Genomic DNA, 144,179 nt, shown 5'->3' on the forward strand with positions numbered 1-144,179 from the left:
AAAGCTCTTTGAATCACTAAGGAATGTTTTTTTATTGATTGATTTTTGATTTTTTTCAAATTTTCAAGTACACTTCAGGTGTTGTACTTGTACTATTTTGGATACACTGTCCTCAGGCTCCAGCCTTGTTTTATATTGATTGTATTAAAACAAAGAAAACAATCTGAAGTTGTTTTTAATTTACTGGTCCGGCCCACTCGGGACTAGATTTCTCACAATGTGGCCCCTGAGCTAAAATGAGTCTGACACCCCTGCTTTAAAGCATTTAAAGTAGCATCTCATTCAGGGTTTTAGGATTGATGTTTGTCTGTTCAGCAGGATTCTCATCAGGACACAAGTATTATTGTTTTTGGTGCCTCAAAAAAATGAAAGAAAAACAGCGTGCATTACTGCCTGATTGTGACAGGACTACATGAATAAACATAAATCCAGCTACACATGCTAGCCAATAGCTAACTGCAGCAATCTGGTTGCATTTTCAGGTATTGTGCAAGTATCATTACACTGCACAACCTCAGCCTGTCTTGTTTTGGCTTTGAGCTGCAACATTTATGTAAAAAAATATTGTTCATGTTTTTCTTGTGTCTCATCTACAGACCATTTCATTGTAGAGCTCCTTGTTGCATCTGTTTGAGCAAAAATAAACAAATAAATAATAATAATTACAGACAACTCGGGATGATGTTTAATGGTTGATTTTAAAAAGAGAGCTCACATTTCATCTTCATTTTACACAAGAAAATAAACTTTTCTTTGTTTTATTAAAACAGTGTTTGTTAGTAACCCTCGAGCCAACCAACTCTAACTGGCTACAGAATCCCATTTAGATGTTGCCGGACTCCTAATCTTTCATTCTACCCTCTGTAACAAGTTCTCTGTAGTTGGACTTGGGCGCATAACACATTTTCTGAACATGAATTCAGCTCACAAGTCTCACTTCGAGCATAACGTCACACACTGGAGACCCTAAGATCTTTTCTTCTCTGTCTGAGTGAGGCGGAAGGGGAAAAAGAGCGTCAACGCTGATGGCTCACACATGTGTCTGGGAAAAGGATGTTTTTCAACAGCAAGTAGGAGGTCTTCATTTAGACACACAAGAGGACAACTGAGAGTTTTAAATATGTACAAGATGTACCAAAGCTGGTGTGTGGGCACAAAGTCACTCGTTCATCTTGTAAACGATGAGGCACGCGCGTAAAAATAGTGAAAGAAAGAAATAAAGAAACAAACTTTTCTGTAGCGCCTCTCAAGATAAAAATCACGAGGCGTTTCACAAAAACAAAACATTTTAAATATGAAAAATTATTTGAAAAAATTATTAAAAATATGTTTAAAATAAGCAAAAATAGACAACTGGGATTAAAAAATGCAAAGAGAGAGAGAGAGAGAGAAAGAGAGAGAGAGAGAGAGAGAGAGAGAGAGAGAGCGAGTAAGAGAGAGAGAGAGTGAGAGGAAGAGAGACAGAGAGAGCGACAGAGAGTAAGAGAGAGAGAGAGAGAGAGTGAGAGTGAGAGACAGAGAGAGAGACAGACAGAGAGAGAGTAAGAGAGAGAGAGAGAGAGAGAGAGAGAGAGAGAGAGAGAGAGAGAGAGAGAGAGAGAGAGAGAGAGAGAGTATAGGAAAGAGGGAAACCAGTGAATCCTGGAGGAGGCAGAATAGGTGGGGAGAGCAGAATAAGGAGAGGCTGGCGGTCACTCAAAAGCATGATCAGGTGAGTCTTCAGCTGCTTTTTAAAGGAGACCACTGAGTCCACTGATCTCAGGCTCAGGGGGAGAGAGTTCCAGAGTCTGGGGGCCACAGCAGCAGATGATCTGTCACCTCTGGTCTTTAGCCTGGTGCTGCACAACCAGTAGGCTTTGATCACTGGACCTCAGGGACCTGCTGGGGGTGTGGGGACTGAGAAGATCATCAATGTAAGATGGTGCTTGTCCATGTAAGGCCCTATAGACCAGGGGGTCTGTTTTATCAAACATTGCGTAGAATCCTTACTAAAATTGTACTTAAGCTCAGCAAGAAAAAAAGTACTTACGCCAAGTAGGTTTGTGGTCATCAAACATGGAGTACACACAGCTGCACGCAATCTCCGCTTCATAAATCAGAGACTAACGAGAAAGGTTCTCAGCTGCACTTCAGTCACATCCCGCCCTCACCACGCCCACTTACTGCCATAAATAGTCAATGCAAAGGGCCTTGTGGATCTCATGCATGTACATAAGCTGGCTGTTGCAGCGCTCCGCCAATGACATGGCGACCGTAGATCAAGGCAGATCAAGGAAGCGCAATTTCACAGAAGCAGAAATTGAGGTACCTGTGGGTGAGGTGGAGAAATGAAAGGAAGTGCTTTTGCAAAACAAATAAGAGAAAATCCACGGAGTGGCACAGCGTTGCTGAAGCCGTCAATGTTGTGAATTCTTCAGAGAGATCTGTGGCAGATATAAAAAAAAAGGTCCAATCAGGATTCAATCCCCAGACTCCCGGGTGAAAGTCACGCACGCTAACCAGTCAGCCAAATGGAGATCTCCTCCTACAAGTAGCCAGGGTGCATCATCAATCGGGTTACAGTGACAGGACACACACTGTCACAGATGCATGACCTTCTGTCTCAATCTGCCCCCTGCTGATATTCTGTATTCCGTATTCTGCGCTTCAGGCTGTGTGTGTGTGCACGCATGTTTGTGTACGCGCGTGTGTGTGTGCGTGTGAGGGGTCTTGTTCTGTGTGAAAATGTAGCGGTACAAGTGATGATGCTGCAGGATTTCATAACTTTATCCTTCTCAGCAGCAGCACTGCAGGTGCTCTTCCATGCCCAAAATGTGCGTAAGCCAGGTCCTTAGCCAACTTAAAGTTGCGCACATTTTTCCGCTAAGTTTTCTTTCATAAATCCTAGTTTACGTGGAAAGTTGCTTACGCAGTTGTCCGACCCCGTTTTGTGCGTAAGCAAGCTTGATAAATGAGGCCCCAGAACCAGGATCTTGAAATGAACCCTGAAGTTGACTGGCAGCCAGTGAAGCTGGAGGAGAAGCGGGGTGATGTGGGTGTGTTTGGAGGACTTGGTCAGAAGCCGAGCACAGGCATTCTGAACCACCTGTAGACGGTTCAGGGAGGTTCTGCTCAGACACGTGAAAAGAGAGTTACAGTAGTCTAAGCGTGAGGAGATGAAGGTGTGGAGAACTGTCTCAAGTTCAGAGCGAGACAGAATGGAACTCAGCTTATGTTCCTGAGATGGAAGAAGGAAGAGTGAACAAGAGAACCGACATGAGAACCCAGGGTGAGAGCTGGGTCAAAGGTCACGCCAAGATTCCTGACAGAAGGTTTGGTGAGAGAAGAAAGCTGACCAAGAGAGTCTCTGACTTGGGGAATCAGCTTGTCTGGGGCACAGATGAGGATCTCAGTCTTATCTTCATTCAGTTGAAGAAAGCTCCCACCATCCAGGTTTTAATGGAGTTCATCAGGGTCCATTTCTGGGCTCTATAGGTTTGCTCCATAAACCTTTTTGAGGACTTTAAAAGGATCCTTTTAGGTAGTTGGGTTGATGATAGAGTGCTACAAAACCGCAAGAATTTGGTAATATTTTCAGATAAGATTAACCTTATTGAATAAGGTTAAATGTTAAAAAGGTTAAATGTACTGAACATAATGTCATTTCTACATAAAAATGATCAAAAGTTGCATTTTTCAGGAAAAGATGTGCTGCTAATGAGTCTACTTTAGGTAACTTCTAAAAGGTTATTTTTGGAAGACAAAATATATAATTTTAACATTTTTAAGGCGCTGAGAGAGAAGCAGAGGGGACTATGACAAAAAAAATTAATTAAACAATCTAAAAAAAATTCTAACATATAAAAACATGGTACGCATACAAATAGTGATTTCTGGAAATTGGCCATGGACCATTGAAACATTTATCAAGACCATAGAAGGACACGGTAGAAGAGAAATATTTGGGATGGGCCCAATCCCCACCTTTAAAAAAGAGGGCACACAAAGGCTGACTTCCAGGCGTGAGGATCTTGAACTGATAAGTGAAAATTGTCTTTAATGCGAGCGGCTATGACAGTAGCTGTGGTTGAATCCAGCTCATCAGACCCTCCTGGATTGTTTTATTTCTTCATCTAAGACCTTACACTCTGAGGATGCCTGCTGGGTGAAGCTGAGTGGTAGGAGGAGGTGGAGGGTGCAGTGGAGCCAAAGGTGGGATTTGTGGGTGGTGAGACACACGACTGATTAATGTGTAAAAACAGAATTTATCAAATGTTTATTGAAAAAAAGCTCCAGGATGTTGTCAATACTGAGAAAGGGTTGCTTAGGGTCAACCCTAACCCTAACCCGCTGCATGAGTTTTCTTGTTTTGCCGTTTCGAGGACCTTTCTGGATCGGAGCTACTCAGAGTGGGTCACACCCTGTCCTGTCTCCCCACTCTGTTCAGTCCTGTGTCCATGTTAGTTGCTCCCACCTGCCTCTCGTCTCCCAATCACCCAAGGTCCCAGCCCTCCTGTATTTAAACCCCTTCTGTGTTGTGTCTCGTGTTGGTTCACTGTTTCTATGTCCTGCGTGCTCCATAGTAAAGTTCTAGTAAAACGTCCTACCTGTCTGTCTGTCTTCCTCACCCCGTTTGGATCCTCGCCTCATCTCCGCTTCGCTCACCGGCACGGTAGTGACAGAGTGAATCGTTTTCCTTCAAAAGTCAAAGTATGTTCTGGGGATCAAGGGGGGCCACCAGGACAAAAATCTCGTCATGCTTATCAGCTACAACTTGACACTCTTGACAGAAGCCTTTTTGGATGCATGCCACAAAAACGGTCACCAATATCTGCACAAAACACCCCCGAACAACACTTTTGAGGAGAGTTTGTTAGGATGATGTCAATCAGTGTGGCCTTGTTTGGAGCTTTAGCATCAGGTAGAACAACAACCCTGATGTAAATTTAATGGCACCAATTACTAGATGACTGTCAGATGGCTTATTTGTATGGGAAGAAACAAGTTTCAAAAGATCTGTGTGTGTGTATCTAGATGTGTGTGTGTGTAACTCTTGATTTGTACCTTGTGTTTACATTTCCGTGTGTAACTTCAGTTCTTACACATACAAATCATTGAGTACGCATACAATCTTTAGTTACACACACACAAATCTAGATACACACGCACAGCTCGAATGGGAGTTTATTCGTCTTTTTAATATTTTAAAGAACACACCTGTGTCCGTTTTTATTTCTGGCCCCACTCCTCCCGTTGGCAGAGGAATTGGACGTTTTAGCAGGCTCTTATCCTTGAACACCTGGCTCTCCTCCATTACAGCACTGAACAGCATTGGTTTTATAGACAATTTTAACATTTTCTGGGACAGGAGGGATCTGTTCGGCGCAGATGGACTCCACCTCAAGAGACATGGCACACGTACCCTGGGGATGAGCCTGGCTTGTCCACGTCTCCCCCCCCCCCCCCATCCCACACTGACCTCTGCCACTCCCACTCACTCGTCTCCCCCTCATGCCCCATCAGCCTGATGGCCCCCTGGTCCAAGCACCTACAGCATTGATTTTAACAGTAACTCACTTATCGGACTTGGACCCTGCCAAGTCAAACACATACCTGTCATTATCAGCAGAGAGCAACCAATCAAACATAAATCTAGCAAACCCAACTTCAATGACCTCAAACAGCTACCAAAAACCTCAAGTTCAGTAAATCACACAGCCACCCTACCTCCAGCATCTGTTAATATGGCTCTTTTTCATGTTCGCTCTCTGCTGAACAAAACTTTTATTATAGATGACCGGATTTTAGTTTTCGATTTTAGTGTTTCTTTTTAACTGAAACATGGCTGAGTTCAGATGCCTCTGTTGTTCTCACAGAGGCCTCCCCACCTGATTTTAATTTCAATTTTTCAACGAGGAATGGTCAAAGGGGAGGCGGAACAGCTTTTATAAGTTCATCAACACTTTTAGCAAAACCTGTTTTATTAGATAATTTTAACACTTGAATTCACTGCAGCCGCTTTTGGCATTCCTCGGATTTTATGTGTTACAGTTTCCAGGCCTCCTAGACAGAGTGCACCTTTTATTCAAGAGTTTTGAGAGTTTTTATCAATTTTACACAACTCCTTTGATAAGATTATTTTAGCTGGAGATTTTAATCTGCACGTGGATAACCTTTTAGACCCTTTAGTCACAGATTTTTTAAACATCTCGAATTATATGGATTTTACCCAACATGTCACTCAGCCAACTCTCAACAGAGGACACACCCTGGACTTGGTCATCACTTATGGCCTGTCCACTGGTGTGTCCTCTGTTGTCGACTTGGCAGTGTCCGATCACAATTGCGTATTTTTTAACATCGCCAGCGTTATCCTGTGCGGGCCCTCTGTGAGAACTGTAAGGAAGCGTTATCGAACCCCTGAAGTGGCTGCTGGTTTTCTTGAAGCTTTTAACAACATCCCTCCAACTAACGTCTCCGCCCCTTGTGATGCCATTATCAATGATTTTAACAGAAGACTAGAGTCAGCTCTTAACTTGCTTGCTCCACTCAAAACCAAAAAAATTACAGTCAAATCATACATCACCTTGGAGAAATGAAAACGTAAGAAAACTAAAGAGAAACTGCAGAGTGGCGGAGAGGAGACGGAGGAAAACAAATTAACAATAAATCATCAGATATATTTGGAACTGCTTAAAACCATCGACATATAAATATTGGACAATGGGGATCCGTAGCCTCCAATAACACGTTTTTGAAGAAAAATGGGAGGTGGCCACCACCGCCATTTTGACCGTGTCACAGGTTCCGTCAAGCCCAGACAATTCCATAAAAGGGAAGAGAGGTGGAGCTGAAGGTGGGGCTGTAAGGCTGAAATCAACTGACGACACCCGGTCGAACTAGCTACAAGCTAACCTGAAGCTAACCCAAAGCTAATGCGGAGGTGGGAGCTAAGCTAACCAAGGTAGCAACCTAGCTACAACCGGAGTTAACTGTGCACAACACCAGAGCTTCTGAGTCAGAGATAGGCCGGGCTGACCGCTGGGTAAAACCGGGTGCAACACATTGGTCTCGGAGAGCTCCACAAGCCGGTGTCGGTACAAGATCTGCTCAGGTGCAAAATCGGCTCAGGGTCCGTCGACTGCCGATGACGTCAAAGTAGTTGATTGGCTGAACATGAAGCTTACGGAATTACGTAATCACGTTACGTTGTTATCACGTTACGTTGGTCCAGGCAAATCTTTCTGTTGGAAAGATGACAACTTTTACAAAGAAATCCATCATTACCTCTTTGAAAATACACTTTTAGCATAGAGCTGCATGTATATTAGGGCTGAACGATTAACTGCATCTGCAATTAAATTGCAATGTGACAAAAGGAGATTTTCTAATCGCAAAGGCTGCAATTTGGCAGCGAGTGGTTAGCGCAATGCTAATATACGTGGAAAAACCCATAGGAATGCTAATGCTAATATCACCGATTACATTATTACAAATTATGAATTAGAAACGTGCCAAATGATTACATTTGGAGTCTAATAGAAAATAAAACTACCATCAATCAAATAAGTACAGACAGGTATTTTAGTAAAGCCAGAAAACTTTTAACTCCAGAGTTTTAGCTAGCAGCTATGAGCGTAACTGAACTACGCATGGACAAGACGTCAAAAACTAAACACTTCTTCAATAAACGGGACACACTTCTTTCCTGCAAATACAATTTCACAGGTGTTGCTAATACCAATGATCCTTCAAGGGATGTGCTCAAAGAGGAGTTCAACATTATGAATAAAATATAGTGTTTTATTTTACAAATACCATTATAAACACAAACTTATGTCTTAAGAAACATTATTTTAATAACGAAACTGCTAAATTCTTTCCAGCAGTATAGATGTGTAGTGTATTTTGTCCGAGTGGGTTTGCCGTACTTTGACGTCATCGGCAGTCGAAGGACCCCGAGCCGATTTTGCACCCGAGCAGATCCTGTACCGACACCGGCAGCCGCACAGCAGACAAGCGCCCCTGCGATCTGAGATGCGCAGAGCTGCCGCTGGGGAGAACCGGGTGGAAAGGTTTCCATCCCAGAGCTCCACAAGCCGGCAGCCCGCGCAGCAGTCAGGAGCCGCGATCAGACAGAGATGCGCCGAGCTGCGGGGAGGGGAGAACCGGGTGGAAAACATCGGTCTCCCGAGAGCTCCACAAGCCGATAGTCGGAACCCAGCTCCACCAACATGTTATTTTTCAACCCATTTTCTAAAGTGCAGCATTATGTTAAATGCACTGGGTTTTACCCTATTACATTTAAATTTCATGGTTAAACAGTACATGTTAAAATCTAAGCTCAGCTCGGCAGTGACCTAAAATACATAAATATAATTTTACTTACCGAAAAAAATGAAGTGGAGACTCCTTGGATGCTCTGTTAGTGCAATTAATGCCACAGCAAGTCATTTTGTCCAACAATTGCACAAATAATATCCAAAAAAGAATACACAAACGCTACAACAAATGGTCTAAGTTGAGAGACTGAAAATGACCGAACAGTTTTCAGGCAAGACCGAGGCTCTACTGAGGCCTTTCCACAGAGCTAGCTATGTGGTCACATGTGTCTGATGCTCATTAATTATACAGAATTTTAGACTTTGAATACACTTAAACAGAAGAGTCAGAAAAAAAATTCACCCACCCCCCACCCCCCCCTCAGAGTTGTCACGAGTGTAAACTAGATCATTTAAACCAAAAACATGTTTTGGAACCAGGCTGTAAACATGTTTATTTCTGCTGTGAAATTGGTATTTTTAACATGGGAGTCAATGAGGATTTGCTCGCTTATGACACCAGCCCCTAGTGGATGAGGGTGGAACTGCAATTTATTTCACTTTTTGTTTGCTTCAATTTTTCACCCGCATTGTGGGGGCTTGCTTAAAACATTTAATGCCATGAGAAATTCAAGAAATGCATATTTTTGCTAAATCCTCTCAGATAATAAAAATAACCCTAAAATTATTTGCTCCACAATCAATAATATTCTCAACTCCAACCAAAACTCAACTCAGAAAACCCCCTCAAACACTCTTTGTGAGGAGTTTGCAGCCCACTTCAGAGGGAAGGTAGACACCATCAGATGTAACATTTTATCCTCTCAACGTAACGTGGTTTTAGACACATCTGAGAGTCTACCTGAGGAAACACTGGACAGTTTTACTCTGTTGAAGCTGAGACTCTTGATAAAGTTTTCTCCTCAGTGAGACCCACCACATGTGTCTTGGACCCTATTCCCACTAGATGTTTTAAACAATTTTATGATTCTTTTAGAGATGAGGTTTTAACTATGATGAATTGCTCCCTTCAGACGGGGGTCTTTCCTGCAACTTTTAAACGGGCGGTGGTGAGGCCCCTGTTGAAGAAGAGAAATTTAAAATTTAATGACTTAAACAATTATCGACCGGTATCCAACTTACCATTTTTAAGCAAAATTTTAGAAAAGCTTGTTTTTATCCAACTTAATGATTTTATCAACACCCATAATGTCTTTGAAATTTTTCAGTCTGGTTTTAGGGTGAACCACAGCACCGAGACAGCCCCTCTGAAGATTCTGAAATGATTTTAAGAGTAAATTATGATAAACGGAAGGTGAATGTGTTGGTTCTACTGGATCTAAGTGCTGCCTTTGATACAGTATGATACAGTAGACCACACTAGTCTTTTAACTCGTTTGAAACGGATCGGCCTCTCTGGTGCTGTACATAGATGGTTCACATCCTACATCACAGACAAGACTTTTACGGTGAGTTTGGATACCTGTTCCTTGAGGGTTCATGGGATTACATGTGGTGTGCCCCAGGGTTCAATTTTAGGCCCAGTGCTTTTTAACCTTTATATGCTCCCTCGCAGTGTCATCAGGAGACATGGGGTGAATTTCCACAGTTATGCTGATGATACACAGCTGTACATCTCTGTGTCTCCTGATGACACACGGTCAGTGGACACACTTTTTAATTGCATTTTTGACATCAAATCCTGAATGGCAGAAAACTTTCTCCAGCTCAACCAAGACAAAAGTTTTAGTTATTGGTCCTGAGGCCCAGAGAGTGAAGCTTTTACCAAAATTACAATCACTGTCTCTTAATCGTTCTTCACAAGCGAAGAACCTGGGTGTCATCTTTGACTCTGAGCTGACTTTTATCCATCATATTAAAAATATCACCAAAACAGGTTTTTATCATCTAAAGAACATCGCCAGAGTCCGCCCCATTCTCTCTCGGGCCAATACGGAGACGCTGATGCATGCTTTTATTACCAGTAGAGACTACTGCAATGCCCTGCTTTCTGGTCTTCCTAAAAAGAGGATTTCAGGTTTACAACTATTACAAAACTCAGCAGCACGTGTCCTGACGAAGACCAGGAGGCAGGAGCACATTACTCCAGTTTTAGAATCATTGCATTGGCTCCCCGTATGTTTCAGGATCAATTTCAAAATACTTTTAACGGTTTTTAAGTGTCTTAATGGTCTTGGGCCTTCTTATCTTTCAGAACTGCTTTTACCGGATGAACCCACGCGGTCTCTGCGCTCCTCCGGCAGCCGTCTCCTTGTCATCCCTAAAGTCAGGACACATATTCACGGCGAGGCGTCCTTCCAGTACTACGGTCCTCGCCTCTGGAACGAGCTGCCAGGGGACCTCAGGGCTGCCGAGAACGTTCTTGTTTTTAGAAACAGGCTCAAGACCCATCTTTTTAGCTTAGCTTTTAACTGAATACTCTCACTTTTAAAATTAATTACTTAGTTTATTTATTTATTTTATCTATTTATTTAATGTATTCTTTATTTATACATGCTTTTTAAACAGTTTTTTACCATGATTTATGATCAACGCTATTTTAATATCTATATAACTTTTTGTATTACAATTCTCATTTTAGCTCTTATATTTTAACCTTAATTTAACCTTTTTCCAGTGCTTCCTCTGTGGGTGCCCTCTGCCCCAGCGGCGGTGGTCAGCTGTGGCGGCCTGGGTGGAGGTGGGGGGTCTCTGGCCTCCCTGCCCTGGGCGCCCTGTGTCGGTGCCTCGGCTGCTGCTGTGGATCTGCTGCTGCCGGGGCGGATGGTTCCCCTGATGGCATTTCCTTATCCTTCTCTCAGCTGGTCTGGCTCATCTGATCTCAGCCCATCGTGTTTTTGTTTTTTTTTTTTACCATGGGGAAGGGGGCATGTATGTATGTGTGTGTGTGTGTGTGTGTGTGTGTGTGTCGGGGAGGGAATGTGGGTATGTGGGGCCTTTTTAATTTGTTAATACTTTGAGTTGCATGTATTGCAGGATTAAGTGCTATATAAATAAAGATGATTGAAACTTTTTTCTCCCCATGTATGATGAGTTCAGCTTTAGCAAAGTGCACCAGGTACTGCTCAGTGTCAGCTGGAGCGGAAAGCGGATAACAGCCAGCCACTAACAGGTGACTATTAGGCAAGTCAATATTTACAATAAGTAGGTCAGATTGCTTAGGAGCCTCCTGATCCATTAAACTGCCCTCTGACCATCCCTACCAGAGTTAGGCTAGCTATATTAGCTAGCGTACTAGTTAGATGGTTATGTAGCCTGATCAGAAGTAGCTGAGGGGGTTTCCAGTGTAATGAACCCAGTTCTTCCCCCTGGATCTCTGATGTAGGTCCCAGTGGTTTCTCTTTCTTGATCTTTCAGCGGGGACAGAGTCCAGAGAACTCCTCCTGGCTATGAGGAGTCCGTCAGAAGCCTGGAGGCTCCATAGCTGTTATATACGTTTAATATTATGGCAAATATGGTTCTAACAACAAGTAAAAAAGGTAAGACATAATTTAGTTTTGACTGTTTGATGGTATCTGTTGTATCCTGCGTTCTCCTGTATTCTGGAGGCTCAAGGGGGAGCCTGTAGAAAAGGGGTCAGACCGTGGAGTTGTTTTTTCAAAACGAAACTTGCCTTGAACGGCTTTTTCAGGATAATCTATACATCTGTTATCTGTATAATCTATATATATACTACCCTACCTTCAAATCAGCTCACGTATCAAAAGACTGTATAAAAGTGTTTTTATACCAAGTACTGTGAATCTAAAAATGCATTTTTCATTTTATTTTTCAGCCCCACAAAGTAACAGATCCAGATTAGACGCCCAGTCATCACTTACCCCAGCTCCTCCTGGAGGAACCCAAAGCACTCCCAGGCCTGAGAGGATATGTGTCTGATGAGTTCTAGGTCTCTCAGGTATCTCCTCCCAGTAGGATATGCCTGGAAACTCTCCAGAAGAAGACCAGGAGTCATCCTAGTCAGATGCTAGAACTACATCAGCTGAACCCTTTTCCTTGAGATGGAACAGTGGTTCTACTTCAAGCTCCCCCTGGAAGAGGCCTGTCCTCATCCTCCTGAGCCCAGGTATCCTTCAGAGGAAGCTCAAGTCAGCCACTTCTACCAGGGTCTCGGAAAACTCACCCCTCACCTGGAGGGAGAACCTGAGTGACCTCTCTCATCTTGGGTGTATTCAGCAGCAAGGCAAACACTAAACTTCACACAAAATCTCCCCATCTTCACAATATAACTTAAAGAAATGTCAGGGATCACACTTTAAGTTGTTGTTCATATATTTGTATATATTCATATATTACATATTTAATACAGACACAATTAGAAATCATAAAATAGACAGAAATGGCAGAAATATTGGTAAAAATGTGAGAATCATTTACAGAATGTTACACTGTTTAAACCCGGGATAGAAAAGGTAGAAAGGGGAGGATGGCTGCAGGAACCCTTTTAAAAAATGGTTTCGAAAGTTGTTTTTTTTTAGGCACAGCAAGAACCAGCTTGCTACAATGGAATACAGTCACAGGACCTGTGTCCTCATTTCTACACATCTGATGCTTTGTTTGATGGAAAAAAACAAACAAATAATTTACAGAAAATAAAAAGCTACAGGTTAGCTGATGTTTTAATGCACACAAACTACAAATTCTGAATTTCTTGAAAAAACTTTATCAACTATCTTAAAAATTTCAGAAAAACAGAAATACAATTAATAAAATCAAAGACTGTTTCCTTTTAGGACTTTAGGTGTTTGCAGATAAAATAATATAAAGGTTTTTTTATAAAAGGGAATCACATCAAATATTAAAAACATATTTCTTCTAGCTTAAAATTTAGACAGCTGGCAAATTTTAAATTACACATAAATCAGTTAGAACTAAAATGTCCTGATATTTTGTTATTTAGCTACGAGGACATAAAATTGGCCTAATGAACACAAACCTTTTTAATCTGGGACATTATTAGGCCAGAACGTACAAAAACTTTACTAATCAACCAAATTCAAGACGATCACATGAATTTAATCAATGGAATAAAAATTTCCCACAATAGTAAAAAAAAAACAGCCTCTGAATCAGGAGCCCTTGATTAGAAACGAGAATATCAAAGCACCAAGAGTCAAACATGGCTACTTTAGCTGCTTTTTTGTTGCTGAAAGTGTGAAGGCTGTCCCAGAATGCACTGGGTGAGAGGCAGGACAGGTGAGTAAAAGCCCTCCAAAGTCAACACTGGATTACTCAGTGCTGAGGAGCCACAATAAGGCATTTGAATCAGTAATTTGGCCTTACGGTGAAACTGTAACACCGCCTGAAACATGGTGACAGCAGGAAAATGACAGACATCAAACAAAATAAAAAAACAAGGAACTCGGTCAAAAAATAAAAATAAATGCAAAGAAGACTCATTTGTTTCTGGAAGACAGACATTTTCCCTTTAACGTCTAAATGGGAGTAAAATCGGACAACGGTAGGTGCTCGTCCTGTTAACTGTGCAGCTGGATACAAGTTTTAAAAAACAGAGAAAAGATTAAATTTAGGCACGTTTCTCATCAACATCGCACGGAAATACAAGTGATCTTGTCGTGATGCCTCCATTTCTTCTTCTTGCAGTATTTTTGACAAAATGTTTTACATTCAAAGTTTTGGTTAAAAAGTCAGAACGGTAGAAGTAACCTATGAAAGCACTGTGAGCCCCACTAGAGGTGATGGGTGAGAGGACTCCAGTCTGAAAGCACGGTTTCTGCATTTCTAAACTTTCCTTTTGGAGTTTGTTCCACAGTTACAAGAGGAGGCACTCAGGTCAGCTTTTTTGTATTTTTACGAGCGCTTTAACAAGATGGAGCTTGTGCCGTGAGTGTGAGAGCAGCGTTAAAGACGGATTCTACTTTCATTGCTTCCCAGATCACAAAAAGACAAACAACCATAAAGGAGGCTGATTCACGAGTTGAGTCGGAGCCGATTAAACAGAAGATTCTGACATCCTTTTACAGTTTAGAGGAAAGAAAGTAGATAGATTTTCTTTTTGTCCACCCAGAGACGGCTTTGTATTCTGCTTAGGCTGTTAGACATAAACACGAGAGAAAAAGAGCTTCTGAAAGGTGTTAGTGCATTTTTTTCTTCTTTTTTATGATTTCAAATACAATATAAATTTATGGCTAATCAATAATCTCTGACTGTACAACGATGAATTGATCAGAAAGCATCATAAGACTTCATATCTACACTTATTTTTTTCTCTGAAAGCTCATCTTAGTTTTATTTTTTAACAGTGTTCAGAACTCAGTGCTGTGTTACTGTAGTGAGAGCCGTGCTACTCCCCGGGTCAAACCGAGGCAGACGGTGGCTCCGATGGATCCCGGAGGCTTCGCGGCGTTTCCAAAGCTTTGTGCCGAGCGGGATTTTTTCTTTGATGGGAAATAATGGGGGTGGATCACCTCAGCAGTCTGCCATGTAGCGTCCTGGAGACACCAGAGAGTTTAGCAATTAGAGCTGCGGATGACGAAAACACATCTGCAGAGACGACGTACGGACTGTTAAGATACCTGTGGCAAATCGCTTCTTGTTGAGAGAAAGTCTGTATCCGGATCCCTGCAGCTCCATGTCCACTCCCGACAAGGTGCTGCCATCATTCATGAACTGCACCGCCAGCGTGGACGGGCTCGACGGGCCGTCTGAGACGTCGAACTTGGCCCTCAGCGAGCCAGCACCTGGAGTCAAAACACAGTTAGGCTGGATTCTTCGCTTCACGAAAACCTCCAATGAAAAGAGACTTTTATAAACATTTTAAAATAAATAAATCCTCACCTTCATTTTCAGATTTTTCCGAGATGTCGCTCAGTTTCCAGAGACACTTATTCTGCTCCAAATTCCTAAAACGAGATGATAAAATAACACTGTGAGCTAAAAGTGGGTGACTAATTCTGCTGTTGCTGCAACGTCTCTTACCATATGGAGTTAGGCAGAGAGTGCATGTTGGTGACTCCTCCGTCGACGTGCACTAGCACCTGCACGTTGGAGAGTGGGCCGGGTGAGGCCATGGACTCGGGGTTGTAGCTGTAGTCCACCCGCAGCTCTGTGGTGCTTGATAAACACTTCCAGTAAACAGCCAGGTTGAGGGGAGTTGAGTGGATCCCATCAGACTGCACCTGAACACGGCAGCGGCGTTAAAGACCAAGTTCACTCGTTTTTTCAACACATGAATGAATGACAAATGATAAATGACCCGCACTTGTATAGCGCCTCTCAGAGTAAGGACTCCAAAGCGCTTTACACTACAGTGTATCATTCATCCATTCACGCACACATTCACACACTGATGGTGATGAGCTACGATGTAGCCACAGCTGCCCTAGGGCGCACTGACAGAGGCGAGGCTGCCAAGCACAGGCGCCACCGGTCCCTCCGACCACCACCAGCAGGCAAGGGGGGTTAAGTGTCTTGCCCAAGGACACAACAGCAGAATTCTCTGTCCGGAGCCGGGATCGAACCTGCAACCTTCCGATTACTGGACAACCCGCTCAACCTGTTGAGCTACTGCTGCCCAGTTGGCACGCGACTTTACAGTTGGCATTTGTCTCGAGTATAAATGAACGCCTCGTTAGTCAGTCTCTGCAGGACCAAGCTCTGGCACTCCTGTTTCAGGAACTACAAGTAAGCTAGAGGTGAGGGGTGCAGAACCCGGTAGGATTTACTTCCTGATATTTGGACATCTCGCCTCTGATTGGATAACAGCAACGCGACTCAAGCACTGACTCCGTTTGCTCTGCAACGTTGATCTTTTTTTAATATCCACTAATAACACAAGCCTGAAGGAGCTCAGCCATGTTGTAGAGTTGCTAATGCTAACGGTTACCTTCTACTAGCTGTGACATTGTCTGCCGTTTCCTGGACTCTAAACAACAACAGCCTTCCCCGCTGCGAGCCAAGATGGGTGACTCCATGAATGTTAATGTTTCAGTGTAATCAGAGCATTTCCCTGTCTATTTTCTGTCAGAAGCTAATAAAGGAATTAAGGGTAGACGACTATTGTCTCGTTCAGCCTGCATGACCGATCATATTTAAAAACTAACAAGTAAAAACTGTTGCTCAGTGAACTTGCTCTTTAAGGGACTCACGTCTGAACAAAGGTCACACTTTAAAAATCCCTTCCTGTCATATGAGACTCTACAAGGCTCCAGGTAGGATGGGCAGGTCCGAGTCACTAGTCAAAATGTAACATAGACTTTGCAGATCTACAGACTCTTTCAGCTTTGAGACGTATCCTAACGTCCCACTTGTGAAATGTGGTGATAAGGTGGTTTGTAGTTGTCTGTAAAGTCGCGTGCCAACTGGAGTCTTTCTGTGGTCGAACCGGATGACGAATCATAAACCAAGATTTAAATCCCTGCCCTGTGAAGAGGCAGCGTTTTCAGGCTGATGGGAAAAACACACGTTACCCTGCTCTGTAGAAGTCTGCATATCAAATACATTTAAAACATTTGGTGGGTTTCAATCGAGATCTCTAATTATAAGTTTGATATTTATATTTTCGTACTGTAGCAGCTAGAATAACTGAACGTTACCTACCAGCTCAGTGGCCTAGTGGTAGAGTGTCCGCCCTGAGACTGGGAGATCAAGGTTCAATTCCTGGTCGGGTCGTACCAAAGACTTAGAAAAAAATGGGACCCAATGCCTCCCTGCTTGACACTCAGCATTACGGGGTTGGACTGGGGGTTTAAACCACCAAATGGTTCCCAAGCGTGGCTGTCTGAAGCTCACCGCTCCCCCAGGGCATGGGTCAAATGCGGAGACCAAATTTTGCACACACATCAGTGTGTGTGTGACAACTAATGGGACTTTAACTTTTAACTTTAACTTAACAGGAGTGGTATGAAACTTCTTTTTCCTTTCTTGTTTCACTGTCAACTGCTTCTATCTACTGTTTAAACACTTTAAAGTGCTTACTTTGAATTACTCTGAGCTCTCACTGGACTCCAGATAAATTATACAACACTCACAAAAACTAGACTTTTCTGGAATCTCAGAGATTTTTAAGCTGTGTGAACGTTTGTGACCCTAAACCATCAGATATTTACTGTTAGCTGCAAAACTCCCCTGCTTGTGATGGAAGGATTTTCGTTTGAGAAAAAGCTAGAACCAAAATAAAAATAGAATTTCTGCCCTCCATTAAGCTTCACTACAGAAGAAGAAGCACCTTGGTGTGGGCTTCAGTGGTAGAAATTGTCCCTATGAACCAAATAAACATAAAAAGTATCATTCAGCAAGAAAACGGTGCTTAGAACGGAAAACTAAAGGAAAAATACTGTTGCAAACGCAAAAGAAAACAACCTCCAATCTGTAAAGTGAACCCTCCTTTATCTTGCGTGAATGTAGTTGTTTTACTTGTAGTTGTGTAGAATCTAAATACTTTGGTCAAAATACAAACTTCTGCATTGTTGTCATTTTCAATTATTGAGAGAAAATTACAAACCAAGACAGTCGACGCAGGAAGCAGGAGGTTCAAACAGACTCCAATACAAATGTTACTGATGTGTGTGAAAATATAACAACACACTAATACTTTCACTCCTCTGTCCTTGTGTTAAAGGCACACTTGGAAATTTCGGCTTGCTTTTAGCACCCCCTTGTTTCCATTTAGTAGAACCAAAAGAAACCTTATCCAGGGTATCTGCAGATTTAAGGGACCCAAATTTAAGACTTTTAAGACCTTTTCTAAGGCCACTTTGACCAAATTTAAGCTATTTTAAAAATTAAATTTAAGCGATAATTTCTAGCTTTTGCCTGGAACCGGTGCTAACCACGTCGCGAACGTGGGATTAGCCATCCAGTTACCATTAAACTTGCCCTTCCCCATGGCGCAAGCTCCCACTAGCTTAACCAGCTAATGTGCTCATCTAAAAAAATAGCCCCCTTTCACAACCAACTGACTGCGTACAGTTCCGCTTACGTCAACATCATACACAAAAAATGCTGAACACTGACCAGAAATTCACGAAATTTTTATAGAAATAAAAGAATCTTGTTTATTGGGTCTTTGGTCATTTAAGACCTTTGGAAACTGGATTTAAGGATTATTTGTCATTTTTAAGGACTTTTAAGGCCTTAAATTAGGAAAAGCTAATTTAAGACTTTTTAAGACTTTTTAAGGACCCGCGGATACCCTGTTATCTCCTCGCTGAGCGTTAACCTAACAGCTGAAACATCTCCCCAGCCTTCATTAGTGTCTACAGGAGTGATTCATCACTAAATTAAGCAAATCAGCTGTGCTCATGATCTAAAGGATGCAGGAAACGTGCTGGAAGCAGACTGCAGCACCAGGGATGTCAGCAAACATTGTTTTCCACAGTTGGCAGGCCACCACTCTGAATTTGCAAGCGTAATATTCTGGCAACAGAGGGCAGAGGGGTCTGAGTGACCTTTTATTAACCCTGTAAAGAGTTTTTAAAAAGTTGCATAGTGTGCCTTTAACACAGTTTCTCACCCAGCCTCACACTGAGGGGTCAGGAGATGTGCCTTAGCTAAATATTCCTCTAAATAAGGTAGGATAGCTTCATTTGCTACTGAACCAGCGTCCTGATACAATGAAATGTGGTTTCAGTACATCATTCCAAAGAAACGGTTTTACTGTGGGCATGCAGCCATTACAGCGCTCCCATTAAACAGCTTCATTTGGATGCATACCTGGTATTTGAGGATGTCTACGTTATAGTAGGAAGCTGAAGGATTCTGTTCAGAGGCTTTTCTGAGGTAGGACGTCAGAGCTTGCATGTTGAACCAGAAGTCCTTGGAGTTTGAGTCGCTTTGGGATGAATCACTAGACACAATACACACACACAGAATAATCACGGACTCATTATTCATCGCTCTTCTTGGCTTTGTGTGTAAAGCTCCAATAGCTTGGAAAAAATGACCCTGTTAAATTTAACCAGCTACTAAATCATTGGGCTGATTCGATTAGCTCAGCTATGCGGTGTCGGGATAACAGAAAGGAACCGGAGTGAAAATCATAAAATAAAATAAAAATTAAAAAGTTTTTTTTTCTTTTGGAGAAAAATCTCATTTAAAACAAATCCAACACTCTCATTTCCGTACTGAAAGAACAGGAGATGGTGGTCTGCAGTACCACTGCTTGAACTAATGAGGTGAGAAACAGAGAAAATTGTTTAAAGGACAAAGTGCTGAATGAAGCAGATGTTAAATGAAGTGTTTCAGGGGGTCTTTTGGAAGAGAACCTGTCTGTGGACGTCTGGAGGAAAATACTTCTCCGACAGCTTAATGATAGCTTAATGTCGGATTGCTAATTGAATTTCCTGTTGCTGGTGCAGACTACATTTTCTGGATTTTTGCTCTCACGTCTGAGTCCAAATCATTCTTCCACTGAACCACAGCTCCTGTCTCCTCACCTGAATAAAAGCTGCTGGTTGGGTAAGATCTGCTCCAGCCTGCTGGTGTTCTTCAGTTTGAAGGTCAGGGTGGCTGGAGATGGGTTGGTGGTGAACACCTTGATGATGCCCATAGGGAACGACAACGTCATGTCTCCTGTGATCTTCACAATGCACCTGTGGAGTGCGTCGGATCAGAGTTCATTTATTTTTATTATCTGCCATAAAGCTGCAGGTTAATAACAAAAAACGTGATGAAAAAACTGAAGAAGCAAAAGACAACATGTGATGTAAAATTTCTTACAATCACTGCTTTAGGTGTGATGTAAAGAACGGTTCACAAGATCTGTCATGGAGGTAAAGTCAAAGAGTCAGAGTACCCGGCCCGGATGGTTACAGGGGTCCCACCCTGGAGCCAGGCCTGGGGTTGGGGCCCGTGAGCGAGCGCCTGGTGGCCGGGCTTTGACCCATGGGGCCCGGCTGGGCCCAGCCCGAACCGGATACATGGGCTCATCCAACTGTGGACCCACCACCCGCAGGAGGAACATGAAGGGTCCGGTGCAATGTGGATCGGGTGGCAGACCGAAGCGGGAGCCTTGGCGGCCCGATCCCCGGACAAGAAAACTGGCTTTTGGGACATGGAACGTCGCTGGCGGGGAAGGAGCAGGAGCTTGTGGCAGAGGTTGAGCAGTACCGGCTAGATATAGTCGGACTCACCTCGACACATAGCATTGGCTCTGGAACCCGAGTCCTTGAGAGGGGTTGGACACTCTACTTTGCTGGAGTTGCTCCGGGTGAGAGGCGGAGGGCTGGGGTTGGCTTTTTGTTAGGCCCAAGACTCTCTGCCTGTGTGTTGGCTTAAAACCAATATCACAATATATTGAGGACTTCACCTCGATATCGATAACTGGACGATAACTACACGTATGTGCAGAAACAAAAGATGGAGCTGTCACGTGTATTATGTTGAGTGATGTTTTTCCGTGACTAGAGGTGGTACAGCTTCATAAAGGGACATGAATGTCGCCAACCTGCACACATATTTTCATTTTTTTTATTACTGAATTTACTGACATGGGAAAAACGATATCGGTAAGAGCCAGAAATTTCAATAAACATTCATTTTTTTTATTTATTGCCCAGCCCCACTTTTTACTGCTTCTATAGATCCCAACACAACAATTCTCTATAACAAACACACTATATCTAGTTTAACACAGAAAACTCCCAACTTCAGCTGTATCCTAGTCTTTAAGTTAACCTTAGAGTCTAGCTTGTAATATTCTGCTTTAGTTGTGCAACGTAGATCCAGTTTCTAAGTAATTTGGTGGCTGAAAGTAGTCCGTCATCAGTAGTGGGCCTGCTCTCGTCTGTGGTGGTGGTGGAGGACCACAGTGGGTCTCAACTTTGCGCCGTGTCTCTGCTGCATTGCTTATGAAATGTTCCATTTGCTAATCCCTTGGAAAAATAAGCCTTTGCGCAGCAGCAATTTAACAGCAGTTAACCAATAAAAGACTGTGTTTTTCTCTGCCTCGGACTATAATCTGCCTCGTGTGGGTTATCTATCCTGAAAGAATGGTGTCATACTCCAGCAAAACATTCCACATTTGAGCAGAGAGAGGAAGATGACAGCTGTAGGGCGCAACGGGCTAGAAAACGAGCGGTATTCAACTTTGAACTGCAGAACTCAGATAATGTGGTTCAGCTATAAAGACAACGTGCAAGTCCGTGTTGAGGTATTTGAGCAGCAGGAGGTCATGTGAGACTCACTTTGTGGGATCGGCTCCTTTGAAGTATGCATTAACCGACTCTGTGAAGGCAACGGCAATGGGCAAAGCATCCTGGGATGCCAAGGTCACAGGACTGGGACCGCGAGACGTTCCTGAGAAAGAAAAAGGCACAACGTGAAGGGTCTGTGGACTCGGCTGCAGTTCAAAATGAGCAAAACCAGAGAGAGTTTAAACTATTCAGAGACTGGGTTTAATCATTATTGCATTTCATCAGGTCAGCATTTTTAACACTGCAAACAAGCACATTGTTATTTAAAACAGAAGTTTTAATCAAATTAAACCAAATTTTGACATTTAGAGCAACCTTTATACCAACACTAAAAGCATAAATAAACAAATCATTCATGTTAGGAGTAGAAGCAGAGAAACAGGCAGCATATGCAGAAGAGCAGACACAACAGGAAGCTGCAAAGTAACGTCTCCGTTACTGCTGTTGGTTTTCTTCATTTGGCTCCTTTAGGGTGAACTTCATACCTGCTGGTGTTTCACACAGCTTCTCAAAGGTGGGCAGCTTCGCTATGAACACGTCATCCTCTTTACACCACATTAAAGGCACAACCAGGAAAGAGGAAGACACAAACCCAGAGAGCACAGTGAGAGGAGAGATGATGCTGGGCAGCACTGGAAACCGGTTTTAAGCGTGTGACGACAAGTGAGCCCCAAAGAGACTACGGCCTAGTCCACACGTAGCCGGGTTTTTTTAAAAACGAATATCCGCCCCTCCAAAAACTTGCATCCACACCACTGCGTTTAAAAAAAAAAACTCTGTCCACACGTACCCGGATAAATATGTTGTTAAGGACATGCCAGACCTGTAGGCGGCAGTACTTCCCCCGTTCTTAACCTCGTCCTTCGTCTGTGGTCTTCCGCAAGGAGCAGTAATTCCACTTGCAAAAACAAACAAGCAGAAAGCGCTTGGACAATTGATAAAGCGAGCGCAGCTCTGATGGCATCCATGCTGTCGGCTAGTGTAAACACAGGTCGCACACGTGATGTCAGCATTTTTTTTGTCGCGGAAAATGACGTTGTGGACCTTAAAACTCCGGTTCTGTCTGTCCACACGCAGACACCCAAAACGGAGAAAACGCAGATCTTCACTTTGGCCGGAGTTTTTAAAAAGATCTGTTTTCGTGTGAAAAAACTCTGCTTTCATGTGGATGACAGGCCAAAACGTAGAAAAATATCTACGTTTTGGCAGATCCCCGGCTACGTGTGGACAGGGCCTACAATCACAGACAGATGAACAACGGATTTATAAAAATATATTATAGAGTGGCTTATTGTTGGTTGTTTTTTTTATTAAAGAAGGCAGACATTCTTGTTTTGAGCTGAAATGTTTTGAAGCATCACGTCTTCTTTCTTTATTGGACTTTACGTGCTTTAAAAATCATCAGTTTTCAAAATTTAAATCACTCTACTTCTGGAGATAAGTGGGTCCCACCTTTGGGCACCCCTGATCTAGAACAGGGATGCTCAAACTTTTCATTCAAGAAACGCAAAAATTATTATATAGTGATTTATTTATCTTTTGTTTTGCAATGCTCAAATTTGATCCAAAGTAGTCATATTAGTATAAATCTTAAGATAAAAAGTATTTATCGACACCAATAACCCATTGAAGAAAGACATTTCATGATTCTAGAAATGCTTGTGTAGGCCGCACAAAATCACTTCATGGCCCACAATCGGCCCCCTGACCCCACTTTGGACATGCTTGATCTACAAGTCTTGGTTGGATTGTTTTCTATTTCTTTAATAGTTTGTTTTTCACAGACAGTTTTGTATTAATAGTGTACTGAGAACAAGTGACAAAAACTCGATAAACCTTAAAACGCATTCATAAAGATTAAGGAATCACTGTGGAAGTGGAAGGAGTCTCTCAAAGAAACATGTTCAAAGTGTGAGACTCACTCGGGCCTAGAAGGAAAGGAGGTTGGAAGGTGAAGAGCTCTGGCTCTAGGAAGCAAAAGTGGGAAGCAAAAGTGTGTTCAGGTCCTGCGTAGAGAGGAGTGAAGGAAAGAAGGAAGTAGGTGCAGAAACAGAGGTATGTGGGGATTGAGGGAAAAATAGGATACACTTATTTATGAAAAAGGGGTTTTACAACCAGGAAGAGCTCCTACCAACGGTGGGAGTGTTGCCGGCGCTGAGTGACGCATTTGAAGACAAAGAGGAGGAACTCTCAGCCCGGGCGAGTGGTGCAGTTGGAGGAGGGCTGGCGTTAGTTGCTTTCTGTGGGCTGAATGGTCGTACCTGAGTCCGGGAATAAAAATATTAGTGTGTATTCAAATAGACATCAGTTCAATGTTAAGATCAGGCATGACTGTGTTTTGTGTTATTTCAGTGTGAAATTCTTATTTATTGTACTTTTAAAGTAGCCTAGAAATCTAGACCGACCTGCAGAGCAGAATGATTTTGCTCTGCAGGTCGGTCTAGCCACGCTCCATTAGAGCCTCAGCAGGCCCAGCCAGTTTTGTGGCTGGCCAATCATAGCCCTCTATCACTTTGGTGGGCGGGATTTTACTGTGTCAGAGCAAAATAAAGATGACGACGGCTCATTTTAAACAGCTTTGGCATCAACTTCTGACTTGGGCTCTTTAAGAGCAGATAGAAGTACTTAAGTCCTTTAAGGATGTATTAGCGTCTTCTTCCAGACACAAGCCTGGAGGAGCTTCTGCCGTGTGGTAGAGTTGCTAATGCTAATATTTAGCTTCTACTATCTGAGACGTCTGCTGCTGATTCCCAGAAGTTGAAACAACAGCCATTTTCACTTCACTCACAATTTCATTGATCCCTGTGAGTTTTCCGGTGGGAACTTTGGGCCTGGAGGAGGGTCGTGGTGGAGGAACAAGGGCTCCAGCTGCCAGGGGGGTCGTGGGTCTGTTCGATAATGGCACTAGACAGAGAAACACAGTTGGGCCCTGCTGGTTACCAATAGTGAAATACCATGGAAATTAGTTATAAAAAAGCGTATTTTATGAATTGTTCAGTTGGACGCAGAATTGTCATGCATCATTTCAACACATCAACAGAAAAACAGAGGCAAAAGTAAAGCACGTTCCAAATGATACTCTTAAAGCCACGCAAAGAAATATAAACAAAAAGACAAATAAAATAGACAAGCATTAGTAAAATAAAACTATATGAAAGCAATAATCATACAATTAAAAACCTCAAGCATTAAAGCATACAAACGCAAGTAAACAGAACTCACACCCTCGAGCATAACACGCGTCTTGAGAGCCAGGATCATTGTTACCAGTGAACATTTTGTTGGATGGAGCTGCAGCCTTATCAGCGAAGACATCGGTGAAACTGAGGCTGCTGTCCTCGCTGCACCTCGTCGCTCTGCTGTAGACGTCTGCAGAGTCTTCTGACAGGAAGCGGCTTGACCTGCTGATGCCTGCCTGAACCCTCTGGAGCTCCAACACGGATGAACCCGAGCCACGACGGCAAGGCGGGGCAAAGTTATCACCAAAAGCAATCCACTGGCTCTGTGACCAGGAGACGCCCTCCTCGCTCTTCGGAGGGCCGGCAGCAGCCATGCTTTGGACGGGGTCAACTGGCTCGGTAGGCTGGGTGATGGGGGCGCTCTGGGCTCTCGCCATGGCAGGCTTGAGAGGTTGGAGTGGGTTTTCAGGTGAATCCCACGGAGAGGATGTGGACGAGGAGAAAGAGATATCTCTCGATTGCTGGCGTTCTGCCAAAGGAGCACAGCAGCTGCTCTGTGGCGCTGAGTCGACTGAAGGAGGCATTGTGATTAACAGAGACGGTAAGAATAAAGACATACACAACAGGATAGAGGTTTAGCAAGAAACCTGCAATTCCAGAAAATAATTATGTTTTTATATCTCAAAATCAAAACTGCTTCAAACATTTATGATTTTGGAGAAAACATTATTTTTAATTCATATTTTTTGACCAATGTAATATTATTATTAGGATATCATAAAAGAAGCTTATGATTTCTTTAAAGTGACGATGTGTATTTTATCTGGTGACGGGGCAGTACATACATAAATCACTGCAAGCAAGCAGTATTTTTGTGTTGGAGCAAGACCTTACCAACGGATGGCAATTAGGGTCAAAAATCCCTGGGAGCTCAACCTCTAGCCAAATGTCAAGCATATCAGACTCCCTTTCATCACTGGCAACGAGTGAAGATGTAAATGTGTCAAACAACATTTATGAATGGTCAAAGTTATGTAACCGTTATCTAATCAGTAAATGCATTTTGTCCTCACAGGCTCCTGTAGAAGGAAACATGGCGTCTAACATGGCATCACCCAGAGACTAACCCGCTCCCATGTGTTTTAGACCTGATTTTTACGGTTATATGTTACGAAACCGCCAATATTTTTCAACAAATGGGAATAATTGAATTCATTTTCAACAAAATTCGTATGTTTCCAGAGATTAATGGTAAAAACTAAACATTGTCACTTTAATGATGGATTAGAACAACAGGATGAGGCAGAAATCAATAGCACTCATGAGGCTAATAGTTAAAAATAAAGAAAACAATTAAATTACAAAAAAATGAAGACTTAATAAAAATGTTAGTGTTTTGGAATGACTGCATGAATCTCCAATCTAACAATGTTTCTGTAAACCTGGTCGAGGCTTTTAATATAACCTCAACCTTTGGTTTACTGAAGTTATTTGAGTGTTTTGGTTGGTGTTGTTATTTTAGTGTTTAGAGATATCATCTGATGGTGTCACCTTGGCCATAAAATAAATTTAACACATTAATTATTATTAACATTATACAAGTGCTGGCTGTCTTTTTAGATATGCATGGTTTTGATCATTAGAGGGAGACTAGGAAATTGTAGCACCCCCTAGTGTCCATTTAGTAGAACCAAAAAAAATAAAAGTATCTCCTCGCTGTGTGTTTATCGTTTTACCACCTTAATCTAACAGCTGAAATGTCTCAGCCTTCGTTAGTGTCTAAAAGAGTGATTCATCACTAAACTGAAAATATCAGCTGTGTTCATGATCTAAAACATGCAGGAAATGTGCTGGAAGCAGACTGCAGCGCCAGCTATGTCAGCTCCACTTTTTTTCTAGTCCAACAGACCGGATCATTTATTAGGAGAGCTGAGCTAGATTGTTGATTGTTTTTAATTGGGTTTAAAAGCTGTTTGTTTCAGTCTGTGTGTTTATGTTTAAATGGTTGCCTTTAAGATGGCGTACAGCACTTAGTTTGGCCCTTGGCCATGTGAAGGCGCTATATAAATAAAGTTGAACCTGAACGAGATTGGCACTCTTAAGTTGCAAATGCTGTATTCTGGCCAAAGAGGGTGGTGGGAGGGAGGGAGGGAGGGAGGGAGGGAGGGAAGGAAGGAAGGAAGGAAGGAAGGAAGGAAGGAAGAAAGAAAGAAAGAAAGAAAACAATCTTTTATATAGCGCCTCTCAAGATAAAAATCACAAGGTGCTTTACAAACAAAACAAAAAAAAGCAATTAAAGTATAGAAACGATTAAAAAAACATGGCTAAAACATGTTTAAAATGAGAAAAATAAAAAATTAAAATTTGTGATTAAAAAGTAATGCAAGGAAAGGGAGCGAGAAAATGAATAGGAAAGAGGGAAATCAGTGGATTGCGGGGGAAAAAAGTTGCAAAGTATCCTTAAAGTATGAATTATAAAGGAAACATTGGCCAAGAATAACCCGGAAGAAACCCTGGTTGTTAATGATCTCATGATCATTTTTAAAGTCCTCTCTGGAAATGGGGGCACACATTTTTACCTGGTGCCTCAGGCAGAAAGACGTCAGAGTCACTCATCACAAAAGGTGGAGATGGAGGGATTGAAAGGAGGACAGAAGCCAAGTCTGATGAGAAGTTGAAAAAAATAAGAAAACCCCAAAAAAAAATCAAGTGATTAAAACTCAAAAGTGGTGCAGGAATAAATGAATGAACAAAACAGAAATTGGAGTTAATGTACAATGAAAATAAATTAAATCAACATCAACAATGTCATTTAAATGAAAGGATGCAGAAACATATTTGTTTACCTCCCAAAATGAGTAAATGTAGGATTTCATTTGTGAACATAAAGATAATAACACAAATGTGATGACCACGGTTCTTTAACAGGCTGAAAACGTCTCACAGCCGTATCCGAACCGGGGCACTTGATGCTCTTTTGACTTTTAAGCTGAGACCTTTGACAGTAACAAGACATTGTTTGACAACATGGGCTTTATAGACGACCCCTTGACCTCAGCAAGGTGCCAATTAACGGTGGATTATGTTTAACCTGAGTAATGGGTCAGTGCTAATGTCACTCTGTTTAAACTCCAGGGTTGTGCATGGAAAACACATTTAATGCCATAAGTATCAAAAACACATGCTTAAAGAAATAAACGCTGATGCTGCAAGAACATTTACATAAAACTGAAAGTAAACGAGCACAGATGAATGATCTAATACATGTCATGTGTTTAAAAACCTATATCAGCTATTTAAACCCAGGAAAAATGCATAATAACTGAGAATTAAACAAGAAAATGGATAAAATGCAAACAGGAAACAAAAAAAGTCTCCAGATTAAAACATTTAGTTAATTTCAGAGCTAAAATGCTGGACTGAAGGAGAATCAGAACTTTCTTCTAATAAGAATCTGATTAAATGTTTTTAGCAAAAAAACAGAAATGCTGTTTAAATTTAAAAAATCACTTCCTTCAGCGTTCTGTACGTATACTTTTTTATTTAAACTGGTTAAAACAACACCACAGCTCAACCTAAATAACTAACTGGTGGACATTTGGGCGAGGGTCCTGTTTAAAAAGGTAGAGATGATTGAGACGTTCGAGGGGAAACATCTCCACCGATCGTTTTAGGCTCTGAGTTTACCTGCTGCTGACGACACAGAGGAGGAGGATCCGACTGGCAAAGCGGGGCTCAACGGATCCAGAGACAGGAGGTCGTTGTTCGTCAGTCTGCCAGAATTGTGATAGAAACAAACTTTAATGACTCAAATGAACCAAAGGGACAATCCAAAGCTCACAAATCCTGAAGTGAAGGAAGTATCTATTTATAAAGAAGGAAAAACAGATTTTTGACTCACTCGTACGGCGCTCTAGATTTTGCTAGTTCATCATCTGCAGTGAGAAAAACAATCAGGATTATATTCATGACAGGACAGAAAACATAAATACATGGGAGAAAATTACATGAAGCCCAACCAAAAACAAAATTATCCAAACATCTATTGATTATATATACGGTGTGCGATTTGATTGATCGATCATTGATGAAAATTACGTGTTTTTTTATGATGATTGCAGGGTATTTTCTACATAGGTTTTCTCTTTTGAGACCGACAGAAACAAACATAAAAAAAGGGTTATGTTGGGTGGCATAAACAAACACAAAACAACCTGCAATCAATATGCGACGTACACTTTTAAGAAAGTTTACGTACAAAATCCCAGATATCTAAATACTCTACCATCCAATGACCGGAGGAGGCTTAGAGAGAAGCTTATGGAAGACAAAATTAAAGTTATTAAAAGCCCATATGACCTCTGGGATGACGGAAAACATTGGCCCGATTCGCTGGTGTTTTTTCACAAATCTGCTGGGGAGATATTTATTCTTACTGAACAGAAAGCCCCGGACCCTGCACTCATAAAAATGAAAGAATCAAATCAAAGATACTTTATTAATCCCAGAGGGAAATTAAGAGTTTCAGTACACACACTTCAGAGATCAGACATGCATGGGCAAGACACATGACAAGAATTGGTGACTGTGGTCATTCGCAACCCTGAGTCGCGCTACCTTAATAGAGATCAGAGGGTTACATGAGGGTTGGTTCAGGTGGAAGGAAAAAAAGGCACTTCAGAGCTACCCTCCACCAGGAGGGCAGCTTTGCTCTGCAAAAAAACACCTCAGATATGCAACAGACTTCAGACAGCACAACATAAGTGTCCACTAGGTGGGGTGGTGGGTTGGGACTATCCCCACTTCAGTTCCTGCAGCCACGATAAGCAGCGCATGTCACCTCAGTGTGGATAGTGGAGGAGCATTGAGGGTTGGAGGGTTGCAGTGACCCTGAAACGTTTCAGCGGCCTTCTCGCAGTCCCGCCCAGGCTGGGAAAGGAGACAGAGTTGAGTTGCCATAGCGACGACACATTACACATATCTTCTGAGGGGGGAGTTTTCGTTGGAGCCTTGCAGGCTCAAGGACGCCAGATTCCGATTAGAAACTGTTTTGGGGCCAGACAGAGATAATTTCCTCTCTGTCTTACAGTTTGTTGGTCCTCAACCTCTCAAAATCCCAATAATGGACGTTAATCTATCCCAATCTGTGCTGATTCGTCCACTCTCTCCTTGATGGCATCCATCTTTTGTGCCAAAGAATGAATCTCGGCCAAAGTTCCAAGCTTACGACTCATCTCGACAATTATGTGAGTCTGTGAATTCACAGCGCGGTGCAATCCAACTCTGAGCTCCGGGATCAAGCCAATATTCCTCAACAGCTCGTTAATTTTCCGGTAAGCCAGGTAGCCTCCAAGGCCAATGAGCAGGAAACCTGACACCAACGCCACAAATATCCACACGTCTTGAGAGTCCTCCACAGACAGCTGAGATAGACAAATCAAGTTCCACTGTTTCCAGGAGTCCATGATGTGTCCAACTGGGTCTGTCGCAGAGGGGCATCCGAGAGCCCCTTCTCCCGTTCTCATCGTTGAAAATGTTTTATCAATCTCGTTGAGAGACCAACTGACGAGATCTATTTTAGTAAATTTCAGTTTCCAGTTTCCCAAAAAAATGCAGAAGCGGCCGTGCACCCAGCACACACAGACAAAGGGCCTTGAGGATAAGATATGGAGAAGAGGAAAGAAGCGTCTGCACCCTCCAAGAGCCGGAAGAAGAAAATGTCTGGAGGCCTACGATTATTTTGTCTCAAGGGGGGATTTGAGGCCTTCTCCATTGCAAAATGACTGAATTATTGGAGTTATTTAGATTTACAACTTAGCAGGCGTAGATTACATGAGCCTCTTTCAACAATGAAAGAAGCCTTTTGCAAACACATATCCTTTATCGTAATGCAAAGTCATCTATGAGGTGACCTCATCTGATGCTGTCTTACTTCTGAGCTGAGCTGATGATAGCCAGGCTGCTCAGGTGTTCTTGTGCTATAAATGAGCCTCAGGTTGAGAATCTTCACCCAGCAAAAGCAGCTGGAACCAGAAATCCATCATACTGGCAGATTAAGATTTATGTTGGTCTAAATGGGAAATTACACCATGAAACTAATGTAGATACGACAACAACTACCGGTAATTGCAATACAATATGAACACCGCTCTCTCTCTTTCACGTTCACTAAATAGACAGACTTAGGCCAATATGGATGGACGTTTTCCTAAATATTATTTATACAACACCAATAATATTAATACTGTAGATAGCATGGATTAAAGGCTATGAACCAGAGACAACATAAGACGGAGGTGAAGGTGTACACATTTAGCAAGACATTTAAATGAGTCGTGGAGGATGGCTGCTTATACTGAGCCAGGATCCTCTGGAGGTTTCTTCCTGTTAAAAGGGAGTTTTCCTCTCCACTGTCGCTACATGCTTGCTTAGTATAAGGATTGCTGTAAAGACACCGACACTAGTCAGTGACTCGATGCAACCTGCTAGGTTCCTTATATATGAAACTTTTTACTGATTGGCTTAATGAACTGAACTGTATTGGAGTGTGTACTGTGTGAAGTGCCTTGAGATGACTCTTGTTGTGAATTGGCGCTATATAAATAAACAGAATTAAATTAAATGAATTATAATCAGGGCTGCTGTAAAATTCCATCTTCAGTCCACATCCACAGGTGCTGCGTGCCATGAAAACGTGCATGGTGTCAAACTCGCCTCTTCATTTTGTCTCTCCTCTTGTCTGAGCTGACGGTGCTGTGTGCTCAGCATGCTTTAAGGCAGCGATGTGCCTCTTGCGCAAAGATTCTGAGTCTGTGGCAGCGCGTCGGGCACGGGTCTGCCGGAGAGCAGACGTGACAGCGGGAGCGTGTGCAACAGCAGGTGAAGCGCATCAATAATCAGACGTCCTCCTCCTCTAACATAAACAGGTAGCAGACACAGAGGAGGCGTCTTTTTCCACATGAATTAGGTTGGGCCTGTGGATCGAGGAGCGTCCGAAAGACTGAATAAAGAGTTTGGAGACAATCTGCGGGTGTGGAGTGCTTGTGCGTAACTCTGCCGTAGCTGCACGACTACAGCTTCCTAATGCACAAAATGAGCCTGTATGGGAGGGGGCGGGACAGCAGCGCTGGGGGGACTGTGGATGGATGGTATTTACTTGGAGATGGGCAGATGATTGTTTTAGAAATCTTGGAGATTTTGACTAATAAATGACAAGAAAACCTATCGGTAGTCATCATACCCTGGAGGGGGCTGGTGCCTATCTCCAGCGGTCAACGGGCAATCAGGCGAGGTACACCCTGGACAGAGAGCCAGTCCATCGCAGGGCAACACAGAGACACACAGGACAAACAACCATGCACACACACACTCACACCTAAGGACAATTTGGACAGACCACTTAACCCAACAGTCATGTTTTTGGTATGTGGGAGGAAGCCGGAGTACCCGGAGAGAACCCCCGCATGCACAGGGAGAACATGCAAACTCCATGCAGAAAGATCCCAGGCCGGGAAGCGAACCCAGGAACTTCTTGCTGCAAGGCAACAGCTCTAACCACTGCACCACTGTGCAGCCTTATATCTATATATAAACACACACACACACACACACACACACACACACACACACACACACACACATATATATATATATATATATATATATATATATATATATATATATATATATATATACACACACCGTAAATCCTCTAATATTGGCCTGTATTCAATTAACGGCCGGGTCTCCAATTTCGGCCGGTGTCGGAGTCAGCGGAGGTGAATAATGGCCGTTATTTTTTTGCGGCCGGGTGGAATGTGGTAACAAGCAAGTACGGGGTCGGTCGTGTCATCCATCTCACTTTTGATTTGCCAGTGATAGACCGCGAGGGTAACTTTTACCATGCGGAGACGAAGAGGAGGCGAAAATTTGATATCAAGTTCAAAGAGAAGTGCTGATTATGCTGCAGAACACTCTGGGGAGCAGTAGCAGGGGTTGTATGAACTAGTCGACTTCACCGCCCTATAGTGACTTTTTATTCCTGTCATCGACTAGTCGCTGTCACGTGATAATGATCGGCAAGATGCAGCCCTCGGAAAAGACAGCAGCCTGCTGTCAGCAGGTGACAAGCTCCTGCTGTGCTTCGTGCTGTGCCAGAGCGTCGGTACTGACACGCAATCGTTCATGTCATGTCGGTTCATTTCCTTTCATGTTTTCTGTCTTTTATTTGCACCTGACGCGTTTCGCTGCTGTGGAGCGGGGCGCATCACCTTGTCCTCCGGTGACGCACCGATCACTGATGCAGCCGGCGAGCAGCGCGCACTCCGCTGTTTTTGCGGTCAGTAGATCTTTTAGAACTGCAGTTCAAAGGTAACTCATAAGGTGAATATATATGAACCCAGGTAGCCGTTTCTCTTTAGGATTGAGAGGAGATGCAGGAAGATAATAAACAGACAGGACAGAAAAATAGTCAAATAAAAACAAGTTAGTTTTTGTACCTGGTGGTTGCAACAAACAGACACCATTGAAGGTAATCAGAAGTGAGGAACAGAAAATGAAATAATTATTTTAAGGTTTAGAGCAGCAGGAACTCTGAGAGGCTGCAGGCACATCAGTGAGTTTGCGGCTGCTGCGCAGGGGGAGGGGGGAGAGGGCTGAAGCAGAAACTACCGTTGTTAAAAGAAATGTGTTTAACTTTGAAAATGTGGGCGCAATTTTAATTGTCAAAAACTCCAGCGAACCATTAGTTCATTTTGCTCAAATAGAAATAGAGGCCTGCCTCTAATACTGGTCCTCCTTCCAATAAAGGCCTGGAGCTTGATGAGCTTTAGTCAAATACAGGCCCGGGCCTGTATTAGAGGATTTACGGTATATATATATATATATATATATATATATATATATATATATATATATATATATATATGTAATTCAAAACAGATGTAAAGCACACCTTAATGCAGAGAAAATTTAAGATTATGAGTGAAATAATCAACCTCTGTCACTGACAAAGATACAGAACAAGTCAAATTTTTGGACACATTGAAGCTGAAATGACTTTAATAATATTAAGATGATTAATAATTCTAAATTTTAACATAAATATCAATAATAACATCAAAATGACTTAAATAAATGTCTGGAGCTGCGACTAACCTCTCAGATGTCTGATTTATGCTACGGGGGATGTTTAAGCTTCAGATACTTTGAGAGTGTATGTCTAATAACACGTCGAAGAATCTTGTAGAATTTCAGTTACTACCAAGTTAAACCATCATTGTAGATTTGAAACAAAACATTAATCTAAAATATACTTTTACAGGTTTTCAACAACCAAATAATAAAAAAAAATTGTATTTATGTTGTGATGAATTACATTTACACACATAGAGGTGTTCAGTTGTAGTTAACCAGTGTAGGATTAAAGCACATTCAGAGCCGTTTGGCTTTAACTGAAACTGCGACGTCTCTGAAGTGTTTTGGAGCGAGCGTTCGGTAACATTTAGCTCTGGCTGACTCATCCTAGCGTTCATTAAAAAATATGATTACCAGATTCACATTTAAGTCAGAAGTCCAACTCGTCATGGCAGTTTTTATTTCTCCAGATAAAATCCAGGTTTTAATTGGTCCCTTTTAGTGCTTTTTTTTTCAGCCTTTTTCTTTTTGGTAACAACTGCTACAGATCAGAGCCAAAATACCTGTTTCTGGCTGCTTTCACTCCTTCTGTACCCAAATTATTCGTCTGGAACTGATCTTGCAAGTCTTGTTTTTTTGTAGAGCATGCATGCCACCCACTTACCAACTCAATCTGGAAAGTTTAGTTTAACTCGGCGGTCTTTTAATTCCTTAAATCCTTAATTCATAGTATATGGGTTTCATCAGAGAGAACTCGCACACATTAGTCATGGAAAATGAGAACAGTTCAGCCTTCTCTTCTGAATAAAGGAATGAGAAGTTGAAGCGTGACACAGGACGTGCTGCGACGAGACAGCGTTTTCACTCAGAAATGTTAATACTGAAACGTTGTGATGCAGCTGGTTCTTATTCTTCTTTAAAACGGGGATTTTTTTAGACGAAGGAATAATTACAGCAAAAAATACATTAGAAGTTCATGAAAAGAACATTTCTGACTTCTCAAAGTACAAGAAACTGCAAAAGAAACATCTTTTTGTTTAGTTTAGGTTGTTTTTGGCTGAGCTTCTGTATTTTCCTTTTCAAAAATAATTTCTTCAAAGAAAACAAAAACTTGGGCCAACAAAAACACAATGAACCAAAAAGTTTAGAAAAATACTCACTGGACGCGTTCCTCCGCATCTGTCCCTGAAGAAAAGGACAGAAAAATTAAATAAGGACGTTGCATATTTGCAAGAACACACAGGTTGGGCGTTAATGCCAGAGATTTGTTTACTTCCACACAAAAAAAAGAGAAGAAAATGTCATTTTTAAAATCAGTTTTTTGTTTTGAAAGATAAAAGCGATATTTTAAGGACCAGAAATGTTTAAACAGTCTATCGTTTAAATTTTAATCCTCAAATTAGTCTTAAGTTAATGTCTGAATCTGTAGGAAAAGTATTTAGGTGCTGATTTATTCCCAGCAGCAGACAGAAGTTTCCACTTCAGAGCTGAAGCCATTAAATCACAGGACGACTCTGGACTCACACACATACCAGACGTTAAACTTAGGGTGAAAAATTCTGCAGCACAGAACGGTTTATCTAAGGCCGTCCAACGATCGGTCAGGGACAACGAGGAACGTGCCCCCAACACTTCACCCACTTCCTCCACCGAGATCCTTTTTATTTTCCTCCATCATAAATCTGCCGTGTCTCGCCGTCAAACACAAGATACGAGAGATACGCCCTCGAGGGAGAAAGTAAGAGCATCAGTTTCAATAAAACACCCGTTTCTTACAAGGAGAAAGGTTAGGAGGGGTGGCGGGGGGAGGAGGGGGGGGGGGGGAGAAAAAGAAACAAAATGGGCTTAAGGAACACAGCAAAACGTTTAACCACCATAGAGCTGCAAGGCTGGGGTTTAGTCCCACAGGCGCTAAGCGGCAAATGGGTTCAATTACGGCCCTCGCTGGCCACACACACACACACGGAAACACACACACACGACTTCCATTGCCTTTTCAATAAAGGGAACACCATGGAGGTAGAACTGAACAGGAGAAGAAATGAAAAAGACAGAAAAATGAGCATTGGGGGGGGTTCAATAATTCACTCCAGATGAAGCGACGGTGCTCGCCACCTTGGATGAACGTTTCAACTTTAATTTAAAACTCCTTGGCTAGAAAAAAGGAGCAAAAGATGAGGAAATAGAACCTGATGCTAGTCTATAACTGCAGATTTTACTTGAATGAGGAAAAAGTTCAAAATAAAAATATATCTTAAAACTTTTAGGCTACTTTAAAAAAAAACCTCATCCATAGATTTATCCTAAATGTTGATTCTTCCTGGTGGAAAAACGCAAATATGAAAAACAGACTCAAAGTAGTCAGAAAACCTGCAGCTAAAAGAAGACAGTTCAAACAAAAACCTAAAAAATAAAGTAAACAGAGAAACAAACAAAGCTGGTGGTAAAAGCAGAGGAAGTATTTCGTGTAGCGGCGGGTGAGTCCCACAGCGAGCTCTCGGTGACGGCATCAGCAACTAAAACACACTCTGGGTGCTGAAGCAGTCGTGGTTTAAAACGTTAATGGCTGCAGCTATTTTGTGTCGAGATTCAGAGATGATGGAGGAGGAGACAAGAAGATGGGGGGGCTGCTGTGAGTAAATGTGTGAGTCTGTGGTAAAAACAAACATGTCAGAAAATAAAAAGTGGTCCCTAAAGCGGTTTGGTAGAAACAAAACAAGAACCAGGAACTAACGAGGATTAGAGAGTACACCTGAACAAATGCTCCTACTTTACTTAAAAGAATTAGTTCAACAGATTTAAGGTATCCTCTCGTTGCCCTCTAGTGTTAAAGAGGCAGAACAGAACATCGACCGGCTGCTTTCTTCATCCGTAGGCGGATCGAGTTTTCATACCGAGGTGGACGGTGACAGGATGATGTTTCCGATGGACGCCTTGAGCTCGTCGATGTTGGCTCGGTTCTGATGGATGCCGTTGTTCGGCTGAACAGGTTTGATCTGCACGTGAAACTTCTTGGGCTCTTCTTCGTCCTCCGACTCACTGGAGGAGTAGAAGGAATTGTCTTTGGCATGTGAGCGGTCATGTTAAGGGAAAGGGAGAGACAAACTAAAACAGAGAAGGATGAACTAAAACGTGACCGTTGTCCAAATGGAGCAGAGGAAAGGATATCGTTTTCGTTCACTTCTGGTCTGATGCAGAAGCCCTCTGCATCAACCCGAGGCACATTCTGCAAAACACACACACACACACACACACACACACACACACACACACACACACACACACACACAAAATGTAATAAAAAAGGGGTTTGAAATTATCTTAGTAAATATAGCAGGTCCATGTTTTCACAAATCTGCACAACTACATTATTTTGAATTATTTAGGAAACACATCCATCCATTTTCTGAACCCGCTTGTCCATGTAGGGTTGGGGGGGGGGGGGGGGGGGGTATCTCCAGCAGTCAATGGGCAATCAGGCGGGGTACACCCTGGACAGAGAGCCAGTCCATCGCAGGGCAACACAGAGACACACAGGACAAACAACCACACACACACCTAAGGACAATTTAGAAAGACCAATCAACCCAACAGTCATGTTTTTGGACTGTGGGAGGAAGCCGGAGTACCCGGAGAGAACCCACGCATGCACAGGGAGAACATGCTAACTCCCTGCAGAAAGATCCCAGACCTGGAAGCGAACCCAGGACCTTCTCGCTGCAAGGCAACAGCTCTAACCACTGCGCCACTGCGCAGCCCTTAGGAAACACATTTAAGTGAAATTACACCACGTGTGTACTTGTACTCGATTCTTTTTTATCCATTAAGCCCTGTAGAATGACACTAACACAACTGAAACATGGCCGCTTATTTTATGGGGGACCCCTCCTGAGTTGGTGAGATATATATAGACAAACAGAATCACAAGCTGATGACTCAGAACCAGTGCTGAAACAGTCCTTTACTGAGGAATTCTCACACTGTTTGATTCGACATTTGAATATGTTTAGAGACAGACTCCATCACCTCTAACAGGTGTTTTGTAGAGATGCGTTACTCATTAAAACTGTGTCCTCAACACAGGTCAAACTAGATGTAACTGTCAGAGTTTCCTTCTGCTAAAATGGAAAACAGAACAAGAAAATCTGTTTATGTGAGTTTTATTTAGCAACAACTAAGTTTTATGTGGATTTTCCTTTGATCGTGGTGTGCTCCCCTGCTGCAGACCCTGATGTCTCCTTTTAGTTGTTTTCCTCCAACACTACAGATAAAACACTCGGCTGTAAAGAGAAAAGGCAGAGAGGCAGGTGGAGAGCCTGTTTTTGACCATAATCTACATCTGTGCTGAAGGACCGTGTCTTCCATCATAAACTTCCTGATCCAGCTGACTGGAAATTCCTAAATAAAGTTCAATAAAGTTTTTACCACAGATTCTGATTTCTAAGAAACCTCACAGACTCACAGAACTCCTTCAGAAAAGAGGCCGGCATGTTTGAGAAGACTTCTTTCTGCCGTCAGCATCGGTCCCTCTTATGCTGACGGGTGACACAAATTCATCAAACACAGCCCACAAAATACGGAAATCCCAAAATAACTACAACTACTTTTTATAAATAGTTTATAACATATTTAATAAACTATTGTGACATTTATTTAAAAAAAGACACATCTAGAAACAATTTTCCCCTTGATGATTCACCTTTAAAGTAATCAAATATTTAAAAAATAATACAACTAATACTTGTTTATTCTCCTTATACAGATCTTCCTGCTTCTGTAAAAAACTTTTCATTCCAAATGAAGAGTTTTAACTGATTTCAGACCTAAATTTGTTATAATCTCTTGGAGACTAAGTCATTAATCCTGAATTATACCTTCAATTGCTAAATCACAATGTTTCTAATCTATTTATCAAAAAAAGTAACGATTACTTCCTTGTTTTTCAGCAACCCTAACCCTAAAAATTTAAACATACAGAAATACTTGTACTTTTGCTGTAACAAAAACTATTTTTCCAAAATAATCTTGCATGAAAATGTTATGAATGTTTAGTAGGAGTAAGTGTGTGGTGAGGAGTAGGGTTATTAGCTTGCTTACAGCATTCTGGATGTCTATAGAGCCATAATATCCTGGGGGAGCACCGTTGGCAGTGTTCTACAAGCACACAGAGAAATGAATGTATGAATGAATGAACAAATGAATGAATGAATGAATGAGCAAGAATCTGGTTCCCTTCCTGAGTGAGCTGACGTGAAACAGGAATAAAAACTAAAGATCAGGAATATCTGTTGGGAGGAGCGGTATACTCACAGCTTCAACCTCTGTGGACTCCCTGAAAGGCAAAACAACCGCATGGACGTGAGAAGTCGTCTCACAAATGAAAGAACCTGAATGTGCTGTGGGATCCTCACTCACGTGGAGTCCGTGTCTTTATCTTTCCTGCGGCCTGGAATGCCAAACGGTTTTCGCTTTCTGGGTTTGGCACCTTAAAGCAAAAAAAAAAAAAAAACCAAAGAAAACTTTTCAAACATCAGGCTCTAAAAAGTACAATAAAACAGCTAAATCATCTCTTATTCATTCACTGTGTTGCTTTAATTTAGTGAAATGCCACTAAAAGTATATTTTTAAAGGGAATTTTGTTTCATAATTTAGTATTTGTGTAAAAAATATTCTTTTTTTAAACTCTCATAAATTGCTTCTTAAACCCCCTCCTTTAGGAGCCATGGTGAGCACGTCCTGCAGAACTGAACTCATGTCCTACATGTCCCAGCAGACGGCACCTTACAAACGTTTCATTTGCCACCAAGCTCTCGTTACAAGGATATTTCTGTGGGAAATGTTAAAAAAGCATGCTAGAGGACTCGGCCCCTAGCTGTACTCTAGCTGGTTTAGAAAATGACAAAAAAATTTTTTGTTACAAACAGAAACGCTGAGACAGAAAATGGTGACACTCAATATTTGGGTCATTCTCTACACTTTTGGTCAAAGGGTGCATTTTTACAGTACTTCTAATAGTGATATTCCCACATGTAAAATAATGTAAATAACTGTAAAACAATACTGGAGGGGTTAATAAAATAATGTCACTGCTGTGAAGTTTATTTTATTCAGCACAGCATCCAGATTTGCTCACCAGACCTGTAGAACATTAAAGCACAAGTTTATAGTTCTTTCTCAGAGGGCGCCATCTACAGGTGAAGCATTTATCACACCTTAAAGCTACAATCCATAGTTGTCAGGATTTATGTATAATTTCTTTACAAATCTGTAAAAGCGACAGTCTTACACTGTACTGTGATATGTGAAAACAGCAGCTTACGGTGCAATACATTAGTCAGCCTCTAGATGGTGCCATCAGATCAATAAATTCTCCAAATGTTAGCTTTAAGCCCCTCTCACCACTTCCTGGATCACAGTGGAAAGCAACGCCTGTTGTTCGTGATCGCACACCTCTAGCTGGGCATAAGAGCTAAAAAACATTGTTATATGATTATTTTTCTCATGTTGTGCTGTTTAATCATATATATATATATACATACACACACACATATATATATATACAATATTTTTTTAGACTTATTTGTTAATAAGACATTTAGTCGACTCTTTATGGGTCTACTTACTTATAGAATAACGTGTACACCCTCTGTGAATGACTGCTGCACGTAAGTGATTCTCTAACGCTATTGGCTAATGCTGAACGGCAGCCAGTTCAAATTGCATGTAGCTCCATAGGACGGGAGGCGGGTTTAGCAAAAAAAAAAAAAAAACTTATTGTCTACATTATATCACAGTACTGGGCAAGACTATCACTTTTACAGAGTTTGAAAAAAGACATGTATAATTCCTGAGATGGGGGAAACTCTACTTTAACTCTATTTGTACAAACAGAAGGCAATTTGTAAGCTGTTTAGAACAGGTACGATAATAATATTTATGACACAGAAACACAATTCACACCCCTTTAAACATTGCATAAAGACGCACCTTCTGTTGCAATGGCTGTGTTGCACTCCTCAAAGTCAATGGGTCCTAATAAGACAAAAAACAACATTTAGGTTCATGGAAATGGTCAAAGACCCACTACTTGGCAGAACTGAATGTGCATCACGCAACATTCGGACAGTCCAAACACAACATGCAGCATGGCGTGCTGAGCAGGATGTGTACACAAACAGGGCTCGGCTGATCTCACAAGGCAGACAGGGTCAATAGCAGGAGTCAACTGTGTGTCTGGTGGCCCTCACAGGGATGTGGCAGTCCCTCCTGGTGACACAAAACACTCCACAACACTCCTCGCAGACACACACAACCACTGCAACTATAGAATAATTCCAAAATCTCAGTAGTAGGTTTGACATTGTGATATGAAATCTAAATGGTGCACACCTAAAGCTACCCCATCATAATCAAACAAAAACGGCTATGGTCATAAAAAAAAAAAGGTTTAAAGATATTGGCCACAGGCAAAATTCCTTTGAATGGCATGCGTAAAAAAGTATTAAAGCCTCAGATGAAAAAGGTTTTTGGATTTTCACGGCTGGAATTTAAAGAAAATCTGATGTTTGTGACTGGAGCGGGAAAAACAGAGACCAGCTTCCGGTCTAAGTCCTGTGCAGCTGTTTCACAAGGAGCTCTGCTGTAACAGCTGTAGTAAACAACGCCGGACTCCGGTGTTTCTGCGTTAGCGTTATAGCAGAGAACAACGTGTCATCAATCAGATGTAGCTTCTGAAGCCTCTGCTAGTTGGTCAGATCTGTTTTTTCCCTGGGATACGGCGACGATAACGGATATTGCATTACCAGAGAAGTTCAACCAAACTCCGACCCCTCTAGCTGGATATCACTACCAGAGGTGCAGACATGTTTTAGACCGTTTGACTCAGAAGATATGCGACCCGATTTGAACACTGGGGAGGATTCTGTTCATCTTCAGAACCAAAATCGGTACAGTTTGTTTACTTTTATATTTTATTTTTCATTTCTGGGCTCCACCGGGAGCTCTACACTGGCGAGTTCTCAGCTGGTCTTAGCTCCATCATCTGCCTCAATACAATTCAATAATCTACAGATAAATAAAATAATGTGCTGCCAGTTTTACCGCTGTGTGTATATGTTGATAAAACTCCAGAAAATATTTAACCAATAATTTACCAGAACAAATCTTCCTGACGATGGAGTTAACTCGCTAGCTCGGCTGGTCGTTTGCACTAATCCAGGATGGCACGGAGGTTCTCGGTCCCAGGAGGATCTGTTGTTGAAATATGGTGATCATCTTTTAGATTATATCTGCGTGTGTGTCGTAGCTTTCCCAAATGACTTGTTTTTTCCTTACCGGAGCTAACACGGTTAGCAGTGTTGCTGCAGTCATGCTAACGGGACTCGTCTGGAGTCCAGAAGTAGTGGTGCGGTTCCAGATGGATTTATAGATGTAGGTTAATATTTTAGATCAGACCTGTTATTTAAAAATGTGTGTAGGACACGGACTCATGGCTCACACCTTTTGCTGCAGCTGTAAACGCAATTTTCCGTAATAATCAAGAGCATGAAGGTAAACAAAATACAGTTATTCACAATAGCAGCAACAGCAGCTACCTTGTTTTACGTGCTGGAGTGACGTATGCGGAACACAGTTCTTCACTGTCTGGAAGCGAGGATTTGGATTTTATGTAATGATTTATGACAAAAGTCCTTAACTAAATGAAAATCTGAACCCAGTTCATATTTATATAGACGGTAAAGTGTAGTTATACTACATTTCTACAATTTTAATGCAGAGTCTGGCCAATACCTTTAAAGGCACACGGACTAATCTGCTCCTTCGGCTTAAAAACAACTAAACCTCTTTTCGCCTTCTTTTTTGGGTAAGCTCTGTGTAAACAAACGTAATCACAGCCACACTAACAACATATCATGGCCACAATATCCCTTGAAGCGCAACCAGTCATGAACTGATGTCAGCAAATATAAAAAGAGAAATAATATTTCTTTTGCTTATTCAAATGCATTAATCACACGATGAGAAAACTGCCAACAAAAACTTGGTCTCCACTTGATTTGCTGCTCATCAATTATGCGAGTTTACCCCCAAGACGCAGCTCTTCCACCGCCATGCTTCACATGTCACATCGGAGACACTTACTGAGGATTTCCAAAGGGTGGAGGCACAAAAAGCACACAGACTAAGAGAACAGCATGCAATGTGGGTTCACATCAGTCAGGACTTTGCCTTCTTTCTTTCTTTACTGATGTTAAAGTTAAATAGATAAATGACGCTAAAATGCAGAGCTTGTTTTTGCTATTCTGACCAGATACTGGTGGCTTTTTAACAGAGATGCTAAACAGGAAGACAAGCAGGGGAGTGACACAGAAGATGGGGGCAGGACCCTCTGGCGATATTCCTGATCCACTAACACGACTTGACCTAAAAACAACAAAGCTAATGATATTTTAACTCAAGAAAGCACACAGCATCAGCAGCGGCTCTATGTGCTCTCCCCAGAGCACGTCGGTCGGGAGCAGAATTGACGCATTGTCTGGCGTGTGCAGCGCTGAGTGAAGCTCAGGGAGCAGCGAGTCACGAGAGGCATGCGTCACGCCAAGTAAAGTGGACCAAGTACACAAATGACCTGTCTATTCTGCAGCACAATACCACCACATCCTCACAACAGAGCGCCCATTCAGCATCAACCCCCCTCCCAGGTACTGTTTGGATATAAAACAAGTATTTGTAGTGGTTGTACTTACTTCACCCATGTTCCTGCATGAGTTGCAGGTGCAGTCAAACAGAGGGATCAGGAAAAAAAACAGAAAAATCCCAGAAGTGGAGGAACAACTGGAGAATTTACATAAAGACTGAGGCGGCACGGGAACTGTTTTCCGCCAGCATCCTGTGATTGTATCTGACAATATTTATGCACAGCAACTGCACAAAAATGTCCAAACAGCACACAGGCATATTACCAAAACCTGGCCCGACATTAGGAACTGTTTAAACATCCCAAACAGACAGACGACGGTGTTTATAAGGAGGAAGATGGTTCTTTTCCTTCTACTCTCTGTGAGGGAAGCACGCACACACGCAAAATGCTTTTTTAAAAAGAATGCATATGCTTCACATGGCTCTTGGGGGGGGGGGGGGGGTTGCGTGTCTGGCTGACCGCCAGTTGACAGCTCAGCTGGATATTGTTGAACAGTACCCCCCCCCCCACCACCACCACCACCTCTCTTTCACTCTCCCTCTCTCTCTCCCTCTCTCATATCAAGGGGAAGAGGGGTTATTTTTCTGACAGCGCCGGAGCTGCTGTGCAGACCCTAATGAACAGCTTGATAGGAAGAGGAATTTTCAGACCGATTTTTTTTCAACTTCAATTAATTCTGCTGTCCAAACAAATGAAGGCCACTGCTTGCTGGACGGAGCGTTTGGACACAGGGGTCGCCATCTGTGTACACACAAGCACAGCAGAGGTGAACCCTCTGTGCCCGTCAACTGACGTAACTTAGCACAAGCTCGGGGACCCGAGAGGTCATGTTTACGACAGGGCTGACTGGTCACACGCACGTCCGACTGGTATTAGACCAGGAGCACTGCATAAAGAGCTTTGGAAAAAGTAAGTGATAACTAACTGATGCGGGGTTGGAGTGCTCCCTTGCTTACTGCGGCATGACAAAGTTTACACAAGAGTCATTGTTGAGCTCTGACCCCCTCAGAAAGTTGGTTATGCCTGCTTAGTCTGCAAGCACAGCAAAGCCCTCCACGTGTGTCACATGCTTATGGAATGCCAAGCCGGCCTAAACTTACAGCAGCTTACAATGATTGCCTCTGATGGCCCACCCTTACTTCTAACTTCCTCTTTGTATCCCGCCTCCACCAGCTCTCTCTATAAAAGGCAAGAACTTTCAGAAAGCCTAAGTCAGGCCTTGTTGACACAAACACACGCCTCTGGCGGCTTACCTGGCCCCTCTTTGCCCGTTCCTTTGCTCTCGGCCAATTTCTGTATTAAACTCTCCAGCGACGTGTTCTCGATGTTTCTCACAAACTCGCTGTGGACCTTCGGGGAGAGATGGGGAAAAAGAACTTTATAACTCTAAACACCTCATCTGTTGACTTCACTGATTCACACATTTAGCAGATGACTGATCTGTTTGCTCCTTAGCTCTCACTTGAGACATTTTCAACTAGAGCAAAGGCAGATTAAATGCTTTCATTCCATGAAAGCGTACCGGCTGATGCAAATAACACCTACTGTTGTCTGCGAGTCTGCCTGAAGCACTAAAGACACTTTTTAATGCATTAATTAACGTTAAGAACAAGTCAAAACTTGACCAAATAGTGAGCCAAATCTGTCTTACAAGTTACTACCTTGTGTGTAAAATAAGCATTTAATGTATTACTGTGATTTATCACTGCGTTATAAATATTCACAACTATCAAAGGGAGCCATGATGTCAAGAGTAAAACATTAAACTACTTATTTCAATAAATATTCATAAAAGTAGAACCAAGCTGTTATTTAGCATTTAATATAGACAGTCATTGGGGCTTTAACTAAAACTATCTGGAACCAGTTTACAGTCAAGCTCTATTTAAATTTAAAGTGCAATAGCACATTCTCAAATGTTTATTTATTTATTTATTTATTTATTTTACAAATTCAGTTTTTGTTGACAAGGTATTAACTTTGTTACAAATGTTTATTGTAGCAACTCTAGATGAAATATTTGGCTCTGTTTTGTCTCTTTCTCACCCTTAATTAATGCATAATAAACATGTATTAATGATTTAAAGTGTTTATAGATGAATAATAACATATCTATAGATTATTTATTAGTCTTTAATGAGGGGAGTGTTAACGTAATGTGGTACCGACATTGGTGTGTTGGCATTCAAATCACTAATATTAGACAAAAAAACATGAAGAAGGAAAACAGGCCAGAATTTTAAACTCATAACTCATTTCTCGACACAAAATGATTTAAGTGTTTTGGTCAAAATGTATAAATCATGTTAGCACAATCTGTCAACAGATCTCAAACAACCAGTTAGACTTGGAGTGTGCACCAACTTTTAGCTCAATATAAGTAAAAATGAGAGAAAATTATTCTGATTTTTAAGATAAATTGGCTGTGGTAGCCATCTTTTACTGCTTTGGCTCATTAAGTTAATCAATTATAGTGATATGCCTTATAATTGTGATTCTGGGAGTTTTACTAAATCCAACTGTGGTTTTGTTAGTTATTCTGCCAACAAACAGGCGGGGCTACCTTCAACAGGTAAAGGTCTTAACATCTGACACCATATATGAGTTTGGAGTTTTTAGGAACTGAGATGTTTTGGAAACAGCAACAACAGCATTAAGTATGAACACATTTCCACTGTTGTTTCATATTTCAGTTCGTTTAAAGCCAAGCTAAAAATCAACTAAATTAAAGCAATAGTCTATCATCAGTGCATTTTTGCTTCTAAATAGAAAATAATACTCTGCATTGCTGTTTTCTGTTATAAAATATGTTTATCATGCAGTAATGTTTAAATCTTTAAAAATATCTTGAAAAAAAGCCAGAGTATAGGGGTTGTATTGGGATTTATTTGTAGTTACAGTAAATGCAGACAGCATAGACCGAAGGAAGTAGCATCATTTATATTTACTGCAGATCTTGTTGTAGGTGTTCCTATTTACTTTGTTTACTCTGGCAGGTGGAGACGAACTGAACTTAAACGGCGAGTCCCGACTCAGAGAAGATATGTGTTGCTGGCACCCTCTGGGCAGAAGGAAAAGGAGATTAGTGTTTTTAATGTTCTTTTGTGTTTGTTGAGGGGGAGCAGGGGGTGTCATGTACCTGCATGAAGACGAGAGAACAGAGGCTGATTGTGCCACCATTTAGACGTGCGTGCTATTGTAAGCGCTGAGCGGCTTCACTATCAAACCTATACGCTTGTACACACACATGTGTCACTACACCCCCACCCCAGGCCCCAGAAGCAAGGTGGAGCACATTAACCATCTACTCCCTGTCTGGCAAGAGAGGATGGGTGTGTGTGTGTGTGTGTGTGGTCGAAGGGGGGGGCAGAAGGGTTGTCGCGGTGAAAAAGTGTGCTCAGAGCAATACTCACAATTGACCAGGTGCTGCTGCCATGATGGAGGTCGCTAGTGTCATCAACACACACACACACACACACACACACACACACACACACACACACACACACACACACACACACACACACACACACACACACACACACACACCTTAAGAGTGTGGGTTTATCTTTACCGCAGCGCACAGTTAAGACCCTAAATGGTGGGCACCTTCTACAAAAATATACGAGCTCTTGGTTTGGTTCCATCTGAGATCACTTGTCTGTGGTAGAATATTGGGACCAGGCGGGAAGCTTGTCAGAAGTCCTCTTACAGTGAGAGAATCGAAACATCTTCTTAGAAGAGGCAAGAAAACATGAAGTCACTTTAACCTTTTTTTCCCCCTGCAAAGCATTTAGGTGTAAACCGGCATGTTGCTGTTTTAATCACTTATAATTCTAATGCAAGTGGACTTCAAACAGAAATAATTATTCATTTGGGGAGCATATTTGTTGTGATTTGCTCAACAACACATCACTGTTTTATTATGAAGTACTTGTAATACAGTGGTTGTAGAACAACTTAGCTTTACAATTGGAAACTGTTCTTTGAGCCTCTATATAACATAAAAAAATTTGTTGGGGCTCAAAATGGCCCAGGAGCCCTAATAAATGGCCAGACACATCCCTTAAAGTCCCGGCCATTCAGCCAGGACGTGCACACATGTAACCTTCCAGGATGTACTTGGAATATCCAAACTTTGAATGAATGCCAGTAGGGCCGTGCGATCTGACGATATAAGACCATAAAGGATTATAAAGTAATGATGATCTACCAAAGCTCAGAGATCGTAGAACCGACTATTTGCGTGCCATCATCTGTGCCATTATTTCTGGAGTCACGTTATTTACTATTCTGCTTCTTTCGGCCCGAAAGACACGCCGAGAGCACGTTTAAGGCAGTGTGTTGGTTTATTTAGCTGGGGTGCTCGGTGGAGCTGAGGAAAATAATCTAACGGTCGATGCATTAAGATGCGGACATAAACGATTATGAATCTTTGAAGAAGCACACCATACTTAATTATAGTGACTAGATGCTAGCATTAGCCACTAGCTTGCTCCGTCTCTAAGAGGTCATTAAGTGTGTTCTCACTGCTCAATCAGGGAACATCGGAGTCAATGTTCTGCTCTAAAATTCGCATTTAGCTTTGTGACTTTTATTATTTGGAGATGTTTGTGTGTGTTTTAGTGAGCCTTTTCACTGTGGCTGCCAACCGGAACGTTGTTGATGCCAAACCCCTCCCCCACGTAATCAGGAAACACCTACGGAGAGCAGTGAGGGACAAGTAGTGAGTGTAATAGAGTGTCATCCTGACTAGAGAATGTATAACACGAGGATGCATTATGAATTTAGCTTAACATGATGGATTTTCTCTCTCTGAACAAGAAATAATTACTGATATTATTGTGGATGATAGGATATGAGCCACCTCTCATTATTTTACATCAATTGTAAGTATATGATGAAATGAAAGTACTCGTGGCACATTTGAGAGAGAAAGATAATGGAATTTTAAGAATCTTTTATCCTATTTTATGTGAAGGGGTTTGATTTTAAATGTATGTATTTTAATGGTAAATAACTTTCAAAATGTCTGAATTGTCAAAATAGAAATAAATCGTTATCGTGATTTTGCAAAAACAATATCGTGGTATGATAGTTTTTCCATATCGCCCACCGCTAAATGCTAGATAGATTCATAAACAGTTGCATGCTGACTGGTCAGTTTACCCCTATGACTCTGACATTCAGCTACGGACCTATCTGGCATTCATTCAAAATGTGGATATTCCAAGTGCATCTTAGAATGTTTCATGTGTGCTCCGACATTTTTCTTTGTCGTTTCCCTCTTGTCCAACGGGGATGCTAGCAGTAGCTCAGACTAGCATCATTTGCAGTTAGCATTACCACAACCAACATTTCTATTTTGCCAACACAGAAGTGGGTGGTGATGTGGGTGTGTCTATGCTTATGATGAGTTAAACCAGATGTTCTCAGATCGGACCGTTTCTGCATGGCCGTTACAACATTACTGACAAAGGAAAGCAGGTCGGAGTTTGTTACATTAGATACACCAAGCTGTCTATGTTCAACAACAACTTGGTTTTGTTTTCTAGGGCCCCTTTAAATAATTCACAGATTAAGAAGGCACTTCACGAAGTAAACAGCTGTGTTCAGTTCATTATGCCAAGTTGTTAAGTTCTGTCAGATAACCATAAACATTATCATTCCCCCCCTTTCCACTAAGCAAAACTGCATTTAACCACCAAAAACCTGTGATCATAGAATCTGAAGGGTTAATTTCCTCTAGTGTTAAATCTTAAGTAAATTTCTGTACTTCAGTTTTGAATTTGAGATCCAAGAGACAACTGTAGAACAGCAACCAATCAGTGAGCAGCATGCTGACCCATAAAGGGCCGCCTGAGGGTGGGTATTGGTGGTCAAGTGTTAAGATATAAGAGTTAGTTAGTAATTCATTGGTTCAAATAAAAACTGTCTTGAAAAATAAAATTTAAACACTACTCAAAAATCTAAAACTGTAAGAACATTTACAATACAACAATAAATGCAATCATTTTAATTATATTTACTTAGATTTCAAAGTGCACGTGTGTAAAAGCAACTTACAAAGCATTTGAATATTTTATTTTAAGTACAAGTATATCCTAATGATTTTAGGTATGTGTGTGTGTGTGTGTGTGTGTGTGTGTGTGTGTGTGTGTGTGTGTGTGTGTGTGTGTGTGTGCCTATGTGTGTGTGTGTGTGCAACAGTGCACACCACGGAGTCCATTAATACAGTTGAGCAGCTGCTCTCTGCATCCTGCAGCCTACTCTTTGAGATGACACTCCCAACTTCCTATCTGCCATTAAATGATTATTTCATCAACAGATAAAGACCCTCCGGTCTGCAGACTAACCACCCGTCTTCAGTCAGAGTTGAATGTGGTCGAGCAACATGCAGCATCTACAGCTCAGAGGGAGGAGCAGCACGACTGATGCCCAACATTTTTCACAGTTTGCTACCAAAGGGAAGCTAGACGGGGTTTTCCTTTTCCTTTGATGAAACAATGCCGCCCTCTGCAGGTAGTGAGACAAATAGAGCAGCATTGCTGCTACATATGGATGAATACACACAAGCTGAATAATGACTAGTGTAGTATTTGAATGCTACTTTTAAGATTTTACAACTAGATGCAGTTTTCTCAAACCTAAATACACTTTTTCAAAAACTATGACCATAGTTAAGAGGTCAGAATGTGCCTCTAGAGCTGTTTTTACAGGACCATAGCGTTTGCAAAACGGGATTTGCCACGGCTCCCACCTCCGCGTTAGCTGTGGGTTAGCTTCAAGTTAGCTTGTAGCTAGTTCAACCGGGTGTCGTCAGTTGATCCCAGCCTTACAACCCCACTCTCAGCTCCTCCTCTCTTCCCTTTTGTGGAATTGTCTGGGCTTGACGGAACCTGTGACACGGTCAAAATGGCGGTGGTGGCCACCTCCCATTTCTCCTCAAAAACGTTATTGGAGCCTATGGAAACCCATTGTCCAATATTTATATGTCGATGCTTTATAGACATACCATTGCGGTAATATTACGCTGATTTGCCGTCATGGTGTGTCTTATAAAAAGGGCTTATTACTCACTCAGAGGTATTAATCAGTTTTAGCAGCTAAGCAAAAGAGATGGACATATCACTTCCTGTTTTTCAGTGATTCTACATGCAGGTGTGTCTGAGAGGACACGTGCACTCACCTCCCCTATCTGAATGTGCGTTTCCTCCACCGACTGCGAGTACGACCGAATGATCTCTTTCATTTGGAGGACGTGGTTTTCTTCTATGTCTTGGAATTTCTGTAACAGATTTATGATACTTGTGGTTTCAGTGAGGTGAAGCAACACAGCAGGCACTCATAACCAAATTAACTGCCTGCTGACAAATTCAAATCATGATTTCTGTCTCATAAAACTGACAAGAAAACAAAAATAAGAAGCTAAATGAAGCCAAGGGATCATCGTCTTCATTACACTGTGACTTCATGCATGACTGTTTGGGTGGTCTGAGGCCAAATCACGCTGGTATTGATATTCTGGATGTAAGCTGAAGTGCACAAGGCTTTTGGGACGATAAAAGAAAAATTTTAAATACACGTAAAGTGGAAAAATCATAGCGTGAGATTAGAGAAGATCAGCCACATACTTCTGCCTTCTACCGGTTAGAAAACACACACACACTGACAAAGAAAACACACATGTAGGAGCTGCAGTGATGTCAGACAGCACATGTGTTCTGTGTTTATAATATACGCCCACATGTGTGGTGGGAGATGAGCCGTGCACGGGGATCCAGGGGAAGCAGGGCTGCACCGCAAGAATCTCCAGGTTTTAACTGGAACCAGCTTCAGTGACGGAGCTGCTGCGGCTACAGGAGGATGTAGAGACCAAATCCTTCCGATCTGATTTTAATTTAGAGTTTATCTAATCAGCCCTTCACATGGATCCAATCAGTGCTTTATTTTCCACAATGATCTCATTATGGAGGAAAAAACACAATCTGGAGACGATGCAGGCCACAAAACATGGAACAGGCGTGCAGCGGACGATTGCACAATGAAGTGTTGTGCGCTACAAAGGGCAGACAATACGCAGAGCTTGTGAGAGAACAAAACACCAGCTAAGATGTCTAATACCTGCGCAGTTTCTGCCATCTTCTGTTCAAACTCAGACTTGGCTGTGGCGTATTTCTCCACGTAGGACTTGTAGGTCTCCGTGGCTTTTTTGGCTTTCACTCCAGCCTGTGAACAAACGGATAAATGACTTTCAAAGGCTGCACATCTTTCTGCATCAACAGAAAAATCAGGGCAGGCTTAAAGTTTCTGTGTGACACACTTCAATCATGCCTTATGAGCTCAAGTGTTTGCATAAGCGTGTGACCTCCCACCTTGTCCACATCTCTCTGGGTGGCCCCCTCTTTGCGGAGGCGCTCCTGCTCCACCGTTTTGGCATTGTAGATCTCCTTAGACTTCTGGAGTGCCTGGGAGATGGACTGTATGTTCTGGACGGCTTCCAGGGTTGGTGCTACTTCCTCTTTCGTCTGAAAGATAACCAAACAATTAGTGCAACTCTCCCCCCACCCCCCGAAGTGTGACAACACTTGTCCTGAAACATCTTTGTTAATTGTTTGTAAAAGTCACTGATACCAGAGCGAGGTCCACACAGGCCATTTAACATCGGCGAACAGTTACCTTCAAGGCCTCTTGGCTACGACACCATTATGGTAAGATGCAGACATCTCTCGTTTTATTTATTTGAATGTTTTTTACAACTTTGAATGTCTAAACACAAAGCACACAGCAGCAGGTTACAAAAGGAGAAATAAAGCAGAGAGAGCGGACGTTTCAGAGAGAAACAGTCACAATAACGAGCACAAACACAACCTTGGCAGCATGGTTGAGCTTCTAATTGGCTTTGTGTTCTCTAGCTTCAGACAAAAAATATAAACTGATACTAGAGCGCTGCCTTGGGACTGGATTCAACAGGTGCTGAGGGAGCGGGCGGCTAAAAATAGATTGCAGGTCCCGAGATGGTCAGTCGGATGATTGGGACTGGTTATCAAATTAACCCTTTGATGCATGAATTATGAAATCTTCAACCATGATTTTTTTAACAATTTTTTTCATTCGTCTTTAGGTGTGAATGAAACAAATTTCAACAAATATTTTTTGTAAAACTTTATAATTTACAAATAATTTATTACATGTCCACCTCAGTGGACAGCGTGCAATCTGAACATGAAATTTGTTTGCTTGGCTTACTGAAGTCCAAATGGAGGGGCTCAAATGCAATAAAGTCTTCAACAGCTGTGCTTAATAGCAAAAACAAATAAATAACAATTTTGAGTACTTGTCCACTGTAGTGACCATTATGCATCAAAGGGTTAAGACTAGAGGATAAAACTGCAGAAAAGGATGAAGAATCCCATATATGGAAAAGAGTGTTTACCAGAAACAAAACAAGCTGTGCATATGGGCCTAATTGATCGTATTAATGAATGGGCCTGCAGGTGGAGGGTAGTGCTGGAGAGATGATGGACAGAAACGTCAGTGGAAGCGGGATTTAAAGATAGTTCTGCACACGGCTCTAACTGATATCACAAAACAAGAAAAAACAAAAACATTTGGACTGCACAACTAAACAATCATATTTAACGCTTCTATGTAAAGTCTGTTTCAGAGTACAACCACCTCCTGCTGCCTTGCTCATTGGCAGGGATCACTAGGACCATGCTGATTTGAATGAAACAGGCAGGTTTTCACGCTCTTGTTCTTTTTGAAATACAATCAGTTAATTGTTAATTTTATTTTCTCACTCAGCAGTTTCATTCATCATTCATGCAAAATGCAATCATCAACAGTCTTCTAAGTGAAAAATAAGGGGGAGGAAGAAGAAGTCACTCTGAATTGTAAACTCTTGCTGAACGTGAAACTCTCCCATCACTTGCAGAAAGGAAATAGACTGGAAAACCATCCCGTCAGAAAAAGCCAGTTTCTTCTATGTTACAGGGAATTTTAGTATTCATTTAGGAAGGGCACGCCCACCCTGGCCTGTGACCTTGGGAGGCTGTATTCCTTTTGTGGCCAGGAGAGAGCAGAGTGTGTTTAGGCGAATAGAAGCTAACCATTAGCATTAGCAACTCTGACACGTCCAGACTTTATTTGTGAAGATAAAACATTAATGTTGCATTTTTACAGTGTTCTGACTTTTGTTAACGACTGACTTTTGTTGCTATTAGCCAATCAGAGACTAGACATTTGGTTTTAATGAATATTATTAGACCCGGCCGTTCTCTGCCCCCCGACTCCTCTGACATACTTCTACCTCCTGAAACAGGAGCACCAGAGCATTTTCCCCAAACGACCAACATGGCATCATTCACAGTAGAGACCACAGCAGATTTATTAAAAAACAGTGAATGAGACCTTTAAGTTATCAGGTAAAAAAATGAGACTAAACTGGTGACCAGAACACTAAATTGACCCGCATGCACATGCTGGTGGCATCTAATTTACAATGATGTTTCAGAACCGGCTGATGTCAGTGGTGAAAGAGACAGAAGATCTATGTGAAGTTCTTGTTATAACAACAAGGTTTGTGAACAGGCCGTCACCTACGAGTGTGCAGTTGGTCAGTGATCAAAGGTCAAACTCATTCCCATAAACTTTGTGTTTACATTTTAACAGAATGCCAGGAAAGGGCTCTGCAGCGGTCTTATTGCAAAGCCAGAAACACGGTGTACTGAGTGTGCTGTGCTCCGACAAACTCAACAACACAAAGCTGTTTACCAAGTCAACCACAAAGTGCAAAAACAAGGTCACAACCTCTAAAATAAAAGCATGCATTACTGATGCATGTTGAAGACAGATTTATGTTAGTATAGACCCTACTCATAGAAAATAATTAGTCTGGAACTGGATTTCCTGCTTTAACTTAAAGGGACTTGACGGACTTTTGAATTTTTATGCTCGCGACTGCCCCTTCAGGCCAAAAGCATAACGGCAGCTTCAATAGTAGGCTAGTGTACGAGGCACGCATGCTGTACGTGCACACTCCTTAACGGAAAAAAAAAACAGCTGAGACAGTCGTGTGTGTGTGTGTGGGTGGGGGTGGGGGGGGGGGCGGAGGACAGGAGAACGTGCAGCTAATTAATTACATTATTTGGTTCTGTACCTTTCTCTTCAGCACAGCCGACAAAGGTTTAAGATGGGTCAGTCCTCCTGCATGCTCAGATCATTCCCTTCCCTTGCTTGAAAAATTGTTCCAAAATGAAAGTTGAACCCACATCTTTTTCTATCTGTGAATTCAATGCCGTTTGGCGAGTCTCAAATAAAAATTTGGGCATCTTACTGTAAAAAAATACCATTAATGTAAAAAAGAAACTCTAAATAAACTATGTTCACATCCAGAATCGAACCCAGGACTTCTGCATGAGAGTCAGACATCTTACAAGGTTAGCTACACTCTAGTAACATTCACAGTATCTGTAACATTTATATCCTTGATGACAGCTGAAACAACGTCAAACCAAAGAACGGTTCGGAGCGAAAATGGCTATTTTGTTGCTAATCTGCAGTAAATATCTAGAAGAAAGTTCTACAGAAAGTAGCTAAGGGTCCTCATAAATGTAGCTAGGTTCATCACTAGGCGTTAGGAACAGCGACAAAGTCGCTGAGTTGCCACTGCCTCTCTCTCTGCTGCTAAATCTACGGATAGCAAATGCTACGGGCGATGCCTGAGCATGAAGCAGCCTGCTCAACCCGAGCATCTCTCTTTTTCTGTCATTTTACAGAAAAACAGGCAATCACAGTAAAAATGCCAGGGCTCATTCTACAGGACCAGGGCATTGCAAGAGAATGCATGAAGAAGACATTTATTATTTCTATACATGTTTTGGCTGTCAAACTTCCTTAGAGTCCCTTTAAATACAAAGGTATTTAAACAGATGTGCACGTCCTTACCTTCTTGTGTGCTTTGGCCTGCTCTTCCACATACTTCTGTACTTCTTTTATAAGTTCTTGTAGTTTCCTCACCAGCTCTAAGTGACAACCAGCAAGCTTCTCTGTTGAACTCTTGAATATGTCCCACATTGGAGCAAATGTCCTGAGAGCAAGGGTGGCATGAAAATGTTAATACTCTCGTTGTTAGGGCTGTTTTCTTCTAAAGGGTTGAAAAGGTTCGAACTCACCCAAGCTGAGAGAAGTTTCCAGCTGATTTGGCAAGTTTGGTCATCGACCGAGCGTAGGACTCTTCTATGGTACTCCTAGAGAGAAGAGGAAGCAATGTTTGACTCCACAGTGTCCCTTAATGTCCCTTTTTATTCTCCACCATAGTGACAGGCTGAATCTGCGAGGTAAAGTTTGAATCATCCATGTTTTTTTCAGCCATCCTGTCTCTGCAGTCACATCACAGGAACAAGGTCAGACGGGGGAAACAGGTCAACCGTGGTCATTCAACCACACACCTATCCATCTTTAACCTCCTCCAAGATCAGTAGAATGTTTTATTTAAGACTTTATTGTGTTGATCTTGTTGTGGAGGAGAACTAAAGTAAAAATCCCCAAAAAAGCATAAATAAGAGTAAAGATCATCACCCCAGTCAGATGTTTTCTGACAAGGACACTGGAACATTTTCTCTCTTTAGCATGAACAGAGGCAAAGGTTTTAACTGCTGATTTTTGTTAAATTCTCTGTTAGCAGGATTGCACAAAAACCAAAAGTCTGAGTTTCTGGTGGAAAGTGGAGCAAATCCATGACAATTAGGGATGTCCAGATATTGATATCGGCCCCAAAACACTGTATCGGATTATATCGAACTGCATCAAAATTCTCCAATATTAGCAGTATGTTCTGCTTTAAATTCCATTCCAGCAACTCTGTCCATCAGCGCCCAGATCCAGCATCAACGTCCCCGTGATCAAAACAGTGTGTGCTAGCAAAGTAGCAAGGAACAATGTTGGCCGTGTGGCTGTGGTTTTTGTTAAAGTCTGAAAAAGACTCAAACCGGGGAAGATTAATACGTCCAACCTCATTTGAAGCAGGATCACAAATGTGTGTGTGAAATTGAAACTTTAGACACTGAACTTGTAGCAGCTGGTCAGTGAACAATATTGTGTTTTTTCCTTATGTCCCTAACCTCAGCCGTTCACATTTATTCAACCAAAGGTTACTAAAAAACTGGTGAGTTTTTTATACTTACTGTTGCTGGCTTTTGTTTTCTGTTTGAGTGATATCACTTGATCAAGACTTTTATACATTACACACTATGAAATAAGTAAAAGTATGTATGATTTGTGCTGATATCTTATCGGATTTGTATCGGTATCGTTCAATACCGAAGGCTGCGATATCGGTGTGGTATCGGAAATGAAAAAGTTGTATCGGGACATTCCTAATGACAATTACTTTTCTAAGCTAAAGTCATCGTTTTAAATGTTTAAAACTTAATACTGGCTAGTTGCTCTTATTATTCATGATCATTGATTTTACGCATTAGTAATTTACTGTGTGTCGAGTGGTGTTTCGTTATTGGACTTCTGTGCAAGCCGCAGTTTGGCCATAACGAACACCATGTTCGAACAAAAGGATGCCCATCGGTACACTTGGTACCAGGGCAGCCTAGGTCGCAGGTCGATGATAGACTTTGTAGTCGTATCATCTGACCTGCGGCCGTATGTTTTGGACACCCGAGTGAAGAGAGGAACGGAGCTGTCAACTGATCACCACCTGGTGGTGAGTTGGATCAGATGGCAGGGGAAGATGCCGTGTAGACCTGGCAGACCCAAACGCATAGTGAGGGTTTGCTGGGAACGCCTGGCAGAAGAACCTGTTAAGACGGTCTTCAACTCCCACCTCCGGCAGAGCTTTGACCGCGTCCCGAGAGCAGTGGGGGACATTGAGTCCGAGTGGGCCTTGTTCCACTCTGCGATTGTTGAGGCGGCTGTTGCTAGCTGTGGTCGCAAGGTGGCCGGTGCCAGTCGTGGTGGCAACCCCCGTACCCGCTGGTGGACACCAGAGGTTCGGGGAGCCGTCAGGCTGAAGAAGGACCCCTACAGGGTGTGGCTGGTCTGTGGGACTCCGGAGGCAGCAGACAGGTACCGGATAGCCAAGCGGGGTGCAGCAGTGGCAGTTGCCGAGGCAAAATCTTGTACGTGGGAGGAGTTTGGTGAGGCCAATGAGAAAGACTATCGATCGGCTCCAAAGAGGTTCTGGCAAACTGTCCGGCGCCTCAGGCGAGGGAGGCAGCAACTCGCTCACACTGTCTACAGTGGGGATGGCGAGCTGCTGACGTCAACTGGGGCTATAGTCGGACAGTGGAAGGAATACTTTGAGGAGCTCCTCAATCCCACCTAAGCGCATTCTGAGGAGGAACCAGAGCCGGCAGACCTGGGGATGGACTGTCCAATCTCGGGGGCAGAAGTTGCTGAGGTAGTCAAACAACTACACAGCGGCGGAGCCCCGGGGGTGGATGAGATTCGTCCTGGGTATCTCAAGGCTATGGATGTTGTAGGGCTGTTGTGGTTGACACGTCTCTGCAACATTGCGTGGTCATCGGGGGCAGTACCTGTGGAGTAGCAGACCGGGGTGGTGGTCCCCATCTTTAAGAAGGGTGACCTGAGGGTGTGTTCCAACTATAGGGGGATCACATTCCTCAGCCTCCCTGGAAAGGTTTACTCCAAGGTACTGGAGAGGAGGGTCCGATCGATAGTTGAATCTCAGATTGAGGAGGAGCAAGGTGTTTTTCATCCTGGCCGTGGAACTGTGGACCAGCTCTATACCCTTGCAAGGGTGATGGAGTGGGCATGGGAGTTTGCCCAACCAATCCACATGTGTTTTGTGGATTTGGAGAAGGCTTATGACCGTGTCCCCAGGGGCACCCTGTGGGGGACGCTCCAGGAGTATGGGGTGGGTGGCTTTCTGTTAAGAGCCATTCAGTCCCTTTACCAGAGGAGCGTGAGTTTGGTCCGCATAGCTGGTAGTAAGTTGGACCTGTTCCCGGTGAGGGTTGGACTCCACCAGGGCTGCCCTTTGTCACCGGTTCTGTTCAAAATCTTTATGGACAGAATTTCTAGGCACAGCCGTGGTGTGGAGTGTGTCGAGTTTGGTGGCAGGAGAATCTCGTCTCTGCTTTTTTGCGGATGATGTGGTCCTCCTAGCTTCATCCAGCTCTGATCTTCAGCTCTTGCTGGGTAGGTTCGCGGCCGAGTGTGAAGCGGCTGGGATGAGGATCAGCTCCTCCAAACCTGAGACCATGGTTCTCGACCGGAAAAGGGTGGCTTGCCAACTCCGGGTCGGGAGAGAGGTCCTACCTCAAGTGGAGGAGTTTAGGTATCTTTGGGTCTTGTTCACTAGTGAGGGTAGGAGGGATCGGGAGATCGACAGGCGGATTGGTTCGGCGTCTGCAGTGATGCGGACACTGAGCCGATCTGTCGTGGTGAAGAGGGAGCTGAGCCAGAAAGCAGGCTCTCGATTTACCGGTCGATCTACGTCCCAAGCCTCACCTATGGTCATGAGCTTTGGGTAATGACAGAAAGAACGAGATCGCGGTTGGACTCCGCCAGGGCTGCCCTTTGTCGACATAAGCGACCGAAATGGGTTTTCTCCGTAGGGTGGCCGGGCTCAGCCTTAGAGATAGGATGAGGAGCTCGGACATTCGGGAGGGACTCGGAGTAGAACTGCTGCTCCTCCAGATCGAAAGGAGTCAGTTGAGGTGGTTTGGGCATCTGGTTAGGATGCCTCCTGGAGGCCTCCCTGGGGAGGTGTTTCGAGCATGTCCTGCCGCATGGAGGCCCCAGGTTTGACCTAGGACACGTTGGAGAGGTTACATCTCCAATCTGGTCCGGGAACGCCTTGGGGTCCTGCCAGAGGAGCTGGCCGGTGAGAGGACGATCTGGAGCTCCCTAGTTGGGATGCTGCCCCCGCGACCCGGACCCGGATAAGCGGAGGAAGACGACGAAGACGACGAGTAATTTACTGTGCTGATCCAACATAAAACATGACTATTGTCAACCAATCAATCAGATGATTTCCTCCAACATCGCTGACCCTGGCTTTTGTATTTTTACCTTTTGTACTGTAGGGTTTTTAATTACTTTGACTTTTCTATTTATTAATTTTTTTAAATCAAATTTTCTCTCTTTTATCTACTATGCCGTTTTTATCCTTGTTGTTATGTCCTGCTCAGCACCTTGGGCCTCCGATATGGTGGTGGTAGGCGCTATATATATAAATAAATCTGATTGATTGATTAGGATTTAACGAATAATGTGGTCTCTTGGCAGATCATGTCGGCCATGTTTACTCAGGATAAAGGAAAAACCTGAGAACAAAACAATGCATGTGTTTTTAATTCATTTATTAATTAGTTATTTACCTATTTTTATAAATATTTGGGGAAAGCAGTTTTTGTCTCGTGTTTTTAGGGAAAAGGGTTTTACTGACAGAAAAGCAAAACTGTTAGATAGTGCAATGGTCTTTTTAGGCCACAAGAGGGAGCCACAAGGCAATTTTTACAGGAAAAAGCTATTAGGACTGCAACTTAAAATGTCTTCAAAAAACATTTTATCTTCATAAAGATCATTTTTTATTTCCACAAAAAAGATATTTTGTTCTTATTTTACAGTTTGGAATAATAAAGCATTAAGTTCAGAAGAAATAAAGAAATTTGTGAGGAAAATAATCAATGTCTGATTAATAGATAAAGATGGGGTTTGCATAACTCTGATTTGCCCTCACTGAACCAAGCACTAGAGAGCAATATAAATAACTGCACATTACATTAAAGTAGTTCTATGTAAAGTACTATGAACATTTTTCTATGGAATAATACCAAGAAGTGCACATAAAAAGGTTTTAAAAACATAGTCTCAACTCCTGATCAGTGTTGTTTAAGGAGTTTTTATGAAAGCAGAACGGGTCTAGGTGACTGAGCGCGTTCATCAAAGGCAGACGGACCGATGTCTCCTCAGCTGAATTCCAGCGGTAGACCATATATCATGTGGCAGGTTATAAACACACATCTTTCCCACAGTGGAGGTAATCTCTAAGAAGGTGAGAAGGATTCAAACAGAAGCTGTCATTACGGTATTTTTGAGCTGCAGACACATGATGGTGAGCAGCAAAATGCAGGTTTCAGTAGGGCTTACTGTTAAGCCCGTCTGACAAAGAGGTTAAGTTTGTGTGCTAACACTAATGTATACCTGCACTAACAAGGCTGTATTTCCCGGCCAGTTCCCTTTTTAAGAGAAAATCAGGCCCCTGGATCAGTCTTTTTTGTTGTGTGTTTAACCCGCTCGGGCTCAAAATAAGTTTTGATAAAAGGACGAACAACTAAGTCCTTCAGGGGTACTTCTGAGTTTAAAAATGCTCATGAAATACGTATGTGGAGTAACCAGGTAGGTAGGTTTTAACGTTGCAAATCTGCCACACCTGCCTCCAGAGGGTTAAAAACCAGATATTTTATCAATGATGAAAACAACTTGAGGCCTTTTGAGCAAAAATCTTGTTACATAAAAAATAATATCCCGTATGGCTCAACATGTGCACCTGTGGAAAACTGGCCAGTTCTAAGTGGTTTCTGGCACGCTCAGCTAGGAGTTTGTGTTTTTAAAAAAACGATACCTGAAACTGAAACTACAGGTGTCGAACAGGACCGACTGCAGTTAAGGCAGAAGAATCTAAACAAACCACAGACATGCTGGACAAACCCAGGTGCATGCATGAGGGGTGAATTCCACTCAAGTGTTAACACAGACAAACAGCACGTCCAGGTGTTTAAGACCAAGTTCACTTGAGCTGTGGTCCCTAAATGAATGCCTTGTGCGTCCTTCTCTGTGGGGAAGAACCTCTGGCGCTCCTGTTTCAGGAACTAGAAGTAAGCCAGAGGAGAGGGGAGCGGAAGACAGCAGGATTTGGAGACTTACTCAATATTATTTCCCGATTTTGGACATCTCACCTCTGATTGGCTAACAGCAACACAACTCTACTACTGACTTTGCTCTTCAAAGTTGATATTTTACCTCCACAAATGACGTAAACCTGAAAGAGTTGCTAATGCTAACGGTTAGCTTTTCCTGGACACCAAATCAACAACAGCCTTTCTTGGTCATGTGCCGAGATTGATGAGTCCATTAATGCTCATTTTCAGTGACGTGTAATTGTCAGGCTTCTCACATTTAGCCTGCATGTGAATCTCAGAGAGACCGATCATATTCAAAAGCAACAAGTAAAAAACGTTTTCTCTGTGAACGTGCTCTTTACAGAGGAAAGCAGCTTTGACTCTGTTCTACTGTTTCAGTCATAAACCATGCAGGGTAACAGATCTACTACCAAATAAAACTGCCTGTCTTACCTTTCTCTAATGAAGTCTGACAGCTCCTTGGTGGAAATTTGCCCATGCTTCATATTATGATACAACACATCGAAGCCATTGTTTTTTTCTCCCTGCGCATCAGAGACACAAAGAAGCATGCACATTAAAATTCCTGACAATACGAGACAGACGCATTATAAGATCATTACCATAAAGATGTTTTCTATCATCAGCATTTTCATGGTCTGCATAGCCGCTAGCTGCATTTGTAAAATCCTCTGACTGATCATACCCATCTTGGCCATGTCTCCGACGGAGCAGTGAGCCAGTTCAGGGCTAGAATCGTCTGTTTGTGGCAACCGTGCTCTAGGTTACGGTTTCCGGTTGCACCGGCGCTTTAAAAATGCAAACGTTTTATGGAGTAATTCATGTGAAGGAATGGTTGGGTTTAGGCTTAGGGAAAATGTTCTAAATGCTAAAATAAATCCTAACAAGTGACCTTGTTATTTGTCTGCATTCATTTATATTTGTTATTATAGCAGAGTTTCCCCCAGCGCTTTATAAGCCTGGCGGCTCGCCAGGCTTTGCTTGCCCCAAGGGTGCCCCCAAGGGGTGGCCAGGGGTGGCCATGGCCACCCCTAGAAAATTGCTGGCCCCCCAGGATAAGCCAGTGTTAATAAATCATATTAATGTTCAGTCAAACCATATACTGATCTTGTTTATTCAAGACATAATTGTAAATAAAAATAAAAATATTACAATTAATGAGTAAACAAATAATCAGAATATGTTTCTGCTGCTCACTATTTTAAAAAAGTTTTTATCTTCATAGTTTTTTTAACACAGCAACACAGGTGAATAACCTAAAAAATGCATGTTTAAATAAAATTATGGATAACATTTAAAAAAACTGAAATGTATATTTCTGAAATGTTTGTGAGCTTTAAAACAACAATAGTCTTCCCTGTTGTGAGTCAAAGTCAGTGAGTCCATGAATGCTAATTAAAAGTGTGACGTAGATCTGTGACGATTTTCCAATACTGGAATTTCACCATCTACAGTGATCCCTCGCTACTTCGCGGTTCGTTTATCGTGGATTCACGACTTCGTGGATTTTTTCTTTGGAGCCTTATTCAAGGGAATTTTGCCGATTTGCGGTATTTTTCACTGATTCGTGGTATTTTTCTATGCGAAATATCAAGAAATTCCTGTTTTTTTCATCAATTTCATCATAAAATGCACTTTTTGTAATAAAACTATAAAAAACCAAGTAAAAAATGTTTTCTTGAGTTTTACCCACAAAAAGAGAATGTGATCATACGATAATTCAATATAGTACTGTACTGTAAATATGGTGTCCCTACTTCGCGGATTTTCACCTATCGCGGCCAGGTCTGGAACGCATCTACCGCGATAAACGAGGGATCACTGTATTTTCTATCAGAAGCTAATGCAGGAAATAGGTGTAGGAGATTATTTTCATGTTCAGCCTGCATGAAAAACTCAGTGGCCGATTAAATAATCATAAAAAAAATATTTTATTAGTCAACTACATCTTTAAACCACCGTTGGAGTATAAAAACCATGCAGCTTCTGTGGTGAATTTACTGTGTACTTTCTTTCTTCCTTGTCTTCTGTGAACAGATAAACCTTTGACTTACAGCCCATGATGGACACAGGACAATTTTGTATGTGTAGAAGGAAGAAAATCCACAATAAATTCAATTTTGTGCACCCGATTCTTGATTTTCAAATCATTTCAGTTGCTTGTAGTATAATCCACCCTGGTAAAATAACAGTTCTAAATAATTATTAGTCAGCAATAATGTAAGATTCATGCCCTTCATGATGACATTATGTCCATTTCTGATGGCAGCGGCATAAGTTACAGATGAGAAATACATCTACAGTCACATGGGTGACGTTTCATCTTTGCATTTCGTATTTTCCACCTGTCTAATATCAAGCTGCAAGTTGATTTCTAAACCTACAAATCAATGAGAATGGGTGTGAAACATCTTGTGCAGACTGCTGATGGGTGTCCGTGTTTCTCCAGGCTGAGATAGTGTGGCTTTGTGCTGATAATAAATGCTTCAATGGTTTTGGGAGAGAAAAAAAATTACTCATTACTTCAAGTTCTGACCCTGCCCTGTGACCTGAAATCTAAACTTTCAGGTTAGGTTTAATTTAAAACCTTCCTGTGAGGAAATCTAGGAGTGACCTTCATTTGGTTGTTTGTTCAATTTAGGGAAAAGCTAGCCTGAGAGTTATTTTTCTGGAACATGCTTCTCCTCGTATGCCAATGGCAACCAATAAATTAAATGTTTTGTCAAAAAATTGAAAATTTTAATCACCTCTGAAATGCTAAATCCCAAAAAAGTAATCCAATCCAGTGCTGGCCCCCTAGCTATTTGACTGGCTCATAAGCCATCCATCATACTGCTCCTCTGTACATCCCTCACCTCGCTGCAGAAACACCCTCTGTACACGAGACGCTCGTTCTCAGCAGAAGAACCAAACAGGAAGCTAGTGGCGCTGCCTGGTGTCACAGATGGAACAATCCATTCTGTTTAGAAATGTCATTTGAGGAGTTGTTTTACATGTTCTGTTTAGAGCAGGGGTGCCCCCGGTATCCTGCGCGTTTTTGATGTTTCCCTGTTCCAACACAGTTGATTCACCTGTGCAGTAGCTCAACAAGCTCTCCAGAAGCCTGTTAATCACCTGCTGATTGAAATCAGGTGTGCTGACACCAAAACACGTGGGATCGCTGCCCTTGAGGACCGGAGTTTGACACCTGTGGTTTTGAGTCTGGTTCCATTCCTGTTGGAATGATGAAAGTTAAGAATAAACCAAAAAAGCTAAAAACTACCTTGTTTCTCACCATAAAACATGCTAGTGTACAAAATAGAGGGGCAAGAAGCGAGTGGGCGGAGGTTCGGTTTGGTTTGGAGTTGGTTCTGTTCCTCGATGACTGTGTCGCAAGCAGGTGTTGTACTGTATTCTGCGACCATCAGATTCTGTGACTCCGGGGAGGAGCCTGAAGTAAGGGGTCGGACCTTTGGTTTTTTTTACATAGGCTGCTTGAACGGCTTTTTCCAATAAACAAATACTGCACTTTTAAAGATTAAACGGTAGTGAGCAGATAGATGAGTTACCACGAATAAAAAGTTATTGTGATGAAATATTGCTCCTAAAACAAAGATGCATTGCAATTCTTTGGAATGAATCTGTGGGACGTCTCCATTCTCCTTAACTGCTAGTTGACAGATATTTCCCACTTCCATCATCAGCAGCTTTACCACGGGTCTTCAGATTCACTTTTTTCTGCATCAACAGAGATGAAAGTTCAGAAATGTTCTATCAAAAGGCTCAATGCTTTGTCAAACAGAACTACGGTATATTTACAGAGCAAACGGATGTTAAAAGAGCCCTCCCCTCCTCCCCTAGTTTACTCCAGTGAGCAGACCACTGAGACATGATTCCTGCTGCTGTAATGAAACTGATAAAACCCTCTACAGATCTGCCACAGCGGCTTCACATAAAGCTGCTTCAGACGTCAACGTGATGAAATGACAGCCGTAGACTTTGTTACGCAAACTAAAAGACGCACAACTGAGAAATGTGTCTACAAAACAGGGAAGTGACGGCAGCGAGTGAAAACAACGCTCCACACAGAGCAGAACAGAAACAGGAAGGCGCTCCATTCTGTGCTACAGGTCTGCTCATGGAGAACGGGATATCAACAGGTACAAAAAGTATAAAAAAGAAAATAAAAACAAACACGGGAAACAGCTCAGGGCATTTTCGGCTTTTCCCAAGGAACAATACAGGAATGCGATAAAAATCTTGTTCTCCATACTAGCTGGAGATTCTTTGATAAACATTCTCATTTTAAGAGTAAAATATTCTAACCTTGTATTGGGAAGTAGAAAAGTGTGGACTATGCTAGTGATGATAGAGAGTGGGTTTAACCGTTTGCCCCACCCAAAGGGAGGAAGAGACAGAACAGTGAGTACATGTCCATCCAGGTTTGTTTGTGCAACAACCCTGTTTACAGCTGAGATGGCTTCAGACAAAAAGAAAGAAACATCAACAATCTAAAGTTTACAGGTCCCAGAGTCAATTCTAGTCCCAACTGGGTGGTCAGTCCACTAAGCTACAGACCAGTCATGGATGACACAAATGAAGGTGAAAGCTCTGAAACTGGACAGATGTGCACTGATGTTGTGGCTGGAATACTCAAACAGAAAGGTGAACCTCATCAAGAAACCCCAGAATGAAGTTCTGGATTGAGTACAAATAAACTGTAAAACTACTATGGTGTCAGATGAACAGACGTTTAAAAACAGACTGTTTAAAATGTTGAATTTGATACCACAAGGGAGGAATAATATGAATTACATTCAATTATGATGTGTTAAAATAAAGTTGAACGAGACAATGATGTGTAGTTTTTATCGTTAATCTCTGGAATATCCATCGAAATGTTGTTAAATATTAATTAAATGATGCCCAGTTGTTAAGAAATATTGGCTGTTTCGTCACAAATAACCAAAGAAATCAGATCTAAAATACACGGGAGCGGGTCTAAGTCTCTGGGCGACGCCATATTAGATGCCATGTTTCCTTCTACAGGAGCCCATGAGATCAAAATGCATTTGCTGATTTGTAACCAATGGTTACAAAACTTTCTACATTCATAAACATTATTTCATATATTTACCCCTTTGCTATAGTTGTAAGTGATTAAAGGGAGTCTGATGTGCTTGTTATTTTTGCTTAAGTTTGCAGTCCCCAGCTTTTTGATCCTAATGGGCATCCGTTGGTAAGGTCTTACTGCAACACAAAAATACTGATTTAGGTATCTACTGCCCCCTATCGCCAGGAAAAATATACACTGTCACTTTAAAGACCAAAAAAAAAAGCATTAAGAGTAATCTTTAAGTATGACATACATCAAACATGACATGAAATTTGATCATGTGATTTTAGTTAATTAATTCAATTTCAAATTCAAAAATAATTTATAAATAGGGCAATGATATGTTGTTGTATCTCATAATTTGATTTCTATTTGGGGTATTTTCAGTTGTAACTAGAAAGCATTTACTAAAGTAAATCTAGACTTCATCGTGTATAGAATCAGAGGCGTGGACTTAAGTCATATGACTCAGAAATCCAGAACATTTGATCACAAAAACTCTGAGCACATTTGCACTATTTTCTGTAACGTCAAGATAAAAAAAAAATCAAATATATACAAAAATAACCCCACAAATTCTAGATTAACCAGTAAAATAATACATTAAATAAAGGCCTTTTGATTTCGTGTCAAAGTTTAAATTAAGATCACCAGATTTAGAGAAAATGTGCTTTTAGCGTTTTGGTCAGATCTTGACACTAAAGTGGATCTGCTAACGTCTGGTGTTTGGTTTGTGATTCCCAGCTAAACTGATGGCTCACGACCATATTTGTCTTTGCTATGGTCAGTTGTCCGAGGTGGCCATCTTGAATTCGGGATATTCTTTATGAACACACAACAAATAAATAGTAGCAGATCTCATATCAAACTAACACGGGCGCATTCTCCTCAGCAAAACGACTAAAGCCAACTCAAAGATGAAACACAGGAATTTAAATGAATACAATGCTGCACCAACCACAAACATCACGGCGTTGCGTTTGCTAAAAGAAAAAAGAAGCCACGTATTGCTTTTGCATCCCTGTGACATATTTGCATAGAACAGCACCAGTGTAACTCCAGAGTGAAAACCGAGACATTAAGCAACGAACCTCCTCAATCAGAAATACCACCTTGGAGAAGACAAACCAAACCACAGCGACGAGCTGACGTTTATCTTCTAACATCTGCTGGGCAGGAGGAGGAGGAGGAGGACAGGAATTCACTCCCTTTCTGCGACAGAGGGTAAAATACAAGCTGCAATATCCTGTATGCAGGGAATCAAAGGCTTACTGCCTTACAGGCTGTAACGTAACCCCCAGAAAGGAAAGAACTTGCTTTATAGAAAAGTAAAAGCAAGCCAGGCTACTGAGTCACTCAGGGTTTCCCCACATTTTAATCTGCTGTTTTATACACATGACTGCTCATTAAGATTTAAGTAAAAACACAATCCTCTATGCTTCATTTCCTCAACATTTCAGAAGATCTGGTTACAAAAACTGCAGGGCTGCATGGTGGCGCAGTGGTTAGCACTGTTGCCTCGCAGCACGAAGGTTGCAGGTTCGGAACTCGGCTGCGGCCTTTCTGCGTGGACTTGCGTGTTCTCCCCATGCATGCGTGGGTTTCCTCCGGGTACTCCGGTTTCCCCCACAGATCACAACATACCCCATAGGCTAACAATTGTACATCGCTTTGGAAAAAAGTATCTGCCAAATAAATAAACATAAAAAGTAAATGAAAATCATAATTTGCAGTGATTGTGTTTAAAGTTACCAATTTCTCCCTGTACTCAAATGTACCACACATCCATCCATCCACGCCTTATCTTAAATCCTCAGGGTCGTGGGGAGCTACCATCTAACTCCAGGAGTCATTGGCGAGAGGTGGGGACACCATGGACAGGTCTCCGGTCCATCACAGGGACAAACAGGGGCACACAACCAGTCACTCACACAGAGAGATGATTAAGGTGCATGTTTTTGGTCTGTGGGAGGATATTACCCATGCATGCACAGAACATGCTAACTCCGTGCAAAAATGGCCAGAGCTGGGATTCAAACCTACAACCTTCGTACTGCAAAGCAACAGTGCTACCAACTGCACAACCATGCACACCTCAAACATACCGTTTAGTAAATAAAAAACTAGTTCCTAATACAGATGTTCCATTCAAACTCGTGTGACCTTTTTGATTACGGGGCAGATGTTGTGTGGAGACAAAGGGTGTTTCTCAATGCCAAGGAACCCCGCCTTGATGTCTTGGTCCCGCCCCAGTTGCCAAAGAGACATGTCATCAGGAACCGGCAAGGCGTGTTCCAATGCTCATGTTCTACCGAGGCGCCTGTTCTCCGTTTGTTAGCTGTTTAGCAGCATCTTAAGACCACAGGAGCTCGATAAAAAACAATAACAATGACATAATGAAAAGCTGCTGCTGTAGATGACCCATCATGTCTATGCTGAAATGTTGTTTTAAGATGTCAGCAGTGACAGGATGAGTGACTCGGTTGATTCTCAGAAAGCTGTTAGCTGATCGGCTTCAAATGGCGTTTAAATTCATCCATCGGTTTTCTTCCACTTATCCAGGGTCGGGTCGTGGGGACAACAGCCTAAGCCAAGAGGCCCAGATTTCCCTTTCCTCAGCCACTTGGGCCAGCTCCTCCGGGGGAATCCTAAGGCGTTCCCTGGCCAGCTGAGAGACATAGTCCCTCCAGCGTGTACTGGGTCTTCCTTTAGGTCTCCTCCCGGTTGGATGTGACCGGGAAACCTCACCAGGGAGGCGTCCTGACCAGATGCCTAAGCCAACTCAAGTGGCTCCTCTTGATGTGGAGGAACAGCAGATCTACTCCAAGCCCCTCCTGGATGACCGAGCTTCTCACCTTATCTCAAAGGGAGAGCCCAGACACCCAGCGGAGAAAACCCATTTCAGCCGCTTGTATCCGTAATCTCGTTCTTTCGGTCACTACCCAAAGCTCGTGACCATAGGTGAGGGTAGGAATGTAGATCGACCAGTAAATTCACCTTCTGGCTCAGCTCTCTCTTCATCACTAGAGACCGGTACGACGCCTGCATCACTGCAGACGCAGCACCAGTCCATCTATCGATTTCGTCCTCCATCTTTCCCTCACTCGTGAACAAGACCCTAACATATTAAAATTCTCCACTTGTAGAAAGTGAATTAACATGAATATGGTTACCAGGAACAGGTTTAGGCTCTAAGTTATGTGGTATTAAAGGTCTCAGAGACATTTCAAGCTATCAAAAGCATTAGCATAGATAGAAAGTAGACATCCAGATCAAACCAGCTGAAGCCAGAACAAACTTAGAGCCCCCCTAGTGGCTGGCTGCAGAACAAGTTTTGAGCTCAACTCCTGTTGATTCACATTGATGCTGCATGCTAAAATATTCATGTTTCTAATATTTTTAATTATAATAAGTCATTTGATACTGGAAAGAAAAACAAATAACACCATGATTAAAGGAAATGGTGTGGGTGTTTCAGCAACTGGATACAAATACTAAACAAAGGAGACATTTTGGCTTCACTTTTGTGCGACTGAAGTAAACGGGAATGTTTCCTCTAAATACCATGGATGCGTCTAAAACAGACATAGGTAATATGATCTAAAATCAGGGGCTGGGTCCTTCAAAGGCTGCATTTTAAAGCTGATTATGTCACAACGAAGCGACACGGCTGTCCAAATTCAAAGGATACTCAAAATACAACCCTTATTTTCACTGAATTTCAAGTTGGGTAGGATGTATTGTTACTGGCCCACCCTATCCCAGCCAGGCTTCACTGTGGGCTGAACAGCAGATATTGTTCCTTACAATAACAGTTGACAAACCTGGAGAATTTTATAGTTTAAATATAGGCTAGTTAATATCTGCTGGTGGGGGGGGGGGGGGGGAGAGAGTTGTGTCATTGGGATTTTTCCATTTGCATAGCTGGTCTTTAAATATATTTTTAAGAGAAAAACTCATAAATGAGCTTGTATAGCGAATGTCGAATATCTTCATGTATCGCTGTTAGGTTTAGTTTTAACCTGTTTAGCACCATCATGGTCGCTAGGCGACAGGGCATACGTTTGAGCAGGAGTCAACATAAACGCTAGACTGTCCAAATTTCCTGCTGCTCAGTAGGTTATTAAGAAAGCAAAGCCCAAGAGAAGCATGGCTCATCACACTTTTGAATTCATTTGATTTAAATCAGGTTTTTCAATGTGTTTGTGAAGGTCAAAGGTCAGTCGTAATTTCAAATATTGACAAGCACAAGAAAAGTTTCTGCTTCAAGCACAACCGCACAACCAGAGTATTTTCTGACTCTCCTCATGGCTGATCATAGCTTCCAGTCTGACTTACAGTGACTTTTATGTAAAACCATTGGACGACAACACACACACACACACACACACACACACACACACACACACACACACACACACACACACACACACACACACACGGGAGAGAAGAAAACAGCCATTCCTGTTGCTTGTGTCAACACTGGTTATCACACTTCCATCTTACTTTCCCAAGGCATGTTAAAGACCACCAGACTGTACATGAATCATAACTCCACAGTTTCATGAAAAAACCACACACTGAGCTCTTTCAGCACACACCACACATACTGAGGTTATGCTACTGACTGCAAACTGAAAAAAGGGGGAAATGAGACTACAAGAGAATCTGGCACCAGTCAAGAGCTGCAGCTCTGTCAAAAAGACAATGTTGCCTTCTGGTTCCTGATTCCTAAAATATCTTATTTTTTCAGCTGAGGGAAGACATTTTCTACAAAGAGCTGAGCTAAGACTGCAAATGAGGAAAAATAAAAGCTAAGAAAATCATTTGGCTCCCCAACAAAACTCTCACACGATGGAGAAAAGTTATGTGTTCCTGTCTGCTTTGCAAATGAAAACAGGTAAAAATAAATAAATAAATAAAAGTCTGCAGAAATTTGACATGTTCAGTGTGTAACAGAGCTATATGCCTGCCTGAGGTGAAGATTTGTAGTCAAGTCAAAAGGGAAATGGATGCATCCCCTAATGCCAAGTATGTGTGTGCTTTGCATGTTAAACACAGCTGATCACAGCCATCACTGGATTCTCTTGTGGCTCAATGCAAGGCACAAAGAGCAGATTGAAGGATCACAAGGACTTATTTTCATTTATGGTCCTTTTAAAGCTTCCTTCAGGAACAAAATGCTATGTAATTATTTAAAATGCACGGCTAAGTATTCATTGAAATGTATGTTCTTTATATGAGACCAGTAGACTGGCTTCAGACTTCATTCTCATCAAGTAACTGAAGCTGAGAGGAAAAAGCTTCAGAAATATTATAGCTGTATTAAACCACTATAGAAATGAGTCAAAATAAAAAAGGTTATTTCCTGCTAAGTTGATGATTGACAAACCTGCAGCAATAAATACCACCGGTGCTAGGATTCAGTTTTAATATCGAAGAACTAAATGTGTTCAGCTTGAAATGCAACAAAATCTTCTAATAACACAGTTATATATAATGAAATCCTGAAGCCAGCCTGTTCGCTATTGTTCATAACAGGATACACTACGAATTTATGAGATTCTAAGACAGTTTATAAGGATCAATATGTCAGAGAATATAAAATGTTGTCATAAGTCACTTTATTAAACATAAAGCTAAACAAAGGTGGAAAAACCATGAAAGCATTCGTTTACCTAGTTTATTTTTCAACCATAGCAGCGTTTGATTTCATCGCCAAAAACTTGACCTTATCTGCTTATGGACGCTGTAAGGTTAACGCATGCGCACTAGCACCAGATGTGTATTACATGAATCAGTAGCTGGGATCTGTCTCCCCTTTTTTAAGAACTTCTTACAACATCTGGTCTCTCGCGCAAATGTATTTACGGAAGAAAATGACGTGTAACAGGAAAACACATGATTGACAGTCGAAACGTCCAATAGTATTCGTGGAATTGACCGTAAACATTCCAAGTAATCCAAGCGCAGCAAATTACCGAGCAAACGGCTGGACTGTTTTAGCTCTCAAGTTAGATAGGTTCAGAGGCCCCAAACCCCGGGGTAGCGAAATTATCGTCCGAAGATAAATTAACGACGGTCCCGGAGGTAGCCCGTCGGTTGGTCTGACTGTACCGGGCAGTGTCAGCTCTGCCGGAGCAAGCCAGGAAACAATTGGACTGGCCCTGCGACGTGAATAGCACTCGGTTCCTTGCTGACATGACCATGTTAGAAAGGGAGCAGCACCGGCGTAAACAGTATTGAAAAGACACCACCTACCCAGAAATTTTCTAGGAAGTAAGGCGCTATCATCTTGTTCAAATCCTCTTCTGAGCAACTTTTTAATTGGCTGTGATGCTATTCTTAAAGCGTAAATCATCCACCGTCCTCCCCCCTTTTCTGTTATATATCTGCCTTCTTGCCGTTTTCCTCCTCTCCCCTTTCTTCTCCCTCCCCACCGACAGACTCCACCTCCACTAGGCTGCACTGCGCCTTTCCCCCCGCGGTTTCTTCCCGAGACGTAGGGAGGAAACAGCGCTGCTAACGGCCGAGGGCGAGGCGAGCACCGGGCTAGCTGCTAGCCGCCCGGTCGATATGCCGCCTTCAAGTGCTCCCTGGAAATTCCTCCATCCTAAACACGACAATGAGGAAAAGCTAATCACATTTGCATAAAGGAAGTTAAATAAATCTAAACCAGAGTAAAGATAAATGAGCAATGTATAATGTTGGGGAAAATGGATGAAACAGTTTTAAAAATATTCTGATTCCTATCTTGGGTGGGCATATTCCAACTGTTTTTTCACCTCTGCAGAAAACCCTTTGTGACTCCTTGATATTGGATTTTTTTCTAATTGCAATGTTTTTTTTTTTTGACCAATCGGGTTGTATATGTTCTTACTTTCTTATTTCTCCAGTTTAACAAAGTATCAGCTCATTTGTTTCTCCTCCAAATCAAGTGTTCTCTTTAGTTTAAAACGTAGTCTTTTACCCACAGGCTGAGCACCCCTCCTCACTGACTACTGAATTAGGTATTGGTGTTTGGGGCTCGTCTGCTGTTATTTTGTCAAGCACAGTTTATGTTGATTGTTTTGACTTAATCCATTCAAAATGTGCCTGCTTATCCTGGTTTCCACCCTAGAGTGAGTAGAGTTTAGAGAGATGCGTAATAATTTGCTACCCATTTTCCATTAAGTTTGTTAACGCGAACAAGTCCTTATTTTATACTAAAAACTCATGACCTACGCATTTGTTGCATTTCCTTCATTCTTTAAGAATTCATAGTGTCCAACACATGTTATGACTCGCAAGCAAATGCAGAAGCAGCTCTTTTCAATTCACTGAGGATCAATATAAAGTTTTTAAATAACTTTTTTAGAAAAGATGCCCAGATGTGTATTTATTCTTATAGCACATAATCCTTTATAAATAAATGCTAGTATTCGATTTAAAACCACAAACCAAAGCACGTTTTTGCAGTTTTTGAATGTCACCCCCTACCAGAGTATTACTCTGCTCCCACTTCATATTTCAAAAATGGAAAAAATGCTGTTGCCTAGTAGACCGAGAGGGCGGAGCCACTAACAAATACACACACAGGCTCACAATGACATTGTGACATCATATGGTACCAGTCAACGTTCTAGGGTACCTCTTAGCCAATAGCGATGGCAGATTTAAATTCAAACGCAGTGCAGTTTTTACCTGACAACGGTGTTGGTGCAGGATCTGCTCGGGTGCAGGATCGGCTCGGGGTTCTTCGACTGCCGATGACGTCAAAGTAGTTGATTGGCTGAACATGAAGCTTACAGAAGTGACGTTATCACGTTATGATTTTGAGTGGTCAGAACTAATTTGCGGTTGTAGTCCTGTAGTCCAAAAATCAACACTTTTTGGAGAAAATATGTTTGAATTTCTAAAGGAAATGTAAAATATAAGCAAACGATATACGGTGACCCTCAAAAGCTCTTGATGTTGATGAAATGGGGCAAAATAAAATATAAGAACTTTATTGAAAGACACCAAGCAATATTTTGAGTCAAAGAATGTATTTAGATAACAACTAAGGAAATATACAGACGAAGTCCACGTTAATACAAACAGATGTGGCTTCACATATAAGAACTGTTCTATTGTTTGTCAGTCCGATGTTGGTTTTATGCAGTTTCACATTCTTTACAAAACAAAGATAATATGGTGTTTTATTAACAAATTACAATTATAAAGAAAACATTTAGGTGTTAACAAACAAGAATTTATTAACAAAACTGCTGATGTCTTTCCAAAACGTGTGTGTGAAAGCCGAGTAGATTTGCAGTCATGTGACGTCATCGGCAGTCGAAGGACCCCGAGCCGATCCTGTACCGACACCGGATCAACACTGAGTTTTAGGCAGACAATAAAAATTTTAACTAAAATGCACTAAAGTGCAAAACTATTGACTACACATGTCTGCAGCACAATCAGACACGCATTTATATAGTTTATCAGAAAAAAAAGTTGATTTGGAGGTGACTTGCTCTTTCATTAGAAATTAAGGTGTAACTTCCTGAAAAATATTAGATTTAAAGGCAAAACAGATTGTTCATTTTTTATGAACAGCTTTCATGTTACTGTCAACATGTGTGTTTATGTTGTGGCTGGTTTGTTTTAGGAAACACAACCACACGTAACTAGTTACCAGGCAACTAGGAATGAATTTTAAAACGTCTCATATTTTTTTAGCCGTGTTAAGTTTAACTCACAAGTGAAGCAATCTTTTGAACTGAAAACGGTGCTCTCAACTGTGCAGGAAGGACAGTCTGCTGAATTAAGCCCTGCCCAAAGGTGAGCTGGGATCACCGAATGGCTTTCCTTGAATGGGAACAGTAGGTTACTACCTCTTGGTTAATCTTTTAAAATCTCATAAGATCAATGTCTTTCTAGGTTCTGTAAATCATCTCTTTGCTATAAAACATTTCTGAGACAAGCCTCTATCGTTTCTCAAATAAAACAACCTGAGGCTCATAATAATGTAAACAATTTATTGGAACAATGTACAGATTCAAGCAATGGTATTCAGTCACACCCACCATGTCATCTTACAAATATTACAAAATTACTACAATACAATATAGAGTCTTTGCATGATCCAAAATATTTGGTGGCCCCAAAAGTATTATTTTTTAATTTAGCAGCTTATCAAAAAAATCAAACCGTGTCTATCAAAATGATGATTTTGCTTTTCTTAGCAAAAAAGATGAAGGCAGATAATCTAATCAAGGCTAATTGAATTACAGAATAAAGGAGCTCTTTGACCAGACATTCCTATAGGTGCTTTATAAAATACAAATTTTCAGTAAAGCTGAATCGTAGAAAGTCAAACTTAGATCTGCAAACACTGCATTTTTGACGTGTTTTGAACTTGCAAACTTTTGATACAGTTTACCCTAAAGTTATTAAAAAAACACCAAAATCTCAAATTATATGCTCCTGTGGCATCATGTAGGGATTATGCTACTTGCTTAAATCCAATCACAATACACAGACAGTAGATAAAGTACGTGCAAGTTCTCACTTTTCAATTTTCTACCCATTTTAAAGTTTCAACCACAATTTTGACAGCGCAGTGTTGCAGACAACACTTGTCAATTATCGCCCAGGGTTATACATTTCTCACAAGAAGGACATTGTTTTTACTACTCTGTAGTTGTTGAGGGGATGCGTAAAAGGCAAACACATCGAGGGGAAAAAAACAAGTACCACTGGAACAAAACCAACCTGAGGTTAACGCAAATTCAAGTGGAGAAACAACTACAAATGTATAGCAGCGTTCAAGTCAGAGACAGCACAGTAATAATGGGCACTAGACTTTGTGTTTTTTAGACCTACAATCTCTCATGAAAGAACAACAAGACGGTGAACACACCCCATCGAACTCCTTTTCAGCTGGAATGTGCCAGACCCAATCACAACACAACAGGAAATGATGAAACACACAAACGAGTATTTGCCTCTGTATTCCATGAAGCATTAGATCTAAAAACAGTCATTTTGTGTTATGGTTGTTTATTCATCCTGTCCAATTTTACCATGGTGATTGTTGCATTAGGTTTAAGTATTTTAGCAGCAGCAGTTATTAAATGTTGTGAGGGACTTGGCCAAATCAGCCGTTTAAGCACATTTTAGGTGCATGTTGTTATGCATTACAAATAATTAAATACTGTAGTTTTTACTCTGACCAGCAGAGAAAAAAAAACACTAGCTGGGTTAAAAAAACAAGTTACTACCACTTCAACCCATCATGGAATACATTCAGGCTGCAACTTCAACAGACACATAAAAAAATCATCTAACAAGCAACATTCTCAACTTTCACAGTTTCTTAAAACTAGAAGAAGGAAAAGTCCAGGGAGAGCACTCAGGGAAAAAGAGGTTTGTGCGAATTTCTACGAGTCCCCCGTGTGGCAACACACACTTCTTAAAATGTTAACTGAAGCTCCTGTCCCTCCCGCAAACCCTCGTCCCCAAGTGTCGGGGTGGGAGGGGCCACCAACATGCAAGAGATGACAGCATCCCACGGTACCCCACAGTGACAAGCACCCAAAAACATTACACAATCATCCTCAGGATCATGCTTTTAGCACAGAAAGCAGAACAACCACTAACAAAATTCCAGTACATTGAAAGAAAAAAACAAAACAATAATTTTGATTTGATTGACGGCAAAAATCACAAAAGAAAAGCTTACAGAGACAAAGTTTGAGTCATCGTAGAGTTAAAGTCTAATGGTCAGCACAGGTTCCCAACCTGCTTCCTCTTCATTTTTCCTTCAGAAGGCTCGGACATAAAAAAAAAATAAAACAAAAAAAAAAAGCAGCGGAAGCTTTGATATGCTTACTGATACATGGCCATGTCACATTCACGCCACAGAACAAAAAAGATGCACTCCAACGTTACGTCACAGTTAAGATGTTACAGCACCTGACCCAAGTGTGTAAACCCCGTCATGCTACATCACAGACAACTGCTGCAATTCTCTGGCAGAGGAAACAAAGCGTACTGTAAAATATGCATTACATCATCAAAGAAGAACCCTATCGAGTGGCAATGACGGCTGTCAACACACAGTACTAATGTTCAACAGCTTTCCACAATAATATAAGCATGCTACCTATTAGCCGGAAAGGCTGCCTCGCGAACTGTGCTCTCTGGTGACACAGTCCACAGCCTCTGCCCTGCCTTCAGTATTAGAACGCTAAAAGAATCTTTTACAGGAGATCGCTGGTCAAATCGAGGGTTTTCCAGGACTCGACCTGCTATAATGCCCCCATGGCGTTAGCTGCTACTCCTTAACTTTAAGCTAGAATAAATCCTGATGAGAAATCAACGTTACTCCAAGATTTCTTCATTACAGTCCCCATAAACAAATGCATTTCTGCACCGAAAACCTTATTTGGAATCATTTTATCCTAATTCAGCCCCCCAAAAGAAAATGCTTTACATTTGTTTTGTTTTTTTTTACATTATTTTCTTCAGAAGTTCAGAAAAGATAAAATAACGGACAAAAGAAGGTGATCGTTTCCGTTTGTGACTGAGATGTGATGACATGAATGTTCCTCCCAGGATAAAGGTCGGACCGTCGGTCTCATTTCCCCACTAGCTTGTGCGTGAGGAGGTGCTGAGAACTGCAGCTATCACCTCCTCCCTCCCACCCTGTCGGGGAGGGGTTGGCACCCTTTCCCTTCCCTCAGCAGGCAGACCCTTCCCCCCAGTAAAGGGTAACGTGTTCCCTGGGATGGTTCCCTGTAATGTCTCCCACAGTGAATGACCTGTTCATGGGGAATTTAAAAAAAAAAACACTCATTTATAGCCTTTTTAATTACTGGACTAAGTGAGTTTTGTGTCATTTTGATTAATGGCAGCTGATCAGAGAGGAAACTGACCCCGATGATGAGGCACAGAGCTGTGGAAACCGTTACACCCCGTAAAAGGTTGCCAGGCGCTCCTTCAGTGGCATTGGGAATTGATCCGAGAAGCGTCTCCAGTTTTCCTCGCCCACCTGGTTCTTGAACCCGTGAAGGATCTGAAATGAAACACCAGGAAAGGATTGAGCCAAGTTGTAGCCAAGCAAGCACTGATATTTAAAATAGATCCGACACATGATGGGAATATTATTAGAACGTGGAGCGTAGAAGCTGCTATTCCTGCCTAGAATCAATGAAGGAGGCAGGTGGGAGACACGTCATACACCACTGGAAACATCTGACTACATCTTTAATCGTTTGTGCAATGCAATATTTCATTTACCTTGTAAAACATTTCTCTGAGATCATCTTTTGGGTTTACCCAGGAGGCCACAGCATCGCAGAAGAATATAAAGTCCTGTTCCACAGAAGAAACGTGAGGCAACATTTGAACTGAGAAGAGCTGCAGGTGATTGGTGACCACGGCTGGACCTCACCTGCACCACGCCTCCAGGATTTACACTGATCATGGTGCAAATTCCTCTGAAAGCAGAATCTTTCTCCTCATTGTCTCTTATGTTTCGCAGAGAGGTGCACCTGACAACAAGGGATGGCCAAATTCAGCATCAAGCTTAACACAAGCATCCAGCAACTCTCAGGAACATTTAATCACAAATGCACTAATAAAACCGTCTACTGCATCCTGTGTTTTATTATCAATGCTTGGTTTTTTTTCTTAGCTGTAAAGCACGTCTATGTGGGGGGAAAAACTTCACGACCTGCAAGTTCTACAACACATCAAGCATGCACACAAAACAGAATAAAGCAATTCCAACATTTTACATTTAAAGACAGCTACACAGGTTTCTAAGAACTTTACTTTGGTCTATGAGCAGTGTGTTGAGCAACAGCTAACGAATAGCACCTTGAACTTAGCATTACTTTGTATTTTCTGATTTTTGTGACTGGAGAGGACTGGGGGGTCGTTTTTGGACAGGGTCATGCAGCCGGGTGACTATGAGAGGAGAAAGGGATTTAGGAATGCTCTTCGGCATTAAAGGCATCCTTTCTCCATTGTTGATCCAGCAGGCATGTGACAAATCGGATTCCATGCATCTTCTAGGTTGTTAGCAACAATTAACAATGGCAAAAAACAAAATTAAACAAATTAATATATAATAAATGAAGGTGCTACTGAGGCAAAAAACAACCAAATCACAAGTAGGACCTAAAAGAGGGCAGGGTTAGTCACATGGTTGGCAAATGATTACAAACTGATAGGAAAAAAGTAAAAAAAGAGCTCTTTTGAGAGGGAAAGAGAGGGAGGAAAGAGAAGAGCAACAGCGGGAGAAAAGGGAGGAACAGGCGACAGACGAGAAGAAGAGCAGAGAGGAGATGAATTAAATAAAAGATTGAATAATACACACCAGGGTCTTATAAACTGCTGTAGCATGGGTGCCACCTCTTGAGGACAAACGTAACCAAGACGACCAATTGTTATTGCTAAGGTAACGCAATCACGGTTACACACCACCAAACGCCAACGAAGACATGAGCAATGAGGAGGGGGGAGGAGAAAAAATAAAGAAAAAACAAGACTCAGAGACATAAATCAACAGAATCTGTGTATGATAATAAAACAGAAGATTTCACTAGCGTTGACTGTTACTGCCCCTTCGGTCACAGGGAGGAATGTAAAATATGGCACTCTAAAAAAAAAAAGACATACATAACGTTTAAGGGAGAAGACATTGACAGCTCTGACAAGACATTCATAGAAAAGGCAAACAATGGCTTCTGCTTCCAGAAATCCTACAGATCAGTTCATTAGTTTGACTTCAGATGCACGCCAACTAAAGGTGTAGCGCAGGCGTGGGGAACCCTGGTCCTCGAGGGGCCGGTATCCTGCACGTCTTTGCTCCAACACTTCTGATTCAGTGGTCGGTTCACCTGTTCTGCAGCTCATCAGGCTCTGCAGAAGCGTGTTAATCACCTGCTGAATGAAACCAGGTGTGATGGTGCAGGGTTGGAACTAAAATACGCTGAATACTGGCCCTCGATGGACCAGGGTTCCCCACGCCTGGTGTAGCGTGTGCAAGGGACCGGTCTGATTTTAAGATTTCTCCCTTAAACTCACAAATGTTAATTTTCATAAGAAACAAACGTCAGTTTTGTTGGTTAATTTCAAATAAATGACAGATTACTTCAAGCCAACTACATGGAGGGAGACTAACGAGTATCCAGCACAGCAGGTTCTTATGAGGCAGAGAGGAGGGAGGACCTAGGTTTAAGAGACACAGAACTATGCAACATTCTCATTAACAAACAGGCATTTATGAACAATCCAATGACACATGCAGAAAGCAGATGGTATGCTCATTAGAGTAAAGTTCAGTGCAGGATCAGCTGATCGGAGAAACTTGGGAGTGCCGTGGGGCGCTCCAACAACTCACAGCCACGACCGCCTTTCATTGGCGCTTTGAAACTGAAACGTGGCAGAAAAATCCAAAACAGCTTTTTAAAATGTCATCTTCTCTGAGATGTTTTCAATTTTTTTGATTGAAAACATACGACACAGAAAAAGGGTCATTCAGACATTTGAAAACAAAATAAGTTGTTGTGAGATTTCGTTTCACATCATGTATCCTGCATCAAACATCAGCCATTTTTCAACAACATTTAACATCTATAGGCAGATATGCATTCACGTTTAGAGAACAGTTAAAAAAAAGCAACACGTAAACTTGACAGCAAACAAACGAGAACATCTACAGAGTCCCTACTTCATCTATGACTCTGGCAGGTCACACTTCACCCTTGCATGTATGTTTTACTTAAGAGTTTTACTTTATGGTTTTCAGATCAAATGAAGCAAAAGCAGAGTGTAACCACCAGGAAAGCTGAGCGATTTTTCTAAGCTGAGCTAGTTTTAGGCCTTTTCTGAGTCATTCTGGATAGATTCCTGTTAACCTGATCAGACATATGACTTTATGAGGCTAGGAAGTGAAGAAAGTGTGTCAACCACAAGCCAATCTCTTCGTCAGTCCAGATTAGTAATCTCAAAGATTGGGCTCTTACGCGGTTTTGTCCATTTCAAGGGTGTCAGGAATTTAGAAGCAGAGCTTGCCTGTGGTTTCTTTAAAAAAAAAAAAAAAACCTCAGCTCTAGAAGCTTCAGCGCCAAGTCACAAATCAACACCTGGAATATTTGGACACGCTTAAGAGAAACCAGCAAAACCTGTAAGACTCATTCTTTGGGAAGGATTGTTTGAACAGAGATTATAAAAGGGCAGGACAGGCATCCTAGGGTGTGTGTGTGAGTGAGTGAGTGAGTGAGTGAGTGAGTGAGTGAGTGAGTGAGTGAGAGAGTGAGTGAGTGAGTGAGCGAGCACCTCCCTGGCTGGCTGGCTCAGCCCTACCACCGTGTGGTACCTGTGTTTTCCAGTAGAGTCTTTGGAGTATTGGGTCTGTTTATGATCTCCACCAGCTGGTGCAGCACCATGGCAATGTATGGCTGCATTTCAGGGCCTGGGAGGTCAGGTGAAAACAAAAAAATATGCTAAAGATTACAAAGATAAAAAGAAAAATATGATTTTTCTTAAGGGGGAGGCTCACCCATTTGTATAGAAATCTCTCCGATTGCCCATGTTGCATTGTTGCAGACTGATATTAACTCTGGGTTTAAGTTAGTACCTAGTATTGGCATAAAATCAGCTGAAAGAAAGAAGAAAAAAAAACTCAGTGACTGACTGTCAGCTCTCTGCCTAGCAGAGACACCCCGTTACGTACCGATGCAAGGCTTCACGTGCTGGAAACACGCCTTGGTGAGATCTCCGAGCAGAGCAAAAGAGCTCTGGCGCACTTCTGGCATTTTATCCTGAGCAGACGACAGAAAAGGGAACACAGTGAGCGATGTTGGTCCGGTTACGAGTTCCTCTGGGAAGACATGGGCAGCTCATCACCTGCATGCACTGGTACAACAGAGTGAGGATGTTGCTGCGAGCAACCAGCTGCTCAATGGTGCCTCCCAAACCCTCAGCCAGTCCACTCAGAAGATCCAAAGCAACGATCATGAAGTCTTTATCTGGGGCCTCATACTGGTCTGGTTGTGACTGATGAAGCTTAAGCGGTGAAGAACAGAAGGAAAAGAATGGTAGCTTTTAGCTGATGACGTATGAACGAGCTGAGCCTTTTCCACCCTGTGGCAGAAGGTAACCGACAGACCAGTATAAACGGAGTGATGAGTGTGTGACCTTACACACTCACCATAGCCTGAGCGAGGGTCTTCTGGACCAGGTTGACACACCGCTGGTAAACAGGCTCACAGTAGGGCAGGAAGCCACTCTGCAGGGCTGTGGCAACAGAGGACAGACACTAAAGGGGGAAATGATGAGTGACGTTTCAAACCACATCACTGAGATGAAACATGAATCAAAACCACACAGTTTTGTTGTCTGGAGAAGAAAACTCACTTCTAATAAGGGGAAAAGATCTTTGTCTTCATCTTTGAGCTGGTTCCATTTCTGTATCAATGGCGGCATCAACATCAGGATGTACTCCTAATAGGTTTGACAGATATACATCAAGTTCCTGTGCACATTCAACACGTACATCTAAGAATATGTTTCACCTTTCAGGGTAGACGGTCTACTTTTACAACACTTACCACCACCAGGACAACACAGGCAGAATAAGGAAGCAGACTTAAACAGAACAAACAAGAAAAAATCCGAGGCTTGATCAAAACTGCACATGCAGCTGTTCTGCATACCGGTTTATTGAGATGGTGTCCCACTGAGTCTGCCAGAGTTCCTATGGCGTCATACAGAATCAGCAGGTTTTTGTGCTGGTACTTGCTGAACGCGAACACCAGAGTATCCAGGATGAACGCCAGGTAGGGCACCAGCTCTGTGCAAGCCTCTTCTTCCAACGTAGCAAAGGCACTGGAGGAGCAAAACCAAAGACGAAATACGTCAAACACGTCTCAGGTGTTTAGGGATGATTTACTTTCTCACCTGCATGCGGCCTCCTGAACTCGCTTGTTGCTATCTAGAATACGCTTGAGCAGCTCGGTCATTAAAGGCTTCAGGTAAACATCTGGAGGCTGGCTGACAACCCAGTGAGCGTAGCGGCTCAAAGTCCAGCAGGTGATGGATCGCACCAGTGCCTTTTTGTCGGACAGACACTGGACGAGATGCGGGATGAGCTCAGGCAGGTAAGGAATCATGCCTTGCATACAGCCTGGAGAAAAAGGAAAAACGATGTGATCCCTAGCAGGTTTTTCTCCTGCTGGTTTCAGTTTCTGCCTTCGTACCTTCAGCGATGGCCCCCAGCACCAGGATGCCCGACTCTTTCACCACCCACTCAGGATGGAAGAGCAGCTCTTTGAGCAGGGGCAGAATGTGCAGCAACAGGTCATCCCTGAACACGTTGGCCAAAACGTCCAGAGCTGCTGCAGAACACTTTCCTAACATTCCAAAGAGAAACACACACACGCATACACACACGCGCATACACACACGCGCACACACACACGCACGCACGCACACACACACACACACACACGAACATAAAGAGCAAACACAAGACAAATAATCGACACATTCTTTTTATGATCTCAGGAAAAACCACAGGACAGATAATAAATCACGCCTCAGGAGGATGACCATCAAACTCACGCAGGTTCCAATCAGAGATGGTGTCGTCATCATCCAGCTCGTCGTCCTCATCGTCATCTTCATCAATCCCATCTCCCTCGTGCTGCTGGGCGACCGTGCGGGAGCGATGGAAGCGTGGTCTGATGTCTTGCTCGTTGTCTGGAATGGCCTCATCCTCCTCGATGTCCCCCTGACAACCAGTGGACAGGGTTAGACTTTGTGCTGCAGGTGTCTGATTAAAACCTGAGTTATTGGTTGGTGCTTGTCCAAAGAACCAACACGACTCAGATTTATTAGCACGGTCCAGACAACTTAACTCGGCCGCGTGTCATGAAGCAGTTCATCTGGTCCACATATGAGGGGCTATAAACTGACCTTGAGTAAGATAATGTCAATCTCGGAGTACTTCATCCCGTTGACAAGAACAGGAATGAGCCTGGAGAAGAAGCAGGAGATACAATCATGAGGAAAAAAAGGGGGCAAGGGTAGGTTGAAGCTCACAGGCAATCCCTCACATGTGATTTCTAGTTTGAGGTCAATGAGGCACTTTGGTGACCGATGCAACATCTGAGGTCGACACTAAGAATCTGAATCATCCAATATTTTCTCACTGCCAAGGTCCTTATAAATCATCAGCTCTTAAAAGTTCAGTTACACCAACATGTGTGTGTGTGTGCGTGCGTGTGTGTGTCCTTACCGGGAGAGGTGTCCACACAGCACCTCCTTACACACCGGCTGCTCTGCTAGCGTGAGCCAGAACTCACAGGCCTCTAGGGCAACATTCTCATCCTGGTCCTGAGTCCTCTGGAGCATGTACTGCCATAAGGACAAACGAAGACAAAGACAATTCACGTAGCATGCCTTTTACTTATCAGCCTAAAGCAACATCTATGTCACATATCAACTATTTTTTGGGGGGTCAAACCATGTGACATCAGCTGAGGGAGTCCTGTTAGCTTAATCCAGTGAAAAACATGGATTCCTCGGATACAGAGGAAAATGTAAATGTTTATAATTCTACTTATGATGGACCAAAACCATAAAGTTATGAGTTTGCTGCACGCCCCAGAGAGCAGAGACAAACCAGAGGGAGAAACCATCGGCCAAAGCAGAGAGATTGTGGAGAGCAGCGGGGGAGCAGCAGGTGTCTTTTGAGTTAACGATGCTTGCTTAAACTCGTGTGCCAACATCACAATATTGTACAGATTGCCATCGTGTACCAAACAATTAAAATGGTATCAGTCAGTTAACATAATATACCAATGAGTGTCTGTCAGCTGTCTCATACTCATTAATACTCGTTCACGTAACGTAGTTTGGCGCTTAGAGAGAGAGGGAGAGAGACGCCTGTCATCCGGTTCTGGAGCTCATGCGGGCTTCTGTGAGCTGGATCCGACCCAGACACCAGTGAGCAAGTTGAGCTGGTATTTTTAAAAGCTGTGCATCCTCTCCGGGTGGTCCAGGTGGCGGTTCTGATCTGGTTCCGACCCAGACACCAGCTGGCCCGCTGAGCTGCACGTCTCTTCTGGTGGTCGGTTCCGACCTGGTTCCTACGGTGATCTGAGCTCCAGAAATTTGCACAAATGCACTCAGGCTCGGAGATAGAGGTGCTGTTTCTCAGATCTGGAAACCCATGGACTCGATGTCCAGACAGGCTGGAGTTGGTACAGCCTTCACAAACTATAGTTTATCAACATGAACACAATCCAACACTAGTAAACACACACACTGACTGGATAACATGACCTCTCTACCCTAAAACTAGCCACTCTCCACACTGAGCTGAGGCAGCGCCGAGCTTCTTACTCCCCTTGGTTACGTCAGAGGTTCAGATTTAGAAAGCAGTGTATTATAGAAGCTTTGCTGAGAAAGGCCACTTTTTACTCAAAAAACTCTGCCGTTATGTATTTTTAAACTAAATATCCACAATAAGAATTTCAAATAGTATTTTTTGGACAGCATTTTATATGAATTAGAAAAAAACATTTTCCTGCAATTTGCTCTTAGGGAGCATACAAAGTATTCTACAAAACATTTAAATTGAAATAAAGAAATGTGTTAATTTATTATTTGAGTAATCAAACCTCCATCTTAGTGTCTTTAAATGTATATTGTGGCAAATTCCACCTGCTTAAATGCAGTAATGTCTTCTACAGACCTGCAGTGTTGTGAGTTTTCACGAGCCTACAGAATTAATATAAATAACCCAGTTCTGCTCTTGGGCATCAGCAGAGATGCTCATAAACATTTAGATGGGCCTAAACTGTTATGCTGTCGTCTTAAAAAGCAGGAATGTGACCCGTTATTAGGAACCAGGGAGCAGAGACAATAATCCTGACACACTGACTTTAAAACATTTATCTTAAACACGCTCAGACAAAACCTGTTAAAAAAACTTAATTTCTTTCATTTATCTGCCCAAAAGCATGTCTTTTTCAGGAAGCACACAGATAAGAAATGTGTTAATATTACAGATATATTTAAATGCAGCAACGTCGTCGCTCGTAGTAGTGTCAAACAGCAGCTGAGCGTTCCCGCGGCAGGGAAGCGCTGAGCCGAGCTGATGTTGGCTTCCAACCCACACCAGAAATCCACGCAAATAGAGTGGTTAGTGCTTTCTGGTGTGGGTGGGGAGCCAGCTTCACTCAGCTGCTGAGTCTGGTCTGAGCAGAGGACACAGACAGCAGCAGCAGCGCTGTTACGTTTAGCTTATGTGAGACAGGCAGAAATGAGCATTTAGAGCATAGTTTTCGTCTAGTCTCAGCTCGTTAACGAAAACTCCCGTTCGTCTCGTCGTGTTTCAGTCACTAAAGAGCTATTTTTAGCTCGTCAGCGCCTTGTTTTCGTTAAGAAAAAGAGGGTCATCAACGAAACCAATTCGTCATCGTTTTTGTTAACGAAAACAACATTGTAACTGACCAAAACCAAACACATCGTTTGTTGCTTAGTAACTTCTAAACGTGTCTTTTAAAAAGCTCCATCTGTAAACACGTTTCCTAGGAGTGTGCTGTACACCACTGTGATTTTAATGAGAACATCTGCAGTTCTAACAAATATTTGTATCTGCTGGATTTCACATGGAACCGGCTCAAAAGGATCCTTGGCGTCCTCATTTGTCGGCTGTGACATTTTTTTGTTGTTGTTTAGGAGTCAAAGTGAAACTTCATGCACTTCTCTTTAGTTGGGTTTGGCGTCAGACATGCTCACCTCTACGATGTTGTGCATGTGCGGCAGGAGTCGGTCGAGGCGAACCTCCAGTAGCATGACAAGAGCTCTGCAAACGTTCTTCCTCACTTCTGGCTCCTCATCAGTTGCCAGAGCAAACAGGTTCTATCAAAAATGCAAGGGACCGTGTTAAATGATAATAAGGCTAATAAATGAAAACAAATAAAAAATAGAGCAATGCAGTTAAATTTACATTCAACAGAAATATTTAAATTTGATGTTTTCTTGCCTCGATGAAAGGGTCGATGTGAAGCATGAGCGCCTGAGTCCTGCTGATGATGAACTGGTTGACACAAGCGATGGCATGAGACCTGCAACACAGTAACCGCCACTTGAGAATCCCTTCAACTGGTTGAACGCTATGAAAGCAGTCTATGGCACTCTAAAAAAAAGACATACGTAACGTTTAAGGGAGAAGACATTGACAGCTCTGACAAGACATTTATAGAAAAGGCTAACAATAGTCTCCGTGCAGCAGCGCTCCTCCGTGAGAGCGGTGGTGGCACACGTTCCGCTGCCGTTTCTCACCAGTATCAGCTGACGGAGGGCTCTAGTTTCGTTGTGTTGTTCATGTAAACAGACACGTAGGGTCAGGGAGGGGGGCGGGGCATGACGCTTAGCCTGGCAGGTGGCCAAGCAAAGCCTGGCGGCCCGCCAGGCTTATAAAGCGCTGGTGGAGACCCTGTCTCATTAGGGCAAAGGCATGAGACCCTGTTTGTGCCTCTTATCAAAAAAGTTTTATAAATCTTTTCAACAAAAGAATAGCTGTTCAATTTCATTAAATTATTTCATGTCTTTGGTGTGTTCTTGCTGTGCGTTATTTCTAATTCCATGTTGTCGTTCTTTTTTAAAACACAAACGGTTTTGTTACCTGTTATTGACGCTACGTGAACAGGGACGACGGAGTTTACACGCTGGACCGCGCATGGGGCTGCATCGTCGGAGAGGGGAGAGCGGGCAGCAGAGGGCGACAACGTCCTCTGCTGCCCGCAGATAAACGGAGAAGGAAGTGACGCGCCACCATCAGCGTCAGCCTGAAGAAGCCGGCAGCCGTCGAACGTAGCTTCAACAACAGGTAACAAAACCGTTTCTGTGTTTTAAAAAAGAACGACAACATGGAATTATTTCATGTGTTACTGAATTGTTTTCATTTTAGATGAAAGAAAAATCTAATGTTTGCCCCTGAGAGGACCTTAAACTAGTTGATTTTGTTCCTCGGGTTGAAAAGTTTGGACCGCCCTGCTCTAAAGCGTCCTCAGGTGTGAGGGGGGGTGTCCTATGTGCCTCTGTGTGCCTCAGGGATGGCCTGCCAGACTCATCCTCTGTTTATTTCTGCACAGAGAGAGGGTCTGGGAACTCTCCTATTTAAATAACCCCACCCCGTGAGAATTCTAACCGAGCCAATCAGCGCTGAGTAGCGTACGTCACACACCATAACGCCGAGTTTGTCGAACGTGGCGACTGAGTTCGCTGCGGCTCTTTCCTCTGTTCTAAATGACTTGGACACAACAAGTAGAAGCGCTAAAAGCCTTTCTTCTAAAGAAATATGTTTGTGTTGTCGCCAGACTCCATTTTGACTACAGCTAAAAAAAACTACAGCGTTGTGGACGTCACACACACAGCGACGCTCAGCGCCGGAGTTCGCCGCGGCTCTTTCCTCTGTTCTAAATGACTAGAATGTCTTTAAAACCACAAGTAGAAGCGCTAAAAGCATTTCTTAAAAAAATAAATAAATAAATAAAAAATGTTTGCGCCGTCGCCAGGCGCCTTTTTTTTTAAGTACAGCTAAAAAACTACAGTGTCGTGCGGTACAGTCAGGATTTCCAACTTTTTTCTGATTGGTTACTTTTGAGCTGTCTAGTCCCGCCCCTCATCTGCCTGTGAGTTACCAGACTCTTTCTCTGTGCAGAATTAAACAGAGGACGAGTCTGGCAGGCCAGGCTAGGACTGGTGACCTGTCCAGAGTGTCCTCTGTCTCTCAGTGCAACCAGCTCCCTGCGAGCCTACTGAACGCTACAGAAGATGATTTAGAGTCTTCTATCTAACTTAGAGCCTAACATGTTATAATTCACACAAAGAAGTGTGGAATTTGAATTATATATTTAAAAAAAAAGCGAAAACAAACTAGACAATCTGCTGTATTGGTATGAAAGTGAAAACTGTTGAGAAACACTTTATTAGCACCATTGTAGATCTCCTAAAAGACAATAACCATGAAAGGTGTCAATTAAAAATAAATAAAGTGATGATACCTAATTTTGGGACTGCTGTGCTTGAAAAACTGCAAGAATTTGGGGATCATGATGTTAAGAGGACGATCCAGCATGTCACTGTCCAGGATCTCCGCAGAGTCTTCACAGATCTTCTGCAGGGCTCCAAATGCTCCCTGGAGACAAGGAAATTTGAGAAGGGAAAATTCAAATAGGCACAGAATAAATCCAGTTTGTGTGAACACACGGCGAAATGTAATAACTCTGCAAACCAGTTGCAAGTGGAGGAGTTTGGATCTCAAAATACTGTTGAGCAGCAGAAATACGAATAAGGCAGGTGAGACTGCAGGTGTGGCCTTTAGAGACAAAAAGCATTTTGGGATTTCCGGTCACCTTTTTGATTAATCTTAAAGAGAAAATTGCAGGTAAAATTTTTTTTCTAATTCATATAAAATGCTGTCCAAAAAATACTACTTGAAATTCTTATTGTGGATATTTAGTTTTAAAATACACAACGGCAGAGTTTTTTTGAGTAAAAAGTGGCCTTCACCAAAGCTTCTATAAATGCACTGCTTTCTAAATCTGAACCTCTGACGTAACCAAGGGGAGCAAGAAGCTCGGCGCTGCCTCAGCTCAGTGTGGAGAGTGGGTAGTTTTAGGGTAGAGAGGTCATGTTATCCAGTCAGTGTGTGTGTTTACTAGTGTTGGATTGTGTTCATGTTGATAAACTATAGTTTGTGAAGGCTGTACCAACTCCAGCCTGTCTGGACATCGAGTCCATGGGTTTCCAGGTATGAGAAACAGCACCTCTATCTCCGAGCCTGAGTGCATTTGTGCAGCTGAAAAGACGGACTTCTGCCGCCCCTATCGGTCGGTACCGAGACAGGGAGGTCCATGCTGGGTTCCGGAGACCCGTGGAGGGGGTCTAAAAAAATAAATACAGATTTTTGGAGCTCAGATTACCGTCAGAACCAGGTCTGAATCGACCACTAGAAGAGATGCGCAGCTCAGCGGGCCAGTCTAGCTGGTGTCTGGGTCAGAACCAGATCAGAACCGCCATGGACCTCCAGGAAAGGATCATGTGCAGCATTTCAAATACCAGCTTGACTGGCTCACTGGTGTCTGGGTCGGATCCAGCTCACAGAAGCCCGCATGAGCTCCAGAACCGGATGACAGGCGTCTCTCTCTCCCTCTCTCTCTAAGCGCCAAACTACGTTACGTGAACGAGTATTAATGAGTATGAGACAGCTGACAGACACTCATTGGTATATTATGTTAACTGACTGATACCATTTTAATTGTTTGGTACACGATGGCAATCTGTACAATATTGTGATGTTGGCACACGAGTTTAAGCTAGCATCGTTAACTCAAAAGACAACTGCTGCTCCCCCGCTGCTCTCCACAATCTCTCTGCTTTGGCCGATGGTTTCTCCCTCTGGTTTGTCTCTGCTCTCTGGGGCGTGCAGCAAACTCATAACTTTATGGTTTTGGTCCATCATAAGTAGAATTATAAACATTTACAGTTTCCTCTGTATCAGAGGAATCCATGTTTTTTACTGGATTGAGCTAACAGGACTCCCTCAGCTAACGTCACATGGTTTGGCCAAAAAAAAAAAAAACAATCACACACACACACACACACACACACACACACACACACACACACACACACACACACACACACACAGAAACAATCCATTTCTTAATATTAACTGCTTGAAATCTGTTTAGTATACATGCTCACAATGTTCTGCGAAATTCAGTGTCTCTCTCTTTTTCCATTTCCCAGAAAAAATAAATAAAACAGCCTGGAAGTAGATAGAAGAAACAGCACAGACAGTGGTGCTGTGTGAAATGTGTTTCCATGGAAACCGCTCCCACGTCGGCATCCCTTTTAGTCGACAGACACAGAGCAGTCACAAAAAATGTGGAGAATACAAAATAAGACAAAGAAGGTAGAGTGCCAAGGTCATGAACGGCAGAGACGGGAAAATTCTGAATTAATGTCCTTCATTGGAATGTATGTGCCGCACTAACCGGAATAATGGAAAAGCCTTTATGAAATTTTAGCAGGAAGAAAAAAATGAGACCTACAAGTTCTGAGGCTTTGAATTAGAAAGAAAGAAAATCGGATTTTAGATGTGATGGAGCAGAAAAGCACACAACTGATAATACACCACATAATTTATTCCACATTTAGCTGCGAGGACAGCAAATCTGCCAAAATGCTCAAAACTACATGCTGGAATACTGCTCCGTAATCTGTCTTATGTAAAAAACAAACAAACATAAAGGGCAAGTCAAAAGACCGCTCTCAGTGACGTGAAAACAACAGCAGCGTGTTTGTGTGAGGGTGGAGAAGGACAGAGAAATGAGAGTCCTGAACAGCTTTCTGCTCACAACTCAAGGTCATTTGGTGCAGGACTGAAACCCTGCAGGTGACGACAAGCCGGATCAGAAAGATTCTTTCAGACTACTGAACAGCCCTGGAAATGTGTAAAACAAGAATATTAGTCCTGTGCATAAGCACCGAGACAAACATCAGCACATTTACTTGTTTCATACAGGAAGTGACCTGACCTCGAGAACATGACTGTTGCCACGTGCCAGCTGCCATTAATCTAAACAGTCAAACAGCTCAGGCTAAACCTATATAAAGCCATACGCCGACGTTGACATCCAACACACCTGCTGGTCACTTTTTATAGAGCAGCAGAAGAGCAGTAGAGTCCTCCAACATGACTAGAGGCTCTTTCTCCAAACACAAACAGGAACTTGTTGAAGGGCTGAAACTCTGATGCTGCCAGGGAGACTTTTTACACCGCTTCAAAGCCTAGAAACCGTAGACGGGTTTCAAGCAACATGCCCAAAGAAGATAAGAGTCCAAGTGGTGGTGTCAGGATGACTTATTCATGAAAATGACCAATTCGTAAAACCCAACATAATGATTTTGCTGCCAAGAATGGCAAGTACATCAAGAAGCTACAGAAAAATGCTGGAAATGTTTAGATCAAATCTTCACCTGGTCTAGCTTCATTTAGCTTGGTTTCTGTGAACATTCCCAACCAACCACAACTCATTTGTAACTTCTCCACGAACATTTATTTTAGGGAATAAAAATAAACTCTGGCTAATCACTACACAATGTTTTAAATCAAAAGCAAAAGCAGTGTTTAGGTTTAACCTGCATCACTGTCTATCCCCGTCTAAGGGTGGAAAGACAGGCTGATGATCCTCTGATTTAAAGTCAGGCACACCTGCAGGTTTCCAGATAGGACGTCATGGAAATTAGGGAATTCAGGGGTTTCCCAGCGCTTTATAAGCCTGGTGTGCTGCCTGGCTTTGCTTACTCACCGGCCAGGCTAATGTTGGTATTTGAAATATCTTCCAGTTCTTATACCCCACCAGAAGGTGTCCACCAGCAACAAAGAGCAGACATGAAAAAGATTATTGAACTACTCGGGGGGTGGGGGGGGGAGGCTGCATGGGGGCATGCCCCACTGGAAGAAAACTTTGAAAATTATATATTTAAAAGCATCATTTTGAGAAAAGAAGTAGTAACAGGCTGGTTAGAATGTATAATAAAGTATCTTTACATGTTTATAGTAGTATAATGATATATTTGAGTTAACAGTGTTATCTGTCCTTTCTTTAATTCATTTTGAACACCAATTACAGCGTAAAATGGTAAATGGCCTGTATTTGATATAGCGCCTTCTAGAGTCCTGGAACCCCCCAAGGCGCTTTACAACACATTCAGTCATTCACCCATTCACACACACATTCACACACTGGTGGTGATGAGCTACAATGTAGCCACAGCTGCCCTGGGGCGCACTGACAGAGGCGAGGCTGCCGAGCACTGGCGCCACCGGTCCCTCCGACCACCACCAGCAGGCAACGTGGGTTAAGTGTCTTGCCCAAGGACACAACGACAGCGACAGACTGAGCGGGGCTCGAACCTGCAACCTTCCGATTACGGGGCGAGCACTTAACTCCTGTGCCACCGTCGCCCCAACCCACCGATGCATTCATGCTGCTCAGGACCAGAACTGAACCGATGTCACTACAGTTACCAAAAGAACCAATCAGCTGGCAGAGCTCGCTGTTGAACGTGTGAGTGTTCAGAACTTGCAAAACTATGTGACTCAATTTAAGGAACAAAATGGAATAAAGCTGCTGTTATAAATATATATGCAGGGCTTTAGGCCCAGGGGAGAGTTTTATGCCTCAGACCGACCCGCTTTAGATCCAGACCTGTTATTAATAATATCGTGTACCACCAATCAGAATATTCTGATTCTTAGAAATGAAATAAAATCAATATTAAAATTAGAAATGATTAATATGCTTTTTTATTATTATAAAAGATTAGTTTTCTGTGAACACTTTTTAATATTTGATATAGTCCAGTTTAAGCAGACATCTGCTTAATTCTACCAGAGCTGAGCTGTGGGAGAAAACATTCAGGCTCATTTAATCTTACTTTGCATCACCTGTAGTTTTAGAGCATTCACTTAATATTAATTATAAATAACAGCTCGCTACAATCTGGGCATAGAAAGCGTTTCTGCATACCCACTCTTTGCACCACTGGAGATGAGACGTCTGGCTATCAGGAAATACGACCGAGTAAGACTCCAAATCCCGCCAACTTCTAGTTCCTGAAACAGGAGCGGCAGAGCTCTTTCCCCGCACAGATCAACTCACAAGCCAATTATTTATACTAGAGACCTCTGCATGTGTGTTTAAAGAAATTAGTGAACTTGGTCTTTAACTAATTTAAGACATTTTCTTCCCGGCACCAACTTAATCTTGAGAATCAGACATTAAGAAGCTTTCCAGCCTCCAAGCTGCTTTTCAAAAATGCAGCAACTTCGCTAAAGGGTTCTTATATTTGGTTGTTTAGTGTTAAGCCTTTTCACACACACACACATACACACGCACACACACACACACACACACGCGCACACGCACACACACACACACACACACACACACACACACACACACACACACACACACACACACACACACACCAAGATCCTCTGCAGTAAATAGCTGACCTAAATCTAAGTCTGAATCAGCTTTATCAGAGAACGTGGACATGGTGCCACATGGGGGAAACGCAGAGTTTCTGCCTTAAATTACTGTTCCCTAAAAGTTACAAGGACACAATTACCCTCCACACACTCACAGACCAGCTGACAGCTCAGCCCGTTTCTACGCCCACACCGGTAGCTGATCTAGCTTTACCCTCACAGCTATCAGGACAATAAACGAACTAAAACTCCCGCAAAAAAGCAAAAATCTCAATGATCAGTGCAATGAATCCACTAGGACTTGAACAGTGCTCACAGCTGCTGCATCAAGCAATCTGCACATCACTGTTTCCAGGTACATGTTTTTATATCTCATTTTAATTTAGTTTGATCTGCCATGTCAGATATATCACCTGGTTTCACCTAGAGCAACAATAAAGGCTTTCTGATGATTTCTGACATCATGAATAAAGGCAGCAAAACGCAGGGAGACAGAGTGTGGGTGGGGTAGTGTTACACAAACAAACCACTTTACTGGGATTTATGCCGTCACTGTTACATATTGTAGTGTGTGAGATCTGAGAATATTTAGAGCCTTCTGTTGCAAAGCGCTCGAGAACTGACAAGTATTAAACTGTGGAGCGATCAGAAAGATAAAGACACTCCTTTAAGTCCAAAAAACTGGACTAGAGATTACAAAAAAAGACCTTTCTTACAGATGTGCTCATAGCAAAAAGCTATTCTAGGTGATTATGTGAGAAATGCCAGAAAATGGGGTCATATGGTGAGGACAGAAAGAGACTGACGATGAATAATCTGTGGCTGCTTCTCCAGCTGTGAGGCTGCCTTAAGCTCATCTGGCCAGCAGGATTCCATCCAGATGTTGCTTTATGGCCGACCCAGCTCTCTGTCCACAGAAAATTAATAAACCAATAAACAAGCACACTGCACACACGGTCAGATGTTTCCATTTCTGCTTTTGCATTTTCCTTTCCGTCTTACAGAAATAACAAACATCACACTTGTCTCAATGTTATTGAGCAGAAGATGGGCGGGCACAAGAATTGGTGTTTGACATAGAAACAGGGTATCTGCAGGTTTAAGGGAGCCAAATTTAAGACTTTTTAAGGCCACTTTGACCAAATTTAAGCTATTTAAGCAAGGCAGCAGTAGCTCAACAGGTTGAGCGGGTAGTCAAGTAATCGGAAGGTTGCAGGTTTGATCCCGGCTCCAGACAGAGAATTCTGCTGTTGTGTCCTTGGGTAGTGTTGTTGGTGTGTAGGGTTGTGTCCAGGGCAGCTGTGGCTGCATCGTAGCTCATCACCATCAGTGTATGAATGGATCAATGATACACTGTAGTGTAAAGTGCTTTGGAGTCCTTATTCTGACAGGCGCTATCCAAGTGCGGGTCATTTATCATTTTTAAAAATTAAATTTAAGCTATAATTTCCAGCTATTGCCTGGAACCGGTGCTAACCACGCCATGATCATGGGATTAGCCATCCAGTTACCATTAAACTTCCACTTCCCCGTGGCGCAAGCTCCCACTAGCTTAACCAGCTAACGTGCTCATCTAAAAATAGCCCCCTTTCACAACCAACTGAACGTGTACGGTTCCGCTTACGCCAATGTCGTACACAAAAAACGCTGAACACTAACTAGAAATTCACGAAATTTTTATAGAAATGAAAGAATCTTGTTTATTGGGTCTTTGGCAATTTAAGACCTCTGGAAACTGTATTTAAGGATTATTTGTCATTTTTAAGGATTTTTAAGGCCTTAAATTTGGAAAAGCTAATTTAAGACTGTTTAAGACTTTTTAAGGACCCGCAGATACCCTGTAGAAATGCACCGACTAGGCGTCGTGAGCGCAAGCCTGGACGCCTGACGTGTTTGTCCTCACCTCACACGTGTTGTAGTCCTCAGAATCCAGGAGCAGACAGAGTTTAGGCAGAAGCTCGGGCCAGTTCTGCAGCTCTCCTTTGGATGCGATGGTGGTGATGAGGATGCCTGTGAAAAGAGATTTAATAAAAATGAACAGAAAACACAGAATGGTAAAAGCTAGTGAGCCACAAATCTGTAGGAAAAAATAACTTTAAAGTACAGCTGTCTTTTGGCTAATGCCCTTTTTGGTCTTAAGCCCTTCCTGCCAAAAAAACACAGGCAGATGGATCAGCTTCATACGGAGCATCAACATGAAACTGAACCGCAGCTGTGAGGTCGCCACCTTTTGATTTTCAGAAGACAAAATAAAAACCAACATTAAAAAATGTATATCTCCGGCGATGACGGTGGCACAGGAGTTAAGTGCTCACCCTGTAATGGGAAGGTTGCAGGTTCGAGCCCCGCTCAGTCTGTCGCTGTCGTTGTGTCCTTGGGCAAGACAATCAACCCACCTTGCCTGCTGGTGGTGGTCGGAGGGACCGGTGGCGCCTGTGCTCGGCAGCCTCGCCTCTGTCAGTGCGCCCCAGGGCAGCTGTGGCTACATCGTAGCTCATCCCCACGAGTGTGTGAATGTGTGTGTGAATGGGTGAATAACTGATTGTGTTGTAAAGCGCCTTGGGGGGTTCCATGACTCTAGAAGGCGCTATATCAAATACAGGCCATTTACCATCTCTACACAACCATCTAAATACATTCAGATTATTAAAGCTAATTAATTTAATGAGACGATAGCAAGACGTTGGAATTGAGTCACATTTTAGAACCTGCAATGTTGTCAGGCTGCACAAAAAAACCAATGATGCCTCAGTGTTCTCAGATATTTAGATCTTAGTGTTTCTACTAACGTTTAACAGTTTCAAGCTAGATTCCTACTGAGTTTCTTTTTACATTTAAGCTCCTCCTATAATAACTGACTTTTTTTTTGTTATTCTACAACCTAATGAGTCAGAAATAGTGATGTAAATAAACCCAGCTTAGGACGACACAGTAACCAGCTCATTTTTTACACAGTCAGCAAATCCCATTAAACAGCTGCTGCACTTTGATTTTGTCCCACTTTTGAACTGGATCCTGTTCTTTATTCTGGACAGGGGTGTGAAGGACAAGCATGCAGAGCTGTCCAAAACATCATTCAGCTACAGGTTTTTCAAAAGCTCTCTACAATTACTGCTGTTTTGTTCTTTGGGGAGAAAAAAAGTCAGTTAAAACTGAGAAGTTGCTGCTCACTTTGTTGCCGATATAAACAATGAGAAAATGAAAAGAAACATTCAAGCAGGAGCCACTTCCATTTACAGTCTGGTGTAAAATGCTGTTAACGTGTTCTGATGCATTTCAATACGGGCTTAAACATGTTGTGATACTTAAAAAAACCCTGAATAGATTTAATCATCATGTGATCCTTCAAGTCAACCTTGTTCTGGTGTTAGCGTTCTACTACCACCTGTTATAATAACGGCTGTGTAAAACCGATGTCATATTAAGCGTGTGTGCACAAACTAGGGTTGTCACGATACTAAAATTTCAAACTCGATTCGATACTTGAAAAAAAACTCGATACTCGATTTCGATACTATTTAAAAACACCCATTTATCGAACAAGTTTATTCAAAAAATAACATTCCTCAATTTATATTGCAAAAATTAAATGTTAATAATTAAGTGTATTAAGTGCTTAAACCTTTCAAGTATCAGCATTTTTTAAAACGTGCATACAAAAACTGGTGAAAGTTAACACTTTAAATCATGAATTGTCTCACTATATATACACTATTTGCAGAGTGATGTTTTGCTGCTTAAACTCTGTTTAAGGTGCATTTTTGTCATAAGCTGTAATGCCATATGTTTTGTTCTGTACTTTTGAACAACTCTGTTGGTCAATAAAGGGAGAAAACAAATTTCTCCACAGTAGGACAAAGGTACATCTACGGTAATCTTAATAAAAACAGACTGGCGCACGGCAGTGACGTCATTAAAAGTGCCGGTTAGATTAGCCGCAGCTAGTCTGTTTACGCCTAGAAATCCCAGACCCGCTCCAAACGAACAGGGGAGTCACGTTAATGATTCCTAACAAAACCTTTCGACATGAAGATGTTTTGGTGCAGATAATGTCTTATTTCGAGGCTGCACCATGGGTGCCCGTCCGCACCCGTTATATGGATATACGCTGACGGCGATTCGCCGATGGATCTAAATACCCCGGGGAATCCAAGTAGCACCAAAGTTGCCAGCGTGAGTAAACAAACGTACTGCATGCTAGAAATTAAGTCCGGGTTGCAATAAACGGGAGTTTTCCTTTAAGCACATAAGCGTGAATATACAACTACGTGTCGGACTTGGTATGCTAATTAAGTTGGGCTGTGAAGCGCCTCCCAAATTTGCTGTTTATGTTTTTGTTTATTTATTTGGCAGACAAAACTTGGATCGGAGACAACTCGCGTGGGAAATTGCAATGTAGCCATGTGGGGTCTTCTTCTTCTGTTTGTCTGGGAGGCGGAGGCTGCTTTACGGCATCTGGCTGTCGTGCGTGTCGGTGTACTTGAAGAAGGCTGTGTATAATAGTCCATGATATCGATACCACAGGGATGGAATATCTAATTTAGATACCACGTTTAGTATCGATTTATATCTAGGTATCGATTTTTTTGACAACACTAGCACAAACACAACTTACCCACGGTGGCCCGAATGAGGGGGGAGGAGTCTCCGATGTTTTGGAGGCACTCGCTTTTGATGAAATCAGAGACGCCATTGGGGAAGTTCTGATAGTGAGCTTTCACGTTGTTTTTCAGAATCAGACCGCTTAGGGAACGAGTCGGTTCATCTTAAGAGAGATGGGGGAAGAAGCAAAACATGTTTTAGCTGGAACAATCACAACAACAATCACTTCTTTCCAATTAGATCTTACTACGTCTACATTACACATACGCGCACGGTAAATGGCCTTAGGATCCTACCACCCCCCCAAGGCGCTTCACAACTCAGTCATCCATCCACTCACACACTGATGATGATGAGCTAAGATGTAGCCACAGCTGCTCTGGGCCTGGGCGCACTGACGAGGCCTGCCCTACGCTGGCGCCACCGGTCCCCAGGTCAGCTGTGGCTACATCGTAGCTCATCGTCACTGGTGTGTGAGAATGAGTGAATGACTGATTGTGTGGTGAGGCGCCTTGGGGGTTGTAGAATCCTAAGAAGGCGCTATACAAATACAAGCCATTTAGCATTTCTTTTGTTTGATTTGTAAAATCTAACCTAAACTATTCAAACCTATTGCTTTTTAACATCTAACAGTGCCGCAACCTTCTAAAACATCTCCACACTACTTGGGTAGTGTACTTTTGCAGACAGTCGAGATAAAACTTGCATCTATGCCAGGAATTAGGTCTAAAATTAGAGTGACCCACATTCAGAACACCACATCATCTCCAGCAAAGACGCCATCGGGTCACTCAAGTCATGGCCACACAGAGCTGTCACTGATCAGCAGCACAAAGAAAACACATGCCTAAAACACAACACACTAAAGCAGGCAAACGGCTGCTTACCTTCTGATTTTAATTTGGTCAAAACAAATATCAAATAGTTGTTAAAGTCTGGATACTGGTTCAGCTGCTCCAGTCTCTGGAGAAAAATGGATGAGGAACACAATGGTACACACACACTGGATGTTAAATCTCTGGAAAACACGCACCGATCTGTGGAACAGCGAGGATGCTACAGGATGTTCAGCTTTTCTTCCCATCCACATTATGATGAAATGGCAGCCTATGTGTCTGAGTGGTGGTGTAATGTAACAGCATAATGGCACAGGAGTGTGTATGTATGTTTGTGTGTGTGTGTGTGTGTGGGGGGGGGGTCATAAATACGTCGTTTGCAGTGACTGGAGGCTGTTAGTGGCCAGCCAGATGGCGTCTTTAGGGCAGCATCGCCCATGAGCTAATGATGCTGCACATATGAAAGGTTACATAAGCAAGTCATTCAGGATCAGCCACACAATAACAGAGCATGAACCCATGGTAGATCAACACTCGATGACGAGAGAATAAAGCATTTAGAGGAGGCGAAACTGTGATACGAAACCCACACAACCTGGAGGCAGCTTTCATCCCTATTTATGTCTGCATTTCTGAGTCTGGGGTTAGCGCTGCCCATTTAATCTGGCTGGAGGGGTCATCAGAGGAGAATGTCAAAAACCTCTCGAGTTTGAAGACTTGAATGTTGTCAATTTTGTGGCGCCCCTTGGAAATGTGAGAATACCAAAAAACTTGAATGACAGCAGCAAATACACAATTTCATTAATTTCCTTCATTCAACAAAGCTTTAATTTTTATTTGCACTGCAGGAATTATTCCGGTTCTTACAATCATCTGCTTTGTATTCATTTTAGTGTAAACTCCTTGCTCCTTTCTATCTTTACTGATTATGGCTAAGATAAATAAAGCCTCTGAGTAGCAATAACATTTGTTATACCAGTTATGATTAGAAAAGAATTCTAATTCAAGTGCTTACATGTACCTGACCAAAGTGAAACGCCCAGCGTTCACGAGGACTGTCTATTAAATATCATGAGCAAATGCAAAGTGAGTGTTAATGACGTTTGCTTTTCATCTAGCTTACTCAAAAAACACATTGTGTTTGAGATAGTCAACTATAAGAAGCATTTCCTTTGTTAAAATCAAGCTAAACGTATCAAAATGCATTTAGAAATGAGAGAAAAGGGCACCAGTCTGTCTCCAATAAGTGAACATTTGAAACGGTTAGCTAGTGTTAGCAGCTAGCCTGTTGATACTCGGGTATGCTAGTGCAAATAAAACGCATATTACGACGTTCATGAGTGACTCGTGAAAGGATACTTGCTGGACGGATCTTTGTGTGGACGTATCCGGCGACTGAGACTCCCTCAGCAGCTGTAGTATCTGCTGGAGTCCTTGCTCGTCTGGCTTCCACACACACTCCATCTTGCTGCCGAGGATAAAGCAACAATATCAGAGGGGAGGGGACTCGTCTACCGACGGCTCGTAAGGAGAACTTCACATAAATAGAAAAATACATGTTCTGTACGGACGGATGTTTACCTGTTCAGTCTTGACCGACGTACTCGCGTCTTGCTGTCTTTCTGTTGAAATGTGAGCGTCTGTCTGGCTTTTCAGACATGGACCCGTCTTAACGCAGAGACGTCGGTTCTCCCTGCCAGACGAAAGCGCTCCGGGGTCAAACAGCATTGTGACTGGGCGCCCGTCAGCTGACAGCGCAACCGAGAGGTCCTAGTGCTCAGCCGGCTTTCCGCAAACACATGATCTCTTTCCTCTTTGCATTTAGCTTATATTTACAGCCTTAGTTATTTTCAACACGTGTACATCAACGTTTTCAGCTATTATTCAAAAAACGAAGGGATATGAGTAAAGAAGTGTAATGTTTTGAAAACCATCATGTCCTACGGTACCTGAAAGCATCACACCATGCCCAGCAGTTTGTTGGTTTGGTGGGGAAGGGCTGCAGACCTGTGGGTTCGTGACGTCGCTGAGAAAACAGCGCCATCCTGAGGCTCTATGCGCAACTCGACGTCACTTGTGATTTGTTTTTAAAGTGTGTGTTAGGTTTTCATTTATTTCAAAACATTCAGTTCTATAATACATAACTGGACTTATGTTTAATGCTCAAATCTATTCAGTAATTTGACGTGTTAGTGAACATACCAAAGGCCAAGTATTTAAATAAAAAATGACCAGAAATTAACTTAATTTGCAGACACAAACATCCCATCTGTCTGGCCTCCAAAGAAGCACTACACAAGGCCTTGTCACCAGATAAAGGACACGTATTTATTCCTAGCTACCGAGGCAGCAGTAGCTCAACAGGTTGAGCGGGTCGTCCAGTAATTGGAAGGTTTCAGGCTCGATCCCTGCTCCGGATAGAGAATTATTCTGTTGTGTCTTTGGGCAAGACACTTAACCCACCTGCCTGCTGGTCGGAGGGACTTCATCTGCCTCGCCTCCGTCAGTGCACCCCAGGACAGCTGTGGCCACATTGCAGCTCATCACCATCAGTGTGAATGGATGTTGCGCTTTGGAGTCCTCTGACTCTGAGAGGTGCTATACAAGTGCAGGTCATTTATCATTTACCTTATCTTGGCTGGAACAAAAGTCATGCAGAAGATGAGATTTTCTGCATTTTCACTCTGAATAAAGTTCATCTTCCTTGAATCATAAATGACCATTTTAAAATGTGATAATTGCATAAGTGTCATATAATCATCTCTTGTTGAATCCCACAGTGTTTGAATAATGCATGCATTAATCAATGATGTGTTAAAATGAATATTTTTCCTGCAATGATTCATTTCAGATCTTAAACTACACCAGATCAGTGTTTGTTGATTTAATAAATTAATATATCAGTATACTCATACATCATAAGACTAATATTAAGGTTTTAACAATCGCTTCACATAACTGTTATAACATTTGCACTTCACACTAAGAGTTAACCTCTGGATGTCTGAGTGAAGGAGTGACTTTCTGAGGTTTGTTAACGCCCTCTTAAACGTGTCAAATTCTGCTTTATCTAAGTTTATGAACAATAAAGTTAATAAAAGCTAGAACACTTCCTGGTCTAGCAGTCTTCGCCGTTCACTTGATAAGGCCAATCGGGTGAACAAGCATTTTGAGACCATCCTATCTTTTGACCTCAAGGTCAAAGCCTCTCTGCAACACTTGCGAGTGATTTAAGACACAACGGCTCTTTTAAGAGCCATCGTACAGCCTTAGACGCAAAACAGACATTCCAGTTTTCTGCCGTCACCTGAAGATAACCCAGACTAGACAGGTCGTTGCCTCAGTCGACGCAGGTCTGTCTGGCCAACAACACAGAAGGCTGCAGAGAGAAACTTGCAGAAAGCGCTGTGCAGTGGGTGATGTTCAGATGTGCGCTCCCTGGTGAAACGCCGCATACAATGAAATAAATCCAGTTTAATGTTGATTTTACTGTTATAGCTTTGGCGAGAAGCACAGGTGTTGTTGAGATTCCCAGAAGTTGCCTCGGCTATTATGTCATCTGTGGTCTTCCGAGAATCCCATAGCAGGTGTTCCTGATGTCCAGGATTTGGGATGCTGAATGCAGCGCTGCAATCTCGGCAAATATAAATAAAGGAATGAAATACTAGTTGTACACAAATAAATTTTACACAATAATTTATGCCTTGTTTTAATGTATGAATGTAAAAAATAAAACAAACACGGCTAAGGAAACAATGATGTTTGACCTTACCTGTCAACCCACCGATGCGTGGCTTTATGTTGTCCTCCAGAAATGTAACGGCAGGACGACCCTTCATACATTGGCTCCAGCGATTTGTCTGATTCAGACTGCAGCATCACCCAGGACAGGATCATCCAGTTCTCATTCATGATGGCATATGATGACATGGTGCCTGATGAGAGGACCACTTTCCGTGCCACCTTACGGGTGTGGTCAGCTCTGAAGACCTGCCCAAAGGTACCCTGACGGAGCAGATTCAGCGAGTCCTTCTGCTTTCTATACTCCTGAATAGGGCTGCTCAATTAATCGAAATTTAATCACGATTACGATCTGAGTTTTGAACGATTATAAAAAAAAACATAACAAGCCGATTATTTGCTCCTCCCGCTTCCGCTGCCCTGAGTTGCAAATGAAGCGCTCCTCCACAGTGTTGCCAACTTAGCGACTTTGACGCTATTTCTAGCAGCTTTTCAGACCCCCTTCTTGACTTTTTAATCCTAAAAGTACCTAGCGAACATCTCAGAAACATCTCTGGTAACCCTTAGCTACTTTCTGGATAACTGTCGTCGACGTTTCCTGCAGGTTAGCTAAACACTCCGCCTGCGCTCCGGACCGTTCTTCACAACATTAGGAAAGGGAATGATGCAGTGATGAGTCGGTCGCTAAAGAAACGGCTCTCGGAGTCGGCTCCTCGTTGGATTAACCAGAGTGAGTGACACACACACCGTACCTGCGGGCTCCTGAGCCACTAAAAACAGCTAAATGTGCGCGTGCAGCGCGCTAAACACACGTGCAGCTTGCCCCGATTGCTGTGAGACCGGGGTGGGGGGGTGGGGGGTGCAGCTGTGGTTGGGACAATTATTATATTAACTGATGGGCCTGTAAATAAATAGTTTATAAATAAGGTAGAAATAAGTTCCTCACGCTGATAACTAATCTCTCTGAGGACACGGTGCTAGTGCACTCTCCTACATCACCTTGACACGACTCAATAAATGTTCTGCAACATTTTGTGAACATCAATTTATTTGCATTTATTTGTTATAAATGCCACTGTATAATTCTTGCTGTCAGTATTTGCAAGATATTGGTATTTGGGTCTGTACGGGTTAGACTTAAATGAGTTAAACCAAGGTCTATAGGCCTTGGGTCATAAACTATGAGCTATAAGTATATTGGTCTTTTTATACTGGGAATCAGGAGTTATTTTAGTGATCATCTTGTTTCTTATTTTTGTCCTGATTGTGCCCTGAGCAGTTTTATGACTGAATAAAAACAAATAAAATCAACATAAATTGAAAAATCGTCCTAAATAATCGTGATCTCAATTTCAGTCACCATAATCGTGATTATTATTTTTGCCATAATCGAGCAGCCCTACTCCTGAATGAAACAGTCAACCAGGTAATGAGCTTCAACAGCTACTCCATGCCAGCCATCAACATCACCGTACATCCCAAAAGCAGCAGGAGCAGCAGTTGTCCTCAGAGTTGCAGTGATGGTCCGCTGGCCATACAGTCCACAGTCTCCATCCATTATGTTTTGAACAGAGGAGAGGTATGCCAGGTGAGTACGCTCGTACTTACGATGGAGAACTTCATTTAGCTGGTTGGCCATGTCATCTGGAGACTTTCCTGAGTGCCGCAGCTCATCCATCACGGTCCTGCATATGCCTTTCTTGTGGGTCAGAAATGCTGGAAAAATGCTGCGGAATCTGTTTGGCAGCAATGTTGACCCATTGAGGTTTATCTGCAAACCAGAACTTCTTGCAGACTCTACAGCTGAGGCGTGAGGCCAGGATGTAGTACTGCCCACTTGCTCCAAGGACAACACGAGGCCGACCAACTCCTGACGAGACCACATGGGGGTTTGAACAGTTGTAGAGGCATGGAAGTGAGTAGTTGTTACGCACTCTTTCCATGATGGCATGCTCTGGTTTCCAGATGAAAAATGGATGCAGCTGAAAATATTTGGGTGATGGCAGTTCATAGATGGAGTCGATGAGCTCTGGCTGAGGGGGGTTACGCCACAATTAGATCATGTTCACTGGGTGTCTCAACGGTCGAGATCCAGGCCACAGACCCATCTCCGTCTTCATCCAAATCCTTTGCTGGTGAGAGCAGTTCCATCGGCTCATATCCTGTTCATAGCTGGCAATCGATGGGACAGCAGGTCTATGAGACAGAGCTGGTGGATCTCTCGCTGCAGAGACTGCTGAAGGATGAGCAAGTGTGGTGGGGTGGCCTAACACTGACTGACCAGAAACTGCCGGTGATGCTGAGGAAGCTGAAGATTCTGCAGGCGTTCCAGGAAGGAGTGCTGCACAACCACAGAAGTAACCTTATAAGTATAATAAAATATAAATGAAATGTGATTATTCTTTTTTTTAACACTCTCACCAAGGCCTGATACCGGCTTCAGTCTTAAGGGTGGTGTGGTTCTCCTCAAAGGATTTTTGAGGGCAAGTAACTGGAGGAACTGATAGTGGAGGCTCCAAAGATGCAGGACCTGTGGGGAAAACATCAGACGTTAGTATGGTTTAAACAAACCATAGATATGCACATGTGCATTCAGTTACCTGATGCAGAGGAGACGGGGGTGATGCAATCATCAGACGGGTCTGGTTGTGAGGCTGCTGCTGATGCTTTGACTTTTCCTGAAGCAGAAAAATCGTTTTACTGCTGAGACCCACATCTGTCTTCTAAAGTCAAAAGATAATGGACTTCATCAAGTAAAATGTGGTTGTGGTATGATCACTGATTTACATTTTTATCTTATTTTATCATGTGGTGATCATAGTCTTGAAATAAATGAATGATGACGTTTTTAAAGTTCAATATAATTTAAAGGGACTTAATAGAAAGCCACCCACCCGATACTCCTGGAGTGTCCCCCACAGGGTGCCCCTGGGACACGGTCATAAGCCTTCTCCAAATCCACAAAACACATGTGGATTGGTTGGGCAAACTCCCATGCCCCCTCCATCACCCTTGCAAGGGTATAGAGCTGGTCCACAGTTCCACGGCCAGGACGAAAACCACGTTGATCCTCCTCAATCTGAGATTCAACTATCGATCGGACCATCCTCTCCAGTACCTTGGAGTAGACCTTTCCAGGGAGGCTGAGGAGTGTGATCCCCCTATAGTTGGAACACACCCTCAGGTCACCCTTCTTAAAGATGGGGACTACCACCCCGGTCTGCCACTCCACAGGAACTGCCCCGGATGACCACGCAATGTTGCAGAGACGTGTCAACCACGACAGCCCTACAACATCCATTGCCTTGAGATACCCAGGACAGACCTCATCCACCCCCGGGGCTCTGCCGCTGTGTAGTTGTTTGACTACCTCAGCAACTTCTGCCCCCTAGATTGGACAGTCCATCCCCAGGTCTCCTGGCTCTGGTTCCTCCCCAGAATGTGCGTAGGTGGGATTGGGGAGCTCATCAAAGTATTCCTTCCACCATCTGACTATAGCCTCAGTTGACGTCAGCAGCTCCCCATCCCCACTATAAACAGTGTGAGCGAGTTGCTGCCTCCCTCTCCTGAGGCGCCGGACAGTTTGCCAGAACCTCTTTGGAGCCGATCGATAGTCTTTCTCCATGGCCTCACCAAACTCCTCCCATGCCCGAGATTTTGCCTCGGCAACTGCCACTGCTGCACCCCGTTTGGCTATCCGGTACCTGTCTGCTGCCTCCGGAGTCCCACAGACCAGCCACACCCTGTAGGCCTCCTTCTTCAGCCGGACGGCTCCCCGAACCTCTGGTGTCCACCAGCGGGTACGGGGATTGCCACCACGACTGGCACCGGCCACCTTGCGACCACAGCTAGCAACAGCCGCCTCAACAATGGCAGAGTGGAACAATGTCCCCCACTGCTCTCGGGACGCGGTCAAAGCTCTGCCGGAGGTGGGAGTTGAAGACTGTCTTAACAGGTTCTTCTGCCAGGCGTTCCCAGCAGACCCTCACTATGCGTTTGGGTCTGCCAGGTCTACGCGGCATCTTCCCCTGCCATCTGATCCAACTCACCACCAGGTGGTGATCAGTTGACAGCTCCGCTCCTCTCTTCACTCGGGTGTCCAAAACAAACGGCCGCAGGTCAGATGATACGACTGCAAAGTCTATCATCGACCTGCGACCTAGGCTGCCCTGGTACCAAGTGTACTGATGGTCATCCTTATGTTCGAACATGGTGTTCGTTATGGCCAAACTGCGGCTTGCACAGAAGTCCAATAACGAAACACCACTCGAGTTCAGATCAGGCGTCCCTTTACCAGAGGAGCGTGAGTTTGGTCCGCATAGCCGGTAGTAAGTCGGACCTGTTCCCGGTGAGGGTTGGACTCCGCCAGGGCTGCCCTTTGTCGACATAAGCGGCCGAAATGAGTTTCCTCTGTAGGGTGGCCGGGCTCAGCCTTAGATATAGGGTGAGGAGCTCGGACATTCAGGAGGGACTCGGAGTAGAACCGCTGCTCCTCCGGATCGGAAGGAGCCAGTTGAGGTGGTTTGGGCATCTGGTCAGGATGCCTCCTGGACGCCTCCCCGGGGAGGTGTTTCGGGCATGTCCTGCCGGCAGGAGGCCCCCGGGTCGACCCAAGACATGTTGGAGAGGTTACATCTACAGTTTGGTCCGGGAACGCCTTGGGGTCCTGCCGGAGGAGCTGGTGGAGGTGGCCGGGGAGAGGACGGTCTGGAGCTCCCTAGTTGGGATGCTGCCCCCACGACCCGGACCCGGATAAGCGGAGGAAGACGACGACGACGAATATTATTTCTGTAACGTGATGAAGGAGCCATTTCTCCCCTCTAACAGCTGTTTCCTTTTGGCACAGTGTCAGTGTGCATGAAACAGCCTCAAGGTCATGCATTCGCTTCTAAACTGTTTACATTCCAGCGATGAAGACAGAAGAAAGAAGAATGAACTCTTTTCTTTTAATTAATCAAAGAAATCTATTTTAATATAGCTAATCCATCAAAGTGTTAGTCAATAATAAGATGTGACCGACCTGGGAAATTAAAATATAAATTATTTTATTATGATCTTAGAAATGAAGTACTGTAACTTTAAATGTTCCAACAGGACCCATTTCACGTAGTGTTAAAAAGACATAACACATTCTTTCACTGATCCAATCAGAATTTTACAGATCTGACGGAGGCGTGCTTCTGACGGTGTTTGGTAATTTTCATTCGACAATAAACCAAAACATCCGAGGTATAAAACTGTGCCACGTCAGCTCTAACACCAGTTCAAAGCGTTCCAGAGCAAATGTCGGTGTGGCCAATCTGACCTTTAACTCTTCAACCGAAAGAACCACGACAAGCTGAGAAAATCCAGTCGCTATAACAACCAGCGACAACAACAGCTCCTTTCAGAATAAAAGCTCCACCGACCCAGGCTGGGTCTGAACAGACGGCAATAAAGAGTCGTGTGCCGGGGGTAACTCGAGACGGGTCTGGTCGGAACCGCGGCTTCTTCTAATGCTGAATTGATCAAATTAAAATAATGTTTTGATATAAATAAACTATCGCTAAATATGAGCAAAACAAAACAAATCCTTTTTGGTAGACATAACACTAATATGAATTTGAATGTACAGTTAGATGGAGTAAATATTGAAAGAGTGAAGGAAAAAAAATTCTTTGGGGTAATTGTAGATGATAAATTTAATTGGAAACCACAAATTAAATATGTGCAAACTAAAATTTCAAGATCCATTGCAGTATTAAACAACGTGAAACATGTCTTGGATTATAAATCGCTCAGGTTACTTTGTTGCTCATTAGTTCTTCCATATATTAGCTTTTGTGCAGCAGTTTGGGGTAATAATTACATTAGTGCAATCCAACCACTAATAATTTTTCAAAAGAAAGCAATATTAATCATTTATAAGGTAGGATATAGGGATCACACCATAGACTGTACGTACGGATCACACTAATAAATTAGTTATACAGTCAACACTCTTAAAATTTAGAGACATTGTAGAAATGCAGACAGCACAAATATTATTTCTAGCAAGAAACAATTACCAGAAAACATCAAAAAATTATTCATTGAGAGGGAAGGGGGTTATAAATTACGGGAACAATTTCATTTCAGAATTCCTTTTACACGTCCAACAAGTGAAACCTTTAGTATTTTGGTATGTGGAGCAAGACTGTGGAATAAGATGGAGGGTACACTAAGGAAATGTGTTACTATGATTCTGTTTAAAAATAAATACCAAAACAATATTTATACCAGGTACAGAACTGAGGAGGGTATTTCAGTTTGACAGGGTCTGTGTTTAAATTATTTACTATTATTATATTAACAAGGACATTATTATATTATAATATCATAAAAAGGACAGGCATAAATATAAGCATTTTGCTTCTGTCTGAGCCTTTTCAGTCATTTTAAATGTAATGTTTTATGTTTTATGATTATATTATGTTTTGTTATATTTCTGACTGAATAAATCGAAATTGAAAGCTTGACAAAGAAAACAGATGACATTTATTTAAAATGGAGAACGTACACCAGTTTGCAGATAGTGCTGTCATTGTAAGGCAGCAATAGAAAACACTAAACTTTCACAACTAATTAAAGGACCCACCAGGATAAGTACATCAACTGAAACATGCATTGATTTAGTTTTTAGCAATAGGAGTGAAAGAATAAACAAAACTTGCAATATGGTTACAGGTTTATCTGTGCACAATTTAATACTCTTTTCAAGAAAACTCTCAAAAAACAGGTTTACAAGGCCTCATAATAAAACAACTGTTCAAATACGTATTCCCAAAAGCGAATTAAAAAATCTGGAAGTTGCATTAAATAAAATAGATTGGACAAAAATACTCACCCATACAAAAGTAAATGATGATTGTGATATTTTTATGACAACTCTACAGAACACGATAGGTCGATTTATGAAAAATACAAAGCAGAGACCACATAAAACAAAGCATCTACCCTGGTTAAAAGGGGATATGTGGACTTTAATGAAACAACATGATTATGCCCTCAAGACTGCACTAAAAACTAAAACATTAAACAACAAACAAATCTTTACCTCACTTAGAAATAAAGTAAAAAAAACATTAGAGATGCAAAGGCAGATTACTTTATAAATACAATAATCAATGCAAAAGGAAATACTAAAGAAATCTGGAATAACTTAAAAGAACTAAAAGGAAATGCTTCAGTGAATAGAACTTTCAGGGAAATCAAATTACGTAATGAGGCGATTTCTGATCCAATCAGTATTGCAGGAAGCCTCAATACTCATTTTATAGATAGTATGAAGACCTTAACAAACACTTGTGGTGTTCAAACTTGCAAAGTACTTGCCACTAATACAAACACTCCAGTATTTCACCTGCCTACCATAACACCATCTTGCATAGACAGAATCATCAATGGCTTAAGAAACTCTAAAACTAAAGATGCGTTTGGTCTGGATACTATTTTGCTAAAGAATCATAATCGCTCACTCACATACCCAATTACCAATATTATAAATCAATCCATAAAGGAAGGTGTCTACCCAGATCCTTGGAAAACATCAGTAATCATACCAATCTTTAAACCAGGAGACCCAATGTCAATTGGAAATTACAGACCAATAAGTATACTTCCAGTAATTTCAAAAATAATGGAAAAATGTGTAGCAGAACAACTTATTGCACACATGAATAACAGTCCATTTAATCTTCATCCAATGCAGTTTGACTTTAGAAAACATCACTCGACTGACACAGCCATCTGCTTTCTTCTGGAAAAAATCAAGTCTAAGATTGATACTGGTGGGGTGGTAGGAGCAGTGTTTCTCGACTTAAGGAAAGCATTTGATACTGTGAATCATTAGATCTTAATAAGTAAACTATCACATTATAACCTCTCTACAACAGCTATACAATAGATGGAATCATATCTATCACAAAGAAAACAATGCGTAAGAGTACAGGACAAAACATCTAGAATATGTGAATACAATCATGGAGTTCCGCAGGGGTCAGTTTTGAGTCCCCTGTTGTTCAGTATTTACATAAATGATCTCCCACTTTGCTGTCCACCAGACATATATTGTGTCAAATGTATGCTGATGATGCAGTAATGTATGTCCATGCCAAAAATAAAAACTTGGCAGCAAAAACATTGACATCTGTAAACTTGTATACATACATACATACATACATACATATATATATATATATATATATATATATATATATATATATATATATATATATATATATATATATATATATATATATATATATATATATGTATATGTCATCTCAGCCATGCTGGCCTTTGTCAGGGCAAGAAATGTTTGGTGTGTGGTCGCTTCCTTGTATAGTCAAGTTGAGCTAGCAGGAAGTTACATGGCCCTCTCTTTGTCTTTTCGCCTCAGTGTTAGGAGGAGCACAAGATTCAAGGAGCATTTATTTAATATGGCTTCCCATGTATCCTTAACTGTCGATCTTCAACTCCAAAGGATGGAAATGTATTGATTTTCAGTCCTTTTGGTATAATTTGTTCTCTACAATAATCTGACTGTGTAATCATGTGTAGTCTTTCTCTGATGGATTTTTAAGCCCAACAAACAATTTCTTGGCATCTGTAGTTTGTGTTGCTCTGGTCAAACAGTGTGAGAGACAATAATGTCCTCACCTTCTTCTTTAGAGTAGGAATAGTATCCTGTTTTATTCTTCTTCAACTGAGAAACAAATAATCCCCAACGTTAATCAAACAAAGCTATTCCAGCTAAGGACTGTCCCTTAATGTCCTCCAATATTAGGTCAAAAACAGCAAAAATGCATGGAGCGCTTCTATGCACCCTCCCTTTTTTGTTGTTTTGTACATTTACAGCACAGCCAGAGAGAGGAGCTATGGTACCACGGCAGAGAAGTGGACAACTCGTGCTGTCTAACACACAGGTGTAAGTGTGTGTGGTGTGTGTGTGTGTGTGTGTGTGTGTATGTTTTAAGTGGCACCTGATAACATTGGTATCTGTAAGACAAGTTTTTCCTTGTGTGCCATTTTCCTGATAAACACCGCAGGTATGCAGAAAACTCACTTTTCATTAAGCACCATAATGAAAAATCCAATATTCCTAACAAAGAATATAGAAATTTACTTAAAATAAAAGTGATTTTTTTTTTGTTTACTTGAATATAATCAGGTGTGGAAACTCTGGAGATACTTTCCAATCCCAGCATTCTCTCTGTCCCATTCACGTGACTGATTCTGTGTCCTAAATAAGTCTATTTCTGACCGATGTGGGTCCCAAAACCAGGACACAAACTGGTGTGAAGCAGTAAACTGTGAGATTTCATCTGCTGCATCAAGTCATGCTCAAGTGTGTGTTATGTATTGGCTTGTTTCCAAAGTGCTGAAAGTTATTGTACTATCCGTTCAAACACTCCAGTCCCAGCCATCACCGGGAACAAGTGTGTTGAAGCAGAGAAATCTCTGCCTCATCAAACCTGATTTTAACCTGTGGGTGAATGACACGCTCCTGATCTTGATGACCTGGTGAACAGGTAATTAAACCATCACATCATTGGTGTTTGGAGCAGGAAAACAACAAAACATGCTGGAAAGTCGCCCCTGAGAACCAGAGTTAATATCACTCATCTGTCATGAAATGAAAATTCTTGGCACATGACAGCAGCACAGCGGCATCGCCTCTTTCACACCCAAACAGAGTAAAATGCTGTTTCCATCTTTAAACATTCAACATTTTTCTACTGCTTTGTTTGTTTAGTTTTCTTTAAATGCTGAAACATGTTCTTCTGTTCTGACCAACCCAACAGGAAAACTGTTCACCGTGCTCTGGCTCTCCTCTATCAAACATGAAAGCGTCGGCCACATCTGACCCCATGTTGCTGCATGTTATCCACCAACAAGCAGACTGATGTTCATCCAAAATCTTTACCCAAACCACACTCTCGTGAATGTCCACAATCAAAACAAACATTCCTTTGGCTGACTCCAGTTCAGCCACCTGCTCGAAAAGGACGTTCAGTTCTTTATTACTAAGACATTGTTTACTTTTACTTACTCGACTGAGGTTACAGTGTTAGTAGCTACTGGTCACAAAGGTGCAAACGAGGAATTCCTTCCTGGGAAGAATGTCGTCAAACAGGACTGAAACAAAAGTTCTTCCTCTGTGTACATCTGATCTCTTTAAGGATTAAATTAAAAGAATTTGAAGGAGCGAGGAGTCTGTCTCCAGTCAGGTTAGAAGTCAGAGGCAATGATGCAGTCACCGTGACTCCAGTTCAAGCATGTCACATTCAGCTCTTTGGATGAAAATCTAGCGGGATTCCCTCAACGGGATTATTGAAAAACATATTTAAAGCTGAATTTTGAAAATATGTTTTGGTTCAGTAGAGACTCGTGTAAAAATATTGGTGGAGGTGAAATGCTAATATGCTGGTGAAGGTTCTAAGTTGGTCATGGTAATCCAAAAGGGTTCAAATGAAGGCAACTGGACTTCTTTGGTTTCTTGACTTCATCTTTTCATCTCATCTGAGGAGCTTTGTTAATTCTGAGCGGAATATGGGAGAGTCAAGCTTATGTAAAAGCTTATAAGCTTGATTCTGCCTTATTCCAGTCAGAATTGACGAAGTTCCGCAGATGAGATGTGAAACGTCTTCAAGAAACCAAAGTCCAGTATATTTCCATCCATCCATAAATTTCTTCCGCATATCCAGAGTCGGGTCGCAGGGGCATCAGCCTAAGTCGAGAGGTCCAGACTTCCCTCTCCCCAGCCACTTGGGTCAGCTCTTCCAGGGGAATCCCAAGGCGTTCCCTGGCCAGGTGAGAGACATAGTCCCTCCACCGTGTCCTGGGTCTCCGTTTAGGCCTCCTCCCGGTTGGACGCGCCTGGAAGACCTCACCAGGGAGGCGTCCAGGAGGCATTCTTACAGTTGCCCGAGCCACCTCAACTGGCTCCTCTTGATGCGGAGGAGCAGCAGATCTACTCCGAGCCCCTCCCGGATGACCGAGCTTCTCACCCTATCTCTAAGGGAGAGCCCAGCCACTCTGCAGAGAAAACTCATTTCAGCCGCTTGTATCCGCGATCTCCTTCTTTCTGTCACTACCCAAAGCTCATGACCACTGGTGAGGGTAGAAACGTAGACTGACCGGTAAAATCAAGAGCTTTGCCTTCTGGTTCAGCTCTCTCTTCACCACGACAGACCGGTACGATGCCCGCATCACTGCAGATGTAGCACCAATCTGCCTATTGATCTCACGCTCCATCTTTCCCTCACTCGTGAATAACACCTCTTCTGCTAATCCTTTTGCTGAGGAAAAATAAACACAATTTTTAAAATGAATGGTTCTCTATCTCTTTGTTCTAATCAATTTCACCCCGACAGAAACCTTATGTTAGATAAAAAAAAACCACACAACAACATTGAGGAATCAGAGAGTTATGCTTTGTTTTAGATTTCACTGACACCATTTTCAAGATTTAAAAATAAACAGTACTGCAAGTCCAAGATTTTGTGTTGTAAATAAAGTTTTGCTAATTTTACTCCAAACTCCGGCTCACTATCTGTAAAATCATCAGTTACAGCCATTTGGGTTTGCTGATGTCGATTAGCTCTGGCAACCTTGTAGAAATGGAGTGAGTCCAAAAGGTAAATTGTAGCTTTAATGAGAAAAAAGCTTCACAGAAGAACATTTTAAGGCTTTTGCACAGATTAATAAAAACAAACCAAAAGATGACAGTCACATGCTTCATTTGTTTGCTCAGAGATAAAACTTCAGCGGCTATAGATTATAGGTGATGCTGCGATACTGAAGTAGATAGTGAGCTCTTTGCAGACAGGGCTCAGAAAGAGAAGCAGGATTAAAATAATCCCATTTTTAATCCAGTCTTTGCAGAGAAACGTAGTTTTGGCTAATTTTTAGCTCTTTTGCCTTTTTCTTGATCCTCAAATTGTGGACAGGGCTTTTAAACTTTCAACATCTGCTCCATAAAACACTCAATGCTCTGCAAAGGTGTGCTTTGCACCTCTGAGTAAACAGTCCTGTTTTCTCAGTGTTACGATCACACGCTGATATGGAAAATGTTTATTTAAACTGGTTTTGTCAGTTAAACATATCAATAAGAAAAATGTTGCATTTGCATCTAAGTAAAAAAAAATTAAATACATATTTGCATGTGCTTTAGTTCCCACTCCGCCTGTTAATTGTTGCTTTTGTAACCTTTGAGTCTCCAGACAGCCAACCTGCACTTGGTGTCTATCAGCATCTAAATCATTAAACCGCCAAAGGTCAGACTCCCGTTATCTCCTGTCATTCCACAACTTGTCCTGAAGCTATTTGTTTTGTGTTTCCTAAGTCCCGGTCGGCTTCCTGTCCTCTGGTCACCAAACTTATCTGACTTCTAAACCTATGATTGTCCTGATTTTTGGATAATTTAAAATTAAAAAAACTTTTTAAAAAGTAAAACATTTTGATTGTTTGAAAAGAAAAAGATCTGTGTTAAGTCAGAAAAACATTCTGAACCCTTAAAGCAAGTAGATTTGTGTGGTAACTCTCGGAGAATTTAGCCTGTAGCTGTGCGTTGCATTGCTTCTTCATAAACCATAGCCTTGTGCATCCAAGACATTTATCAAAAATTACAGTTTGAAGAAAAAAAAACGCAACATCCAACAGTTTTTGTTTCAAATAGTACCCCTGATTCACACTGGATGCATCAGCGGCACGGTACAGCAGCAGGAAAGATCCAGGATATCAGATCAAGCATCCTGCATCTGGGTCGGGCCACCCTGGAGGAACCAGAATGTCACCATCAATTTTCTCACTTTGCTCTTTTGTCTTTGAACGACCTGGTGAAACTGGTTAGGTCTATGAAGCCCTCTGGCTCTCCTGAGGACTCCCTCCCCCCTAGACTAATAGTTGGGGCCCTCCCTGTGCTGGCCCCCTTCATTTTGGACATTGTAAACAGCAGTTTATCTACAGGCATATTTCCAGTGGCATTCAAGAATGCGGTCGTTCAACCGCTATTGAAAAAACCTGGCTTGGATCATACTGTGCTGGCCAATTAGCGCCCCATTTCCAAACTTCCATTTTTATCCAAAGTCACTGAGAACGTGGTTCACACTCAACTGTCACTTCATCTGGAAGATTACTGCCTCCTCGACCATTTTCAATGTGGTTTCAGGCCATACCATAGCACTGAATCTGCTCACGTTTGTGTGCTAAACGACATTTTGGTGGCAACTGATGCGGGCTCCCATGTTCTGCTGTTACTCTTGGACCTATCGGCTGCCTTCGACACATTCAACCATAATATCCTACTTAAGAGGCTTGAATTGTGGACAGGAGTGAAAGGGGCCCGACTTGACTGGTTTCGGTCCTACCTGTCAGACAGACATTTTAGCATCCACATTGATGACTGCTCCACTCCATCTGTGCCGCTACCCTGGGGGGTGCCTCAAGGTTCAATCTTGGGGCCACTCCTCTTCTTAATTTATTTGTTACCACTGGGAATGATTTTAGCAAAACTTGGAATGAGTTACTACCTCTACGCAGACGACTGTCAGATTTATGTGGCTTTAAATAAACCTGATTCCACTCACCTACTTGCTGACTGCCTCTCCAAAGTCAAAAACTGGCTCTCGGCCGACTTTCTTTGCCTCAGTGAAAATAAGACAGACGTTATTGTTTTTAATCCAAAAAATTCCAAGCACTCACCTGACAACACTTCTCTTCCATTGCTAAATCTGAAACCCTGTGTCACTAGTCTGGGAGTGAGACTCAACTCTGACCTGTCCATGACCTCACAAATTAATGTTACTGTCAAGTCCTGTTTCTTCCAATTGCACCGCATCACCCGCTTAAAGTCCATAGTTAAGAGACCTCATCTGGACTCAATCATCCACGCTTTTATTATCTCACGATTGGACTATGCCAGCTCGGTGCTCATTGGTGTTAAGGTCTCCTCCATTGAGCATCTTCAGCGAGTACAGAACGCCGCAGCTAGATTCCTCACAAATACCTCCAGACGTTGTCATATTACTCCCATCCTCGCCCGCCTACACTGGTTACATGTGCAGTACCGGATACAGTTCAAAATCCTACTTTTTGTCTATAAAGCATTGAATGGCCCAACTCCCACCTACCTCGCTGAACTAATACAACCGTATGCTAGTAGTGATACAAACCAATAAAATAAAACTCAAAAAAGAAATGTTAAATAAGTATAAGAATGAAGAAAATGCAATTAACCCAGGACGGCATGCAAACCGATGTTTGATCTCTTCAACAAATTAGCAAATCTAAATATATTTCTAGTTGAACATGAGAATTTTTTTTTATTTAAATTTTTTTTATCAAGGCATTGTTAATGTTTTTGTTGTTCAAATTTAGATGATGAGAATGTAAACCTGAGGGGGTAGGGCTAAATAAGTATATACTTCTCCTAGCTCCTTTTCAAACAACTGCATGGAATGATTTTATGAAATGTTGGTAATGTATATGTTTGAAATGAAATGAACTGAACTGAACTGAACTCCTTCTAGATCCCTTAGATCAGCAGATCAGCTACTACTGTGCATCTCAAAGATGCACTACAAATCTTGTCGGGAGAGAGCCTTCTCTTTTGCTGTCCCCAAACTCTGGAGTTTCGACTTCAAGTACGACAGGCCTCTGCATCAGTCCGTTTTAAGTCAGCATTGAAGACCTATATTTATCTCCTTGCCTTTGGTCATTGACCTGGTTTTATTATATCTTAGGACTGATTGCCTTTGGTGTTTTTCTGTGCTTTCCCTGCTTTTATTTTCTCGTATTTTTTTATTCCCGTGTTTTATGATTCTTTAGTTGTTTATTTATTCCTGTCACGCTGCCTTCCTCTCAGCCCTCAACATCCTCCCCTGGAGGAACCCACACTCATTCAGCCCGGTCAAACTCCACTACCCAGCATTCCCAGCGCCAGCCTTCCGGCTCACGTCACCCGCCACGTCTACATAAGGAAGTGCAGCGCAACTCCAGATCACTCAGTCATCGATCCTAACCAGACTATGTTCCGAGTCCTTACCGAATCCTACCGGATTATTCTACCAGTTCTGACCAGACCAGCCCAAGCTACTCACTCTGCCGACTCATAGTAAGTCAGCTTGTTTCCTTTTGGAGCTGCCGTGCTCACTAGCCTGTTACGGTTTGGCTCCTAGAGCAAACGCGTGTCTATCTGCCCAGCGTCAGTCACTCCGCGCTTGGGTCATAAATACACGCTACAATCCAAATTCTCGCTCCGGTCCCGCTCAGCTCGAGTCAGGCCTAACAGGATGACTGAGTCCAACATTGACCCAGCAGAGTTTGAGGCCCTGCGATCGCAGGTGGCCCAGATGGGAGCTTCTCAGGGAAGCCTAGCTGATAAAGTGGAGTCCATTGCCACAGTGGTTCTCCAGCTTTCCGCTGTGCAGCAGCAGCAGCAGCAGCGAACCTCCAGAGAACGGGAGGAACCGATACTTAGCCTCCCGGAGAAGTGGGACGGATCGCACGGCTCCCCTGAAGGCATGTTAGCCACACTCGCCATGACCTTCGAGTGCCAGCCCCACCGCTATGCCACAGCCCGCTCCTGCGTGGCGCTGCTCACCTCCCTCCTCACCGGCCGAGCTCAGGAGTGGGCCGCAGCCCTGTATAATAAGAAGTCGGAGGCCTGCAACGATTATGATGTTTTTGTGGCCGAACTAAGGAAGTCTTTTGTTCCCCCCAGCGGCGAGTTGTCAGCGGAGGCCCAACTCCTTCAGCTTCGACAGGGTAATCAGACTGTGGCCCAGTACACGTCTCGGTTCCGTACTACGGCTGCCAAACTGAGATGGGGGAGGACGCGTTGAAGGTGGTCTACCTGGAGGGGCTCTCTCCGCGGATCCGAGACGGCATGATTGGAAGAGAGACCCCGGAGACCCTAGATGAGGCGGCTGACCTCGCTCTTCAGATGGACCTGCGTCTCTTTACCCGTCGATCCGTTGAACCGCCAGTGGCAACGGTTTTAAGGCCAGCTCGTCCTCGCCCAACCAGTGTGTCCGCTGACGAACCTATGCAGCTGGGACACCTGAACCCAGAGGAGAGAGAGAGAGACGCTACAGAGAGGGGTTGTGCACCTATTGCGGTGCTCCGGGCCATCGATGTGCCACCTATCCTCTCCGGCCGGGAAATGCAGACCCCAAGTAGGCAGTAGCAGTGGGGTCCTACTTGGAGTTACCGGCGCCCCCTCAACCCTCACCCTGCTCCCTGTCACCCTTCACCTTTCCCAGGGACCCGTCGAGCTGAAGGCGCTCCTGGATTCCGGAGCAGCAGACTGCTTCATGGACAAAGACCTCGCCTCTCGACTTCGGGTTCCCCTGTCATCCCTCCGCCAGACCATTCCCGTTACCTCTGTGGATGGGACCCCTATCAGACCCTATCCAATCCATCAGGAGACGGTTGGTCTCCACATGGACATTAACTCCCACTCCGAGACCCTCCGGTTCCTGATTGTGACGGCTCCTTTGTCCCCCCTGATTCTGGGTCACTCCTGGTTCCTGCGCCATAATCCCCAGATCTCCTGGTCGTCTGGCCAAGTGCTTACATGGGGTGCTGCCTGCCAGTCTCATCGACCTCCTCAACCCGATTCAGAGCCTGGCCACCCAATTCCTGAGGATGTCGACAAGTCACAGTTCCCCTCCTGTTATCATGACCTGGCTCAGGTTTTCTCAAAGAACCCCACCACTGTCTTGCCTCCTCACTGCCCTTACGGCTTGGAGCTAAAACTCCTGCCCGGTTCTGTTCCAACTCGGGGCCGCTTGTACTCCCTGTCCCCAGCAGAAACCCAGGCCATGGATGCCTATATTACTGATGCCCTTCAACATGGGTTCATCCGCCCTTCCACCTCGCCAGGAGCCGTGGGCTTCTTCTTTGTAAAAAAGGAGGGGGGTCTTCGCCCATGCATCGACTTCCGGGGTTTAAACAAGATCACTGTCCGCGACCGCCACCCTTTGCCTCTAATGACAACCGCCCTGGATGTAGTGTCCCAGTCCACCATTTTCACCAAGTTGGACCTACGCAGTGCGTACAATCTGGTCAGGATAAAGCAAGGCGATGAGTGAAAGACCGCCTTTATCACCCCGACAGGCCACTGGGAGTATCTTGTGATGCCTTTTGGTTTGTGCAACAGCCCCGCCGTTTTCCAACGCCTCATCACGGACGTCCTGAGAGACATGTTGGGCAGATGGGTTTTCGTTTACCTAGATGACATCTTGATTTCTTCCCGAACCCTGGAGGAACATGTCACACACGTCCGAGCAGTCCTCTCCTGGCTGTTGGAGAACCGGCTCTACTGCAAGCTGGAGAAGCGTGCTTTTCATCAAGAAACCATTTCCTTCCTGGGGTTCATCGTCTCATCCCAGGGTTTGTCAATGGACCCCCAGAAAGTCCAGGCTGTGGCCCAATGGCCGATACCCAATTCCCTGAAGCAGCTGCAGAGCTTCCTGGGCTTTTCGAATTTCTACCGACGCTTCATATGCGGTTTCAGCTCCATCGCGGCACCTCTCACTGCCCTAACCAAAACTACCAACCAGACCTGCCCATTCCGTCTAACTCCTGAGGCCACACAGGCTTTCCACACCCTGGTCCATCGCTTCACCACTGCCCCCATCCTCGTGCACCCGGACCCAACAAAGCCTTTTGTGGTGGAAGTGGACGTTTCTGAAATGGGAGCAGGGGTGGTCCTGTCCCAACACAGTCCCGATTCCAAACTGCATCCCTGGGCTTACTTCCCCCGTAAATTCACATCAACCCAGAGCAATTACGGAGTAGGTGACAGGGAACTCCTGGCTATTAAATGGGCCCTGGAGGAATGGCGGCAGTGGTTGCTGGGCACAACGGACCCTTTTACCATCTGGACGGACCACCAAAACCTCATCCACATCCAGAATGCCCGGCAACTTAACCCCCGTCAGGCCCGCTGGGCGCTTTTCTTTGAGCTATATCACTTCCACCTGGCCTATCGTCCCGGTTCAAAGAACAACAAGGCTGATGCCCTCTCCCGCCACTACACCCAGTCTGCACCCGCCAGGGAACCACCTCCTATTCTCCCAGCCCAGAAGATCATCGCTGCTCTCCACTGGCCGGTAGAGGATGCCATCCGAGCTGCCTTGCCCACCGATCCCGCACCTGCCGATACGCCTTCTGACAGGCTTTATGTGCCTTCCTCCTGCCGCTCTGAAGCCCTGGCCTGGGGGGCATGCATCCCGTCTGGCTGGACACCAAGGGTAGACCCGAACCCTCCAGTTCCTGCAACATGCGCTATGGTGGCCCTCCATGGCCAAGGACATAAAGGAATGCGTGGCCGCCTGCCCCACTTGCGCCCGTTCCAAGACACCAAACCAACCCCCAACCAGAGATCTACAACCTCTCCCAATACCGCACCGACCATGGTCCCACATCGGTCTGGACTTTGTGACCGGGCTACCTCCTGTCAACCAGCTCGAGACCATCCTAATCATCGTGGACAGGCTCTCGAAGGCGATCCACCTGGTGGCGCTTCCTGGTCTGCCCACAGCCAAGCAAATGGCGGAGATCCTCCTGGAGCAGGTGGTACGCCTCCATGGTTTCCCCCAGGACATTGCTTCAGATCGGGGACCCCAGTTCATGTCCAGATACTGGAAAGCCTTCTGTTGGCTGGTTGGTGCCAGTAGCAGTCTCTCCTCTGGCTACCACCCAAACCAATGGGCAGACCGAGCGTACCAATCAGCAACTTGGTCAGTACCTCCGCTGCTTTGCCTCGTCTCAACCAACCACTTGGCCCAAATACCTCCTGAGGGCGGAGATGTTCCATAATCTCCACATTTCCTCGGCCACTGGTCTTTCCCCATTCGAGCTCTGCTACGGGTACCAGCCTCCTCTCTTCCACCACCAGGAACCGGAGACTGAGGTCCCCGCCGCCCAGACCCTGGTCCGGCGTTGCCGCCTCGCCTGGATCCGTGCTCGGGCAGCCATCCAGCGAGCCAACACGGAGTACGCTCACCAGCACAGACGCCGCCACCGGACGGGGCCGGTTTTCCAACCTGGCGACAGGGTATGGGTGTCTACCCGGAACATGCGCCTGCCCGCTGGCTCCCGGAAACTTGCTGCATGGTTTGTGGGACCCTACCCGGTGGAGAGGGTCATTAACCCGGTAGCTTACCGCATCCGCCTGCCCAGGCCTCTCAGAGTCCATCCCGTCTTCCACGTGTCCCAGTTGAGGCCTGTACGGACTTCTCTCCTTGCTCCTCCTCTGGATCCCGAGCCTCCGCCTCGAGGGGTTGGCGAGGATGGGATTTTCGCCATGCGGCACCTGCTGGACACCCATCGCCGTGGCAGAGGCTGGCAATACCTGGTGGAGACTGGGCGGGTTACGGTCCTGAGGAACGTTCCTGGGAGCCGACGAGCGCGATCATGGACCCCTCGCTCATCTCTGACTTCTGGGCCAGTCGCCCTGGGACTTCTGGGGCCGTCCCTCGGGTGGGGGGTCCTGTCACGCTGCCTTCCTCTCAGCCCTCGACATCCTTCCCCGGAGGAACCCACACTCATTCAGCCCGGTCAAACTCCACTACCCAGCATTCCCAGGACCAGCCTTCCGGCTCACGTCACCCGCCACGTCTACATAAGGAAGTGCAGCGCAACTCCAGATCACTCAATCATCGATCCTAACCAGACTATATTCCGAGTCCTTACAGAATCCTACCGGATTACTCTACCAGTTCTGACCAGACCAGCCCAAGCTACTCACCCTGCCGACTCATAGTAAGTCAGCTTGTTTCCTTTTAGAGCCGCCGTGCTCACTAGCCTGTTACGGTTTGGCTCCTACAGCAAACGCGTGTCTATCTGCCCGGCGTCAGTCACTCCGCGCTTGGGTCATAAATCCACGCTACAATCCAAACTCTCGCTCTGGTCCCGCTCAGCTCGAGTCAGGCCTAGCAATTCCATTATTGTTGTTATGGCACTTTTATTTATCCATTTTTAATCTGATCTTTAGGTTGTTTGTGTTATGGGTTACTCCTCCTGATTGTTGTAATGCGTGTTTTTCTTTCTCTGTGTAGGTTGGCTGTGGCTCTTCCTGCTGTTCCTGCCCCTCTTTGGAGCATCGGGGAATGCCGCAGCTGACTGCAATTTCCTGATTGCCACACCATGTATTTAAGCAGCTGCTTCCTGTGCATGGTGTGGCGTTGTTGTGAAGAGTTTCTGGTGTTTAGAGCATAGCTTTGTTTCGAGTCTGTGGTAGTTTTGTTTTGTATTACCCGTGAAGTCCTTTTCCCACTTATGTGGTGACTTTTTGTTATTAAAAGTAATCAGTATCGGATCTGGTCATCCTGTCTCCTGCATTTGGGTTTATTCCTGTGTACCCTCGCGTGACATTACAACGCCACCATGACCAACCCAGCAGGAGGAATACCAGCTGCCAACGTTCCCTTACCTGGGTCAGATGAGGACGCGGCAAGTGGAGGTGAACTTGCTGTATTGGCTCGGGAGTTACGCGGCTGCCTGTCCGGAATGCAAATACTCCATGGACGCCTCTCGGCTGGAGCAGGCTCCCACTCCGCAGGCTCCCACTCCGCCTCGTCAGGTCCGCCTGGGTTCCCCCGAGCTCTTCAATGGCACGGCTGTGGACTGCCGGCCGTTCCTCGCCTCCTGCAGGCTGCATTTTGACTTTAACCCCGGTGAGTTCCCCTCTGAAGAAAGCAAAGTAGCCTTCGCCATGAGCTTTTTAACTGGACAAGCTAAGAGGTGGGGCCTGGCGGAATGGGACCGAGGCTCGGACCTCCGCCGCTCTTTTCGGGAATTCTCTCGCCAGCTGCTCATGGTGTTCGATCCATCCACTCCTCACCGAACTGCTGCTGCTGACTTACTCTGCCTTAGGCAGGGCGGACGTAGCGTCTCTGCCTATGCAGTGGAGTTCCGTACCTTGGCAGCTAACACTCGCTGGCCGGAAGAGGCGCAGATCGACGTCTTCCTTCGAGGTCTCTCCAGCACTCTGAAGGACGAGCTGGCTGCACGGGAGGTTCCGGAGGATCTGGAGGAGCTAATCGAGCTGGCTACCCGCATCGATCGTCGGAGGATGGAGCGAAGCAGAGAGGAACGCCGCACCCCTCAGGGCCTTGTCACAGCCTCCCGTCGCTCTTGAGGCTCCGTCTCCTGTGGAACCCATGCAGCTGGGAGTGGGACGGCTCCCCGCGTCTGAACGACGGAGACGGATGAGGGAGGGGCTGTGTCTGTACTGTGCTCGTCCCGGTCACCAGGTGCGTCACTGTCCGGGAAACGGGGGGGCTCACTAGCGGGGGGGCACCTAGTGAGTCGGTTTTCATCTTCCTCCCCACCCTCTCGACCCCCCGTCAGTGTGCTGGTGACCTATGGCCAGATGCAGAATGCTTATGAGACTTTGATTGACTCTGGTTCAGATGGTGATCTGATATCACCAGGAGGTGGTAAGCGCACTTTTTATTCCAGTAATACCCTTATCCCCTGCCTTGCTCATCCGTGACATAAACGGTTCCATCATCCACAGAGTAACAGCACGCACGGTTCCTATTAAGGTAACTGTTTCTGGAAACCATTCTGAACTTATGGATTTTTATGTGGTGGATTCCCTGAGGCCTCCGGTTATTTTAGGTTTTCCTTGGTTGTGTAAACATTCTCCTCACATTGACTGGTGTTCAGGCCGTGTGCTCTCCTGGAGCTCTTTCTGTTTGCTGAACTGTTTAACGGCTGCTGCTACACGCTCCTCTGTCTCTAACCCTCCTGTTGAACCTCCAGACTTAAGTTCGGTGCCCCCCGAGTATGCAGACTTGGCCGCTGTGTTTTGCAAGGTGCGAGCCAAGGCCCTGCCCCCTCATCGTCCTTATGACTGCGCCATTGACCTCCTGCCTGGAACGCAGCCTCCTAAGGGCCACATCTACCCCCTCGCCATCCCTGAGCGTGCGGCCATGGAGGAGTACCTACAGGAGAGCCTGCAGGCTGGGATCATTCGCCCTTCCTCATCGCCAGCTGGGGCGGGATTCTTCTTTGTGGGCAAGCGGGATGGGGGCTTACGGCCCTGCATTGACTACAGAGGGCTGAATGGTATTACAGTCCAGAACACTTACCCTTTGCCTCTGTTACAGTCTGCTTTTGATCTTCTCAGGGGGGCTCAGATCTTCACAAAGCTGGACCTGCGGAGCGCTTACCATTTGGTTCGTATCCGTGAGGGAGATGAGTGGAAGACTGCTTTCAATACTCCCAATGGCCATTTTGAGTATTTGGTCATGCCGTTTGGTCTCACCAATGCGCCCGCAGTTTTCCAATGCCTCATAAATGACGTTCTCAAGGACATGATCAACAAATTTGTGTTTGTTTATTTGGATGATATCTTGATATTTTCCCCAGACCGAGACACTCATGTGCAGCACGTCAGAGCCGTATTGCAGCGTCTTCTCGAGAACCAGCTGTTCTGCAAGGCGGAGAAATGCGAGTTCCACACAACACAAACCAAGTTCCTTGGGCATGTGGTTTCTCCTGGTTCAGTGCAGATGGACGAGGCTAAGGTACAAGCTGTTCTCGATTGGCCTGTCCCCGCGGATCGTAAGCAACTCCAGCGCTTCTTGGGGTTTGCTAACTTCTACAGACGTTTCATCAAAGGGTTCAGTGGCGTGGCTGCACCTCTCCATAAACTCACCTCAGCTCAGGTACGTTTTGTCTGGGACGTTGGAGCCAATAGGGCTTTTACTGAGCTTAAAAGACGTTTCTCTATGGCTCCTATCCTGACACAGCCTGACCCCTCCAAACAGTTTATTGTGGAGGTCGATGCGTCTGAGTCTGGGGTGGGGGCCGTGTTGTCACAGAGAGCGTCTGATAACAAAGTTCATCCCTGCGCGTATTTCTCCTGCAAGCTCAATCCTGCAGAGAGAAACTACGACATAGGGAACAGAGAATTGCTAGCTGTTAAGCTAGCCCTTGATGAATGGCGCCACTGGCTGGAGGGTGCAAGACAGCCTTTTCTGGTGTGGACAGACCACAAGAACCTAGAGTACATTCGCACGGCTAAGCGACTTAATCCACGCCAAGCCCGGTGGGCTCTGTTTTTTGACCGTTTCAACTTCACCCTCTCTTATCGCCCTGGCAGCAAAAACATCAAACCTGACGCCTTGTCCCGACAATATCAGCAGGACTGCAGGTCGACAGAGGTCCCGGGTACCACCACCATCGTTCCTCCTGTCCTGGTACTTGGGGCTAACCGCTGGGCCTTGGAACGTAGGGTCAAGTCTGCAGTTTCAGGCACGGTCCCAATCCCTGATGGATGCCCCCCTAACTGCTTGTTTGTACCTTTGAGTCTACGCCCCGCAGTGCTGAAGTGGGGGCACTCGTCACGCCTGGCTTGCCATCCCGGGATGACAAGGACCGCCTTCCTGGTGGCTCAGCATTTCTGGTGGCCCACCATGTCCTCTGACATACGAGCTTTCGTCTCCTCGTGCCCTGTGTGTGCCAGTGCTAAAGTGCCCAGAACACCTGCTGCAGGTCTCCTACAGCCTTTACCTATCCCCTCAAGACCATGGTCCCACATAGCCATGGACTTCATCACGGGTCTGCCCCGTTCAAGAGGTAACACTGTCATTCTGACTATCGTGGACAGGTTTTCGAAGTTGGTTCATGCTGTGCCCCTACAGAAACTGCCTTCGGCAAAACAACTGGCCGAGATAGTGGCACGACATGTGTTTTGACTGCACGGGCTTCCTGAGAACATTACCTCGGATCGGGGTCCACAGTTCGTGGCAGCATTCTGGAGGGAATTCTGCAAGCTCCTCGGGATAACGGTCAGTTAAAGTTCTGGTTTCCATCCTCAGACCAACGGGCAAGTGGAGCGGTTTAATCAGGACTTGGAGACCACCCTACGAGCTATGTGCTCTAAGAGCCCCCCGACCTGGTCCTCACAGCTCCCTTGGGCAGAATATTCCCATAATTCTCTTGTGAACTCTACCGGTTTCTCCCCTTTTCAGGCTGCCTATGGTTATCAGCCCCCACTTTTCCCCCATCAGGAGAGGTCTGCATCGGCCTCCGGCCCCGCCGCGTTTGTACGACGCTGTCGGCGCACTTGGGTGGATCACCGCTCTCGTCTGGTCCAGAATCAGGAACGGTTCACCGCAGTGGCGAACCGTCGGAGATCAGCCGCACCCGACTACAAGGTGGGAGACAAGGTTTGGCTTGCCTCGACAGATGTGCCATTGAAAGGGGGTTTGAGAAAGCTCCTTCCTCGGTACATCGGCCCCTATTCAGTGTCCAGGGTCATCAACCCGGTGGCGGTCAGGTTGGACCTTCCTCGCTCCCTGCGGATCCACCCTGTTTTCCACGTGAGCAAGCTTAAGCCCTTTGTGACTAGCCCCTTGCATCCGCCCCCTGCGGCTCCGCCTGCTCCTCGCCTTGTGGAAGGTGGCCCGGTCTTCAAGGTGAACAAGCTCCTGGCCTCTCGGAGGGTGGGTCGGGGCATCCAGTACCTGGTGGATTGGGAGGGTTACGGCCCGGCGGACCGCCAGTGGGTCCCCGAACGCCACGTCCTGTGCCGTGACCTGATCACCCGTTTTCACCGGGACAACCCTGATCAGCCTCGTCGTCCGTCTGGGAGCCAGACCTTGTGAGGGGGGTTATGTTATGGGTTACTCCTCCTGATTGTTGTAATGCGTGTTTTTCTTTCTCTGTGTAGGTTGGCTGTGGCTCTTCCTGCTGTTCCTGCCCCTCTTTGGAGCATCGGGGAATGCCGCAGCTGACTGCAATTTCCTGATTGCCACACCATGTATTTAAGCAGCTGCTTCCTGTGCATGGTGTGGCGTTGTTGTGAAGAGTTTCTGGTGTTTAGAGCATAGCTTTGTTTCGAGTCTGTGGTAGTTTTGTTTTGTATTACCCGTGAAGTCCTTTTCCCACTTATGTGGTGACTTTTTGTTATTAAAAGTAATCAGTATCGGATCTGGTCATCCTGTCTCCTGCATTTGGGTTTATTCCTGTGTACCCTCGCGTGACAGTTTGATTTCATTTGTTTTTTATGGAGCTCCTCTGTTCCTTGCTGTACAGCACTTTGGTCAGCTGTCATGCTGCTTATAAATGTGCTCTATAAATAAACATGGTATGGTATGGTAAAAGGACTGCTTCAAATTAGAATCCATTAAAGTCTGTGGGGGTGCTTCAAACCAGGCACGCCGCACCGTGCTGCACCGTTCTGCTAAAGATAAATGGTAAATGGCCTGTAATTGATATAGCTCCGTCTAAATTCCTGTCATTCATCCAGTCACACGCTGGTGGGGATGAGCTACGATGTGGCCATAGCTGCCGTGAGGCAGCTAGAGGCGAGGCTGCTGAGCATTGGTGCCGCCAGTCCCTCCGGCCGTTACCAGCGGGCAAGGAGGGTAAAGTGTCTTGCCCAAGGACTGCGACAAACTGAGCAGGGCTCGAACCTGCAACCTTCCGATTACAGGGCGAGCACTCAACTCCTGTGCCACCGTCAACCCAATAGGTTAGGCAGGAAATCACATATAGTTTCATTGTAAAACCCCCAGTCATTTTCAAAATAAGACTATTGCAGCGACACAGTTTCATATCTATGTAAATTATGTCAAAACGTGACCTAACGGCTTATCTACTCCCAGTATCATTCCGGAAGTGCAGCAATGTGTTTTTCGTGGCTTTGAGAGCAACAACATCATATGACACCAAACAGCGACATCAAACATGATTTTTATTTTTTTGTTAATCCTTTGATGCATGAATTATGAAAGCAAAAGACTCAAGTAAACCATTCTGCTGCCGTAACGCACAGCTGATTCTGCAGTGTGAAGTAAGGGTTATTGTTTAAAACACTTTAATTAGCCTGTTGCTGTTTAATCAAAACATCCACAAAAGTTTTGGGATTTGTTCTTATTTTTTGTGGGGGAAATGGTGAGCCTTAGTGACATACATATTTAAATAGTGATTTATTTCAATAAATTATTTACTAAAATTTTATAAAAATGAATTCAATCACTAGCTTTAACTTTTATGTCTTGATTTAAGACAATGCATACATTTTTCTGTGAACATGAATGTGATTTACTAAGGGTTGTGGTCATCCTTGGTGGAGCCAGTGAGGGGCCAACATATTTACAGGGGTGACCATGCCCCCCCCCCCCCCCCCCCCAGCTATCCCTTGGGGGCCCCACTGTTTCGATCAAATCAAGAGAAAGTGCATTAATAAAAAATAATGGTGACATGCTTCATTAAATTTGAACGATGCTGCATGTCTGACTTTATAACTAAATCTTTTGAAATTCTATTACTTTGGAAAAAGAAAACTTTATTGTAGGGATGCACCAATATCACTTTTCTCCAAACTGATATGATACCAATACTTGGATCTGAGTACATGCCAATACAGATTACCGATTACCGATACAGATACTTACCACACCAAAAGATGCAATGAATTGCAATGCAGGCTTTATTTTCTTCTCTGCTTTCTACAAGAGAAGACTGTGAGGTAAATAAAAAATAAAATTACAAACTCTCTGAGTTCGCATTTAATCGAGTTATGAAATGACCAAATGTGCTAAGGTAACATAGAATGCTTTTAAAATGAGAACAAAGATATATATTTTATAGATTCAGTAATTTAAATTTGGTTCAAGCGCAGACCCTCACCTTCTCACCCAAAAAGTACCAGTTTCACCCAGTCCTGCTCATCACAACCACCAAAGTCCATCATCAGCCGGAAACACAAACATCTCTGCTCCTGTAGCTTACAGGCCTATTACATGTCCACGTTAAAGAAATAATTCATATTGCACAGATTACAAGCTGTAATTTGGTTTTCTGAGGCACCAGAGTTTCTGGTCACAGATGCCACCTAGGGTCATTTAAATTCTCTCTCTGAAAACAACAGGCAAATGTATCAGTAATTACATTTATATTTGTTTACCAAGGTTCTGGTGCGTAGCTGGTTTTTAAAACCAGCCTGGGAACAGGATATTAGCGAATCCAAGGTGTGAATGGACCCCTCAACCCCTCAAACATGGTTCTTGAGTTTATTCTTGCATGCTATCTTGTTTATTGTCAGTTCTAAATGCAATTGACTCTTTTTTACTCAAACATAATTGATCTGTGTTTATATTTTACTGTTCTTATACAGCTAGTTTTATTATCTGCAGCTGTAAGCAGTAACAATAGTCAGGAGGGAGAAAAACCTTTACCTTTTAAATGTTGGGTTTGCTTGTCTTGATTTAATTGTCGGAAGAGGTTTACTTCCTGATCTTTGTTTAATCGTGCCTACTAAAGCTCCTTAAAGCTGGAATATCTCAGCAATCCTGCTGCTTTCATTAACATTATCGACGATTAAACCCCTCTTCAGTTACATCTGACCACTTCATTTCTTGTTTATTTTGTAGTTTCTTTGTCTTATTTTGTACGCCGTGATCGCCCCAGTGCCCCAGAGCCTTGGCTGTAATGTTTACCCATAACATGCAGTAGATAAGCAGGTTTGTTTATATGCACAATATTCATAACACAGTTTGCATTGTCCATTTATTAAAGTAGGTGTGCTGGAGAAATTAGAAACACCTGAGCACACTTCTAGGACAGGTGTGATTTATAAAGCTGAAACTGTGCGACATCGTGCGTAAGCAGAGTTTTATAGATTGGGAAATGAGTTAGCGTAATACATTTTTGTTGCGGAGCTAAAGCAGAGTTTTAGTAAGGATTCTATGCAAAGTTTTATAAATGAGACCCCAGATGCTTTTCAGAGACTGAAAAAAGGTCATAGCAGAACAAGTTGTCAGAGTATAGAAGAGAAAACATAAAATAATGGCACCTTGTGTTTTAAAATAGTGATTGTATAATTAGGATATGTCCCTTTATTATTAATTAAATGAATAATTATTCAGAATGCTGCTGCTTTAGTCTTAACAAGAACCAAGAGAACTGAGCACATCACTCCTGTTCTTAAATCTCTACACTGGTTACCAGGAAACTACAAAATCGATTTCAAAGTGCCTTTTACTAGTTTATAAATCACTCAAGGGCATGGGGCCAGAATCCATGTCAGGTCTACTTCCTGTGTGCACTCATCATTTTGATCACAACCAAAGCTGCTTTTAGCTACTATGCTGCACACAGATGGAATCAGCTTCCTTGTGAACTCGAATGTGCCCCAACTCCAGCATCTTTTAAATTAAAATAGAACATTTTCATGTATTCATCTGCCTTTGAATGAATGTTTCATACGCTACACCTCCTGCACCGTAACTGCTCACCATTTAACTTTGTTTTTTTTATTATTTTGTTACATCTGAAATGAATCTGTGTATATTTAATAGTGGTAGCATGTTGATTTTAATGTTCTTGCTATCCTTGCTAATGGAAAGCACACTGAATTGCCTCCTGTGTATGTAATGTGCCGTTTAAATAAAGCTGCCTAAAAACTTATTTTCCCACCACTATTTTAGCGATTACATCTTTGCGCCACATTTCTTCTCATGGATCACGTCTGCAGCATGAAATCTAAATTGCAATCTGCTTTTTCTTATATATGTGCTTCATGAGAAGTGTTTCAGTACCTCAACAGCTCTGTTGCACCAGTAAACGTAGTGAGTTCAATAATGAGGCTGGATTCAGATGGTAAGAGGCTGATTGCCCTTAAACAAGAAAAATAAGCTTTTTCCATGAATTAAATGTGCCGCTGCGCTTACAGAGGGGCGTAAATTTACTTATGGCTTAAGATTCATAATCCATTTTTGCTTCTTATCAGTCAGTTAAACCAGTTTATTCCCCACTATCTGTCCCCTTTTCTGCAAACTAATCCCTTAAACGTTTATATTCCCCTCTTGCTAAAATGTGTTTAATTACAAACCAAACAGTGTTTTCCTAACCTGTTGCTTTGCTGTCTGGATGGTTTTCAGCGGTGCAGCCGTGTCGGCGAGAGAACAGGAATCAAACTCAGAAATGAAGCATCTGTGTTCGGAGCATCCCTGATGAATCCCACGAGTTTGAAAACAATTAAAACGTCACTTTTGTTTTCCTCACGAGAAACGGGAAGCACACTCTAACATATGCAGGCCTAGATCAGACGGCAACGCCGACACGAACAGCAACATAATTTGTGGAGAAACAAACAAACTGACATGTTAATGTGTTTACGGTCGTATTTGTGAGCGGCCTTATCAGATGATCTGTTAGAAGCCCTCTGGGAGCAGTTTGTTCCACTCAGCTCTTGTTAATAAACAAACACATTCTTTGAAATGATTCAAGGGAGCTCTAGTGGGTGGTCATCAGACTGAACGAAGCTGCAGCCTGTCCAGAGGAAACTGGTTTCCTTTTATCATCTGGAACCGTCTCCTCCAGCTCTGCTCACGTTTTGTAGGGAATCACATGTTAAACAGTTAAAACCAGGGGTGTCAAATATGCGGCCCGCGGGCCGGATCCGGCCCGCAAGCGGGTTTAATCCGGCCCGCGAGATGGTTGTGTAAACTTTATTTTCATACTTTACAATGTGAAAATAAAATTATCAGTGTGAGCAAGTTTTCTCTGTAGCGAGTATAAATAAAACAAAGCTACGTTCAAGGCTCACACAAGAACTTGAATCCCATCCTGAAGTCGGCCGCCACTCAGGATGTGACTTCTGATATTCATGTGCTGGTGAAAGCTAAAAGATGTTAAGTAAAATGAGTCAAATATACTTTAAGTATTGCATGAAATTGATCTAGCCATGTGATATGTAAGCTCTTTGAATCACTAAGGAATGTTTTTTTTATTTGTTGATTTTTTTGTTTTTATTTTTTCAAATTTTCAAGTACACTTCAGGTGTTGTACTTGTACTATTTTGGATACACTGTCCTCAGGCTCCAGCCTTGTTTTATATTGATTGTATTAAAACAAAGAAAACAATCTGAAATTTTTTTTTAATTTACCGGTCCGGCCCACTTGGGACTAGATTTTCCTCAATGTGGCCCCTGAGCTAAAATGAGTTTGACACCCCTGGTTAAAACAATAAAGATAAAAACTAATATTGAGTTGGAACCAGTTTGACTTCTTTCGCTGAAATTCTTGTTATGATTATTTCGGATCATAATTGGTCACAGAGTTTTTCATGCTGACTGATTACGAAGAACGTCTCCTACACCTATCTCCTGCATTAGCTTCAGACAGAAAATAGATGGTGAAACTCTAGGATTTGAAAAGCCTGAGAGATCTACCTCACACTGTCACCTAGCATTCATGGACTCACCCCTCTTCACTTGCGATGGAGAAGGCCAGGAAACAGCAGAGAACGTCTCGGCTAGTAGAAGCTAACCGTTAGCATTAGCAACTCCACCACAGAGGAGAACTCCTTCAGGATTGTGTTATTTGTGGAGACAAAACATCAGCATTGCAGAGCAAATGACGTCAGTGATAGAGTTGCATTGTTGTTAGCCAATCAGAGGTGAGATGTCCAAATATCAGGAAGTAAGTCTCCATATCATGTCGTTTGATCTGGCCATCTTCTAAATCCTGAATCAGGCACACCAGGGCTTTTTGTACCCAGAGTACAACTTACAAGGCATTCATTCCTACTAGAGACCACTGCAAATGTGTTGATTAAACGATTAAACCCCACATTTAATACTTCATGTCAGATTCAACAAAGAAGTATTCCTCTGAGGTTCTGGTCCATATTAAAACAAAAGCATCAAACAGTACATTCACAATGTGACTGAGATCTTGTGACTGTGGAGGCTGCTGGAGTCCAGTGAACTCGTGGTCATGTTCTACAAACCAGTTAGAGATGATCTGATCTTTGTGACATGGTGCAACATCCGGCTGAAAGTAGCCATCAGAAGATGGGTCCATGTGGTCATGAAGGGATGGACGTGGTCAGCCACAACTCTCAGGTAGGCTGTGGGTTTTAAACCAGGCTCAAGTGGTGCTAAGGGGTCCAAAGTGGGACCAGAATATCTCCCCAACATCATTACGCCAGCTGCAGCACAAACCATTGATATGAGACAAGATGGATCATGTTGTTTCCAACCCTCGCCTGAGTGTTGCGGCTGAAACTTAGTCAAAAGAATAAATGTTTCCAGTGTCTGTTTAGTCCAGTCTAGTTCTGGTGATCCTGTGTGAATTTTAGCTTCAGCTTCCTTTCTTACCCAGCCTTTCCACAGGATGTGGCATGTAATGTAATAGATGCGTTTTACCTGCAAGCTCCCTTTCAACCGAAAGCATTTCAGCCAGAAAACAGCAGCAAAAGCGTTCCCTGAAGCTGGCCTTGCAAATTCAAAATCACAGGAGAATTCATTTTAGCTGTTTACCTGAAAACAAGCCAGGAGAAAGATGGCAGCATTCACTCAGCAATGTCTGTGGTTTATTTTCTGTTCTGTTTACCTCGGCTACGGCGGTTTCACAGGAAATCACGTTCTTTTTTGACTAGTTAAGCAACTGGAAATCTGCACATAACTTTTATTTTGAAACTTTCCAGATGTTTTACGCTGCTTTCGTGTTTGACTTTCTGTCTGGCCCGATCTGAACTGCTGAGTTTGACATGTTCTGGAAGCGTAATGTGTAAAAAAATATACTCAAAGTGTAAGAAATGCAACTTTCAACACTTCAAAAATGTTACGCCTACGCATCCGGTGGAAGGATCCGGTTAGCCAACAGGAGATACACCTGCTGTGATGATTAAATTTTGTTTATCTATTTATTGTGCTTGTGAAACACCTTATGACTTTTATTCTTCTTCTTCTTCTGTCAACATGATGTAAATCAAAGACACTAGCCTACAGAACTAGTCTACCCGTTATCCTCTGACCTCTATCATCAACAAGACATTTTCATTAACACACCTGCTGCTCGCTGGATATTTTTTCAGACCTCTCTGTAAACCCTAGAGATGTTTGTGGGTGAATGTTTAAAGAGATCTTCAGTTCAAATCATGCCCAAAGCCACTTACGTTGACTGGCTTCCCTTTCATTTGCTACTCGGTTTGAAGGTTCAAGGTGTGATTTTTATGGAAGCCCATTCCAGCAACTCAGATAAAAAAAACATTATCTCATAATTATGAGATAGTATCTCACAATTATGACTTAGCTATTTCGTCATTATGAGATAATAATTTTTTTTATCTGAGTGGTGGAAATGGGCTTCCATAAGTTTCTTTTCCACTTTTGCACACGCACGCACGCGCGCGCACACACACACACACACACACACACACACACACACACACACGCACACTAAAGCAAGTAAAACTGCTTAGGACCTCTTTAGCCAATCAGAGTTGAGATGTTGACCTATCATAAAAATTGATAGAAAAGACTTGTACTCTCCAATCACACACACACACACACACACACACACACACACACACACACACACACACACACACACACACACACACACACACACACACACACACACACTCACTCCACTGGCTGATTTCGCCTTCCTGAAACAGCAGAGAGAGCTTTTTTGTCACTAAAAATAACTCACAAGGCATTCATTCACCAGGGCGATGGTGGCACAGGAGTTAAGTGCTCGTCCCGTAATCAGAAGGTTGCAGGTTCGAGCCCCGCTCAGTCTGTCACTGTCGTTGTGTCCTTGGGCAAGACACTTAACCCACGTTGCCTGCTGGTGGTGGTCGGAGGGACCGGTCGCACCAGTGCTCGGCAGCCTCGCCTCTGTCAGTGCACCGCAGGGCAGCTGTGGCTACATTGTAGCTCATCCCCACCAGTGTGTGAATGTGTGTGTGAATGGGTTTGTGAATGGTACTGATTGTGTTTTAAAGTGCCCTGAGGGGTTCCAGGACTCTGAAAGGCGCTATATCAAATACAGGCCATTTACCATTTACAGCAGATGCATTGCATGACTCTTAGTCTCTCTGTGTGTGTGTGTGTGTGTGTGTGGATTTGGGTTTTGCACGCTCGGTTAAATGCAGATGAAGCAGAAACACAAGAGGACAGGCTGCTGGAGCACAACAAACCAATGTTACAAACTGGTGGCAACAAAGGTCACCACTTCTATTTGTACCTTCACGTCATCAGCATACGGGTAAAGACACCACAGGAACTAACACAAACACTGACACCGTTTTGACAGGAAAGATGTATGTGTGAACAAGAATAGTCCCTTTAATTTTAGTTTTGCTTTACACTCTGCGCGGTACCCTAAACATAAACACATACAGGAAACCAACACACACAGACCAATATCTATTGTGGACATCAGAACACCCCACCATACACAAAATGTCAGTAATCAGAACATTATATCACCGAACAAACATAATAACAGAAGAAAGAGACCGTAAACAAGAGGACAAACACATACAACACGCTTTAAAGACCTGCGGATACCCGACATGGGCAATAAACAAAGGAAAACGGCAAACAAAAACAGAAAGAAAACAACAACCTAAGCAAAGAACCGGAAACCCAGAAAGACAAGAACCAAAACCAGTGATAACCCTACCATACATCAGAGGCATAACAGAAAAAATAAGAGCAACAATGAAAAAACACAACATAAACACACCAACAAAACCATACACAACAGTTAAAAACAGACTAGTACACCCAAAAGACAAGATACCAGCTGGACATAAATGTGGAGTCGTTTACGAAATCCCATGCAAACTCTGCAATAAAACATACATAGGAGAAACCGGACGCCAACTCAACACACGAACAATAGAACACAGAAAGGAGTGCGAGAAAGAGGCAAATCGAAAACACACAAGAGCAGCAAAAGAAGAAGCAGAAAGCACAATAAAGAAGTCAGCCGTAACAGATCACTGCACAAGAGAAAACCATATAATGGACTGGGACAACACAAGGATCATAACATTGAACAACAAAAATACAAAAGATGGATTAAAGAAGCAATCGAGATAAGGAGACGTGGATATGGGACCATGAACAGGGACGACTGTACATGTTGGACCGCCCATGGGACTGCATCGTCGGAGAGGGGAGAGCGGGCAGTAGAGGGTGACAACATCCTCTGCTGCCCGCGGATAAACGGAGAAGGAAGTGACGTCACCATCAGCGTCAGCCTGAGGAAGCCTGCAGCCGCCGGCGAAACGTAGCGTCAACAACAGGTAACGAAACCGTTTCTGTGTATTAAAAAAAGAACGACAGCATGGAATTAGAACTAATACACAGCAAGAACACACCTAAGATGTTATAAAGTTTCCTATAAAGATGTTTCTTTGCCCTCATCATACCTTGAAAATCAGCAGCACGCTCCCATGGTCCCTGTAGAAGATCAAGCCACGACAACATGACTCTGATCAAGCCCTGCTTTTAAACGCATCATCCAGTGTGGGCTCCATGTTACGGATACTCTACCGGTACGCACATCACTGCATCCATCCTGCTGTTTAATCCACAAAAACATTTGCATTCCAACTTTTTAATGAATCTCTTTCAGGTCTTTGATCAATGTGTGGCTGTCCCATCACATATATGAAGGGGGCTGACTGGAGCTGACAGAAGACAACACATTTCTCCAATTCTGAAATCTCTCCACTGGTTGCCCGTGCAGTTCAGGATAAACTTCAAAATTATGCTTCTCACTTACAAATCCTTGAACCATCAAGCTCCTCCAAATCTGTGTGAACTGGTCCATTACTACAACCCGCCGCGTGCTCTCAGGTCTGAAGATAAGCTCCTCCTAGCTGTTCCGAATGCACGTTTAAAAAGCCGTGGAGAGAGGGCTTTCTCTGTGCACCGAAGCTGTGGAACGCATTACCACTGCTAGTGAGGCAAGCACCAACAGCTAGCATTTTTAAATCACGCCTGAAAACTCACTTCTTCAACCTAGCTTATACAACATAATTATGAACCTCACTTACATCTGCACTGTTTAAAAATGGACTCCGCAATTATCGACTTCCGTACTATTGAGGTTCTTTTTTAAAATGTTTTTCTAATTTTTGATTCTCCCTGTGTCTTATTGATTTTTGGCTGTTATTTTTGGGAATTTTGTTGTATTTCCTTTTTATCTTTTATCTGTGTTCGACATGTTTGTATAACGCCGGTTTAATTAACTAACATTTTTAGTGTACAGCGCCTTGTTTGGTTGTAATGCCTTGTGAATGCGCTTTATAAATAAAATTGGATTGGATTGGATTGGGCTTAATAAGGAATTATTATGCAGAAGCTTCACAACAAAATAAATTATAAAAATATTTTGAGTGGCACCAAATTAATTTTTACACCCGTAGTTTTTTTGGTCTTTTTGACCAGCCGTGTATGAACTTTAAACAAGTGTCCCTGGCAGTTTCAGGCTGTTGAATTTATCTCTAACAGACTGTCAAAGTGTGAGAACAAGCAGGTGCTCTGCAGACGTTGCCTCTAAAGCAGACGGAACATAAACAGCACTGGCGTCAGGACAGCAGTTGAAGATTTTGCATATGTGTTTAAGCGGTAATCAAATATGTGCGAGGTCTACCGTATGTTTTGATGAAGCCTCTTGATGGACCATGACAGCAAAGCACTCCAACATCAGAGCTAACAGATTGGTGTTTTCTGATTTCTAGATCAATCAGTTTTATTTTAGACCGTTTCCTGGATTTTCGGTTTCTGACAGCTTTGCGACCAACCACCAAGCTGGTGAGACATTGAGGAAGCTGCCTGTGTAAGCAAGTCTCAAACAGGAAGATTTTAGTATTTTTTCCTCTGGAAATATTTCGTCACTCTGCCTGCATGCCCCGTCTTCTGAAACAGGCGAATGAAAATACAGTTCTCTGATCTGCCACCACTAAATAAACAGCCTTATTGTGCAACAATAAAGAATCATTTACTGGAATGTCTTTGCTAATATTTTAGTACATATTACAGATACAGTCAGGACAAAATGTGTTTTTGATCAACACATTCTCACTCCCAGCGTGTCAAAAACAAACGCTTGGTCAGCCACCCTCCACGTCAGACCCCTGACGCCAAAAGTGCCCTTTTTCGTTACTTGTGTGCGAAAAGGGGTTTTTTCCCTTATTTGACTGCAGATCCCAATGCAGCGTAAAACTGACGCGATGGGGTGTCCACAGCCGGGGCACCAAACAAGCTCATTGTACCTCACCTCAACCTTGTCCTCTTATTTAACCTTATCCTCTTATTTAACCTTCCCCTCACCCCTATCCTAACCTTAACCATCTTGCTAGCGAACACGTTAGTGATGTGTCGATCGCTCTAAAAGCCGGCTCTATGAAGTGAATGGCGGGAGCCGCCTCGTGATTGGTCGAGTTTGGACCGAGCCAACGCGAGGGGGAGGTTTCAACTACCACGGTGGAGGTTAAAAGTAGAGGGTATTTGTAACCTCCCCCTCACCAGATGGTATGTTCTAACGTTCCCCTTGGGCGGCAAATACAAAAACTGACAGTTAGACTCTGACTGTCAGAGTCAGAATGCATGGGAAGCAAACGCTTGATCACAGTGAGAGTAACGTTTTAGGTAGCAAGAGGGTTAAGGTTAGGGTGAGGGAGAGGGGAAGGTTATAAATAGTGAAACGTTAAGGTTTAGGTGCGGTTAAACGAGCTGGTTCAGTGCTGCATTTAAGGTTTAGGTGCGGTTAAACGAGCTGGTTTGGTGCCGCATCAGCGGATATCTAATCACGTCAGTTTTACGCTGCATTGGGATCTGCAGTTACAAAAGGGAAAACCCCTTTTTCACACATAAGTAACAAAAAAGGGCACTTTTGGCGTCTGGGGTCTGACGTGGAGGGTGGCTGACCAAGCGTTTGTTTCCGACGCTTAGGGTGTGAGAATGTGTTGTTTTGATACACAACAAACATTTGTTTGCAAGCACAAAGGTGGGACTTTTCTTGTTAGTCTTGATCAGGTTTGCAAATACAGGTGAAACTTAAAAAGTTAGAATATGGTGCAAAAGTCCCTTTATTCAGTAATTCATCATAGACTGGGAAACAAGGGCACCCCCAAGGAGTGGCCAGGGGTGGGCATGGCCACCCCCTAGAAAATTGCCGGCTCCCTCAGGCAAAGCCAGTGTTAACAAATCATATTAATGTTCAGTCAAACCACATATTGATCTTATTTATTCAAGACATAATTATAAAACAAAATAAAAATATTACAATTAATGAGTGAAGAAATAATCAGAATTTAAAAAATACATATGTTTCTGCTGCTCACCATTAAAACAAGTTTATATCTCCATAGTTATTTTATTAACACAGCAAAAGGTGAAATGACCCAAAAAATAAATTTTTAAATTTAAAGGGGCATTATGGAAGTTTGACAGCCAAAACATGTATAGAAATAATAAATGTCTTCTTCATACATTCTCCTGCAATGCCCTGGTCCTGTAGAATGAGCCCTGGCATTTTTACTGTGATTGCCTGTTTTTCTGTAAAATCACAGATAAAGAGAGCTGCTTGGGTCGAGCAGGCTGCTTCATGCACGTTCATGCTCAGGCATAGCCCGTAGCGTTTGCTATCCGTAGCTTTAGCAGCAGAGAGAGGCAGTGCCAACTCAGCGACTTTGTCGCTGTTCCTAACGCCTAGTGACAAACCTAGCTACATTTCTGAGGACCCTTAGCTACTTTCTGTAGAACTTTCTTCTAGATATTTACTGCAGATTAGCAACAAAATAGCCATTTTCGCTCCGAACCGTTCTTTGAACGTTGTTTCAGCTGTCATCAAGGATAGAAATGTTACAGATTCAATTGATGTCACTGGCGCTTCAGCTCACCAAGTAAAACGTCAGAGTCTTGTGCAGTAGGTATGGGTTTGATCCTGGATGTCAACATAGTTTATTTACAGTTTATTTTTTACATTAATGTTTGTTTTTTTTTTACAGTAAGATGCCCAAATTTTTGTTTGAGACTCGCCGAACGGCATTGAATTCACAGATAAAAAAGATGTGGGTTCTACTTTCATTTTGGAACAATTTTTCAAGCAAGGGAAGGGAATGATCTGAGCATGCAGGAGGACTGACCCATCATAAACCTTTGTCGGCTGTGCTGAAGAGAAAGGTACAGAACCAAATTATTTAATTAATTAGCTGCGCGTTCTCCTGTCCTCTGTCCTCCGGGCCACACACACACACACACACACACACACACACACACACACACACACACACACACGGGACTGTCTCAGCTGTTATTTTCGTTAAGGAGTGTGCACGTAAAGCATGCGCGCCTCGTGCACGAGCCTACTATTGAAGCTGCCGTTACGCTTTTGGCCTGAGGGGGCAATCGCGAGCATAAAAATTCAAAACTCCGTAAAGTCCCTTTAATGATGGATAACATTTTAAATAGCTGAAATGTATATTTCTGAAATGTTTGTGTTTGTAAAATGTATACGTACTGTTATTTTAATAAAAATGAATAAAGGCGCAATGCAGCACATTGCCACAGGCTAAACTCTCCCAGCATTACCACAAAGACCAATTTGGTGTGCCACCCCAAAAATGTCTTTGGCCTCATCTGGCCACCCCTGTCAAATTTTTCTGGAGGTGCCCCCGCTGGGAGACAATCTAAAGGCTCGGGAATCCTTTGCAGGTGTTTTGGGTTCTTCAGCTGATCAGAGTATGACACTGAGTCTAGAACATTGAACCTTCTCACAATATTCTAATAGAGTATTTTACAGTAGCAACAGACTTAAGACATCAGACTTAATGTCGCAATGCATTCTGGGAGGTAGCCCTAGACAAACAAATGTGCGTTTTGAATGGGTGCCTACGGGTCTGAGTCACTTCTTTTGTCTTGTCTCCTAAAGAAGTTCAAACTGGAAGGAACGAAGCATTGTTTTGGGGGGGTTTGCAAATCCGACTCTAGATCATTGGTTCCCAAACCTTTTTCCTTAAGGACCCCCAACCCCTACATGCATACCCACATTAAATATGATCATTTACAAACTTTATACAGATGTACAGAGTTGTAACTTTTATACAGAGTTTTGATTTAAATGTAGGATGTGTTATTTGGATTTTATGAATGTACTTATTATTATTATTATTATTATTATTTACAAACAATTAGAATGTTTATGTTTATTTACTTAGCAGACACTTTTATCCAAAGCGACTTACAATTTCTAACCTATAGGGCATGTTGTGAACTGTGGGGGAAACCGGAGTACCCGGAGGAAATCCACGCATGCATGGGGAGAACACGCAACTCCACGCAGAAAGGCCGCAGCCGAGTTTCGAACCTGCGACCTCCATGCTGGGAGGCAACAGTGCTAACCACTGCGCCACCATGCAGTAGAATAGAATAGACTTTATTGATCCCACAGTGGGGAAATGCACTTGCTACAGCAGCACATACACTTAAAGAAAGGGAAGATGAAATGTAATAAGATTACAGGTAAACACACAAAGGCAGTGAGCCATTATTGTAACCTTCAACCACTAAAAACCAGAATAGCTAACCGATACTATCAAAGCTCGCATGTGGAGTTATCCAGGAGACAGCGGTTTAAACATCGGGGCCCAGCTGAACGTCTCCGACAAACCGCATGCCCATCCAAACGTGGACAAAAAAGGTAAAAGTTAGTGACACAAATAATCACCTAAGAGTAAATAAAAGTTGTTACTTGATCAATAAGTAATGAAAAACAGTTTGAGCATAAAAGTTTGGATTTTGTTTCTGCGGTTTGTTTGTCCAGCATGAGCACCCAGCAGCATTAGCAGTGATGTCATTTATGAGGTTGTCTGATATTATGAATGTGGGGTTTTGATAAGCTGTAGGACATAATCATCACAATTATAATGCACAAAGGCTTGAAATATCTGGCTTTGCATGCAACAAGTCAGTCTCATAGATTAGTTTAACCTTTTAAAATGAATTAATGAAATAAATTACCTTTAGCACCATATTCACATTTTTCTAGTTTCGCCTGTACTATTTTCTTTGCAGTCAACCTAATTTTATCTTTCATTTTAAGTTTCCTTACAAAACAACCCACAATTTGACACATCTTTTCAACAAATGTTAGCAGCACAAAACACATCTTCATGTTTCACCTGAAAAAGTCAGAAACATTTAATTGAGTCGAGTTTTTACTTTAATGAAATAAAAATTTGAGATGAAGTATTTTAGCATCTGATGAGATCATCAGTAAAACCAGAGTAATCAGCTGACTGACACCTTTTAACAGGTCACGTAACACCATGTCCTGCTTAAGTTGGAAAAGTTTCCTTTTCCTGTTGCAGCTAATGAAGTGTCAAAGATGAATGTCTTTCCTGGGAACCATCCTTTCAGATGGACAGGAAACACACCTGTGTGTTGGGATGGGAGGTCAGAGAGTCATAGAAAGCTGCAGAACATTCCCTCTCTTTCACACCCAAACTGGTGATCCAGAGCAATCTGGTTCTCAAACACTGACAATGACGACTTGGAAGCCCTCTGACCTCCACTCTCTCCTGTCATAAAATGTGTTTTGTTCCAAACAAACTGTAGTTTTTTCACTCCAGTGTCATTCTTAG

At 43.1% G+C, this 144,179-nt stretch overlaps 2 protein-coding genes across 10 annotated transcripts; both read right to left on the reverse strand.

Annotated features, from left to right (window-relative positions):
* Positions 1-14,556: 14,556 nt before the first annotated feature.
* fcho2 (FCH and mu domain containing endocytic adaptor 2) lies at positions 14,557-72,946 on the reverse strand. 7 transcript variants are annotated; one of them, XM_070552459.1, is made up of 30 exons: positions 72,752-72,946; positions 61,828-61,919; positions 55,666-55,740; positions 55,439-55,580; positions 51,865-52,017; positions 51,614-51,718; positions 50,679-50,777; positions 44,743-44,839; positions 40,777-40,821; positions 39,205-39,274; positions 39,100-39,121; positions 38,887-38,943; positions 36,958-37,015; positions 36,684-36,859; positions 34,950-34,974; positions 28,556-28,589; positions 28,342-28,427; positions 27,234-27,317; positions 24,698-25,225; positions 24,264-24,379; positions 23,607-23,736; positions 23,398-23,481; positions 21,961-22,020; positions 21,467-21,578; positions 19,718-19,873; positions 18,996-19,128; positions 15,261-15,460; positions 15,120-15,184; positions 14,858-15,022; positions 14,557-14,773 (listed from the first exon to the last, which is right to left on the reverse strand). In XM_070552459.1, exons 1-30 carry the CDS (start codon positions 72,782-72,784, stop codon positions 14,751-14,753), a joined length of 3,225 nt encoding a protein of 1,074 aa, XP_070408560.1. In that variant the 5' UTR covers positions 72,785-72,946; the 3' UTR covers positions 14,557-14,750. The 7 variants fall into 7 exon arrangements, with proteins under 7 accessions (XP_070408560.1, XP_054600557.2, XP_054600559.2 ...); XM_054744582.2 differs by lacking the exon at positions 38,887-38,943 and having other exon boundaries at positions 36,684-36,857; positions 36,956-37,015; XM_054744584.2 differs by lacking the exon at positions 27,234-27,317 and having other exon boundaries at positions 36,684-36,857; positions 36,956-37,015.
* A 5,102-nt stretch (positions 72,947-78,048) lies between these two features.
* tnpo1 (transportin 1) lies at positions 78,049-101,705 on the reverse strand. Of its 3 annotated transcripts, XM_015967115.3 has the most exons (25): positions 101,570-101,705; positions 101,348-101,456; positions 100,040-100,115; positions 99,166-99,315; positions 96,454-96,560; positions 89,548-89,681; positions 87,525-87,606; positions 87,278-87,400; positions 84,768-84,886; positions 84,446-84,506; positions 84,092-84,260; positions 83,728-83,880; positions 83,429-83,654; positions 83,185-83,356; positions 82,886-82,972; positions 82,680-82,787; positions 82,376-82,534; positions 82,203-82,290; positions 82,029-82,127; positions 81,846-81,941; positions 79,842-79,917; positions 78,912-79,011; positions 78,758-78,832; positions 78,394-78,533; positions 78,049-78,279 (listed from the first exon to the last, which is right to left on the reverse strand). In XM_015967115.3, the coding sequence occupies exons 2-24, from the start codon at positions 101,450-101,452 to the stop codon at positions 78,426-78,428; spliced, it is 2,673 nt and encodes an 890-aa protein (XP_015822601.3). In that variant the 5' UTR covers positions 101,453-101,456; positions 101,570-101,705; the 3' UTR covers positions 78,049-78,279; positions 78,394-78,425. The 3 variants fall into 3 exon arrangements, 2 of the variants coding, with proteins under 2 accessions (XP_015822601.3, XP_070408562.1); XR_008564039.2 differs by lacking the exons at positions 78,049-78,279; positions 79,842-79,917 and having other exon boundaries at positions 78,463-78,533; XM_070552461.1 differs by lacking the exons at positions 99,166-99,315; positions 100,040-100,115; positions 101,348-101,456; positions 101,570-101,705 and adding an exon at positions 95,357-95,457 and having other exon boundaries at positions 96,454-96,553.
* Between the last annotated feature and the right edge of the window lie 42,474 nt (positions 101,706-144,179).

This window comes from Nothobranchius furzeri, chromosome 6, assembly GCF_043380555.1.
Source record: "Nothobranchius furzeri strain GRZ-AD chromosome 6, NfurGRZ-RIMD1, whole genome shotgun sequence".
Classification (NCBI taxonomy): domain Eukaryota; kingdom Metazoa; phylum Chordata; class Actinopteri; order Cyprinodontiformes; family Nothobranchiidae; genus Nothobranchius; species Nothobranchius furzeri.

Excerpts from the sequence above, each read along its gene's own strand:
- fcho2 (XM_070552459.1), bottom strand. The coding sequence starts at position 72,784 with ATGATAGCGCCTTACTTCCTAGAAAATTTCTGG. Across the intron at positions 24,380-24,697 it reads CGCGTGTTATGCTCGAGGGT|TGCCATTATCGAACAGACCC; the intron begins GTGAGTTCTGTT and ends TTCTCTGTCTAG. Across the intron at positions 23,737-24,263 it reads TCACAGGGATCAATGAAATT|GTACGACCATTCAGCCCACA; the intron begins GTGAGTGAAGTG and ends TCCCGGACTCAG.
- tnpo1 (XM_015967115.3), bottom strand. The coding sequence starts at position 101,452 with ATGGAGTGTGTGTGGAAGCCAGACGAGCAAGGACTCCAGCAGATACTA. Across the intron at positions 82,973-83,184 it reads GACACCATCTCAATAAACCG|GAGTACATCCTGATGTTGAT; the intron begins GTATGCAGAACA and ends CAAACCTATTAG. Across the intron at positions 82,535-82,679 it reads AGACCCTCGCTCAGGCTATG|CTTCATCAGTCACAACCAGA; the intron begins GTGAGTGTGTAA and ends TCACCGCTTAAG.